This window comes from Gymnogyps californianus, chromosome 1 (assembly GCF_018139145.2).
Source record: "Gymnogyps californianus isolate 813 chromosome 1, ASM1813914v2, whole genome shotgun sequence".
Taxonomy (NCBI): domain Eukaryota; kingdom Metazoa; phylum Chordata; class Aves; order Accipitriformes; family Cathartidae; genus Gymnogyps; species Gymnogyps californianus.
In genome coordinates, this window is record NC_059471.1 from 101,666,719 (window position 1) to 101,778,310 (window position 111,592).

The following is a 111,592-nucleotide window of genomic DNA, read 5'->3' on the forward strand; positions in this document are numbered from 1 at the left end:
AAATCTCCCCCTTGAGGAAATGGGGAGGAAGGGTATCATGGAGAAATGTCTCCAGGGGTGGCGGCACTGGTGAGGTGCTGCATCGGTCACACAGCTGGACACACTGCATTGCTGGGCATTGAGATTGCATCCATGCCAGTAGGAAGAGTGAGCCGAATCGCGTTTCACCACCCATCCTTTTGGGGCTCTGCCCAGTCTGAGCTCCTCCTTTGGCTGTTGGTTTGACCCTTTCCTTCACCCAGCAAAACCCTAGGAGGACCTGCAAAGCTGGGGTTAACGCTGAATGCAAATTCACAGTTTAGCCTCTCCTGAAAATTGTCCTTCCCCGGTGTACCCCACTCCCTGCCCATTGCTGCCACCAGTTGATAGTTTGAGTCAAGAGAGATCCAGCTCTCTGGGTTGCAGTTTCTGAATGATGAGGGAGGTGAAACGGCAAAAGGTAGATCTCTTCGTATGTAGGTCCGTGTCCTTGCCGTCTATGTCTCTCATAACATGCCGACTATTCAGGGGAATCATTCCCCACATCCTCAAAACAGGAGTCATGTCTACCTTCTGAAATATTTGGAGTGGTCGGCCCTATTTGAAAAGAAAAAGGCTCTCAGCTTCTGCCCAGGAAGGATGAGACAGGCTTTTGGCCACCGTTATCATGTGGAGGTCCTAAAGAGGATGGAGAGTCCTTGCGAACTTTTTCAGTGGTAAACTCGGGTCACAAGTAATTAGATGCCCAGGTTAAAGATATTGAATGAATATGTGTTATTTCATCTTTCCTCACAACCCCTCTGCTTTGCATAAACTGAGCTGCAGCCAATTTCCCCGCTTCCAGAGTGAATTACCTTGTATCAGTTAACAGAGATCAAAGACAAGATCCCTGGAGGGGTTTAGGCACTTCCCCCTCCCTGAAACGGAGGGAAGTCAGACACCATACACCTGTGTAGTCCTGGCCACAATTCCTCTGCATCAGGCTGGTCATCTCACGTCTCGTTCTTGGTGGCATCATATTTGCACTTTACACGCCGGGATGAAATATGCATGTTTCATTGTGTGTGAGAGATCACTGCAGGAAACAAGGAGAATCTTGTCTTTTTCTCTGCTCGCTGCTGCTTTTCTGTGTGCAATGCTTCATTATTCCAGTAGCCCAAAAATAATTTAATATATCACTATAGCAATTTTTTTTCAGGTCAGTCAGTGGAATCACCCATTATGGTAACTGCTATGCAATAAATATTTGCAGGGGCAATTCAGAAGCCTGATCCTACAAGTTTCATTCACAGGCATTAACCCGTTGATTCATCCCTAGTAGAAGCAAGGCATGCTTACACCACTATAAACATCTTTAAGAGGGTCTTAATACATATATTAAAAGAATTCAGGTGCAAGAGGGAGGAGCTGACCCACTGAATAATGCCACGTTAAGCCCAGATGCTCCAAACAATTAAGTGCATGTGTAATTGCATTTCCCAAAGAGATTTCTATTGCATTCATCAGGAACGCCGCTAAGAATGAGGTTGGGCATGTTTCTAAGTGTTGGCAAGACCAGGGTCTGTAGCCAGTTCTCTCAGTTTGTGCTCGTATAATACGTATGCCAGCTCTGTTAAGGTCTGCGGTTTTTTCTCCTTTAACAAAATGTTTTGTTGCCTGCCTTGTGCAAGTTTTCTCCTGTCCCGCATAAATCCAAACCCTTGCAAACAAGTGTCCATTGCTGCCTGCTTGGCCAGGGAATATTTACCTGTGCAGTGGGAACTTGCATTGTGTTCAGGCTCTAATTCACCCTTTGTAATTTAGGCTGTTTAAAATTCATCCCTAAATTGTTGCTGCCTCTCTCCTATTTCCGAAGCTTTTGCTTAACTGTATTATGTAAAAAGCTCGGTGCTTTGTGGTCGAGAAATCCTGTACGACAGAGGCAAGGCATGGTAGATAGAGATTCTCGTGTGGTTTGTTTACGGCTGTAATAAATTGATGTCAAAATACAAATGTAAGCAGTCCTGCATATGAATTGGTAAAGTTATAACACCAGTTGCGATTCCCGCTTCAAAAGGATTCCTGCACAAAAGACTGACTGTCCGAGCGCAAGTCTTAGCATTAGGGATGCTAAAAAGTCTTACCATGTGAGAAGAAACATCAGCTTTAAATACCCTGCATCGTTTCCTTACTTTGCCTTATCACTGATACTCCCGCAAGCTGCGTAACTCATTAATTCCTATTCTTCCAGAGTATCTGCACAAGATATAGTAAGGGGACAGTAAATTCCTATGAGAGTTCCTCGCTTTGTCATGCAAAAATAAAATTATAAGGAAGATGATAAATTGAATTAGCTAAACAAACTAAAAAAAAAAAAAAAACCAAAGAAAAACAATCCACGTGCAGTTAGTGTTAATGGGCATGTAAAATATATAGCCCGATCTGTATCAAAATATCCTCACCACGGTATTTTCCCTATCTACCCTCTCTTACTTAACTCCTTAACTTCCCTTGCAAAAGCTTGGCTTCTGTGCAGTTAAAAAAGAATACTGTCACCTTTAGTCTACATGAACGTCCTTCATCTCGGCATTGATAACGCTGCTAAGTTATAGAAAACCGTAAGCATGCAGTATTTTCTGCGTCTTCTGTTAAATCGTGGCATTCTGTATCTTTCTGACTATCCACGTGTGTAATAGATCGGGTTTATTTTGTATTTACTATAAGGAGTTCAGATTAAGACGGGATGCAAAGCAGCGAGTGAAATCCAGCTGAGAACATATTCATTAATTTAAATACAAAATACTCCCTACCTCTTGGCTAAAAAAACCCTCAAACACTATATGTGTATTTTCACATTTTAGGCGATGTATGTAGATGTACGTACATCACTAAAATAACTCTTCTTATCTCTACAATGCCCGTAAAAAGTTATCAGCCACTAATATACCCCAGATGGCTTTTAAGCTGTAGTTTATAACAGCCATTTGCCTGTATATTTTTTTTTTTCCTTAAAACAGAAGGAAGCCTCTCCCTCATGATTTAAATTCGGGATAATTTCATACAAGAAAGAAGTAACCGTGTAAGAGACGGAATTAAAAAAAAAACCCAACCAAACCAAAACACACACACAAACCACAGAAACTTGGTGTGAAATAGAGAACTTTCTGCACCAAATTCGCCTGCTTAAAACAGGGACCTGTTGGAAGTGGGGCGGGAGAGCGGGCTGAGCCGCGCTCTGCCGCTGCCGCCCCCGCGGAGCCCCCCTGCCCGGTCTGCGCTCCCACCCCAGCGCTGGGGGGAGCACAGAAAACCGGCCCCGCTTCCCTCGGCAGAGGGGAAGGAGGGGAAGGAGGCAAGGGGGCAGGTCATGCGAAGATGAAGCTGCAACCCTCCGGCGCGGAGGCGCCGCGGGGCAGCCCCGGGCACGGATAGGCAGCCCCGGAATGGGCAGCCCCGGGCCCGGCGCCGCCTCACCGGTCCCCCCGCAAAGGGACGGCGGGACAAAGCGGGGCAGCCGGAGCCTTGCAAACCCCGCCGCAGAGGGGAAGGTGCTCCTGACCCGCACTGGAGGGGTGCGAGGAAACCTCCACCTGGCGCTTGTACCTGGAATTTGGTGGCAGGCGGCTGCGCCGCTTCCTGAACTCGGTTGCGCTGCGCGGGTCTCCGCGCAGGGAGCCCTGCTCCGCAGGGCACCCGGCGCATCCCTCTCCCCGGCAGCAGGCTCCGGGGACGCAAAAGCCGGTTTCTCTCACCCAGGGCACTCAGCCTGCTTTCAGTTTAATTGCGTGTAAACCAGGTAGCGTAAATGGCAGGAGCTCGTCCTGCTGCCATCCCCGCAGGTCGCGGGGTGCCAAAACGCGTACCGACAGTTATTTTCCCAACTCCGGAGCGTTTCCAAAGCGGGTGTCGGCAAAATCGAGGATCCCCTCTGTCCTGTCCTCGCTCCCCCCTGCGCGCCCCGGTGTGGGGGAAAGCCGGCGGCGGTGGGGGGTGGGTGCCGGGGGCTCCCCGTCAGCCGGCGCGCAAGGCGGCTTTCCCCCCGGAACTGCGTCCCAGGGGATGCGGCGGGCCGCGTCCCCCGCGGGACAGCAGCCCGCCGTGGGCTCTGGCGGGGACGGACTGTGTTGGCCGCAGCGGGCCGAACAGGCAGCGGCTGTCGTCCCCCGGGGTCGCGCCGCGACACCCCCCGGCTCCCCTCCGCCGGGCCGACGGCGGGCGGCGGGCCCCCTCTGCCGGCCCCGCCGCGGAGCTGCACCGAGGGCCGCCCCCGGGGCCGCCGCCGCCGCCTTGCGCAAGGCCCGGCGGCGGGCAGCAGCCCCGGCCCGGTCCCCGCGGCCCTTTCCGAGCCCGGCTCCCCGCGACGGAAGGCGGCCCCGGTGGTGTCCCCTCCACGGCCGCGCCCACCCCACGCACGCCCTCCCACCCACCCCGCCGCAGCTGCTGTCGCTCCTCTTCAAAGCCCGCCCGGCCCCGGGGGAGCGCGGCCGGCCGCCGCCGCGGCTGCTGAGCTGGCGGAGGCGGCGTCCCGGGGGCGGCCGTGCCGGCGGGGACGCGGCGGGCACATGGCGGAACCGTGGCGGGGAGAGGAGACACGGGCGAACGAGGGGTGTGAAATTTCACGGGGGGAACCCCAAGCCTGTGCCAAGAGCGCGGCGGCGACGGGCGGGGGCTCCGCCGCGACGGCGGCAGCGGGTCGGGATCCCCCCGTTCCCAGCCCGGGTCACGCCAGCGGCGAGCCCACGACATTCGCGACCAGCACCAAAAAAATAAAAGAAAAAAGAAAGAAAATCAACAAAACCAAACAAAAAAAACCCCCAACCAAAACCCCAATCCAGCCCGAAAGGACAGCCACGCCTCCACCCAGCATCCTCGTTACCGGCTCCGCGGGCCCAGGCCGGCTGGCGGGGCAGGCGCCGGCGGCCCGCTGCTGCCTGGTGCTGCCGGCAGGCCCGGCCGGTGGCTGGGCTGTGCCGGGGCGGGAATGTCGCCCGGCTGGGGGCCCGGCGGCCACCCCGACATGTCGAGCGGCGATGGGCGCCCCTCGGGGCTGCGTCCGTGTCCGCGGGGGCGGGAAGCAGCGGGGCGAGCGGGGGACGCTAGCCCGGCGGCGGTTGCCTCGGGGGGCTGCCGGTCCAGGCGGCCGCCTGTACGGCTGCGACCCCCTCTGCGGGGAGGGAACGCCCCGGAGCAAACCCCGCCGGGAGCTCGGCCGGGGGGCGAGGGCGTGTGCCGGGGCGGTGTCCGCGGCGCTGCGGGCACATTGCGGGCACCAGCCGCTCCTCGGGGGCGGGTGGTCCGTAAGGGAAAGACAAGGGGGAACCTGTGGCGGGGCCAGGCAGAGCCGGGGGTCGCGCCGCTCATAGGCTGCCGTTAACACCCCCCGGCAAACCGCAGGCGCGCAGCACCCTGCACACGGCCGCGGCGGGCCCCGCCGCCAGCGCCTTTGCGGCGGGCTCGGGGAGCGGCAGCCCGCGGTCCTCCCGTGGGTGCGCGTGTCCGCGGTTGCGGTGTCGGCGGCGTCCCGCCGACCCGGCGCTCACCCCCCGCGCCCCACGGTAGCGGCGGCGGCAGCGGCGGCAGCGGCGGCGGCGGGCGCGCCAATTCCAGGAGCCCCTGGCCCGCGGCCGCGCCCTGGCTGCTCCCGGAAAGGGCTGTGATTGGCCGGCGCCCTCCCCGTATGCAAAGCAGCCGGGGGAATGACATTCCTCCGCACTCCGCCCGCCGCAGCCAACTCGCTCCCGGCCACCTCCATTCATCCCGGCGGCGGCGGCGGCGGCGGCGGCGGGCGCGGGGCGGCGGGGCGGCGGGGCGCCGGGCGGGCGGCGCGGACCCCAGCCCAGCGCGGCGGGGCGCGGAGCGGAGCGGAGCGGAGCGGCAGGGCCCGGCCCGGCCCGACCCGACCCGACCCGGCCCGGCCCGGCGGAGCCCCGGCGCTGTGTGCGGCCGGCCGGCCGGCAGGAAGCCTGCGTTCCCCGCGGCTCACGTGAAGACCCGAGAGCTTCTCCGCTGTGGAAATGCGCTTTCTCTGAGCGGTCGTCTGGGCTGGAGGCTGTCACTTCTAACCCTGGCTGGCAACTTCGGGGGTTTGATCTTCCCCGGTTCTTTCCGTCTCTCTCCGCGGGGGTCAGCGGCTCCTCCACCCCCGCCCGCCGCCACCTCCTCTTTTGCGGAAGGAAAGCTTTCACTCGTTCAAAAGTAGTGGTTTTGGGGTGGTTTTTTTTCTTAATCTTTTTTTTTTTTTACTGTTGCTGGTTGGTTGCTTTTGGTTTTCAGTGTGTGCGTGTGCGTGGGGGCTCTCCGCGCAGGCTGGCAGTATCCATCCCGCTGGCTGGAGGCGGCCGAGAGAAAAGCCATGTTTCCGAAAGCAGGCTTCCACCTGCTGCGGTTAAACTATTGTTAAGCAGCCGGTTCCTGTGGCCGAATTAGAGGAAGACTGCCTCAGATACTGAGGGGGGGAAAAAAAAAAAAAGAGTTGGCAATGACTGCCGAAGTTCTTGCAGACTGTTGGTTTGACTGCTGAGGAGGACGTGAGAGAGAGAGAGAGAGCGCTGTTGCACACACAAAACCACAGAGAGAACCCACAATTTAACCAACATCCCCAAACCCAAGTTTTCAGCTGTGGACCTCTTAGCCTCAGAGCTTGCGATCGGCTGCGACCTTTCTTTAAATTGATGAAACACATTATACCAAAGACAAGTACAAAGATAGAGATTTAAAGCTTGAATGCCATGCACTGAGCTTTTATTTTTTCTTTTCTTTTTTCTTTTTGCGCAAGAATGATTGAAAGGTCATGACACGAGTACTCTTAGAGCAACGCGAACCAAACTACTGAAGCTGATTTTCAAGGCTGCTTAAAAAAAATCTCGCAGAGAACATTAATGGATTCCTGTTGTGTTTAAATTCTCTACAGATTATATTGTAAATATTTTATGAAGTACAGTATATGTGTGTGTGCGTGCGTGTGTGTACGTGAATATATATATACAGTTGTAGCCAGCTGACCTTTGATCAGAAAGTCTAGCTCGCGTACTGCCTTCTCTGAAGACTGACCCCGAATTTCCCTCTCTTAAAGAGCGAATTTTGCCTACGGAAGACGCTGATGTATTTTGTTTTCTCTTGGGACTGTAGCGAAATCACCTGGAAGAAACTGATAGGCAACTGACTCTCTGGGAAGCCCAGGCTTTGCATGTGTTTCTGACCGCGTCTTGTATTTGACTTGCCTAATTTTTTCCACGGTGCTTGGGAGTTTGGAAGGAGCTTTCCCCCCGATCACTTTTTGCGTCACGGCCGCAAACTAGATGCACAGGCGTCGCGGTAAAGCCCCGCACGGACGACCCTTTCGCTTATCGGATTAACGTGATCTGTTCCGCCGCGCCAGGAAGCCAAGAGTTAAGTCTCGGCGCGCTCGCTATCTCAGCCGCCTTCAGCAAAAAATTAACTTTGGGGACTGGCGTAGAAACAAGTTTCCCCCGGGTCCTCAGCCTGTATCCGTTTATGTTGGTCCCCAGAGAGCAGATCGCTGAAGAGTTACGCTCGTTTCGCTGTTTTGTAAAAACTCTGTGGAGGTCTTTCACTCAAAAGGCTTGTTGTGATGCGTATCCCCGTAGATACCAGCACCAGCCGCCGCTTCACGCCGCCCTCCACCACGCTGAGCCCGGGGAAGATGACCGAGCCGCTGCCGCTGCCCGGCGCCGAGCACAGCGGCGCCCTGCCGGGGAAGCTGCGCAGCGCCGACCGCAGCATGGTGGAGGTCCTGGCGGATCACCCCGGGGAGCTGGTGCGCACCGACAGCCCCAACTTCCTCTGCTCCGTGCTGCCCACCCACTGGCGCTGCAACAAGACGCTGCCCATCGCCTTCAAGGTACGTCTGCCGGCTCCCGAAAAGCGCGATGCTGGGGGCAGGGGCGGGGAGGAGGGGAGGGGAGGGGAGGGCAGGCTGCGCGCCCCGCCGCTGCGGGGCACGGGGCGCCGACCCCCGGCCTCCGGCCCGCAGCCGGACCGGGACTCGGCCGGCCGGCCGGCCGGGCGGGACGGCTCGCCCCGGCGGGGAGGCCACGTCGCGGCCGGCGGCGGGTCGCAGCCGACCCCGCGCCTCCTTCCATCCTTCCTTCCGCGGGCGCTGCCACTCGCGGCAGCGTGGGAAGACGCGGGGCGAGCGGGCGCGGCGCGGCTCTCGCCCGGGCTCCGGGCAGGAGCGGGCGGCGGCAGCTGGGGCATGCGATGGGCTGCGCAGGCTCCCTCCAGCCGCTGCCTCCCTCTCCGGCCCATTCATAACTCTGGTAGCGAGAGGCGGCTCTGCTCAAGGGAAAAAGGAAAAAAAAAAAAAAGAAGAAGAAAAAGGAAAAGAAAAAAAAAAAAAGGCCCGAGGAGTTTGGCTGCCCTGCGGAGCAGATGCCGGCGCAGCCCGTTGCGGACGGATGCAGGCGTCCCGGAACTGAAGGAGCCCCGGGCTCCCCCAGAAGCCGCCCACAGCGGCGGCGGGTTCCTCTGCAGGCAGCCCCCGCGGCGGAGCGCCCTGCCGGGGCTGCCACCGACGGCGGGACACCCGCCCGCCGCCGCGGACCGGCCCGCAGCGAGCGCCCGGCGGCACCGGCCGGCCCCGCTCCGGAGGTGCCGGGCTTCCCCCCGCCAGGCTGTCAGGGGCTCTTCGGAGAAAACACATCGTTCCTTTTTTTGGCTGGTTTTTTTTATAATAGTAAATGTCGGGGCCTACCCTGGGCAGACCCTGCGGCCGCTTGGACTTCTCTCCTGTTTCCAGAGCCCTGCAGAAAGCTGCGCGCTTTCCTCCCTTACCCGGCCTGCTTTCCCGTTACCCGGGGTCAAGCAAAATTCATCCCCCCCTTGGTCACGCTCTTTTTTGACTTGGGTCTGTCGCTGACTTCTCCAATGCGCTGGTTTTCTTGCTACTGATGTAGATACGCTTCCGAGCAGGGAGGGGAAAAGGTAATTATTCTCGTTGTCCTCTTCTCCGAGGTGGGAGCCGCAGAGACATGCAGCTCCCTAGGAGCCCCGGGGTTAGATTTAGGGTCGGGATTTGTAAAGTTCGTGCTTTCTTTTGCGGTCCCTGCTAGAGTCCGACCGCGTCAGCACAACTTTTTTGAAGGCGACCAGAGCCGAGTCTTTCCGATGGCTTTTTGGGGGAGGAGAAAAGAGGGAGAAGGGAATCAGTTCAGCTCCCAGAGCTTTGGGAGATCCTGCTGAGGAGGCGGCTTTAGGGAAAAGTTTTATTATGTCTGGAGAGTCTTCTTGTTTTACGCATACATGAGTCTGGGGAGAGGGAGGAACTAATCGGCAGGGTCAGTTCCTAAATTCACACATTTAGAATAATTATTATGCTGTCACCCACGCAGTAGGCAACTGCTGCTAATTACTCGGGAAGCTCTCCTCCTGGAAGGCAAAGTTACGGTGTGGAACAGGCGTGAAAACCCGCTCCCGCCCCGCCGGGAAGGGAGATAAGCGAAGTCCCCAAACGAGCCCGGTGTTTCTCCTGGGGGTCCCCTGCGGCCGGAGGCCACCGCGGCGGCTCCCCGCCGTGCCACGCGTGGCCGTGCCCCGGGGCGCCCTCCCAGCCCCGGTCATCTCCCGGCGAGGAACGGGGAGGGGGACAAGAGGCGGCTCTTCCCGCTCCTGCCCGGTCTCCCAAGCCGCCGGCGGAAAGCGGTGCCGCCGCCCGACCCCGGCTCGCCCCGGTGCCGAGATGCCGGGAGCCGCGGGGTCCGGCAGCGATCGGGGCCCCGCTCCCCCTCGCCTCCCCGGGCAGGGGGGCTTCTGGCGGCAGGCGGCTGCCCTGGTTATGTGAAAACTGCCCGCGGAAAACAAACCCCGGGGGTGGGTTTCGAGAGAGATCCAGCGCCGCTCTCATCTCTCGTTCCCCCCCGCCCGCAGCTAGCGCAGCCCTCCGCTGTAACTAGCAAGCCCGCTCCCAACTTCTGCAAACAGAGTAAAGGGTCAGGTTCTCCAAACAGACGAAAGCAAGCGTTTGTAACACTGAGATAGTTTAACCTAGAAATACGCAAGAGAAAAAAAAAAAAAAAAACCAAACCAAAAAACAACCAACCAACGCAAACCCCAACCAGGAGAAGGTTTCCTTATGAGCTCCTGAAATGTTGTGCTGGGAGGCACCTGCTTGCCGGGGCGCTCGGTGCTCCTTGTCCCCGTCCCCCCCGCCAAACGCTCCCGCTGTGGACCGCTGAGAAATGAGTCCTGAAATAGTTTGCCACATATTAAACAATCTCATTGGTTTTATACTAAATATTGAATATTCGCAAAGGCATTTTTAAAAGTCGTAATTTTTAAGATCATTTGGAACAGGAACTAGAAAATTCAGTTCAGGTCATTCCTATGCTGCCAATGTCTTATTTGCACCTGACAAAAAAGGGCTGAGTTTTATCAAGTATTTGCTAACAACCATTGCATCGATAAAAAGAGAGAGACAGAGAGGTTTTTTTCTTCGCATTTCCTTAGAAAAAAATCACTCATTATGTTTGACCTTTGGGATCAGGATATTATTTCAAACCAAAATTATCATTTCCATGCATTATTTTTTTTTCTAAAATAAAGAATGATTCTAAGAAACTTAGAAAATAATACATAATAACTCTAATCAGGTGCCATATAGATTCATTGTCCAAACGCTGTTAAGAAAGAATCTAAATCTTAATTTAAAAGGCCAATTTTGTTTGATTGATGCAGCAGAAGTAGGTAATTCAGATACCTGGCAGTGCTGCAACTCTGATACTCTTCTCGCTTCTCTGGAAATACTATTTTTAAGAGCTAAAGAGTACAACAAAGTACTAGATAACTCCAGTCAGCAAGTCCCAACTTACCTGTTTAGTGGTTTTTTCTAATGTAAATGTTTGTATTTCTGTTTCTATTGTCTGTGACTTTTAACTCTAGTTTCTTTTCTGGGCTGTGTAATTTTTATACTTGTTTCTAATACTTTCTTCATGCGTCTTATCACTGAGGTTGCCTTCAGTGTAATCTGAAAATGGTGATTTAAAATATTTGTCCTGTAAGAGACAACTGACCCTGGATTCACGAAGGTTTTTCGTCCCTTAAAATGCTAGCATATATTTCCTTAAATGAATATGCAAACATTTGCATCGCAGGGAGGTGAGGGTAATGCCCCGATTTTCCCCTTTCCCTTTCTTGTGCCTTTAATATATGTGCATCCATTAAGGTTTTACGGTAACTTTTTAAGAACTGGGCGAGTGCATTGGGTTCGCAGTTGCTGATCTTGTGAGCCAGCGTGCCTCATGACACAATGCTGTGCGAGGAGAAGACTTCCTAGCTTAAATGTTTCAAGCAGGGACTAATTTGTGCCAAGATCAGGGAAATTCGAAAAGCGCAACGCTAAGCGAAGCACAGGCCACAGAAATGCATTACGGCACACAGAGGAGAACAAAAACCTAAAAGCCTGGGCCGCAGAGGAATGGGAAAGAGGAAGTTGAAATAGATACGTAAAGAGGGAATTTTGACACAGTGATTTTAACTTTACATGTGGAAGTGAAAATGAGGGTTATCGGTGACAAATGGGAGAGCACTGAAGTGAGAAACGCAGCCTCCTATAGAAGGAAAGGCTGTGAAATACCTGAGGCTGGAGACCTCTCTCGTGTTATGGGAGGTAGCTACGGCTGGGGAATAAGCATCAGAGACAGATCAAGTAAAGGAGCTGCTGATCCTGTTTGGAAAGAACACGTGTAATTAGAAACTAATAGAAATAAGACCGGGCCGTGACAAGTTTCAGCCAATTATAACTGCATGGACATAAGCTAGAAAACGCTAAGAGGAAGGAAAAATATCGAGCTGTAACTCAGAGGACATGATGCAGGACTACTTCCTCTTAGAATGTGTAAAAGAGGAAATAAAAACTAGCTAGATTTTTTTTTCTCTTTTTTCTTTTTTTTTGGAAGTAGTCCTGAGGTCACTACCGTAGACTTAATTGGGGGAACAGCAACGGATTCTAAAAAAAGTATGATGGGAGACCTAATTCAAGCTTTTACTTTTGCCAGAGTAAATCAAGAGACACACCAGACGTCCATTCGATTGTAGCAGGGTAAAATTGTTTTGAGAATTCAGTCCCGCTCAACAAGATAAGATAAAATAAAATTTTTCATCGTTTAACCGGCGTGAACATTGTAGATACAAGTCAGAAAATTCAAGGTTCGATATCTATATATCTCTCAGCACATTGCATCAAAAATGCAGTGAATCCTGTGCTCCTAAATATTTGTTTGATAGATGCTGGCACCAAGGAGCTACAGCACAAGCATTTCGGACCAGGTGAAAGCCTTTGTCTGAGCGATTGCAGATTTCATTAGTTCAGATCACGATTTCCATCCATCAGGTTGCGGGTGAGGTCTTAAGTCAACGATTTGCTTTCATGCTTCTAAAGGAAAAAAAGAAATTGTTCAGTACATTGTGATTAAGCATTCGATTGAGGCCTGCTTTTCCATGGACTTACTCTGAATTTATGCTGGGGCAGCTCTGTTCAGAGCGGTGGGAGGAAAAGACAGGGAACTGGTGCAGCTGTGGGGACTCTGGCCCTCTGCGTCCATGAGATCATTGGCTCGGTTTTGTTTTCTCTTGAATTTTACATTTCCATCATTGTGCTGACTCTGCTGTCGCTTAAAAGTAATGCTACTGATGTAAATCTGACCAGAATCAGTTCCTGTTACTTGAATTTATTTATTGACAATTACAGAAGTATATTTTGGAAAGCTTATTTCATGTATTTTTCATGTGGGAGTACACATTATGCCGTGTATTTCAGAGGTGCGTCAATGTAAAAACTTTTCTGTAGCTCTGCAAACTAGAAATGGAAGCGATTCCTGTTTTCCCCAAACAGCTTCTTAGTCTACATAGATTTTTACTGTTGCTGCTTTCTCCTCTTTTTTCATGTTACTTGTTGATCTTCTGCACCCCAAATTAAATGTCACGTAAGGAAGCTGAGGTTTCTGCTCCTTGATTTCATAGGTGGTGGCCTTGGGAGACGTGCCCGATGGGACGCTGGTAACGGTGATGGCTGGAAACGATGAAAACTACTCTGCAGAACTCAGAAACGCCACAGCCGCCATGAAAAACCAAGTAGCAAGGTTCAACGACCTCCGATTCGTGGGTAGAAGTGGAAGAGGTATGTGTTTGTTCTCAACTACACTTCGGTCATGTTCACCAGTTATGTCAAGTTCTGGTTACGTGGCGGGAATTTGAAGACGGCATCTATCGAGTTTTCTGCAGCAGGGAATGCTGCGAGATCTGGCACAGGCTGATTCCAAAGGCACAGAATTAGCTATATGTTTGTCCTTGTTTATCCTAGCCCGTCCTCCGTCTTACTTCAGTTTTTAAACAGTAAAATCTCACGTGGGAAAAAAAATATCACATAGACAGCAAGTCACATTTTGACTCTGGAAGCTGCCCTGTCAAATTTAGAACAGCACAATATTACCCACGTTTAAGTTTAAATAGCATATTTTCAATTTAAAATAAGAATTTTCAGCTTGTGTGAAGACTCATGACCATCTCAGGGCTCCCAGGCACTCTCTGCAAAAGCTGGTCTCTGTAACAGAGTGAGTCAACCTAAAATTACAAGTAATTCCTGCATACGTCTAAAAAATTTCCAGGTTCATCATGACCTGATGAAGGCACAGGGCACTTTTTCTGATCTTTCTTTCTCTGAAATAGATGTAGAACAATATGCAGTAGTCCTGTTATTTAATGTGCTCCTGCAAAGTGAATAGGATAGACCAGAACAGAACAGATGAGCTTAATATCTGACTTGCTGTATCTCTGTGATAACCAGTAATTACTAATATGTAAATAAAAAGGCCTTATGAGCATAAACAACAAATAAGAATCGAAGTTGACTTAGACTAGAACTATATAAAAATGTTGTTAGGAAGCTGCAAATAGTACCTGACACGTGCAGCTCATGTCACATGTGAGTGGGCAGGTGTATAAACCTTGATCCAAAAGCCCGTAAAATCAACAGAAAGACCCTTCGCAACTTCACTCTTTGGCTCCGGTCCATAATCTTAAACCCCATAAATTCCAAGCAATCATATTTATCTTTCTATTACAAGACTATTTTAAGCACTCCTCTTGCATTATTGCCCTTGTTGCTTTGAGTAGAGTCCCTTTGCGTGGGTCAGGGAGGTTCAGTCAAACCCACAGAAGAGAAGCTGGCGAGCTGGCGCTCAGAAAAAGCTTGGAAAAGAGATCAGCCTCTCTTAAGGTCAAGAATGAAGAACTGTCGCATCTTCCATGTGACTTTATGTGATATTTACTTACGTATTTTTCTTCTGTTTCATTCATATCTTTAAGTAAAATCGGAACGTAACATTATGGTATTCCAAACACAGCGTTGTTTAGGGATGATTCAGTGCTGTAACACTCACAAATCAAAATGATAGTGTCTACTGCAGTTAAGTAGGTTTCTGTATACTAACTACCTTTTTGAGCAGTTTGTGCGACGGTGTCTCTCTGAACCAGATTGAGTACTCAGGGCTCGCTGACCCCTCCTCGCCATTTTCCCCTCCCTCTCTCCCCATGTGAGCATCCAAGCCATCTCCTGATGTGTGGTTGCATGCGTGGTTCTTACAAACACAAAAGGAGTTACGAGCATGCTTCAGGAGAGAGTTACAAAGGTGACCCACTTCTGCTCGCTTGCTCGCTCTCAAAACGTTTTATTCCAAATGGGAGATGGGTCAGGCTTCAGACCGAGGAAGTTATCCTGATTATACACAACAGCCTTGATTTGCCTTTGAAGAGAAATGCATCTGTAGATATTCTTCCAATATAAACACAGTCAGCAATTGTGGAAGAGCATGGCCCTGTTGAAACGTAGGTGCAAGCAGTAAATACATTTTAAGAATAAAATACCACTCCAGTCCCTCTGTATCCTGCAGCATTTTTAGCTGAGGATACAGAGGGAGATGTCTTTTAAATCGTGTTCTTTGGGCTGTCTTCAAAATGCACTTGGTGGAAAACACCCGCAGCTGAGAACGTAGCTTCGTAATGCTAGCAAAGAATAATAATAGGGTAATGCAGAGAAAATTATATCCATTTACTGAAAACATGAGAGATGCTGTAATGTCTAAAAGTATCAGTCATTAAACATGTTCATTTGTTATATTAAAGGTACCACCTTTTCAGTAAATGGAATTTGCATTATGATTCAGAGATGACTGTTTAGAAGATTCAAATGAATAGCTGGCAAAGTGGCGGAGAAGCTAATAAAAACAAACCTGTAGTTCAGTTCCTGGCCATGGTAATGAAGCTAGAAATCATAACAGTGAAGTGTGTGAGTTTCAAGGTCAAAATCCAGCAGCTGAGAGAGAACAGTCCCTATTCATACAGAAAAGCTTGGCAGGGAGCGTTGTTGAGCCCCTTACCCTGTTATAAGCAGTTGCTAGTAGCCGGTCACTCACACACAGACATAAACCTTTTCTGTCATGTGATATTCAGGTGCTCGGGATCCTTTAAGCGATGGAGTGATTTGGGAACGCTGCATGCTATTAGTCAGTCTTCGAGGTTAAATCTCATCACCTCCATTGGCCGCCCATCTTTGGAGCGAGTGACTAATGTATGCTTTTGTTTACTCCTGGAACAGGGGATTGTTTTCCAAAGGTGGGGATTGTTTGCATTTGGTACGGGATTTCTGAGGTGCTGTTCTGTTGAATTTGTATAAAGCCTAAAGCATAAGGTAGCTGCTTCAAAGGGCATTGCTTCCTTTGATACTTTGCTAGAGGAAAATTAACCGAAACTTTGTTTGCTGTGTAATATTTGAGTTTGAATAAGTTCAGTTGCCACCAGTGATAATGCGATGCCAGGAGTATTATGTGAACGGTGATTGAAAAGTTCACGTCGGTTACGGTCAGAGTGGGCGCTCTTTGTGTACCTCGGATGATTTAAAATCCCTGCTGGAGAATAAGGAACGGCTTCCACCCGTGACAGTTCCCTGTGCATCGGTTATCACCCACGTGTAACTATCCCCATTAAAAGGCTTGCCAAACCGATGGCAAGCCACTGCTCTCTGCCTTCTAAGAGAGTAGGAAATTGTCGTTCCTGACATTCTTAATAAATAGTTTAAATTTTCTTCCACGGGCTTTAAATGAAATCTAGCAAGACAGTCTGACAGCTGTTTCAAACGTAAGACTATTGCTCAGTGAATAAGCAGCTCTGCACTGACTGTGAGAGCGTTACAGCGATTCCCCCCATTCAGGGGTCCGATCCTGTCTGTCGGTCAGAGCAGACGCACCAACCAAATATTGGCCAAAGCTTAAAGAACCGAACTGCGTTTCAGCATTCGTTTCGTATCTAACAGCAAGCAGTTGTCCCGCGTTGCTCTGCCTGTCGTTCAGAATTACAAAAAAAAAAAAAAAAAAAAAAAAGCACTTGATTTTCTTGACACCCGGAATGGGAGCTGAGAATATCGCAGGTCGCCCAAAACATCGAGATGTTGTATGAAAGCAATTTGGCTCGCTTTCCCGAACAAAACAGATTTACATTGGAATTGGCTGGGCTCCAGAGTTACTATTCCTCACCCTAGTTTGAGAATGCTACTGGGAAAACCTGCCCGTCTGGCTTGTAAGCCCGAGTAAGTAATTTCTGAAAGAAAAATGTAGTTTAAAACTTCAGCTGACCTCAGCCCCCCTTGCCTGATTACCTGGTTAAAAAAAATTAATCTTTATTTTTCTCCCTCCGTTCGTAAACACTTCAAACCTCAAAATGTTACTACTGCAAAGTACCCTGTTTTCTTAATGTATAATGGACCGGTTTAGGTTACTATGATGAAATAAATCTGATGCAAAAAGCTTGACACCATAGAAGTTCATTGGATAAAATTAAAAATAAACAGTTATTTTGGAGAGGGAAAGCTTTGTGGCTCAGTAAGCATTACATACTTTCCTCATGGAATCATTAATCCCAGTAACTATCTTCTTTGTAGAACGTAACATTAAATAAACCCCAACAAATAAACATGTTTTCCAGATGAAAATAATTATTAATAGGTTATCATAGTAGCAGCTAATGGGGAAGTGTCTTGGCTCGCTGCAGAAGATCTCAATCTAGAGCTAAGAGCTGGAGCTTTGTGATAGCTTTCCAGCAAGGCCTTTTTAAAAACTGCGTCTTGGAAAGGACTGAAAATTAAGCCTACGTATATATTTCCTACTAACTATCGGGATTAGAGTCATGAATAAGTTTTGCGATAGTTTTCAATTTCCACAGAGCCAAAGAAGTACTCCTTTTTCACAGGTGTAGCTGGTAGGAGAACATGAGAGAGAGATATTACCAAGCATAATCAGAAGTTTCTGCCATCAGGACTCTTCCTTCTGGATATAATTTTGGGGAAGAAAAATCAGTTTAATCTGGAATCTCAAAAATACTTAAAACCCAGAAATTACTGGCCTGGATTCTGAGTCCGATTATTTTTATTGGTCTTCTGAAGTCAGAATTTTGCTCCTTCTGTGCAGCTTCAGCTTGCGGTTGCATTATTTGAGCACTTTGTAAAAAATTGTTTTATTTTTTACTTAAACGCATTCAAAAGTATAAAAGTATGTGCAAAACAGAGGAGGATGCTATTCAACAGGATCGTAAAATCAGTATTAAGCAGCCGGCCGGGTCCTGGTCCAAGCCATTGGAATGCTTCAGGGGATGCGGTATCAGATACTGGAGTAACAATGAGCTGCGCTTGCCAGACGGGACAAAAATAGAAGAAATCCAACAGCAATCAAAACTGAAAAAAGAGTCAATTGATAGAGTTTAAAAACAACCGCTTATTTATACTTCGGGTTGATAAGCCTGCAGCACTAGCAGGACGCTACGGCCGGCGGGAGGGCGGTCTGGCCGTAGAGAAATGGGCAGCTCCTTCGAGCCATCCTGCAGCCCTGCCATCGCGCCAGGCGTGGGCAAGGCTGGCACGGCCCTTGGGGTGGGGAAGCTGGGCTTCTGCAATGCCACTCGCCCGGGGCTGCCGCTGCCGGTCCTGCCGCCCACGGGCAGCGGCCAAAGCTGCTGGTCCTCGCCCCGGGTGTGTGTTAGAGGGTTGGTGTTTAGCACAGGACTCTTCTCCCTCCGGTCTGGTCTGAATGGTGAATTTTCCTCTAAAAGGCAGAGGCCAGAAGCGGTAATTTTATTTTTAAGTGACGTAGGGTTGCTTAGTTGCGTCATTAATTTTAATCGAGATTTCTGTGTAAACCGAGTAGCCGTGGAAGAATTCAGCGTGCAGACTCCCCGCACTGGTACAGAGGAGCCGATGCCTATTTCAAGCCAAATAGCCTGGGTCGGCGTTAGATTGGTCAGCAAACCCAGGCCTTTCAAGACGACGGCTGCCTCTGTGCTGGCCTTTGTCAGGGACGTAGTGGCAGGAGGAGGGGAGGGGAGAAGACTTTCTCATTACGCCAGTGCCGCTCGAGTCGTCTTCGGCACACACTCGCTACGTGCAGCCGGGTTTGCATGAATCGCTGATTGTGTAAGAAAGTATACATATGATGCAGCTCCGCGCGGGGGTTTGACTCGAAAAACATCATGTGGTTCGTGAGGCTGAGCATGACTGTGGCTGGTTTTGCCAGCTCCCAAACACTCTCTGCTGGGTTACTTAAAATTGCGTCTGGGTGAAAAAACTCTCGATCAGAAAGCGTCAACAGCAGAAAAATAATGGCAGAGCGATTTGGAGAACTTCCTGTCTCCGGGAGCATTACTGCTGTAAACAGTGGCCATGCCAAGTGCTGAACCACTGCCCTCAGTCCAATAACAATAAATCTATTTTTTGGTTCTGCAGAGCTGTGCTTGTACATTTTTGAAACTCAGGCTAACGATGAGGATGAGGCAGACACTATCCTCTGAGCATTTTCTTATTTTTTTTGCCATGATGAAAGGAGTTGGGCTTACCAGGATACTGCTTAGGGAAAACAAAGTACCTCTCTAGATGAAAAGGTTACATAGTTTCAAGAGATCTGTTTGCCCTTCAGCTTTTTTTTTTTCTTTGTTTTTATTTTGCTTTTTATTTAGTGTGCCCTCCTTCAGAGGCTGCTTGAGTTCTGGTAAAAAAATATTTAGTTTTGTGTGTATCTATGTACCTATATATCTATCTACCTGTATTACAACTCAAATAACAGCTGCTATTTTGTCATCAAAATAAAATCATTCTGAGAGACAAATTAGGACCCTGGCTTCCAGGCTGGCTAGTGAACTTCAGCTGACTATCCTATGGCATGCAGTTCTTGTCAGCTCACTCAGGATTAGCAGAAGTGAGGATGCTGCAAATCAGTGGTTTACAATTGCTGTCAGGAGAGTCTTTTCCAGCATAGTCATGTGCATAAACCTTCATCAGTCTGAATCAGTCTCTGTTTCCGTCTAAAAAGCCTTTAGCAGCAGTGAAAAAATAGAAATTTTTTTTTCTATTCCCTTAATGCTTTGTGACCCTCCACCTCTTTTGCTCCCATCCTACTTCTCCCCTGTTTTTCCCTTCATATTATTTCAACACAGTTTTCTCAGCCTCTCCAAATCAATCTTACTCCCTTCGTCTCTGTCCTGCATCAATCTCTGTCTCTTGTCCTCCCTTCTCTATTGATGCTCTTCCTGCCCATCCCCTTTGAGAGCTGCTGCCTCTCAGCACAGGTTGGGATTCCTGTCTGAGCCTTTATCACAGGAGCAGGTTTTGGCCCGAAAGTGTGCTGCTAGGAACGATCCTAAATTCCTTCCACCCTTTCCTACCGTTCCGTCTGAGGACAGGGAGCTACCTGCTGTGTGGTGCGGGGAGGGAGCGGGCAGTGCGTGGGGGAGAGGGAGGAGGTTCTGGAGACTGAGGCGAGGAGGAGGGAAGCAGCTGCTTTGAAGGCTTGATGCCATAAGAGCTCTTCAGTGGGGCGGTGCTTGGAGCAGTGTGTATGCACATCAGTTCCCTGAAGTTTAGGGAGGAACTGAAGGAAACGCTTTGGCAAGGCCACAAAGTTTCCACAGGCTAGACTTTATGTACCACAACTCTGACAAAGCCACGTCCATATCTGAGGCCACAGAGGTTGCTCTACATTTGAAAGTTGTCTCTGGTGGAACTTGGCAGGTTCCAAGTTCGTAATGGCAGTCTTATCTCCCCCATCACTGACTGCATGGATATCCATCGAGTGACCCCAGACCTCTTCTGAGCTCTGAAATCAATGCGCATTGCATTAGTGTAATGACAGCACAGAGGAGTCCTTCCTCTAAGAAAATGAACTCAGAGTAAACAGTCCCAGTACACACTCCCATGCTCAGCTAGCTACTGAAGAAGTGACTTGTCAGGTTGTCTTTTGGCGTTCACCTGCTTTAGGCCACTGCAGGCGGAAGTCCCTCGCTTGCTAAAATGGCCCTGATGATCATAAAAGCGCTCCTTGCCTTTCATATTCAGAGCAGCGTGTTGGTCTTCCAGTGAACCCACACCTTCCTCGTTCCTTGTACCTGATGCTTCTGCCTGCAGCCATGCCAACAGGTCATCATCTTCATCACTCCGTAGGGCAAGGAGCATGTTTATTCCCAGCTCCTGCACCATGCCAGAGCACTGAGGTATGCCAGCATCTGGCTGGACAGGTAGCCAGACTTGGGCTGGTCCCAAATGAAAGCCAGTGCTGGAAAAAGGGAGAGGACTGAGACAAAATCCAGGTCTCAGAGGGCTTTTTCTAGGTTCACAGGACAATGCACCATGAAATGAAGGTGCCTCAGAATAGGATCCGCCAAAAACCACAATACCCATTACACCAAGGTTTTCCTGGTCTGACGATTAGGCAAAGGATGAGAACAGGGCTTTGAGGGGTGAAGAAATCATGGGTTCAAACACAAAAGCAGTCCTTGGAGAAGAAAGTGGAACAAGGTGCTTCCCTCACCCCAAACGCTGCAGCCACCAGCCCCAAGAGCCGTGCATGCACCACCCCTCTGCCCGGAGGACCTCTTCTCCCAGAGGACCCGCAGGTGCTGGGGCCACCAGTGTTGAGGACTCTGCCACCCCACCACAGCCGTCTGGCCACGGTGCCCTGCGGGGAGGTGCGAAGCGTACGTCTGAGACGCACCCCCCTGAGAAGCAGGGACCGTCCCTGGGGAAATGCCCTAATGCCCTTAAAGCAGGAGCAGGGGCCACCATGAGAGGCTGTCAGTGGGTGAGCCCCATGCAGCAGCTCCCGAACCAAACCTGCCCGAGGAGAAGGGGCAGAGGAGGGCTCAGGCTGCGGGTCAGGGCCAACTGACCATGCTGAGATGCTCCTTCCTGGAGGCTGAGCTTGCGGCCTCGAGGGCATGGGGCTGTTTGGCAGGGGAAGCCCCCTCAGATATCCACCGCGGCTGCTGCTAGGCACCACCTGGATGGGGGGGTGGGAGGGGTGAGGGGTGTAATTTTGGACTTAAGCATTTAAATCAAACCTGAATCCCACTTCAGGCAGCTAAATCCTCTTGTGAATCTGGGCCTTAACCTTTTCATGTCTCTCTCATCGCCTATAAAATGAGTGTGATAATTTCTACCTCAAAAAGCCTATTAATGGCTTGAAATTATAGCTGAGTTAAGGACTATTATTAGGCTTAAGGATCCCAAGGCATTTTCTGTGAGAAGATGGTAGCTTTGCATTTAAGTAATTTCGTTTTGAACTGTCCTTTCCATCTGGTGTTCCTGTTGCTGTTTTTCCCTTTCTCTGAACCATTCAGCAGTGACACAGCAGTCTGCTGAATGATCGTTTCTTCCTTCCACCCTAGAGTTGGATGCACTTCGTGGAGGCTAAGTCATTTCTGAATGCTTATTCACAAACAGCCCAAACTCCGATATAGAGAAGCACTTTATTTAAAACTAAAATGATATTGCATTGAGAAAAAAAATCAAAATTCTCTGATACGTAGTAGGTCATAGCTTGAAAGCACAGGTTCAGGTTTTGGGGTAGCCCACTCATAGGAGCATCAGAGATTTCCATTAGAGTCATCTGTGGGGATAAAATAATTCCACCCTCTCAAAATCTGTGTTCAAACATTAGTGACATGTACATTTGTATAAATTGCTTATATACATTTCAAGTCTTAAAAATATTTTAACAATAAGCATTGCATTTTAAGACTCAAACTGTAATCTCCTTGTGCTGCCGCTCTGCTGCAGAGGCCGGGCACCCCATAGCATCTCATTCTTCCTGTGCTGTAATTATTGTCTCCACCCAAGTTCATAAGAATTTTGTAGTGGTTACTGCAGCAACTCCACTTATAGTTAGAGGCTGCTTGGCTTTTCCATTGAAAGGTCTTCCCCCCCATCCCCGTTTTTTAATGCTTTAATCCATTTTGCAAACTTGATCTGCAGGCTTTCAGTCTAAGAAGGCATCCCACCCCAAAAATTCAGTTAAAACAGGTCACTTGAGTTGTCTTTCAGAGCAGAATGGAAAAACACTTTTTTTTATATTGTCAAACATTGTTGTAACTCTGGTGCACACACTCACACACACATATACATATAACACCTCCATCACAAAGCCTAAAAGCTGGTATTTACGTAGGACTTAGACCTAAGGATGCTAAAGTACAAATAATGTTCCTGCCAGCCAAATTCCTACCACAGCTTGAAATAGTCTCTCTTCTGAAATTAGACACCACCACAATATAGGGGGATTCCTGGTGGTTTTGTGTGTTTGTGGATTGTTGATGTTGGCATACAGAAGTCACTAATGTCTACGTTAACTACTGGGTGTCACCCTAAGCTGACTATTGTAGTATACCCTGTCTTCAGAGACCTCCTTCTTGCCACCTTGGTCCCAAATCTCTTGACCCTATGCCTCTTCTCCTCAGTTAGTTTATTTATGTCCTTTCCCATAAGCTCAGAGTTATTCTCCTACCTGTCTTCTGCTGCAGCTCCCTTCCTGATAAACGGCCATGACCATTTAGTAGCCACACCTGGTATCTCCTGCTACTCAACTGCCACAGGTTTTTTTGCTCTAAACAGAATAAACTGTGCTTTTGTGGCATCTCTGCTGAAGCACATTCACAGGAAAAACAACATGAAGGTAGCAGAAGTAGCAACCTGAGGGAAGGAACCTGAAGGAATCTAATTGAGACTGATGCCTTGCGTCTAACATTTTAGACATGAACATTTCAAATGAGTGCATTTCAAATCCAAGTTTCTTGAGCAGAGGAGGGCCATCAGGTGCCTCGCAGGTGAACAGTGGAGCAGCAGCAGCGGCGGCGGCTGCACTTTTACACACATTGTCAGGCTGTCAGGGAAGGGATTAGCACAGAGGCCCCTGCAAGGCTGGAGGAGGCGGTGGACGGTATCATCATGACAGCACACGGGACTGGGAAGTGAAACCGCTCATCAGTGCAGAAGTGAAACTGGCTGCACACAAACTCTTGTCAAATTAAAATGTAAACATCGGGCCAAAAAAAGAGAGAAAAATTGTGGCTGTTTTAGTGAGCTGAGTCCCACCCTTGCAACGCTTGAGAATGTGAGTGATCCCTGTTTGTGCAAGGGAGAATCACTCTTCTGAGGGCTTCAGATCAAATACTAAAGGTGTTAGTTGCAACAGTAATGGATAAAAAGCAGCATTCAAGCAAATATGTGATTTTTTAATTGACGGTGACACATTTCTGGGATGCTGGGTGCTGGCATTTTTTGTTTATTCCAGCAGGAAGATGTTCTCCTTTTTTTCCGAGGAAGGGGATTTGAATGTTGGTACCACTGTAGCACAGCAAAGCGGGGGGGAAAGCAACTTTAGGACCTGCTACCTGCATGGGCATTCTCCAGTGCAAAGGGAAACGTGTAGTGTAGGGGACAGGTCTTGTAGCATGCCTGGTACACCTGATGACAAGGGGCATGCACAAAACATTGCTGCGCATCACCAATATGTGTCTGCTAGAATAGCTGCTGAGGGCCCGAGTCAGCTTTATTTTAACAGCTGTAAGTTACACTGAGTATAGAACCAGCTTCTGCATCTGTTTGCTTAAATATTTCATGTCCACAGCTTGCAGACTTAGGGTTATGTTTTTGACTTGTGAAATAAGAAGATTGTCAGGGACAATTTCTAGAAGAGTGTCAGAGACTATCCTTATCACCCAGATAATGGGCTTAAGGTAAGATTCAATTTTATTGCCTGCTTAGGTTGACAGCATCTCTATTAATGTTACTTGATTTCAGTTATGTAATTTTGGTTGCTTAATATAGTTCCTGTGTTGCCTTAGGTTAAATGTACATATGCTTCACCAAAATAGCACCTTGAAACAATTCCACCCCAGACACAACCTTCTTCTAGCCTTCTAGCTCCCGGAGTCCCCAGAGCTGCGGCAGGAGAGGCAGGCAGCTCTGCTGCTCTCCACCACAGCATTTGACTTGTTAGCCAGAAAAAGGCTTGGAGAATGGGCAGGGAGGAAAAAAGAGTGAAGCGCGCGTCTTGGTTAAGCACTCGGTAGTACTGCAGGGAGCTGGGAAGGAAAGGAAGGGGAGAAGCCAGCACCAGCCACGCTCCCGCAGAAGCAAGTTGCTTTTCCACAACTTATTGCAAAGCAAATTCAGGAGTTCATAGCTGGGTTCAAGTTTGTAGCAGGGCCACTTTTGGCCATTTGCATGGCAACTTGGCCCCACATAAATCCAGAACAAAACACCTATTGATTTAATGCAGTGGAGATTTCATTCTGGGTAAGTAGATGCTATGTAAACACAGATATAAGAACTTCCTGGAGTGAGACACTTGACAGAAATGTTCAAAAGTATACCTTTATGCTGACCCAGGCTGGTTTGGCAGGAGGCAAGTGGGTGTATTTCCCAAATCTCCAACTTGACACACGCTTACACCCGCAAAACATCCATATAAATACACAAACAGATCCGTTGCCCATGCAACAGATTTGCATGGGCAATTCTTGCATTTCTTTGGGCAGTCACCCTGATTTGCTGACATCTCCCCATGTTCGCATTTATCTGTTTGGACCGTTGGTCTGTGGCGGTCAGAATTTGTAAACCATTTACAGCGTGGTAGCGGATGAGGTGAACAACAGTTTTTTCTCATATTTAAATTCAGTGGTATCTGTGGTGCTGATGGTAAACAGATTATGTTATTTTTTTGATGCTGCTTACTTCAGCTGCAGCTTTTTTCTGATGAAATAGCCACTGGACCAAACATAGCAGTCAAAGTTATATTCTGACTGTGTGGAACTGTCACCGGGGGCAGGAGAAAAGAGTCACCGTCTGAGCACAGAATTTGGACTTGTGCAGGTTTTTTGCAATTGGACATGCAACTTGAACACCTACAAAAATATTTCACTCATATGATGAGCAGCAGTTAACTAATGAAGGGTCAAATTATGTTGGCCCTTCTCATCCTATTGATTACATTTGGAGTATTCAGGGGCTTAAGTGATAAGAATGGCAAAATTTGGCCCCAGTGTATAATAGTCGACATTTGAAAATGCATATGCGAGTGTGTGTGTGTATTACATCCTGCCCAGAGATACAGTCAGATATGTTATTAAAATGCAGTAGACATCTTCAATTTGGCAGATGCCCAGGAAGATGTTGTGAGAAATTGTAAAGATGTATAAAATTGATCATTTAGCATGGTTTAATAAAAGTAAGTACATAAGCACTAAAAAGTAGAAGCTGGATTTAAAAAAAAAAAAAAGTATCACAATCTTTCTTACTAGAACCTGGAAGTCTCTCACTAATATAATAGAAATATCTGTAATATAATTTGTATTGCATTTGTGCATTACATTTCATATTTTTCCATCTATACCTTTTGTCCTTGTCAGCACAAGCATTCTTGGCTCCTTTCCCTTTTTTCTTCTTCTTTTTATCTAATAATTTACTGTAACAATTTAAAAAAAAACAACTCTAATGACACATCTGTGATCATCAGAATAAATCCCAAAAGCAAAAGATAGTAATTGTAACCACATCATCTGTTGGCCTCCCTTTCCCCCCCACCCCCACCCCCCCCAGGCAAAATTCTGAAGCTTTAACTCCATTTTTTTCTGTCCTCATTTGGATGAACCTTCATCAATGGAATCAACGGCTCTTTTTGCCTGAGAAAGAAGTGGATTAAAATGAAGTGATAGGTTCAAGATGTGGCCTCTCTTCCCTAAAGCGTGTCTGTTCTCATTCCCCTTTGCATCTGCCTATGCAGCCACTTATATTTTAAGTGTGCCTTCCCACCCCCAGACCCATCTGGTCATGACACTGCTCAGGGATGACTAAAGCAGCACACAGGAGCTTCATGTGACCATGTTGTCACTTGGGATTCATTTTCCCCCTTGGTTCCTCTCAAACATTCCCAGGGGCCATAGCTTACAAGCCTATTGCTCCCTCTAGAGCCCTTCAGTGCTGTTCTGGGGGACCACTTAAATAGTCTCTCATCATGCTAGATGTGAGCTCACTGCTCGTTTTGCTTCCAGCCTCTGTCAGATGGGATGCAGACTGAATGCAGACTTCAGGTTCCTGTATTGCACTGTAGAGTACGGGCACACCACCTTCAGATGCTTGGGTCTTGGAGGCTGATCTTCACCTTTTGATGGTCCAGGAACAGTATTGCTGAGCAGGTGCTGGCGGACAATATTATGCTTTGTGCTTCCTCTTAAGTTCTTGCAGCTTTGCACAGCATCAGGGGATCTCACAAGCAATCCTGTAAAGTCATGAGCTGGGAACAACTGGTTTAATCCATCTGACTTCGGCTGTCAAATCAGCAGTGACTTTTGAGGGCACTTTTGATAGTACAGTCTCTAGCAAACCCGTCAACAGAGTCTCTAGGTATCATTTCAAAGGTCAGTATTGTATTTTGGCCAGAAAAGCTACTGTTTCCATTATTTTTTCTAGAAGGGTTCTGACCTTAAAGCTCTTGCAAAAATAAACATTACCAAGCAATTTTTCCTACCCTAGTTGTGAGGAAAGACTGGATGGAAGCAGTGAGTCTTGTGCTCTGCCCTTATGCATATGAGGGTATGCTTGATGTCTGTGGGAAGGGTTTCCAAAGGCAGAGCCCTGTCCCACATCTGGAGAATTTAATCCTTGTGCTCATCAGGTGCTCTGTGCCTGGAGGAACTGCCAGGGATAGTTACAGAGAAAGCAACAGTCTCTGAAGTGACTCTTGCACCCCAGCGAGGCACAGCTTGACATTGATGTCACCCGTCAGCCCTTCCACCATCGGCAAAGACTCCCACCGTGATGCAGTAGCAATTGTCTTCAGTACACTGAGGCATGCATCATAGACCCGAGCTAATGTATGTGTGGTTGGCTGTAGATTTATGGGACTGTTTAACCCAGAGGGTCTCCGATTTTGATGTTAGCTAATGGAGGGCTATGTGCCGGCTTGCTGTGACTGCTAGGACGTCATCAAATTGTCATCATGACTATTGGAGGCATCCAAACCAGGCCAATGTTTCAGAATGCCTTCTTGGGGTGTTTGGTCCCTCTTTACAGTCACTAGAGAGGTCAGTCCACCGCTTAGGCTGTCTGACTCAGGTGGCACCCACCCCTTTCTGAATTGAGCAGAGACACTAAGTGCTCAGTGTAGGTCTTCTACCAATAGTTAGGAGGTCCACTTACTTAGGCATCAGAAGTCATGGCATCTAATATAGGCTCCAGTTCTAGGGAGTCTGAATACAGCCTCCACTGACTAATCTGGTATTATTTCCACCAGTTTAGTCTGCTGCATGTTGCATATGTATGTGTGTATGTGCACGTGCTTGTGTGTAAGTGTATTAGGCAAGTGTATATTGAAAATAAAAATCTGTATCATGGCTGTATCATAATACATAAAAGCAAGGAGGAGACGTTTATAGTCCTGCTGTCATCCCAAAACAGGTGTATCCATAAAACACAGATTTCACTAACAATACCTCCAATCTAAATCTGCCTTTGTCAACCAGACACATAAATGATGAATAATGTAGAAGCTATGAATAAAAGTGATAAAACTACTTAATAAAGCTAAATGTAAATGAAACAGAATAACCAGAGAAAAAACACAGCCAGAATTATTGGTAAGCAGCAATGAGTGACACGCAGGTTTATGGTTATATAGTCCTGTGGTTAACCAGTATGTGGTTAATGAATAGTCTTCTGTCAACAAGAAGTAAGCTAAGTATCTTCCTGCTTTTGCCAACTTGTGTCACAACCTTATACAGGCTCTGAGATCTCGTTTGTTCTGTAGAAAATCTTGAAAGTAACTTCACCTCCCTCTTCTTTATTCTGGTCTTGTAGACTGGTAGTGTGGACACATTTTACTACATTTCACTATTGTTATAAATTTTTTCTGCGTTTCCTTTCTATCTGGAAAATCCACAAGAGCCTTCTAAAGAAAGAAATTGACTACGTATTCTAGCAGAACAGGAGGAGCACCTTACCTAATGCGTCAGCAGTTGTCAAAAAAAAGAAAAAAAACAAATGGGAAGCAAGATGGAAATACTACAGATTAGTAAAGAAAATAAAGTATATTTTCAAAGTCTCTTTCAGTCTTAGTGATCTAGGTGTTTTATATAATGATACAGGGAAACTATTTTTGGAAAGAAGGAAGACTTACAGGTGCCTCTGATATTTGTTAAGTCTAATGCTATGGGTGATAAAGTTTTTTGGAAGGAAGTTTATTGAACTTTATTACTGATGCCTCATAGAAAGATCTGTTATGCTGGCAGAGAAAGAGTAACAAAGCTGTAAAGCTTTATCATGTAATTTGGTATTTAAAGAATGTCAAGAACACAGCCATCCTTGGTCTGGGTAGATGTAGGACCCAAGACCTGAGGGCCAAAGGCCCTGAGACAGGGATCTGAAATGCCTTTTGCTTCTGTTGCAGTTCTTTCGATCTCAGGGACTGCTTTCTAGCGAGGATGTGGAGGTGGGAAGACACTGGCCTGGGATTTGTGAGGCTTGTGTTTCAGCTTCTGTTTTGTCAGGGCTGTGATTTGGGATTATAGTCGGATTTAGTTGCAGCAGCCAACGTGGTTAGCATCGCTGGCCACAGGCTTCCTGTGAGATCGTGGCGAAGACACTTTATCTCCCCACAGTTCCTCATCCGTAGAGTGGGGAGAATACCTCCCTAATTTACAGGGATGTGATGAGGACAGTTTCCAGTAACAGCTACGTGTGTGTGCTTGCCGTGATGTTGATGCAGACCATTAGCACCAAAGTAGGAACTGCATTAAGAGAAGTATTGAATTGCAAGTGAATGTGCATAGGGAGGGGGGGAATATTGCTGCTAGAGGTAGGCATTTATATTTACATTTATATTTAAATTTATATGTATTTATATAGATAAACAAAGCAAACAATAAAAATGGGAAGTCTTAGAGGGGAAGAAACTCAGCACTCAGGAGGGCTGGAGCCAAGTGGTAGAATGAAGCAGGTAGATCTGTATGGCAAACCACGACAGCCCAAAGGAGGAGAACCTCAATTTTCTTACAACAGTTCCTGATTATCTAACTTGGGGTGATGTCCCTTGATGTCTCTTACTGATAACGAAGATTCCTGTCAGTATCTGAGTCCTCCGTGATGCTGAGATAACTACACTAAACCTGCTGACAGGCAATGTTTTTATTGTTGTCCAGGCCAAAGCCATAATGAATGCATATATGAGGTCTTATCAAAGATGCAGAATGTTACTTTTGTTATTTAAAAAATGCCTGAAGTAAATGCTAGCATTGGCCAAAAGCAAATCCAGGGGTAGCAGGATTTGAAGGCATTGCAGTCACAAGGGGATACGAAACCCTCCCCAGCAGCCATCAAAACGAGTACTTTTCCCAACTTAGAGCCGTGGCATGCACATAACAATTTCGAAAAGGCCTTCACAGTTTTCTTACTGAATAATAGAGAAACTAAGCATAATGCTCCACTATGTCTTCATAAAATGTTTTAATTCTCTGTGGACAAGCTGTAGGGATTTTTTTATTTTTTCCATTCCCTTGTTTCTTGGCATTGCAGTAGCAGATTATTTTTAAAGGGTTCTGGTTCGCAATATGGAATTGATCTAATGCTAGCTTCCACCACAAAGCGTGGGATTTTACGATCTGCCTAGGGGATCTGAGCACCCAGTTCTCTTTAATTTTAACAAGCACTGTTGATCAGATTCCTGTGGCAGTTTTGGAAGAGTCAGCCACAATTTCTAAGCCTCTCTGAACTAACACCCTTTAGAAAGTACAGATAACGTACCAGCAGTCATGTAGATCAGATAAACTGTAACTGTCAGGGGTAACCTCCTTTTTTTACAAACAAAGTGTAGATCATTTAAATATAAATTAATTTTTTTTCCGAAAGCTTTGAGCAGTTGCCACAGAGGGAATGCATCCAGCACCAGGCAGTTGTGAGGTTATACATCTCGCTCTCTGGGAACATATCTATCTTCAGATATGGACAGCTAAAGTGTTTTAGTGCCATTTGGTGTGTTCGAGTGCTATCTGAAATGAGGAGTACACCTTTTCTCAACACATATGCTCAGTAACATTTTTTTCCTGTTGCAGGGAAAAGCTTCACGCTGACTATCACGGTCTTCACAAATCCTCCACAAGTAGCCACATACCACAGAGCCATAAAGATAACAGTGGACGGACCTCGTGAACCCAGAAGTAAGTGAGCTAACAACAGCATTTGCAGAAGGCCAAGTTGATGGTTTAGTATAGGGATTCATCACCAGTCTCATGAAACGCAGCAATATCCAATGCATGTGGAGTAGTGGGTATGTTTTAAGCCAAGGCTGTCCTACGAATGTTTTTAATTATGCCTTCCCAAAGCCTTATTTTTCATGGGTGTCCAGCTGATCTAGAATATGACTTGCATTGCGTTTCTAAAGTATCTACCCAGGGATGAGTTGGATCATACCCAAAAGCTGACAGCAGGGATGCTGGTAAAAGGTGGGCAGCGTATACCTTACGCATCATTTCTTGCTAGTCTTGCCTTTCAGATGTTAAGAGGATTTTAAAGCATTGGAAACCAATATGTCATTGATCTAACTTTTCAAGCTCAGCCACCCTGCAAAAACAAATAAATGTCTGAGAGAGGACACCTGGTTGCTGCCTTGTGGAGTTCACTGTACCGCATGCTGTCATATAGCTTAGGAGCACCCATTTTCACAGCCAGCCAATCTTTCCTCTTTTTTTTTCTTTCTTTTTTTAAGAGTTAAGTATAAGGAGGAGATGAATGGCTTGATACCTCCAGGGGAATACCCGCTCCTTTCACAGAGGCGGTTTTTTTGTTCGGGTGGTGAGGGCAGGCTGTTTTGTTTGCGGGGTGAAGTGAAGTGAGGGTGGAGCAGATCTGCGGTGATAGATGCTTCTGCAGCACATGGGCTGCCTGTTACGAGGCAATCGTTAACCTCAGTCACTAGCCTGAATGGGGCATTTTCATATTTTTATCAAAATGCCCTGATGTAAATTGAGGTTTGTGGTTAGTTTCTTGCACTTGTCCCGCACGCTTGGCAGAAGTTCTGGCTGTTGCTTAAGTGGAATCGTTCCGGGAGCAGAGAGCAGCAGGATTCAAACATGCACTAGAGAATAAGACTTGCAGCTCAGGTTTGCTTAACTGGGGTGGTAGGGGAAGAAAAGTTTGAAACTTCAACTAAAATAGCTTAGAAAACTCATGTCTTGCCTGTGCATTTTCTTCTGGAGCCTTCATTTGTCTGAGTTGCATCATGATGCTGCATGCATTTAGTGGAAAAATCTGACCTATATTTTTTGGATTTGAGGCCAGACTTTAAAACAAATACTGCTGTCGGGGTAAGGCTTCTTGTTTAGTTTGTATTTATTTTTTTTTAAATTGTGGTTGAATTGTCCCTGAAAAATATCCCCGGTGAACCAAGCAGCTGTGCACATAAAAAAAGATATTTGTGTATGCAAGTTCCAGATTTGCATATGCAATTACCTGGGCATGTTCATAGTTTGCAGCCAACAAATAAGCTTTAGTTTTTTGAATATGAGTCTGCTAGAATGGTAAGAAACAAAATCATCCTGCAGGCATACCTACTGTTTTAAATCAATTCTTCAGTTGGTATAATAGTTAATATTTAATAAGATTCTACATTTTAAAAAGGAAGTAGAGATATAATACATACTGAAGCAACATACGTATCTTCCCGGCTCAAGTGTATGTAAAAGCTTCCTTGTAAATAATTTCACTTTGTCGTAGGCCAATCATCAGCTGCGTAGTGGAGGAGGCTTTGTGCGTGTCAGGAGAAGAGGTCAGACTCCCCCCTCAGCAGGAATGCACAGCTCCTTTTATCGCTAAGTCATTCGTGACGCAGCGTAGAAGGGATTATGCTCCTTTCATTTTTAAGTGGGCTGCAAAGTCCTTTGGTTTGACTTCTCACCAAGAGTTTCTGAATCGCAACGGCTGTTGCAATCAGTCTGGTATCTCCTCTCCTCTTTATGCGTTTCACTGAGACACGGATTGGCCTGACGAGACACACCACAGGCTGTGAAGGAAAAAAGAAGTGCATTCTCCATTCGGAGACAGTTCTGGCGGGTTTGAGCTGTACATTTATTTTTCTATACTCTCGCTCAGTGGGTGTATCCTATTTTGCATTGATTCAATTAGATCAGTTACATGCATAGCCTGTAAAAAAAACAGATTGCAGGGCTGTTACCTGCACAAACTCACATACGAGATTTGCGGTTAGACCTATCGCAACATGCATGCTGTGTACTGAAGGGATTTAAAAAGATATCAGCCTTCTTGTATTGAGACTAGAATCAAAATAAAAACTGCTAGATTAGAGTGTTTCTAGTTTCAGTAATTGATATTTGGGAACATTCGTGCTTACTGATCCATGACTCACTCACTTGCTTGAGCTAAAGGAATTACAGAAATACTGAGATATATTTTCTAAGATGTCCCGATTCAAAAGAAACCTGTGGAAGACAGTAATGGCAACAAAATTATATACTGCTGTCTTACAAAGATCTAGAAAAAACATGCTGAAGTCCAAAACCAACTCCAGCAACAGTTTTTGATTAATTTACTTTATGTTTATAACGGTTCTCAGACAGTCAGAATTCTAGTGAGTGCCTGCATTCTCTGTGAAAAACGCTGGAAGGTAAGGGGCCAGTTCTGAGGATGGAGGCCATCTGAGACAAAAATCAGAACTTCACACCAGGACGATCTTTAGTGAACTTTACAGGACATAGAAATACCTGGTTTTTAAAACTGTTAAGATTGGTTAACTTAAGAAATAACAGAAACATTTTCTTTTGTCTTCAGAGAATGTCAGATCAAGACCAGTTTCTGAGCCAGCATTAGATGGGTTCTCAAAGTGGGTTTTTTTAATGCAAAAGGACAGCCTCTTCAACTAGGCATGCTTGGGAAAAAACTTCAAAAAGTAATACAAAGCAGGATTTGAAATCATTTTTGGAAAACAGAAAAATACTCAAACCAAAGGCTCCAAAAGCAAATATGCAAAGCACAGACTTTTTGGCTCACTGGGATGTGTGGAGATGTCATGATAGGTGACGATAGCACAGTATGTATTATCACACGTGCCACCTTCACTCTGCACAAAGACCTGGAGACTTTGGGTTCTTGCACATCCCATTTGTACATTTGGTCGCAGTTACTGTGATGGCCGGGTCTTTGCCTAGCAGCATATTTGCCTATTTAACTACCAGATTTGCATTTACAATTGTGATAATTACTCTTGTGCAGGACTTACACCATTGTCCTTTTTTTGCCGTTGAATTTCTGGCTGTGCCTATCCAGATGATACTTCTCATCAAATTGTCATGGCTTGTAGAGAGAGCCAAGGTACTTAAGAATCTGGCTGTTCCCCCATTGCTTTCATTATGTATTTCTAAAATCTCTTTTGAACTTAGCATTTTTATTCTCTAGCTCTGAATAAATGCTTATTTTCAAAATTTTTTATAAAAAGAAATAATACTGCTCCGTCAGAGAGAAGGGCAAGATGACCTAACCCATCATTTTCTTCTCCAACTTCTATGATTCTATGATTCATAAAGCAATTTATGTTTTTATGAGCTAAGTCCATGGGGAAAATCATTAGCAGTAACCAGATCAAGAGTAGTGCTCCTGATGAAAATACTTTTGGTTAGGAAACTTGGTAGAAATAGTATGACTCTTAAATTAAATATTTCCCTTAGGCCATTTGACCTACTGTGTACGTCTGCTGAAAAATTAGGTTTTTCTTCTTTTGAAAGCTTCTTTCTGTTTTTCTCATTGAATTGTTTTAACCTACATAACTCTGAAAAATTCACTAATGGACCAGGTGCCTGAAAATGGCGCAAAATGAGAAGGCTACATGGATTTAGCCCCAGTGGGCCTGAGACGTCCAAGGTTAAGCTGGGCATTAAATGTGATTATCCCGTATTGGATATGTGGTTTTCCCAAATACTTTTTTGGCATCCTTATATCAAAGGGCAGGATGCTGAGGAGTGCAGAGAGAGAGAATAATATTGCTGAGCAGGATTTCAGAAGGAGCTTAAAATCCGCTGGCCCAAGAAGCGCCTTTTTAGGAATGGAAATGTCCTTTTGCCTCCTGGCAAAGCTAGCTGGGGGGGGAGGGGGGCAGGCAGGAACACCTTTGGTCAACTGCAATTAAGGACACTCTCAGACTCTGATCTGAAGTGATCCCGTCTCACTTGTAAAGTTCACGGAAAGCCCATGGCCTGTAGCTGTTCTGAAGGAAATCTTCAAATGCCCTCTTGCCCAGCCTGAGGTCTTTTTTAGGGAATCCCCAAGGGCTGGATGTGTTAAGTGCACCTGATCTGCTTATCCTTTCCCCTGCCCTGTCCAACCTTTGCCCACAGACCTTAGACTCCCAGAGGAGCCTCTGGGAGGACAGTCGGCAGAGCCCGCGAGGGGCCAGCATCCCCTGTCCCGTGGCAGAAGCGAGGAAGACTCTGCACATGTCAGGCTGGGGAGGGATGATTCCTCTGAGGGTTTCACATCACTTCCACCTTCAGTCTTTCATGCAAGGAAAAGCCAAACCGTTCTCCAAAAAACCTTTTCATCTCAGTGAGCTGAAATAATACTAAATGCCTTCATTTCTTGCTTGCTTTCTGCTGCAAGTGCCTCCATCTGTTGGAAACTGAGACTACCATGTACCAACGAACAGTTCAGAAACCATGAAAAAATGAATCATCGTGTTATTGGAAGAGACCCACCATATAAATTTCAGTGATGGTTTAGCAAATCCTTCCATTCACCTGGAGATTTACAGTGCCTACAGGTTACTTAGCAGAAAACATGTAGAGGAAAGGATCGTGCTTGCAAGTCCATATAACAGAAATGCAGCTGGGACTCTCTTCCTTTGCTAGCAGTAGCTGTGTGCTCCGCAGCACACCACTCTCAGTATCACAACCCAACTTTGCTAATCGCTTTTTAAAAAATCTTGGCTACGGTACTTGCCTCTGAGAGCTTCCAACCTAAATAGACTGTGTACAGACAAAAGAAAGGGATGGGCCGCAAGAAAAGCCGACGGTTGCGCACTGCCAGGTCTGTGCCTGTGTGTTTGTGTCCCTGCGTCCTATTGTCTGGGTGACACTGACGTGGGCGGACTAGAGCTTAAATTATGGGTGCACTCTGGGGACATTTGTAGTTGGTTTGTGCAATGGTTATGTGCAAGTATGTGGCGGCTGGGGGAAGTTACAAAACATCGCTAGCTCAAATTCACACAATGTGACTTGGTACGTTGCTGTCTCTAAATGGGTACGGGGATGTAGGGGCTCGCTGTTGGTTTCCTTTCTCTGTGTGTGTGTGTGTGTGTCTCATCGAAGGATGGACAAAGAAGAGCAATTGAATCCCTTTAAATGAAATAAAGCGGTATAGTATTGCAAGGGCATGCTTGCAGACCGAAGGAGCTGTTTCTGAACAGGGAGGACAGTCCTAGCAGCCCCTCAGCAGCCAGGCCAGCTCTGCAGTCCCCCGGAGCGGCAAGGGAACAACAGCCTAAAATGTACATCCTGCGGTTCGGCACGTCTCCCCCCACTGTGAAAGCTGTGCATGCCACCAGCCCATTTTTCATAATGAAAGTACACAAAGAGCGAAAGAGCAGAGCGCAGTTTGTCCCTTTGTGAGTTGTGTTTTCTGAAGAAAAGTGAAGAGTGAGGGGGAAATCGGCCTGTTTCCATTATGCACGCGCTTTCACACAACCATGCTGAACTACTCCACTGATATAGCACTGGGCCTTCTGGCTTAGCACAGGACCGTATAGCACAGGACCATATAGCACAGGAACATCACATGGCACAGGACCACCTGACACTGGATGTTAAAAGTTTGGCTGCAGAACGGGACCAGAGGTTGCATGTCTGGACGCAGTCAGCTCTGCAGAGCATCCGTGGGCACCTCCACAATTCTTGGGTCCCAGAAAGACATCGCTGTGCCCCATGTCCCGGCTGCTCGGCAAGCCCCTTCTCCTCCGTGAGGGGATGGTGGAGCAGCCCCCTTGGGGCAGGGGCAGCTCTGTGCTGGGGTTGGCCCCCTTGCAGCGGCTGGCGGGGCTGGCACAGCACCAGCTTCTTGCCTGAGGTCTCAGAGTCCCCTCGCCTGACCACCCTGGGGGGCTTTCACTGGCAGCAGGAACCTGAAGCAAAGCACATGTTCTCAAGCAGTTGGTTTCAGATTGGAAATCATACCAGCAGGCATGCTGCCCAAGAGCTGAAAAGACCAGTAAAAGCAAAGACCAGTAGCTGCTGTAACTACCCCAGTGCAAAGATCCCTCAATGCAGACAAGGTCCAGGCAAGACCTGCCTCATATGGACTTTAAATGGCTAGCAGCTACCCGCAGCTCCTAAAAGCAGTGCTGGTTGTTCTCCATCAGATGTGCAAAGGATTCTGAAATTTATATGAATGCTTGGCACTCCCTGGAGTAACGGTGATGGGGGGGATCCTTTTTGTCCTACTCAATGGGTAGGACCTCAATAGGTTTTTAATACCAGCATCCTTGAGGTTTCATGGTACAGATGCTTCTTTTCCATATGGAAAAGATGCAACAGCATTATTTTCCCTGGCATTTATCAGTCTCACTGCTGAGTCAGTCAGGAGAGTTGATGTTGGGTGACAGGGGGCAGGGAATTTGTCATTTTATTTCAATAAAATTGTCAAATATGTGCAGTATGAAATCTTGTGTCAAGACTGCTTTTCTGGGAGTGTGGTAGCTTGTATATATTTGTTTGCCTAGTTATTTGGCTGTTTTTTCAAAGATATACAGAAGTGTTGACAGGACAAGCTCCTTCCTCGCATAGAACAGGTAAACAGGAAATCAGAGTTGCTGCGATGTGGGCCAGGAACGGCGGTATGACTGGCCCAGTCCTATAGAAATTATTTCAGCTCCTTTTTTAAGTCACTTACTTAATCCCACAGAGCTCTTTTTCCACCCCCCTTGAATTAGTGTGATTTTAAATTGAGAACAGGTAGGTAGTTATTTTTCATTTCTTTCACTTTTTTTGTCTTTGTCAACCTTTTTTTTTGCACTTAATAGTCATTATTTTATTGCCTAGTGGTTGAAACGCTACAAAGACTGTGGTGAATACTTTTAAGTGTTTACCTGTATTTGCATGGTGGGATTTTCAAGGGATATACAGCCTCAGTCTAGCTCTGCTGAAATCAGTGGGCGAGTACTCTGTAACTGTGACAAAAGCAGAATTAGGTGAATGTATATTACCTTTGAAAATGCTTCCTAAGCAGTCAGTAGGTCTGACTTTCTCCTGTGAACTATGCTTACTGACAAAGAATTTGTAGCTGTTAAGATCGGTGAAAAAGTCTTTTGGGGAGGAGCATTTTTCATAGAAATATGAAAAAAGACTGCATAGATGCCACTTGTATTTTGTGTGTGTGTGTGTATGTAAAGAAAAGCATTAATATCCAGCACCCTGGGAAGTAGGTTGGCCATAGGGGATGTGACTATATGCTGGTCCCCACTGAAGACCCTAGTTCACTGACACGCCAAGTCTCTTTCCAGTGAAGTCAGCTGGTGTTGCTCTGAATCAAAGCCTTCTGAATCTGGTCCTTCATCCATCATGTTTCTTCAGCAAGGAAGGACTTTTGAACGGCAGCCATTAAACGTGAGCGAACAAAAGATTTGAAGCAGCTGCTGGGGCTTTGCATGAGCTGGGGAAGGATGGACTTGTCGTTGAAACCGTGCAGTGGAGCTGCCTACTGTGGTCATACAGCCCTTACCCTTCCCAGAAGGAGGTTAGCTAGCAAAGCTGGGCTGTTGGAGCATCAGTTGGCAATCCCACTGTCCCTCCAGGGTTGGCCACCGAATGCCAACTGCACTGCTGGCAGATGGGAAAGTTTCCTTCAGGGATGCGCTGGAGGGCAGCAGGACCTACCTGCACACAACCTCTGCAACCTGCGTCCTTCACCCTGCTCTCCACAGGAGGTGGGAGAGAGGGCCTTCTCTTCCTCAGGCTCCTAAGGGAGCTGGGAGAAGGGGGAGGGAAACTTTCACCCTGCATGGAGTGGTCAGATGCTCCCGTTTGCCGAACAAGCTTTTGGCAGTGCAGGACCTTTTCTGAAGTCTCTGTTTTTGAGGAGTTGCCTTACTTACGGGTTTACCAAAACAACACATGTCTAAGAGAAAGGCTGGAGGAAGCTGTGCGGCACTTTCGGTGAACAGCCCTATTTTCTTCTTGGAATATAACTGGAAGGGGTGAAAATCCATCTGCGCTGCAGTCCCTCCCAGCTTTGCCTGCCCTGGATTATCAGAAGGTGCAGTAGTTTCCTCCTTGCAGGCCCATACAAAAACACTGCAGGCTTTTGCTTCATCCTCTGTCACTCATTGTGAAGAAGGCAAAAAGGACTTTTGCTCTGCATCTCCATTTGTGCCCTTTCGCTTTGCTCGTCCGATGCACTTGGGAATTGTAATGAGTAAATGCATTTTCTATTAGTGTTAATGATAAATCTTGGTCAGACTGTTCCTGTGTCAGCGCTGCACGGGTCTGTGCAAAACGTGAGGGAGAGCAATGCTTGGGAAAGGCCATCTTGACTCTGCTTCTGAATTGTAAGAGAAGGAGTTGTCTGTTGTATGAGGGCACAATGCACTTGTTAATAACTGAAACACATCCTAAAGAGAGGGAAAGATGGAAACTTCTCTCTTGCCTTCTTTAATCATGGAACAGATAAGGAACAGCCTGTAAAAATGGGAGGAGACACGAGAAAGAATTTAACCAGCCATAAATGAAAAGCTGATTTTTTTTTTTTTAATAGTGCCTGACCTTTATTCTTCCTTTGCAGAGTGTTGTAGTTTGAGTCCATTAAGCGCGACATGCATCAGGCCATCTTCTCAAGGCTGACCAGTCCAGAAAAGCCAGGCTGTGTCATAACCTTAGCACATAAAGCTGCAGAAAAATTTAGGTGACAGTGTTGATTTAATTATTAAGGATTCTGTTTGTCTGAGTCTGTCTGCCTCTCCTACCTACACCCTGCATTATGGGCTGTTCTTCATTACCTGCTCTACCTATCTTCGCAATCTAGCCGCAAACAGTTTTGGTTGACCACACCACTTCCCTCTTGAAAGTTAATACTGTTTGACTCATTCTGTACTGCTAACACCAAGCCAAAGAAAACAAGCCAAAGAATAACCTGCTTGTATGCAGTTTGGAAACTTCTCAGAGGCCCTGCTTTCAAAATGCTATACAGTAGCTTACTATATCTCTCTGCAGCTGCAAAGAAAATGAGGAAAGCAAAAAATGGTTCAAGAACCTAAAATAAAGACTAGGCAGAACCACACGAAATTTATGAGCTTTCAGTGAACTGCAGTCCTGTGTAGGCACAATGGAGCATTAGTACAGAGGAGGGACTGCTTAGTAACCTACAGATTAAAATATCCAAACTCATTTCTTTGGAAAAACAGGTATTTTCAACTATTGTGTGGAAACACCAGTCACCAGACTTGGTAAAAGCAAAGGTCTTTAGTTCAAGGGAAGCTCGTAGCCTGGCTATATACTTTTTTTGGACAGGAGCAAAGTTTTTTACAAGTTGTCAAAGTCTGAATGGTCAGCATCCATGGGGAGTAAATTTACTTTTGTGTTGCCAAATTCCCCTGGTTTACCTAAACAGTGGGCCACAGGACTTGACCTTTAAGTTGCAGGTCCCTTGTTCAACTCTGTCTTGAGGCTGAATGATGGAGACCTTTTACTGTCTAGAGATATTTCGGGGGACTGATGAAATGGGTTTCTGTCTAAGCTATTTCTCTGATCTCCAATACTGTGACGTTTGTGCAACTTACTTTCCTGTTTGTTTGTCCTCTCAGAGGCACTGCAAAGGTGGCAAATGCTTTCATCCCTCGCTTTTCCCATTCAGGCTGAGGGAGGGGGTCCAGATTCATCTCACCTAAGCTTACACATTTGATTAAGGTGCCTGAATTAGGAGCCTGGTCCCCTGTATTCAGCAGAGAGACAACCTTCTCCCAAGGACCACTCAAATGGTGGCTCAGTCCTTGCTGGCTGAGCCTTGTGTTTCTGCAGTTTTTCTTTGGACAGAGGTGTCTTTTTGTGCCTGTATTTTTCTTGGTTGCTTGCTGAGCTGTTGGTTGGCTGGTTACGTCTCATTCTGCACCTACTCTTTCATACATATCTTCAACTATGATGTCTCAGCCCATGGCTGGAGGGTATTCTTATGGCGGTTTGTATGTGTGGGAAGATGCAAACTATAAAGAAACAAAAGAGGCTTTTGGCAATGAGATGCTTAAGTTGGGAGTCATTCAAACTTTGTCAAGGAGTCGGGATTTTTAAAGTATATACATTGACATGGGGGGAAGGGAAAAGAAAGCGAAGGGTATAATTTTGCAGACTAATTTAACTTTCATTAACAACTTCTCTCCAAACTCCTAACGCTCGGTTCCCTTACTTTTACTTCACTGCGATGACCTAATTCCTGGGGTGAACCCACAAAATAATTGCACTTCCACGACAGAAATAGAGGACACACGTATGTCAGATTCATCACAAGTCTTGATGTATCCATGGCAAGCAAAAATAATTGTGTTTTAAGTGGAAATACGTTTGTGCATTGCTATTTGTTAGTACAGCACAGGCCTCACCAGCAGAGCTGGAGGGAGAGGAAGCATATTTCCTGCCTTGCAAAAATTGTCAAGATTGCTTTTTCTGGCTGTGGTACCTCAGGGTAGACGTGAGGCTTTTCATATGTTTGTCAGGAGGCAGGGAGAGAGCTGGAGGGACCCAGCCCGGAGGAGCCCACGGTCTCACAGTCAGTGTGCCGGCTGGAGCGAGGGAGACCAGCAGCCTCTGCTTGTCCCTTTTCCTGGGGACAATCCCTGCTGGAGCTCTCCTGATGCAGCTGGATAGTGAAACTGTGATGAAAAGGGCTCTCAGCCTGCAATTAGGGTACTCATCTGGAAAATAGGAAACTGAAGTTTGTTTTCTAGTACAGACCAGGCAAGAGGGGCTTGATCCGGACTCTCCCACCTGCTCTCGTTTGTCTGGGGCAGGATTCCCTCTCATCACAAATTTTGCTCTACCTATAGCGTCTGTTTGTGTGGGTTTTTAAAAAGCACTGATTTAAAAAAGAAGAGGTAAGAAAAAAAATATTGCCGAAGCATTGTTTAACTACTGTTAAAACACATAGGAAAAAAAATGCACCAGCTGCTTAGGGTGCGTGTCATTACAGTAGGGCAACTAACCCCCCAACAGAGGTGCAAGAAGCTACCTGGGGTTTCCCCCAGGCAAAGTGGGGAGTTACCGGAGAGCAGGGAACCTGCCGTGTAAATCTGTGTTCACCTTGTTGGTATCACTGGACACTTGTTCAACACACAGCCAAATTGGATCACCTGGTGGAAAAATTAAATGCTCAGCAAAGGATCGTACCTGAAACGTCTAGTCTGTCTGCAGTTACTTGGAGTAACAGGCAGATTTTTCCATAGAGACACAGAAAGGGTGAGGTTTGCCAGGGAGCTGATAGGAGAAGCGCATCTGGAAGGGCTTCCCAGTGTCAGTCTGTCTGCGCTTGGCATTGCTTGGCATTCTGCTTCTGAAGGGCAGCTGGATGTCAGCCTGGTCATCGAGTCGCATAATATCCAGCCTCATTCACATGTTTCCCAGCACCTCATGCCTACGGTCAGGTCGGGTCTGATGACCAACACTTATTCTGCTGGTAATTACAGACACAGCATGAAAACATTGAGCATAATATCCTGTCTACCACGATGTTCCTTCTGTCTGGAAAGAAGGCTTGCATTGTACAGTGCTTAAGAAAAACAGCAAAAAAATATAATTGCTGGTGAGTCTACTCGAAGCTCTGACTACCATCACCATTATTTTTCCTCACCACAGCAGTAATATTTTTAACTGAGGAAAGAGAAAATATCCTACAGTGTGTCTAATTCCTTTTTTAGGAACTTTTTACATTATATTTTTTACACTCTACAAGAGGTTGGTGAGCTCTGATGCTGTCCCATACTGATCCTTCTAATGCCTGAGTGCAGTATAAGTCTTTTCCAAGTGGTGGAGGCTAGAGAGGAAACCACTCTACAGATTGGTTTTATTTTCAAGCGTGATTTCCTAGAGCCCCGTGGGCTGCCATGTAACAATGGTTAGTGTCTTATGCTAAGCATGTGCATGCATCTCTGCAGGATCTGGTCAGGTCTGTTTGAAAACACAGCAAACAATGTCCTAGAAAAGTTATACTACTTGCTCTTTCTGTGCAGATAGGAAATCAGGGGAAAAGAGTGTGCAAAGTATTTTATATCTGGGATATCTGGCACAGAAAATTATTACTGGTTTATGCACTTAAGGCACTATTTCTACTGTTAGCAAAAAAATGCTTTTTTGCAAGCAGGATAGCTGATTTTCAAGCATTTGCATTTCCCAGCTTGGTAGTAATATAGAAGCACTATACTTTAATTCACTTTTGTTTACAAGAATATATAATTTTATGCACTAAAGATAGTGTGCTTACTTCCTAGAATAATGTGAAAGAGTATATTTTCTTCTCATCCTTCACTATGTACAAAATAATTGGATTTATTTTAGCTCCATGGCACAAAACAATGTTTACCACTTTATTAACCGGACACAATGAAACATGGCTTATTTTCTACCCCACTAGAGCTGGAGCCAAACCAAAGCCCTGAACACAAACAGCCCTGAAAAAAGGAGATGCTTGGATCAAGGTCCAACGCAGTTCCAAAGCAGCCAGCTTTCATTAAACCAAAGCGTCGGGTCTCATCAGTCACTCCCTACTTCGGCAACGTCTGGCCAGATGATGTATTTTTTCTGTGTATAATCTACTTTTTGGGTGTGAAAAGTTTCCATTTCCACCTAGGAAAAGGGGGGGCAGAGGACAGAGGGGGAGATATTCTGCTCCCCTTGGGGAGAAAGGGCTCTGCTTAATTAAACTCCCCTTATACTGTTTCCACACAAGTACAATCTGTGTTTTGGGCAGCAAACTTGCGGATAATACACACAAAAACCTGTGGCATTTCTGCTCAGGTCTGCCTCTGGCCGGGATGCTCAGCAGCCGTGAGCCTGTGAGTCTCCATCAGATACCTGGTCCCCCAAGCCCAAACCTTTTGCAGGCGTTAGTACCTCCCCGATGCACCAGCTCCAAATAGTCAGATTTGTGAGTGAATGAGAGCAAGCGACAGAAGAGCGTACTCATCCTGTGACTTGATTAAAAGAAAAAAAAAAATGTTCATTAATCCATTCCAGCAGTGTTGACTTGTAAAACGGTCCTGGGTACCCACAGGAATTTTGGTAGCTTCAGCTGGCAGAATGAGAGTAGCGATGCCTTTCCTTAGCCTCTGTTTTGTCTGCTTCTCTCCCTCTGAACCTGAAGGGCATCTAGTGACACTGTTAAAAACTAGGTTAAAAGGAAGGTAATGGGAGACCCGTTTCTTTTCCTGCACCTGGAGGCAGCCCAGAGCACTGCTGTCGTCTCCATGGGGCCGGTCGTGGTATGAAACCCAGGCCGAACAACCATTCCCAATGAGTGGCCAACATGCACAAAAACGGGGGCTGCCAAGGCACTTTGCTCTTGTCGTTTCCACATCCAGAGCCCCAACCAGATGGCTGAGGGCCAAGCTGAGCGCTCCATAGTCTCTTAAAGTCTATAAAACCACATTTCCCTCCCATTAAGAGGGAAAGCACTTTCATGTTGTGTTGCTGTGAAAATATCAGAAAAGCTAATGTTTTCTCTGCCCTCCTTGTTTAATATTCTGCGTAAAAAAATCTGCCTGACCTCACTGAGACAGTATTTGAAAGGGATAAGGAAAAAAAAGTCCAAAAGCCCCCAAACCCTGTGGTTTAGCCAAGCAGGCTATTTACTCCAGTGTCTCAAATGCTGACCCTGCAACCAAGGGAAAAAAATGCTGCCCTTTTCTTTCCTCTGCTAGCACCTGCAAATTGACGCTTGCCAAAAACTATGGGGACATGGGGAGGGAAAGAGGACAGCGGTGCCGTCTCGCGGCAAGCTGGCTGTCTCCGTGAGTTCTGGGCCAAGGTCTTCTTCATTCAACATCTGGATGTTTGATTGACTTCCATAAAGTCCCGTCTGATTTGCAAAAGTGGCAGATCCTCGTGGCCAAACTGCCGGCTCAGCAGAGCCGCACCAGTTTCCAAGCACCTTCCTGCCGCTCTTTTTCATCCAGCATCACGCTGCTGTCCTGCAAAGGGGAAGCCTGGGTTTGTGGTCACCACGCTGAGCTGGGAGGCAAGCGTCTGCCACAGGGTCACTGCCTGACCACGGGCAAGTCACCTCATTTCTCTGTCATTCAGTTTTCCACCTATAAAAGGGGGATAATAATAGTCCTGGGCTTTACAGGGGTGAACTGAGGATAACTTGCCTGCTCTTTAAGCAAGGTGTTCAGAGGGTAACTTCAAAGTAAAGCTAATAAACAAGAAAATACAAGTCACCCTAGCAAAGCTCTGCCTGTGCATTTATAGTGGCTTGGGAAAAGTATTTATATTTGTTACATTTTTCTGACACGGTTCTCCACTTTCCTACTGCAGACCTTTGTGCAAAACAGGTTCTGTGTTGCTACCTGCAGCAGTCAGCAAGGGAGAAAAGGTTAAATAGCTCTTCTGATTGGGGGGAAAAAAACCAAAGAGCCACTTTTGGAGCTACATCTTGAGGTGACAATTGCCTGGCGTTTATTCTAGGTAGTTCCCACTAGAAATCACGATGTATGGACAAAAACAGCAGCAGAGTTCCCCTGAGAAGGAACCTGTTGGCGCTGGTCTTTCTTCCCCGAACGCATTGACACGAGTGGAATTTCCACAAGCCCAAGGGATGAGACAGATCTTGGGTGTGCCGATGCACCACTGGTACCCTCAGGCTATGGAGGAGGCCCCGTGCAGGAGGCTGCTAGCTGAGACATCCCCCTTTTAATGCCCAAAATTCAGCAGGATGATCTGGGGCAGCGCAGGCCTGGGTGGCGGGGTCCAGGAGTTTCACTTGGTGGATGCGCGGTGCAGAGACAGGCGGAGATATTCCCATCAGCTTGGAGGGAGCTGGCCTGGGAACGGGGTGCCCTGCAGTGACCTCGGGAGGATGCTGTGCCTGAGTTAATGTGCCCTGCTTGCCGCCTGCTCGCTGGTTTGTTCAGAGCGAGCTCGGGTCTGTCTGCCCTGCCCGGCGTCATGTGCCAGCTCGACACAAATTTAGTGCCTCGGCTAGATTCAAAGCAGGAAAGTTAATTCCTGCCTCAGCGGCCTTAATGCAGCCCTTGTCCTGCCTTGGCTTCAGAGGAACTGCTCACCTCCATGCGAGGCTGCTAGCACATGGGCTTGCGCTGCCAGGACGCTTGGTTTCGTGCCAGGCAGCCAAAACTCCGGATGCTGGGAGGGCAGCACCAGGGAGGTAGGAGGAGAAGGTAGGGTAGCAGGGGGTCAAACTTGGCGTTGGTGCACTCACTTAAAAGCAGATGTCTGAGCGGAATTTGAAATTAGGAATAAATTACATCGGGGGTTGGATTTGGAAGGATCTGGCTCTTGGCTCTGCAAGCCCTGGGTTCAGCCTGCTGAAGCTTAAAATAATCCAAATGTATGAGGTATTTTACACATCTTGTATGACTCCGCGTGTTTGCGTTCAAGTCCAGGGTCAGGAGCCCAAGGCTTGAGGCAGCATCCAGCTTTGCACTGCTGACAAATGAAGCATTTGCTCTTGACCAACCAGAATGTCAGATAAAAGTCTTTTTCATCTTTCCTTGCTTCTCCCCTCCCTTTTTTTTTTTTTTTTTTTTTGGAAGCCCTAATGGGTCTCTTTAATGATGAAACCGCTACTATATAATATGTCTTTTTATATTTTAATTTCCCCCCCACACCCCTTGGGATAATTTACAGCACAGTGTGGAATCTGAGACAGTTCAAGCTGTGCCAAAGGGCCTGGCAACAGGAAGAAATGCCGAGCCACTGCGATTTGGAACCATAATACAAGTTATAAAATTTAATTTTAGAAATGCAGCTACTGGGAACTGCTTTTAAGTGCACATTTTCCTTTTAGTGCATAAAACGGTCCTGTGTCTTGATTGAGCTGTTAGGGTGGCTTGAAAGAGTGCTCTGTAGAGTAAGGGGCATACAGAGCTCTTCAGAGATCTTTTGCTGCTTATTCGCTGATACTCAAAATTGGAAGCTGGATGTTTATGAATGTTTATGTATTAAATACTACAGGGATGTGTGGAATAGGGCACGGTGGATTATTTTCAGGAGTTTTGTGCCAGTCTGTTTCACTGCTGTAGCCGTGAGTTGAGAGAGGACTCACCATAGGAACAGCCCTGGCCACCTCGTTGCGGGGAGGATGGAGTTGCAAAGAAAGTTGCAGAAGGCAACACTTCACAACAAGAAAATGAAAATTGGGAACAGACAGACAGTAAAATATGGTGTTCAGCAGAAACCAAGGATAATGCCACCTTCTTCAAGGGAACAAGTAGAAAAAAAGATGTTTGACCTCTGCACTAGAGATTGGACATGCATTCCCATCAGGGTAACAGTGTCCTATGGAAAGAAGGGGAAGGGATAAGCCACAAAGATTCATGAGGCAGCTGATTTCCTGAGACAAATGCAACGTGCAGAAATGGGATTGGGTTTGGGGGAAAGGAGGGACGATGACATCCACTGCTCCACAAGAAGGTCCCCAAGCAGAAGGTATGAAAATGACATTTTCGGAGCTGGGGATCTTACTCCATTGACTAAATACAGGTGGGGTTAGGGTATGTCCTCATAGACTTATTGCAGTCAGTATCTTGCCCTCCATTTGGAGAGAGCATCTTTGAAAGGACAACTTGTATGCCAGAGACAGTCTGCTTTTGGGCTTTCTGCTGAAGGGCTGTTTTCTGTGATCTTTAAGAAGAAAAAGCCCTATTGGGGGATGGAGGAAAATTACAAAGGGAAGTTTTGATTGCACTTGATAGGGAACACGGCTGAACCATCCCACTTCCGACATTTCACCAAACACAAGTCTGCTAGGGAGGTTTCTATATCAGGCCCAAAGCGTGGTGTCAGCAGATTTCCAGGATAAGATACCCCACTTTTGAAGGATATCTCATAAGACTGGAAACCAATGGGCACAAAAGTGGTTTGCAAAGTTGTGACAATAGATTAGCTATTAAGAGGGTGGAAAAAAGGATTTAAAATTTGTGCTTTCACCGTGCCTACCAGAGAGCAAGTGCTCCAGCAGATGAGACATCCCTCTTGTATGCTTTGTGTGCTGTCTTTGTGGTTATAGGTTGACACACAAAGGATCCCAGCGCAGAGAGCAGCCACGGGCAACAGCTGGAAATGCATTGCCTTAGTCCTTGCTTACCGCTCGCTGCTGCTAGCTAAGGCTTATCTTGAAACCAGTCCTGCCCGTGATGAGATACGTCTCTGCCCTTCCAGCTGAATCTGGATGTGTCCCAATGCTGCGCTGGACCTGGGCCTCTCCAGTGCCTTACTTGTCCCCTCCCAGCCCTGCAGGGCCGCAGCACCGGAGCTTCACGGGGATCGTGCTCCAAGGGCTGCCCTGGGGAGGGCTGGACCCTCTAACTCCCACGTGGCCATGACCAAGTCCGCTGTGCGTTGGTCGATGCTGTAATGTCAGCATCTACTCTCTTATAGTCGGATGTCTGGTGGGACCTCATGTTTCTGAAGCTCCCGATGCCACTAAGAGAGACTTCATTACTCCAGTTTCAATTCTGCCAGGTTCTGGTGTTTCTTTCCTATTTCTGTCTGTAAATCCATTGCAAAAGGATCCAAAAATGGAATTTGTTTGGGTTTGTTATTTTGTAGCCCCATAGTACTTGTCTCATTATGGTACCTTATGACAATCTGGAACTGAATTTTTGAGGAGTTATTCCAGTGCAGGTTTAGCACAGGGGCCACTCGATGTTTCCTCCTTTTATGCATCCCTGCAGACAGTCCTCCTTCCAGAAATGCCTTCTCTCCCAGTGCGAGGTGTAAGAAGGCACTGCAATTTTCAGTGGATCTGGTTCTTCAGACTAGGTCATGTCTCGGGCTGCCCCACGATACAGTTACAATGCATGACTTGCTTGTGTCTCCTGTTCTTCCAGAGAGGTGCTTTCAATTTAATTTCAGATGGCCGCTAGCTGGTTAGGTACTTTGCCAGTGGATGAGGGGTTAAAAAAAAAGAAAAAAAAATTAAAAAAAGAAAATAAGTCAAGAGACCTCATGTATCAGTGAGATTTTCTGATCTTTTTCCCCCCCCTCCCACAATAGGACATCGTCAGAAAATAGATGAGCAGACAAAGCCCGGGAGCTTGTCCTTTTCAGAGCGCCTGAGTGAACTGGAGCAGTTGCGTCGTACAGCCATGAGGGTCAGCCCACACCACCCAGCCCCCACACCCAACCCACGAGCCTCCTTGAACCACACCACTGCTTTTAACCCTCAGCCTCAGAGTCAGATTCAGGGTAAGTACCTGAAATCCTCCCCCCGCTCGCCCACCTCCACCCCGCCAGCCTGCAGAGCATGGGGGCTCACAGGCACTGACCCCCTGTCCCTCCATCTCTTCTGGACTCTCCTTGGCCACCTTTAACGAGTGAGAGCCTTTAACGAGTGAAAGGAGGGGCTTCCCAACACATGTCTGTATTTCTAAAGACCTGACAGATTTTAAGGGGTCCATACTGTCTCGTCTTCCCGGTGTCAGTACAGCTCATGGTGTTTGTTAACCTCACCTATGCTAGAACCGTAACATCTTGAAAGCCGTTGTTTTCTTGCAAAGATGCATTATGCCAGGCCTTTTTTTATGTGTAGGTGTATTTCCCGATGGATATTTATCAATTACATTGTGTGCTTGAATGAGAGAGAAATACCGTCAATGCCTTGCTTTGACCTTTCCCAGGAAGGCAGCAGCAAAGAAAGCTTTGCAAAGGGCTTTGTTCCCTTAAGACGACCTCTTAGCGCGAAGACATTAATATGGGCAGGCTGGTTTGAGCATATTTCTGTGGCTGGTGGTTATCTAGTGGGTTTTATTTGAATGAAAACCTGCAAAACAGTGACTCAGGAGTCTGATTTCCTCTGAGGCTCAGGCTCAGATGATGCCAGTGAAACCAAGTCATCTAGTTCGAAATCTTATCTGCCACCGCTAGAGCTGAGTCTGTCCTGCTAAAACCAGCTCTGTCCCTATGATCAGCTGGAACTCGGTGAGCAACGAATTAGGTCACTAAACCATCAGCTGATACGTGTTCTGCAAAACACATATCAAAATGCAGATTCATAGTGAGATGCACCAAAAGGGAGGATGTGGGACAGTATTAGTTTTAGCGGGCGCTGTTTCTAATGGAGTTTTCCTCTATTCTTCCAGCCAGGATGAAATGGCCTTAGTCGAGGTTCTCTGCTGGGATTTTAGGGAGAAATAGTTACCGTGAATCGGAATATGTTCTTTTTTTGGCATTTATTTTTAAAACCAGGCTACTCTTTGTTGCATGCAGAAAAGGTTATCGCTTACCTAAGGCAAACACTTGTTATGTCCTTTTATTCCGAGGGCTAGGAACGTCTTTGGCTTAGTGAAATCTACTGCAAATCTGCCATTGACTTTGCTGTGAGCAGAAGCAGGCATTTTTGAGAAGCATGGGAAACAAATCAACACATTGTCCTGTGCCGTGCTGTAGAAAGAGGCAGGCAAAAAGACAGTTGGAAGGACCACCCAGGTCCTTCCCTCCCTGGAGCCATGCCAGGTCAGCTCAGGTGAAGGATCCAATCCTGCACCTCTCCCAGCCCCTGGCAGTCCCCTCACTTAGTTTTCTGATTTGCAGAGCAAACCACGTTGGGTTTCTCCTGCACACAGCTCCGTTCCTATAAAAGAAAAAGCACATATTATTATGGCTACTCAGCAGCCAGCGGCTACGTGGGTGGAGGTATCGGTCGCAGACTTGCATTTTTCAGCTTCTTGGGAACACTATATGCTTAGCAGAGTATCGGGTTTAACGTCGAGTATCCCTCTTCCCTGGTTCCCTGTGGAAGTCCCTCGCTTGTACGACTTCAGAGCGATAGGCTTTTCACGCTCGGCTGGGGATTCAGCTGCTCTCTCCAGAAACAGTTTTAGTACGTTGCTCTGCTTTGCTCTTTGCAAACAAGACTTTAATGTGTTTCACCTGCGGACATAGCTCAGAAAATGATAGCAATCGAACTGCTAACGTTTCCTCATTGATACCCTCTTCTTCACCTATTGGGCTGCTTTCTCCTGCTTCCCCTTTCCCTTTGCCTCCGAAATGTCCGCATTATCCGTTGAGCAACTTGTTGAGGCTTGCAGTCGCTATCAGTAAAATAAGCCCCAAACTGAAGCCTCCCTCATTTGGGACTGTCTCTGCTGCAGACGCCTTTTAATTTCTAGGGCTCGTCTTTTCAGGGTCATGCTATCACAGCAGGGGAAAAGGGCTAGGGTGGGAAGGACCTCCAGCACCATCATTTTTTCCTCGGTGTTCAAAGTATGATTGGTTTTTGGGCTGATCTCCTGTGTGACCTCTAGGGAGTTGGGATATTTAAATTTTTTTCTATTTTTAATAAACAGCGCTACATTTCAGAACACAGGCCTCCAGAAACAAAACACTTCTGACCTGCTCCATAGTATTGCTATACCTATCTGCACATCTTTGCATCCTGAAACACTTCTGTTGAAACTCTCTCACTGAAGAGAGCACGGAGTGCTTTTTATATAGGCATAAAATAAGGCATAAAACCCCATACATTGCTAACTTCCAAGTAGTAGCATTAAACTTTGCTTTAACTCACACTAGTATGAATCACAGGCTACTCCTCTATTCATCCAAGTCCAATTATCTTTTTTTAAAAAACAAAACTAACTCAAAATAGACATCTTAGACTAGTTCTTGGATTTAAAGGGGCAGGTTGCCATGCCACTAAACCACTGTTTATTTGTTGAGGTTTTCATCTATAAAAGGATTGAGGTTAATTTTAACTTCCTATTTTACCAAGTCTCGAATTTGACCATAAAGCTGCTTCTGTCATGGATACAAGTCCAAGCAAGTTAAGAGACCATAAATTGCTATAATCGAGTTTTATGCTTCTTTCATATCACAAGGAGGGAGAAAGTACACCTGTTCATTTAAAAGATCTAACCATAGCCAATTCACAGACCAAAGGGGAACAGAAGGGGAGAAAAAGCTTCCACCACATCACACATGGTTTAAGATGAAAGATTGCTTTGTGCCAGTACCAAGCGTATAATGTCAAAAGATTTGACCTACACGCACAGCGTAAGGATATTCAGTTAAAGTTCCAAACCCAGCTAACACTTCAACCTTAACTCACCCCTTCCTGTGTACAGAGGAGAAAAGAAAATAGAGCCATGTGAGCTGTGCTGGGGTGTTGTTTAGGAAAGTTTAGGTAAGACCCTTGATGAGCATTTAGGTTTATATATATAATAACTATAAATATATCTATCTATATATTATGGTTGAGTTTCTTCTAACAGCAGCCTGAACCAGATACTAAATACATAATTACTAATTTTACAGTGGTTAATATTAACCAGAGTAGGTAGATCTGTAATTCAAGAGTTTTACATAAATACGAATTTATATGGTTCCTCTACAGTATAATTTTTTTCAGGGCCAATAGAAATATTTTAAATGCGTAAGTCATCAGGCCAAGAAGGTATTCTTTGGGAGGCATTAATGTTGAGTTAATAAATTGCGTAAATATGTTTCTAACTACTGGGGTTAGGAATATCATCCAAAAACATGTGCAATTAAGTAACTTCAATTTTTTTTTTGCAAATTAGCCCAAACAATGTATCCAACTGGTGATTTATTAATTACCCATAGGTTAAAAAAATAAATAAAGCTATTTCACCTGTCTAGGGAAAACAAATAATCATTATAATCACTTTAAGCTACATGCTTCTGGTTCTTTTTACGCTTTTATAGCCTTAAAAATATCTGACTTTGCTCGCTCGCTTTTTTTTTTTTGCCTTTTTTTTAGTTTTGTAACCTTATATGTTAAGTTTCAGCTGGGACCACGCTTTTATGACCAAGTCTAAAATCCCTGGAAACAGGAGGCTGTAATAAAATTGCTGACAGATCTTTAAGCGAAGCAGCAGAATTAGCACTGATAGCAAAGCAAGAGAGATCATTTAAAGATCAGGTCTTTGAATTAGCACGAAACATAACGACTGAGAGATTATTTTGTTACAAGCCAGCCTTTTGTCTTCCTCCAGGTGCAATACGCTTTGTTTAAGAGACATTTCAAGGTCCTTGCTATCGTAATCTCATTCCACCAAAACCAGCCCAAGTTTATCAGGGTTCCCATGAATCGGTGAAACACAGGAGTGGAGTCAAGGGCGGCATTTAAGCCCAGGGAATTAAAATGGCTTTGTTCCTGCTACGGCTGTATCCTGCCCCAATTTTTAATATTTCTACTTTTAAATCAGCTTAATAGGCTGTAGGTTAATAGAGTTAGAAGCATTCACAGAGCAGTGCTTCAGAGCAGACTTCGACAGGGCTGTCATTCTGCCTCCACGTTTTGCTGCTGCAAAATGCAGTTTTCAGGTGCTTTTGAGAATCCGGATTGATGTGCTTGTAGCTCCCTGCCAAAACAGATAAACAGGCTCTCAAGATTAGGGACTCGCCAACTCTTTCCATTGTGCAATACGCTAAATGCTGATATTTTTATATTCTCTTTGGACACGTCTGCGTCTCCTCGTCTTTCCTTAACCCGGCGCGCTTGCCGAGGGAGTACATGGCGCTTTAACAGCGTATCGTCCCATTTCCACTTGATTAACCACCTGACCTCTCCATCCCAAAATACACTCCCTGGCATGTTGAGCGAGTGCCGCCTAAGCTTGGCACCCTTCCTATCGGCACCGCTCCTGCCTCCCCCCGGCCGGTGGAGTAGCGGGGGGTGAGTCACGCCAGCGCACCAGCGGGCAGCGCGGGCAGCGCGGGAGCTGGCAGCGGGTACGTCATTTCCAATCAGCGTGGCCGGGGCTGCCAAGCTCCCCGGCTCCGGCGCTTCTCCTGGATGTGCGGGATCCCTCCTCCCCAGTCCTGGAGTACAGTTTCCCCACCACGAGCCAGGTCGTGAACGTTTTGCTAGCGGCCAAGGGAGATCCCCTTTGATGGAGCTCCCCTCCATTGCCCATCTCCCGGGGCGGGCAGCCAACGTGGCAAGTGCGTGCCGGGAGCCCGCTCCAGGCGAGGGGGAGAGATGCTCTTTCTCCTTTCCCCTCCTTTCCATGCCAGTAGCCACCAAATAGCTCCTGCGTGGGGAAAAGGAAGGAGGTGAAGCCACCCCGGTGGCGTGGACCCAGAGCTCGAGTGCCACAGCCACCAGGAGGTGGCAGGAAGTTTGTTGAAATAGCGATGTTTTCCCAAAATATTTTGCAAACCAAATCTGTTTAGCTGGAAGAGTTCCACCTGGCTCTATCAAAACGGAAATTTTATAGAGAGAAATATCTTTTTACTGAAAGTACAATATGTTTCTTTGGTTCGCAGTTATTGCTCAGCAGATAATACTTTTATATAATGCCATGTGTAACCTCCGCAGTTTTTCTTTTTAATAGCAGCAGACTCACCCTGCTGTCTATTTATCGTGTCATAAACCAGCTTGCATCCGAAGAGATGAGCACATGAGCATGTGAACCGGATTAGCATACACAAAGCAATTCTTCTTTCATTCAGTCTAATAGAAGTCCACTCTGGGGAAAAATCCCTCCTTTTTCATGCCTCCTACTAACAAATATATATAAACCTCCTATTTAAGGCTGTCTGAATCCATCCTGTAGCTCTGCAGGCACAGGTGTTCCCGTTTTTGTCCAGAGTTACTTGCGTCGACCAAACTGGAGCATGTCTTAGGAAGTTTGCTCTAAAGCATAAACTAAAAGGGAGCAGCAGAAATGTGACTCTTGCCATCTGCAGGAGCACAAAAGTAAGCTGTGTAGCATTTCTGGCCAAGTGAGACTTCTCATTTTGCTGTGAAACTAACACCCTCCATATTTGTATCTTGGAGAATGTTTGTGAAGTTATAGTATATACAGAATGTATTGTATAGACTAGAAAATATCAGTCTGGTAAAGATATACACAAGAAGTGCATAATATAACTAAATAACCCACAGCTTCATAGCGCCCATTTTTTCTTGGCTCCAGCTCTCAACATTGTTTTTTACTCAGTCATTTCATCCCATGTGGAAATAGGCTTCTTACAGCAAGAGGCATGTCTTCCATTTGATTTGTAAAGTTCGTAATGCCATTTGGGTCCTCTCCAAGTACTAATTTTGACAGGGATAAAATTTTGTTACCGTGACACGTTATCTCTGCCAAGACTTTGCTTATCTGCAGGGCTGGTTGTGCTGTGACACACGAGAGGGGTGGTGATACCCAGCAGCAGCCCAGGAACGAGAGCGGTCCCGAGGAATTCCCTCCATCCAGTGTTAGAAATCTCCTCTCTTCCCTCCTCCCCTGCCAGAAGCAGGCCACCAGTTTTGCCATTTTGAGATACCATAGGTGGGATACTGTATTAATAGCAGTATAGAAAGTTTTAGAAAAATCTCATCTGAGGGCAGATGAAGTAACGATTGTCCAGTGTTCAAGAAAAATTTAATTCAAGTGGCAGCGGGTGCAAAGCAGGGCTGTTAGTATGACAAGAGGAATAAAGACCTTACTTTAAAGAAGAGGTTAGCAGGGCCGGGTTTATTCAGCGTGCCAAAACAGAGGCTGAGAGGGACGATAATTGCAGTCAATAAACACAGCAGAAAGGTTCAGCATCGGGGAGGGAGGAGAACCATTTGCGCCGAAGGACAGTGTTGGCTCAAGAACAAGTGGTTAATCTGTAAACTGACTGTCAATGAATTTAGGCTGGAAATTAGAAGATGGTTCCTGGGTATCAGAGCAGCCCTGGCAGCCTTCCAGGGGTTTATCAGAGACAGAAAGACGTAATTTAAGACGGATCTTGCTATGTTATGTAAGTGCAGAACACAAGATGTGACTGGGCTGCAGGGCCCAGGAGATGCTCTCCGGGCCCATATTTTCTTCCATTCGATCAATTTTCTGCATCTGTGGCTTCAGCGAGGCAAAACAAGGGACATTTCATTCTCCGGGACAGGGAGGAGGATGCTCAGGGATCTTCTCCACTCTTTGCTCCATCGGATCTCAGTGACAAGATAAAACCTCTGCCTGCAAACTCCTAGTGCACTCCTTACTCCCACATGGACCACCAGGTCTTCAGCAGTTCTCTGTATAAATCCCACCTCGGATGCGGGCTCAGCCATCTCTCCGGCACCCGTGCTGGAGACCTCATGCTTTGCCTGTTAAGGGGAAGACTTTTCCCATTTGAGGGTGGCAGGAATCCGTCCTGCTGCCCCCTCAATGCACCTCGAGGATTCATCCCCTTCAGCCACAGATTTGTGCCTCCTCCATCTGTTCCCACTCAGGGCAGAGCGAGGTGAGGAAGCCAGTTCCTCAACACCTGCCCGCGTTGCAGGCAGCACGCCCAGCTCCGGGGCATAAGCCTTGCTCAAGAGCCTCCCCTGCCTCCTCACATTCAGCTTTAGAAAAAAAAAAGGGCTTGAAATTGTTTAGCTTTTTCATCAACTTAAGGCACTAATGGAAAGAGTTATGTAATGGTGTTTAATCCAGAAGATTTCCAAGTGTCGATATATTTAAAAGATACCAATCTTCATATTCCAGTTGCCTGGCACTTCCTGAGATTAAAAAAGCAGTAGATAAGGCAACAAATATGTTCTCAGTCCCCAAGCAACATCTCCACTTACACAAACTTCTCGTCTTTTTTTTTCCTTTTTGTCCTCCACATAGAGCGTCCTAAAGGATGACTTTAACTAAAGAAAAGGAAATCTTGGTTTTAAAGCAGAAGTCGAGAAGTTGAGAGATCTGTATTTTGTTCTAAGTTTTGTCAAAGTCATTCTGCGTATCTTTTGGCAAGCTATTCACAGCTTGATTTTTTACAGAGTATTTAGGAAAACCTAACACACCGGAAAGGTGTCTTAGCAAGATTTTTGATAGTGCCCAAGCACCTAAGCCACAGAGAAATCAGTGACAGCTATGGAGATACCTTTGGAAATCCCTCTAGCTGTCTAGCTGAATCTTTAGGCAGCTATGAAATTTGGCAGCTCGTGCCCAGACACAGTTTTATTTTTCATTAATCAGTCCATGTCTTTTACCACATGAACAACGCTGAGCTGATGGATACTGCTAAGAGAAACAGAGCTTGCAGGTAGGGACAAGTATCCCCGGTTCAGTTTTTAACTTGCACAGCGATCCTCTCTGGTTTGTTTTGTTTTGTCATCTTCCACTCAGTATGCCAAAGTCCCTTCTCCGTTATGTCATTGCAAAAGTGGAGCTGCTCTCTGACCCAATGCAGGAATCTCGTGCCTGCATTGATGCTACCAGTGCTCTCAGCGGTCACTGTGATCGCCAATGAGTGAATTACTTGGGCTCACTTCTTGCTCCTTTAGCTCTCTTGTGGTACAGCAGTGCTGGAGTTACCCCTCCGAGGTGGAGCCTCTGCCTGCTCTTCTCTCCCCTTCATTTCTGGCACAACTGAGAAGGCTCAGCATCTTTCAGGATGGCGGCTTAAATGCACTGTGTATCTCAGGGGACATTTCTGTCTGCTGTTGAGATTAGCTTGTCACTAGGCTCTCTTACTTTTCCATGGAAACACCTTATTCTGGTTTACCGCTTCTCTTGCCCGGCACTAAATCTCACCTATGGCATCGGCATGCTAGAGGTGTCTAAAGCAAATAGCCCTGCCTGCCCCAGAGGCAGGTGCTTCCACTGTCCTGAACTTTGGATGGCAACGTGTGGCCATGTGTTTGATAGCATTTCAGCATTTGAGGCAGCTACTCCCTGGTTTTTGGGTTATTCCTCACTGGCCCTTGAAGCATATTCTTGGCCTTTGAATGGCCCAATTGTGAGGAAGATTAAAAGCACTGATTGCAAAACTCCGGTAAATAAAATCCCTCTCAGTTCTTTACTGACAAACCCAGTTTCTTTCCATAGCATTCTCCTCTTTAATCCCCTCTTGGCAGAACATGACATGTTTTGATACCAGAGCTCAAATTACCTTCCATGGTAAATAAAACAAACAAAAAATAAATAAGAGCTCCTTACCCTAAAAACAAACACCCACTGAAACCAGATATTATTCAGCTGATGCTGCCCATGTGCCAGAAGATACCACTTTGATTTTGTAATTGAATGTATTCTTTTCCCTCAAATACTGAATTGAGCCTCTCCAAACTTGAAATGCTGAGAGGTTAGAGCAGAGTGACCAGAGACACCTGTACTATTTGCCATGTAGAAAACAAAGAAGGAGGAAACGAGGAGACTAGCACACGAGTTAGTATTCAAATGTTTGTTTCTGAGGTGAAAACCCCACCTCAGTATACAGAGCCCGCATGGTCTGGGTTGGTGCAGACAGCTAGATTTGGATGGAGCTCCGCAGGAGGCTGCAGCAGCTACCTGTGCTCATAGCAGCCAAGGGGCTTTGCATTCAGGAGGACGGGCACAGTCCCTGCTTTCTTCACCAGTGGGCTTTATCCACGAGGCAGGGGGCTCCTTTCAAAGCATCAAGTGCAGACATGCCCTCGTCGCTTCCGCTGCCATGCCTTTAACAAGATGTTGCGTCAAGCAGATCTTCTCTAATGATCCCACACGGTTAGAGGGTTCACACGGCTCCTTTTACATGACTGAGTACACAGTACACCCTTAGCAAACTTATTTATAAGTTTTCCCTGTGTATTCAGTATATTATGACCCCTATAAATGGAGATTGTTCACATGCAAAGAACAATGGGCTTGGATGTGCTCGGTAAAACAATCAATTATGTGGGGAAGTGCACATTACATAGTCAAATAGACGATCGTCTCCGTCTGACCATTTTCATTCTATTTATACAACTCTTCTCTTAAAAGCATTGAAAAACAAAAGCATATGAAATAGATCCATTAAAAAATTGTGGTTTTGCTGTCAGGGTCGGCTTGATTTCTAACAATAAATGCCCAGATCTCTTTCAGAGATTTACTTGGTTTATCTGTGTTGGGCAAGATACTCAGTTCAAGATCAGCGACTCTGAGAGCTTCCAGGATTTGGTGCTCAATTCCAGACACTTTGAGGAAGCCTGGATATCTGCAAAAAGAGATGTTTTGAATGTCTTTGATTAGGTACCCAAAAATGGAACTGGATCACTGGGCACGCTTTAGAATATAAACCATTGTAGTCTGCATCCTCTGCATTTTTAAATAATTACAATTATCAGAGCTTTTAGATATGACTTGGCCAGTTTAGGTTCCCTTAGCTTCTGGCAGATCAAATTCAGGTCATCACTACCAACAAAAAACAATGAAACCAAAAATCCTTTGCATAGCAAAAAGTTATATGTTCCTGCTTTATTCATTGATAAGTTTCCAGTATCCAGAGAAGTTGCTGTAAACTGCTACGTCCTTTGGTCTGTAGGAAAGACAACGTTTTGTCAGAAGCAATTCTTCATTTTATTAGTGTAGTGGTGATTTACAGCTAGCTGAGCAAGTGTAGCGTTTATGATTATTTCAGTTCTCATTGCATAAGGTTACTGAAGTATAATTAATTTTAAAAATCCCAAGTCCAAATGATGATCCTCATTCTGCAGTAGAGCATGTGAATAACTGCTCAAAAGAATAGTCTGTTTGATATCCTTGAGACCTATATATACATGAGCAATTTTGCATGCAAAACCATTTGCAAATTAGAACTCAGTATTAATTAGTTCATGGGGGAAGGTACCCACCAGAAAACAGTGCTGCTTTGCCATAAATTATAAAAGTGAACACTTGTGTTAACTTGAAAAGGAACCACACAAAAGGGAAGGAGACATTTCAAGTGAGTGTAAACCAAGATTTGCCAATGGATCGCTAGTGTATTGTCATTTTTACCCCTCCTCTGCAAATACTTTTTTGAAAAGTTCTCTTTCAGCTTCCTTCAGCTTTTAAGCACATACCTGGGTGTTTGTGCCAGGCTCTTGTGGTGATGGCCTCCACCCTTGCAAGACCTCTCCCATTGCCCAGCCAGCAGATAAGCCCCACAGGTGGATGCGGCAAGGGACCAGCCTGCGACCTGCAGGAGCCAGCCCTGGCCCAGGAAAGCCTTCTGCTGGTCCCCCTTTGGCTTGGCATGGGACTACGAGTGCTGCCCATCTGTGTTATGGAATGCAAGAGCCCCGTGTGCTCCCTGAGGATGGAGGAGCTGGAGAAGGGCGAAGGGCTTGCAGCTGGGATCAAGGGCAGCTAAAACTGAGCTCCAGGACATAGGGAGAAACCAGGCAGAGCAGGGTTCGCCAGATGCCTCAGGCACGGCGGAGGGCCTGGCCATCACCAGCGCATCTGTGGGTCACCCACGGGTGACCGAGCCTGAGGTGGTGGGGTGCCACATGGGATGTCTCCATGCACATGCCGGAGCCTCGGGGAGGAGCGGGAGGCCACCAGCACTGCCCTCTCTTGCCCTCACTGGGGTGACTAAGGCGGCCAGACATAGAGCAGGGACTAGGTTGAAGCAGGTGAGAGAAGTAAAGGCAGAGAGGAGAGAGTGTGAAAACAGGTTTTCCTGGAAAAGCGAAGGAAATGTATCCATGGAAAAAAAAGAAAGAAAGAAAGAAAGAAAAACAGCTGTGCTAATTCTTATGCTTGTTTGATCATGTTCAGAGCCTCCTAAACTCCCATGGAAGGGAACGGTTTTGTTTCATGAGGGTGGTGCATACTGAGTGCGTGTCCATGTGATTTTTGTATTTGTACATTAAACATTTCCCCAAGATGTAATTCCTTCCCTCCTGCACTTGGAATAAAGTGACTTTACAAGAAGGACTGCCTCCAAACAGCAAGCAAAGGAGGGCTGTTGGGGCAAGATAGGGCAAATGTAAATGTGTCTGAGCTAGCTGCTCCACCCAGCCTCTCATCTTTATACGAAAAAAAAAAAGTTTCCAATAACTGAAACAGGCAAGGTCTGATCTGCACAGACCGTCTGCAGGCATCTGCCCAAGAAGCTGACGGTTGGCTGGTACATCCTCATCTGATTTATGTTGTGTGTGTGTTAAGCCTTAAATTGTTGAGTCTCTGGCTGGCTGCAGTGGTATTACTGGATGGTTGGTGTATGTTTTCAGCTCACAGAGCTGGCTCTGATACTGGGGTTGTTGGCGCTGAATCAATTCCAATCTCACACCTGTCTGAGACAATGAAGGCCTTGTTGCACACATCTCCACCAAAGGCTGTCATGCAACTTATTTTTCACATTTGAAGAAGAAGGAAAAAAAAATAAAGGGAGGACTGAGGAAATGCTGTCTCCTCACAAGACACGTTCCCCATGCTTGGATGCAGCATGCCCCTCTTTTCTTTATGGGAAAATATTATTTACCAAACAAAGCCAGTGGAGTGCTTGTGGAAAGTATAGCTTAATCCTGGCAGTTAAATGTGACTAAGGCTTGGTCTCCAGGGACTTATTCTGTAGGACCATGCCTGTGGATTAAGCAAGGGAGATAGGCACCTAGGTTGTCGCACTCTTACTGGAAACTTTACCTCCAGCTGTGTTAGCACTATTAATACCTTCTTATCAGTGTGCCTAGCACCTGTGCCATTTACCTAGCATTTTGGGGCTATTTCTTGAGATCTCAGAGGTTGTGAAAGGTGCTGGGCTCAGATGCCAGTGTGGCTGAGATCCTTTACTTCCTGGCACTGAAGCAGCTCAGCCTGGGTGGAGGACCAACCCGGCTCCAAACACCATTCAATCCCAAGTTGAAGGCAGGAGTCTGATCTTTGTCTTGGTCATCCATCTTCGCCCTTGTGGTCTCCCTTCATCCACTCTTCCTCCTCCAGTTCTGTTGCACATATGTCTTAGATGTGCATCCTCTGGAAACTGTAGTGTTTCAGAGCTTTTTCCTGCCCTTTCTGTTGCACCCTTCTTCCCACTGAGAGTGGGTGGCAGAGGGAGCCAGGGGCTGCAGACATGTCCCATGCAGGTTTTTTTCCATTTACGATGTTAATGGCAATTTTTCACCAACTCAGACAGGAGGCATGTGGCTGATCATTTCCTTGGAGCGGGAGTTTGCTCCCTACTGCTGAAACAGCCTGAAAATGCAGAGTGGCTGCTCCAGACCCTCCCCACATACCTGTTTGCCATGTATCAGCAAAGGCTAACTGAGCCTCCTGAGTCGGCAGAACTACTGCGGTGCTGTTAGTGACCAGGTCCACCTGTCCAGGTGAAAGATTGGTTGTGCAGTTCAGCGGCTTTCCCATGTCCTTTTTCTACGCTTTCTAGCCCAATCTCCTCCATTTTTGTCAGCACCATCACTGGTTGCATCGCCGGGGCTGTGCAGATGGGAGTGGGTAGATGGAGGGCTGGGTGGGAAGAGCGGCGTGAAATGCAACACAGCGTTGTGTTCTCGTTCCTCCTCATCTTGACTCTTACTGCAGTCTCCGTTCTTTGCCCCAAAACATCTTTCGAGGAGGAAAGTAGGAAGGAAGAAAGGAGACCGTGAGGCTCTGCAACCCTGCTTGTACCCAGTGAGTTTTGAAAGGTGCAGAATTAGACCAAAAGACAGCTCTGCAGCCAATGTAAGTTGGCCTTGCTCTACTAAGTAGGCCAGCTGACAATCTGCCCTTGTGCCTTGTCGGGGTGGTCTTCAGCATAAAAATAAATGATTAACTATGTAATGAGTGAATATAAAGGCAGATGGTAAAGTATACTTCTGTTGGTACTTGCATGCCTTTGTTTAAGAATACAGAGAAAGGCCCTGCGGTGATGAAATGCAGACGGGAGTATGATGTTATCTTGCACCTATAAACCTTGCTCTGAGTCCACTGGTGGCCACTATCCAGAACTGCTGAGTTCAGACACACTGGCTTGTACTAAGTAGAAATGGTGCTTTCAGTCGTCAGTAAACAGCATTTTTGCCGCAGGGTCCAAATCCTTCAAACATTTGCCTAGGTAATTGTCTGTTTTTACCTTCTAGTGTCTCATCATCAGCTTATCTGTAAGTTCAGACTGGCTAAGTGAGCATGTGAGTATGGGGGAAGAGCTGCTGGAGGACGGGGGAATAAACCATTTCATATTTAATTCACTGGCAGGAGAGACTAATGTGAGTGCAGCTAAGCAATCATTTTAGGATCACGTTGGGGAAAAAATGAGTAATACAGCATATTAATTTAAACAGATTAAAGAGCTGCACAAATAAATGAAGGGGTTTTTTGTTTGTTTCTCTGGCAGTCCCAAAATATCAACAACTGCAAAACAACAGCAAATATATAATTTCTGGTTGAATTTAAATGAATTGTTTCAAAATGTTGCCGATTTTTAAAATTGTGAAAATGTAGACATAAAAAAATATTTCAATTAGGGCAATTTCTGAAGTTCTTTTTTCCCCCGACCAAGCCAACAATCTATAACCTACAATAACCTTGTTTCTTGCCATCGCATTGGGTTTTTACATTAAATGTAAATGCCTTGTTTGGTCTTACTCTTATTCTTACTCAAATAATTATTTAATATTTGCTTACATATCATGATTATGTTTAGCTTTGAGATAGTTTCTTAAATGGGAAAAAGTTCCTCTTGCTTATAATGATAACTTGTGATCTTACTCTCCATGCCACAGTTGTCTAAAACTGCTCAGTTCAGCACATTCAGTGGAGTTTATCTGTGTTTAGCTAAGCTTCTAAAAAGGTTTTGATGTGTCAGTGTTTCATAGGTTCATAACTGCTAACAGAAAACAATAATTTTACATGATATTTCTGAGGAGACAGGCCAGTCACAGGGTGTAATTTGAAAAGAGATTATAGCAAGCTAGACTTTTCAAGCCATTCAGAAGTGTTTAGTATATTAATTTTTAATATGTTTAATACAGAAAGTGAAACAAAACTGCTATTTGTATAAAACATCACACATTTCCTATTCCAAAAAGAAATCTTCCTCAGTCTGGCAACACAACAGCTGTTTGTTGGTTAATACTGGGAATTACCTTATTTCTTCCACACTGGCACATTTTGCAACATTTGACATGTGTTGACACTTCTTTTCTATACTGGATTACAATTTTCCTTCAACGCTGTTATTCCTTACTCCACCCATTCTGGTAGCACCTACCTGCACACAAACCAGAAATTATGATTGGGACGTAGGTACACAAAATCTGGGGCCGCAGCGCACGTTTCCGAGCAGCCTGGTTGTCCTGGGTCCCCTGCAGGAAGAGCTCCGGGAGAAGGGGCAGGGAGGTGTACAGGAGCTGGGGCATCAGCAGGCTCCCCCCGGGTTTCCTCCGGGCACCGCTGCCCTGATGGGTGCCACAGGCATATCCTCCCTGTTCGGGGCAGACCTGTCCCCGACCGCCCTGATGGAGAGTGTGTGCCCAGGGCGTTGCTGGCTGAGCCCTGCATGTTCAAAGCCCTGCGCTTGCTTATTCAGGGGTCTCATTTTTAGCACCTTGCTTTGGAAGGACTACCGAGGGGCTTCAGCCCTGCAACAGCTTCTGTGTGTGTTGATTGGCTGAGCCTCTGCTTGGCATCTTCAGTAGCACTAAAGAGAGAAGCACTTTTAACTTCAAAGCTCATGCTACATGTATCTTTTGCCCTTCAGATTTAGATCTAGCTTGCCCTGAAATCAATCAGTATAACATTTAAATATGGCCAGCAGAGCGAACACGCAAGCGGAGCTGGACCTAGTGCATGTCTTGAGCACTCCTGCTCCCACAGCTGTGGCAAAGGGTTGAACAAGGAGATGAGTCTTTACCTTCCTTTTAATCCTTCTTCCTCTGGCTGTACTCCTCCAGCCTCTCTGATTCAGGGGGGAGTCAGGGGAGATGTCCTGCTGCCACCCGCCGGGGCCATAGGTGGGGTGGAATCGGTGATGGCCGCAGCGCAGCAGGATGCTGCATTCCTCGGCTACACAGCAAGTGCCAAGGGATTTCGTAAAGGAAGCAAAGCGTTTCTTAAACGGTATTTTAAATGTATTTCTGGACTGAATGCCCCTGACAACCCAGTGAGTTGGGGCTTTCAGCACATACTTCTGGGCTTGACTCATTTTCCATTTCGGTTTTGCAGATCTCCTCAAAACCAGCTTGACAGTTTAGAGGAGCAGATCATTTAAGAGAGTTTTCAACAAGTCTGTTTTAGTTTAGTACTCTAATGAGCAACAGTTTCTCAGTTACCTCCTTTTCAAAAAAATCCATGCATCGTTCTAAGTCAAACTGACTTTACAAATACATGTTCACGTGAAGAAGACCTTACTTCACCTTGTAAATCAAAGCTGCACTCTGGAGAGAGGTTTCATACCACTGGGCTCAGTATCATTTTTCTCAAGGTCACCTCAGTTGTTAAAGTATGAAGGTTGCATTTGATATGTCACTTACTTTCTCTAAGTCAATAAAATGAACCAGTGTGTCTTTAGATCATCAGAGATCTGCTTATTACCAAAAGTTGTTTTAATCCTGATTTGTGTTGGAATTTAAAAGAATCCAAGCAGATTTCATTTGCCATCCTGAATAGGGGTTTGGAGGGTGATAATCCGCTGTGTGTGCAGAGTGCCCCTGGATGAATTCTACTTTATTAGTTTATAGGCTTTCTTCTGAGCACTTGGGATGAGATCATGAAAGTGTAAATGGCTGTTATCTTCAAAGGCCTCTTTTATACTGACAAAACTCCACCTTACCGACTCATATTAATAATCTATTGCAATCCTAATTAGTTCACATCAAGGTCAGTGTTTCGTGGTGGATAAAATGAATGTAAGCTCCAGAGAGCGAGTTTTTTCTTCCACTACTTTCATGTTGAAAAAGAGGAGGGAGCACTGAAAGTGTAAAAGAAGAGATTGATGAGGACTTTTTGTTTATCTGTAGGCTAAAGACCTTTAATATGGAGTAATTAGTTCACATCATCAGGAGCAACCTGTAACATACCTGAGGCCACGGTGTAGTCATCCCTTTATCACCGTGTCTCCCAGTGGACTGCAGAGACTTCCTCATTCAACTCTGCTCTTTTTTTTATGGTGTTGGTTTTCCAGTGGGAATCATCCATCCAAGGAACTTTCAGCCTCATATTTAATTGTCTTGAAATGTAGACACAAAGCTAGGAAATGCTTCACTGTGACATGAACTCATGACTGCCTTCTTGAACATTCTAAGGCAGAGTCCCACTCAGGCAATGGCTCTGGGGCTGGGCACCAGGGTGTCTGCAATCCCCTCCCAGGACCAGCAGGGTCAGGTCCAGCCCCCAGGCATGGAGGGTATTGCCCTAGAGAGGAAGATGCAGGTAATCCTATGTCTGCAAACAGTGACTCAGTGTGACTTCCAGGTCCTGGCCCAGGAGGTATCTCTCCACTTCCTTTGGTCTTGCTCCACCCCATGAAAGAGAAACTTTGGAGGTGTAACCAGGCTGGGATTCATTTCACCTAACTTTAGACATCCATGTTTTGTGTGTCTGACACAGCCATCTGGTATCTTTGCGATCAGGGAGAGAAACAGCTGTTCATTGGGTGTGATTCACCTGCCTGGCTTGGCCTAGATGTCTGCCTTAGGATGAAATGACTTGCACCCCACAAGGGTCTGTTTTACCCTGTTGGCAATAAAGTCTAGAGTCTAGACAAGTAGCTCAGAGGTAGACACCTGCATTGTAGATCTCTCAGGTGGGTTGAATCCTCCCCCAAGAGCCAGGACACCAGGAGACAGCATTACACTTGGTACACAATTAGCACCCTAGTTCTTCGTCTGTGTTTCCAGGGCATGATGTATCTGCCCAAGGCAGGCTGAAAGCAGCTGCTCTCACCAGCAGCAAGATACTGAGATGGGCTAATTGACCTGCTTCTCAGTGAGCATTGTACCCCACCTGAGCCCTACACTTCAGGTAGACTGCTTTCAAGATGTGAGCTAACTAGGACAAAGCGGATACATCTCCCCCAAGCTGTTTTTACAGGTGAACTTTCCCTGCCGGGGTGACATCAGGTAATTCGCTTGTGCTCTGACTCAGCCAAGCACTGAGCTCTGTGCCCTGAGTGCTCTGCTGAACTAGAGCCTTGCTTTCTGCATGCATCAGTTCTCCGTCTGCTAAAATGAGGATTGCAATAATACCCTTCCTCAGGGGGCAGTGTGAGGATCAAGGAATTAATTATCTGGGAGGCAATCACATGCTAGTGTGGTTCAGGGAAAGGCGAAGAGCAGAGCAGTAGCTGGGACCTAGAGCAGCAGAAGTGAGAAGCTGGGGAGGAGACAAGTGGGACAGGAACAGAGGTGCTCTGTTATCTGGCAGAGTTTGTCATATGGAGTGTGGCAGCAGGTCAGGGGAAGCTGCCACAGTCCCCATGCAATGCCCCTCCAGACTTGGAGAGATGTGATTTCTAGGTGTGGACTTACCGAGATGGACAAGGGAGCGGTAACAGCCCCAATAGATCCCACCCGTAGTCCCTGTGCAGGTCACCATAGATCATACGCCCTCCCAGCAGCAGCACACAACCTGCTCTCTCCCTCGCGCCTCTGAAGCTAGAGGAAACCGCAGTGCCATGCAGCAAGTAGACAAGTGTATGTGCGTGTACACGTGTGTATGCGCATGTACACACGTGTACGTGCTTGTACTGGCATCCTTCTGCCCGAGCCACGGGGCTCTTCGCATCGCACCACCTCCCATGCTGGGCACAATGGGACGCAGGGTGAAGTCTGCTCACCGCCGACATCCGCGTGGTATCTGTGCCTGATTTCCTCACTGTTTCAGTTTGTGCTTTAGCAGCACGCTTAGAGATAGGGGAGAACACTGCAGCGGCATTGAGTCTGGCGGCATGTCTCCTCCAGGGGAGCCAAAAGAGTGGAAGGTCAAGGTTGAATTCTTTTACTTCATTCCTCGTTGATGCGGAGAGGGAGGGAAGAGGAGGACGGGTGGTGGAATGGAGTCTCCCTCTTGAACAAATAACTGCAGCTCTCCAGGGTGACTCATACCTCCAAAGACAAAGAACAATGCATCCTTAATTTGCAAAACTCAGCTTTCCAACTTCTGCGTGTCACTGGCACCCAGAGACTTTGCAGTTTGCCCGTAATGCCATCATGTTCTTCAAAGCAGCAGTGACGCCAGCCCAGAAGGAGTGTGCTTACTCAGGAGGAGAGATGGTTTATACTTCATTTGAGCAGCTTATGTACTAACCTGCTAGGGCAGCACATAACGTTGATTGTGAAATCAGAGTTTTCACAGTTCGGTATTTGGAGTTGTCTGCACTTCCTGATTCTGGCACCAAGTTAGCATTGAGACCTGAGAGGTTTTTTAGGGGACCCCCACCCCATAGCGAGTTGCATTACTAAAATTGTTTCTTCATGGCGCAGTGTGCATATATGGTTCTGCTAGTCTAGGCAGCTCATTCAGGCAGCTTTAAACTTGAAGGAATACATACTTCTGCTCCTTCTATCCCCAAAATATACACAACTAGAACAGGTGCTTTCTCCTGCTGCCTTTGATATCATCTCCAGGTATCTTACTATCATTGGAGCACTGACTTTCTTGACATGGACATGAAGAGAGTGAAGGAAATTCAGACAAACCGTTAGGATGCACTCATTTGGTTTTCTCCCTTGCCTGCCATCTATTTCTAAAGAAAAGCTAGCAAAAAATCTTCATATAAGACTTCCAGTCTTTCACTACATTCAGCACTGGAGGACTGATATCCTCAAAGGCACTGGCAGATTTGCATCACTGTCGTCCTCAAGACCCTTTCTAGTGCAGCGCTGAAAAGAAACGAGCTAACACAGAAGATGAGTCGGGGGTAGATGATGCACAGAAACTGAATGCAAAGTACTGAATGAACAGTAGAAATGGTGCTCTGCACCCCAGCACCTAATCACACCACTCTGTGGTTTTCCATGGTCTTCTTTACTATACACTCAATCCTTCTCAGGGCCTGGGTGCCCTCCTGTATGTCCATGCAGCACCTAGCATGCTTTGGGAAGTTCTGCATCAACTCTAAGCACTGCAGCTAGAACAAACACCCTCAGCAACTGTTTTTTGAAAGGTTTCTGCTTGAGGCTGATATTCTTCTTCTTTATTCTCAAGAGTGTGATGCCTCAGTGTGGAGAAACTCCCTCATTCTCCTATCCCACAGGAGGTTTTTTAGAGGCTCAAATGCCTCTAGAACTTCTCCAGCCTTTGCAATACTCCACAAAACCACAGTAATATTGAAATAAAATGAAAGCAAACATTGAGGCAGGAGGTCGCTGCCAAAGATCTCTCTTCCAGAAAATAGCTGGGGATTTGGGTGGCTCTTCCACCCCACCCACCCCCCCACCTTAAAAATTTCCAGACACGCGACATATCTGTCACTGTCGTTCTCAACCAGAATAAGTCCTGTCACCTGTTAGCAATCTAAAAGGGGGTTTTCAGGGCCATGGAGAGGAGTGAATGCTCATCTCCTATAAATTTCCAGTGGAAATTAGAAGGCTTGGAAAAACTTTCCCTGGGGGCAAATCAGAGCTCGCACCCACCTCTGTGAAACCTGCAAGTCTCCCAGCTGTTGCGCTGGGAGGTGGCTCTGTGGTGTGACAGTGGTTTCCACAGCCTGGCACACGGAGGGAAACCACCCTGCAGGGTGAAGTAGCTGCTGGTGGAATTTTACAGTTTGCTCTGTAATTTTCCAGCTCCTCATGTTCCAGCACTGAGAGGTACGAGAATACCAGCCTTGTGCGGCTGCTGCCACTGCCAGTGATGAACTTGTCCTTTGGAAAGTCCCCCTTATTTAAGCTACTGACTAATTCTTTCAGCTGCCGGGAGATGACACACCTTTTCACGGTGCTGCATTAGGCTGAGGATTTGCTGGGTCCCGAGTGAGGGAGGGAGATTGAGTCATGTCAGATGCCTTGCTTCAGAGAGAGACTAGGTCAGACTCATGCAGGACCTTATCATGGTCCCTTGTGCTTCTCACACCTTCACCTGAAGCTCCTGGGGCTAGACGGTAATGCGAGAAAGCAAGCGGGAAGAAGAGGCAGAGACAGGCACATAAGAGATTTTGGCAAAGGGGGGAAGGAGGAAAGACTAAATTGAAGTTTTCAGGCAGGCGGCATCTTTCTCCTGAGCACAAAACTACACAGAGTATTTCTGCGCTCATAGTCCGTTTCCTCTATTAAGCAAGACACCTCTCTGAATGAACAAGTCTAATCAAGACCATTCCTGCCTTACACTCCAAGGAAGGGAAAGTCACACTATAAAAACCGTTTCCCTTTGGAAAGATTAGCAAATCAGACTGGGAGGGCGGGGGGGACACGGACAAATCCCAGACTCAGAAAAGCCTTTCAAAGCAGTTAAGGATCCGACTCTCTCCTTCTCTGCCTCTGAGTCTGACACCAGTAAACTAATCCCAGCTTTCATTCACCCCATGTCTTCTGCCAGTTGCTGCCTTTCAAGTGCTTGCCAGGATGGTGGAGGAATTGCAAACCTCGGTGCTATGCGACTTTCGGGGTTTGTTGCGTATGACTGACAGAAATTTTTGCAACTTGAGAAAAAAAGTCTGGCAACAGCAGCGGCTATTTCGCAATTCATCTTCATCTCGCTATGCCGAGGATGGGGGATCGCTATGACATAGATAGTGGCTAATTAGCTGCTCAGTACTTGGGGCTGACTCCTTTGTCTCCCCTGACCCTGGCTTGGGAAAAATCACTTCTAGAAGGCAGTTTGTTCAGGTAATTATAGTTTGAAGCAGGCAGGTGTCATTTCTGAGGCGGAGGGGCGAGGGAGGAGAGAGGACGCGCAGGCAGTCCATGTGCAAGTGCAGCCCGGCAGAAAGGGGAAGGTGGAAAGGCGGGCAGCCTGGCTGAGTCAAAGGCATACCTGCTCCCTCCCGGGCCGCTGCCGGCTCCGCCGCCATCCCGCCTCGCGCCACGGCGTACTGACTCACATCCTGCTGCTCCTTTCTGAAGCTTCCAGGAACATGCTGTATCATACTGAGATTTGGCCACGCAGCGCCTCTTGGCTGGGAGCAGGCAGCAATGTCTGACCTGCAGTGACACACGGAGAGCCGTCTCCCTCTGCGCTCCAAGGGCGTAAAACAGATTCAGAGGTGCGCGGGATCCAGCCCAGCGCAAGCCAGGCACATCCACATAAGCATTTTTCCTTTCGGCTCATAGGTGCAGTGGGACCTGTTATCTGATTTGAATTCGAAGCTTAAAGCTTTTAATATGGCTAAAAAGAATTATTTTCTGATCAGAATATAAAATCTTGCGGGGGCTTTTTTTTAGGCAGCCTGGTATGGATTGTTATATTTGTTATATAGAAATGATGAGCTGATAGACATTTTTGCTGTCATCTCAAGCAACATCCTGACCTGGTACTATGAATCACCGCGGTCCCACTGAAACTTGCTGATTTATACCTTCCGAGTGCCGGAGAGCATCACAGCATTTTCTTCTGGAGGGAGAGGGAGGTGTTGTTTTACATTTTAAAGCATGTGCCCCCTCTGAAAAAGAATCACATAGAAATAGCATCCCAGGACTTCATGTTTATTATGTCCCAGTGATTTCTATGTCCTGTATGCTCAGGATCAGTTTTACAGACAAAAGGATGTTCTGTGCGAGCTCAGGAGGTATGCTGTGGTTTTGACTGAGGTCTTGACCAATCACCTTGTGCTCTGAGCCCGAAGGGAGTTCTTCTCTTTTTGTACTTGACTATCCGTAACAACTTTGGAAGCCAAAATATGCCCTGTGTCACACTAGGACAACTCCATTGCCTGGCAGGTGTTTGTTTGCCCTGCTTAACCGTGCCGGTTCTGCTGAGCAAGGGTATCATCTCCGGGTCTGGGCGTATACATCTCTCCCGTGCATCCGTGCTCTTGGATAACCACGGAGGCCAGAGCTGCTCCTAAGAGCAGCGATGCTACTTCTGCGTGGTGACTGCGCGGAGCAGCGCTGCAGTCAGGCAGCACTGGCGGCGTCCCGGGCGGGAATGACGAACAGGCGTTCACAAAGGTCGTCTGAAGGGCTGTGACAGCTCCGGGAACATTCATGCTCGGGCTGGTTATTTTACAGCGGGTCTCGAAGGCAGCCGGGCCGCCGCGCTCTCCGCCCGGCGCTGGGAGCCCGGCAGCCGCCGGCCGGCCCCGGGGCGCTCCGGGACGCGGAGCCGGCCGCCGCCTTCTGCAAGGTCTCCACTGCCACCTACTGATAAGGCTGCTGCCCCCGGCATCGCTCGGCGAAAGGAGCGACCGACCGCCCTCCGCCTCCTTCGGGGTAGGCTTTTCGTTTTCCACGGCGAAAACGGCTGGAAAAATGCGAAATACAGGGACCGGGGGGAGCGTCACGAAAAGGGGAGACCGGCTTTTTTTTTTTTTTTTTTTCTTTTTCGCCGAGTCTCTAACCAAAGCTTGTTTCATGAAGCTATTAAACATTATGCAACGTTTGTACGGCTTAATTACAACTTTTTAAAACAAGCCGAACGCAACCTTTTCGTGGCAATAAAACATGACGAGGCATGAAAGATGGTTCAATACTTTCGGCTTAATGGCTTGTTAGGCATGAGGCTAGAGGCCGAGAGCTCGTGACTATGCAGCAAGGTGTGAATTATTGCACCATAATTCTCGCCCTGGAGTGTTTTATTGCAATTAATAACTGTTTTCATGTTTTAAATACATTTTCTCACACCATAAAAAGCAGAAATGGAAAGTACTTGCTAATGGGAGAAATACTGGGAGGACTGGGCACAGATCACCGACTGGAGCAACTTCCTTGGTTTTGTGCTATTTTGATCTGCTTTTAAATGATTTTGGAATCCTCTTTGGCTTTAGAACTGTGTGGACCCAAAGCCCTGTTACTTCCCTTTGTTGAAGTCGCTATCCCTGCAAATCTCTTCACAGATAGTCTGAGTTGGCAAGCAACTCCCCTTTATTTGCAGCATATTTTCACTAAATTAACTTCAGCCACACAAAGCCACACATTCAGTTCTCTACGCCAAGCTACTAACTTCTGAGATGTGCACCTCTGTATTTTGAAAGCAGAAAAGAGATGGATTCGGAAAGAGTTTGTTGCCTTTTTGTGTAGCCTAGTCCTGTGGCAAATTTGAACCCATTCCAGTTTAATTTCAGGTAACCTGAAAGCTGAAGAAAAGCAGATATCACAAAAATAAAATGCTGTTTGAGGCCCCTGATCCAGATCCTACTGAAGCTGCTGGAAATGCAAACCTTGCCTTTACTGGGAGCTGAATCTGCCTCTTGATACTGAAATGGTGCCATAAAAATGCTATTACAGTGATACTTTTCTCCACTTGTTATTAAAAAACTGTGAAGGTGATGCCTGCGGTTAGTCAGCACAAGCTGCTTTAATATATGTATATAATATAATATAATGCACTATATTAACATCACTGAATAGATTGCAACTTGTTAACCAGTCTGATGTCAAAAAGCCAATCTTTAAGAGCAAATACAGGGATTGGGAATACAGGTACCAAGATGGAAAATTGATTGGTAGTTTGAACTTTCACTTAAGAAAGACTTAATGGGATGAGGAGATTAATAATGGGGGTCTCTTGGGCTGTCTGTCACTGTTTCAAGTACCCCAGAGGTCAGTAATAACAGCAAATGGATGAGGCAGGTCAGATATACCTTGGTAGTCTCTTTCTGGATGTTACTAGACACGTACTTGGTCCATTATCTGATTTCTAGTCAGGACACAGCACAAAGCTAATTCTAGTAGCACTAAAAGAAAGAAACTATATTTCAATTTAGTCTTGTCAGTGTTTAGTAAATCTGTGACAAGGTCTTGCTTCCTCTTCTGCCACTGTGGTGGCTGCTGCGGCTTTTTCTGCATCTTCTTACTGTTGTTCATGTGTTTATTGCACTTGGGGCTGTTTTATGGACCAGGATCCCATGCGTGCTGGGCAAGGTACAGGGCAAAACGACGTCTCTTGTCCTGAAGAGCCAGCAATGTAAGAAACAGGAGAAAAGTGGCAGACAGAGCTGCCCCACCACACAATGACAGTTTGTAGCAGGAGAAAACAGGCAGTACATTCTCTCCTTTCAGCCTGAAAAACAAGGATGGGTGGCAGCACCCCCTTCACACATACCCAGATCACTCTGAAGACAGACTTTTCCCCTCTTCTCTGCAGTGCTAAGACCTAAGGACAGAGCACCTGGAAGCAGGTGATAAGACATTTCCAGCCAAAGGGGTTCAGTGGCTTCTGCAGCGACAGTGTTGATCAGAGCCCTTGAGAGAGAGGTGACAGAGGGCAGGCTCTGTCACCTCTGGCGTCAGCCTTGGCAGAGCACATGGAGGGCTCCCCGGGCAGGAGGACTAGCCGAGGGAGTTTCCATCCCTGGGCTGGGAGCCCTCCAGCGCACATATCATGATTCTAGTACTCGGCCGCATTGCTGAACTGAAATCAATGGGATTGCATGCTGAAATAAGGGAGTAATGATTTAATTAACCCCATTTTAGAACTGAAACGCACAGTGTCGTACCATTACAAGACTTGCTCTGCCGATGCTTTGTGGTATTTATCCTAACGTTACCCCTGGAGACTGAATTCCCTCATCTGTCTCCCTGTCATCTTTAATAAACACTGACCATACATTAACAATGAGATGATGTTGTAATTCAGAATAAGACAGGCTTTGTGCCTTTGTGTCTTTTTGTTTGCTTCTACTGAAGTCCATTTAATCCAATTGGATGTTGATTTTAAAACAACATGAGTCAACTGAATTTATTTTTAAGGTAGTCTGCCTGAAAAAGAATTAAATATTAATAATATCTGAATTTGAGTATGTTACTCAGCAGAAAAATCTTTACAAGACTTTAGTTTATTCTGCAAGTGACTTCACTAGTTATTTTTTAAAAGCTTGGAGTTTTGTATAAATATTCCCTTCTAAACAGATGAAACAAACAAAATGTAAAACTCATCTCCATAAAGCACAACAAAATAATAATTTCCAGATGGGTTTTCTGATGGAAGATCAAAGTCCTTCATCTCAGACTTGGGAAATTTCCCTTCCATGCTGATATCAGTTTTATCTGAATGCAGTTCATCCAACATTTGCTTTTTTCAAAAAGGCCATTAGCTAGACGAAGCTGCAGGACAATGCTCTTAGAGCTGAAGAAAATAAAAAAGATTTTACTAAAAACAGTAAAAAAATTTCTGGGTAGGTAAGGGGGGGAGGAATCTTTCTCACTTTGATTTATACAAAAATTAGACATTTCTATACACTGAAAAATGCCAGCTTCCTATGCAATGATGAAATAAGCAGAAAGGAGTTGTTTCTGCATTGGTGCAGCTGGTTTGGACAAACTCCCTGCTGTGCATCTCTGATTTCAAACGTCAGCCAAACTAGTCGTGTGGCTAGAAAATAATAGGTTAATGTTTTTCCGTAAATGTTTTACGCATCTGTGCATTTTGAGATTTTGCTTCCAAGAAGCAGCGGTTTCTACAGAAAGCCTGTACTCACAGGGTGTCTGCATCTTCAGCTTAGCTGTGCCATAGAGTTTGTGTAAGGCTTTCTGTTTCTGAAGTTCAGCCACTGCTAGCAGATGTACCCATCACTCTGAATTGTACTTCTGTATTTTAGCGTATACAAAATAGATGTACAAAATGCCCGTTCATTTCATTAAGCCTAGGATTTTCAAAAGATTGAGGAAGTCAAATTCCCCAGTCCTATTCATCCACTTAGGAGTCTGCCTTCTGGTGGACACTAGTTTCACTCTCCATCTGTCTCTCTCACACACACACGCATATTTTCATCTTGTTTTTCTCTCTCTACTTACATGCTTGCACAGAAACACTCGCAGTTCACTACTTTTGTCTCCTTGGTGCCCTGCAAGACATGCCTTTTTGGCTAAAAGGGCTGCGAACGCACAGCCCGAAATAGTAATGCATCTCAGCAATGAATAGTCTTTCACCTTGGAAAGCTTAATCTGCTTTTCCCTGGCTGCTTTTCCCTGCCCACCATCAATGTGAAATATCAAAAAGCTTCACAAGAAAAAATCAACCGATCAAAACTCACAGATGCAGAAATAATATTTTAGAAAGCAATTCATCTGAAGGTCTCTTGACAAAGGGGATTATGGAACTGAAATGTAATTATCTTGGCATTTAAGTTTCTATTTCCACCATGTGGTTTGGTTCACGTATTTGATTCCAAAGTTTTATCATTCAAAACAGCCTATAGGTCTCTTTTTCATTGCAGACACAAGGCAAGTACAGCCGTCTCCGCCATGGTCCTACGACCAGTCCTACCAGTACCTGGGCTCCATTGCCACCCCCTCCGTGCACCCCGCCACGCCAATATCACCCGGCAGGGCTAGCGGCATGACATCCCTCACTGCAGAGCTTTCAAGCCGGCTGTCAAGTAAGTACCTAAAAGTTAGTCGCCCCGCACCGGGCCTCACCAAAGCCTCGAGGTTGACTCCGATGCAAACCGGTTGCAATGTCCTAGGGTGCTGCCACAGCTTTTCTCCCGTTGCGGTGAAGCCTCTTGCGGGCCCTCTGCAGTGAGCCTTCTCCAATGCTTTGCTGGGATTTGTGCAAAGAGCAAAGAAATATAGTTTGGGGCCCAACATATCATTGTCAAAAAAGAAAAAAAAGAGGAGAAACCAGCACTTTGAAGATGTATGGAACTATAAAAATAGTTTGGAGTGCTGGAGAGCTATCGTATCTGCCAAGAAATGAATGCCACAGATATTTCAGTTCTGTTTCCTTCCCTCATTCTAAATTCAGACCAGAGCACAGCAGGTTATGGGTGGACACACTGACTGCAGGATGGTGGGGTTTGACATTTTAAGTGTTGCACTGGATTGTCTCGTTACATCTTCGTCAAATTGTACTGCAGAGCTTTACAAGCCAACATAAAAATATAGCATGGAAGTGAAAGCTACCCCCCTGGTTTCCACCATACTCAACTGACCATCTGCTGACTCTAACCCACACATATTGAACCAATATGTGTGTGTTCAATAGCAGGAATTTTCTTAACATGAATGAGAGCCATATAATTCAAATTTGCACATGTCTTTTTCAAAAATATCTTCTTTGGCCGCACATATTGCTCTCATTTGAATACTCAGGGCTTCTTCTAAGATCAGAGAGAATCACTTGAACATGCTCCAGCCTGTCCTATTGTTGTCATATAAAGCTTGCTTTGAAAGAGTCACAGGGACGATGCCCACCAAAAGTAAATTATTTGTTAGGTCTGAGTGCTAATTACATCTTTGAGATGATAGCTGAAAATACAGGAAACCTTTCTGTTTCCTGTAGAAGAAAAAAAAAGGAAATTTCTTGTTTTTAAAAAAATCTATAATAATTCTCATTCTTCATTGACACATTCTTCTTTTAAAATGAAAAGACTCCTTTTTACTTTCTCCCCTGTTTCCCTCCCTTTGCACTCCTTTCTACTGGCAAAATGCAGAAACAGAGAAAATGGAGAAGGATGAAAAAAGATCTTCTTCATAGCAACCAGAAAATTTCAAGTAAAACAAATTATTTCATCACATTTTTTACTTAGAAAAGTAATTTTTCTTGACAGAATTGTTTGAAATCAATATTTACCAGCTATTTTGATTTTCAAACCCTATACAGGGGTGCCTGATGCATGTGTACTTGTAGGTGTGGATACGTGAATCAGACTGAATGGAGATGTTAATCACATTTTACCTTTACCAGTGTGGCGACTGAGGTTGCATTCAAATGAGTGAATGCACTCAGTATTGAAATGCGGTATTTTTTGCATTGCCGTAGTGCCCAAACGCCATCACTGTGTACCAGGGCCCTTATTGTGCTGTGCGCGGTATGAGCACCAAAGGCTTCCACGGTGGCTGCCCCCAGGAGTGCACGGTCTAACAGAAGATAGCTGCGTATGTGTGGAGTAACTGCACGCTGTGTTTCTTCTGTGGCACGTGGTGAGCACGGAGGTAGAGCACCAGCACTAGGGCTTGTCGGTGCTTTTTGTGCCCATGGTCAAAGTGATTTTCCCTGGGGCAGGCATAGTTTCTCCATGACTTGTGAAGGAACCTAGAAGAGCTTCGTTCACATGTCAGCAGTCTTTCTTTCCTGTCTTAATTCTGTACATGGGGACTCATCTCTACACATCTTAAGTGTTTTTTATAATGCTTCCGAAATGTTTCCTCTATATTAAATGTCATTCAGTATGCCCAGAAAAATCTTTCACGTTATTTTCTCCCCAGTCCCATTACTGTCACACACACTCGCTGTCTATCTAAGAAATTTTTCCTTGTCAGAACAAAGAGCAAATTTGAGGAATTTCTCAGGAATTTCTCAGGAATGAGGTGTGGAAGTACCATTTAAAATCTGGCAGGTTTTCAGATGCCACCTTCAACCTTAGCTACTCTGAAGCTCCTGCCATTCCGTTCCGTAGCGTCTCTTGCCATGTTAAATCTAAAGGTGCTGAGGTCTAGGGGAAGGAAATGTGTTCAGGGGTCTCATTAATCTTCCAGAAAAAAATGGAAGGCAAATTCAAAAAGGAAGCATACAGCATGCGTCAGAGCTTTTCTAAGAAATTTATAGAAATTCATCAAAGTGTGCTGGCTGTGTCGTTGACGAGCTTTCAGAACTTGGCACTGGAGTGTGTCTGCTCTAGCTTTAAATCCAGTCAGAGCCAAGAGCTTTGTTTTCTCTCTGCTTCTTCTCATGAGTATTTCCTTCAGCGCATGGCTCCTCTTCTGCAGACTCCACGCCTTGTCTGACAGAAGAAGTTGTCTTCTGGAAAGATTTTTTCTTAATTATTATTTTTGTTATTTTAATCATGCATAGCTGCCAACTCTAGGGACTGACACCTTCCATTAATCTGAGTCATGATGAAGATCCTTCCTAAAGAGGCCATTATCTGCTCCGCTTGTTTAATCCTTGCACACCAGGGATGGAGACGATGGGACTGGGCATACTTCCACTGATGTCAGACAAAGCAGAGCAGAATTTGACTGTCCTATAAAACATTTCGCTTAGCAGGATGAGAAAGGCTTCTAGCACACATGAAAGGAAGAAAAAAGGCCAACCCCCAAATATATCATTCTGCTTTAAAAAGGCAGTACTATTGTTGTCCCTTTTTACTCACTCATTAGAGCCAAGATTTTCAGAAGTTAGTAACAATAATGTAGACATTATATGAGGACCCAGATACGAAGACCTTAAGTGAACCTGATTTATCTTGACTTTGGTAGTGTTGAAGTCAATGGGGAACTGTGCTTCTAAGTGCTGAGAGCTGGGCTGAGCCTGTGTGTGTAAACCCCGCCTGTGCACGTTCATGTACCCGAAGGACAATCTCTGCTCCACAGAGCTTCCCATTTGAGTTGGCAAATAAAACTGGGTGCAAGGAGAGACTATGCAGAAGCTGGATAATTTATATTTAGGTCCCATCAGTGTCCCTGGTGAGTCAAGTGATGCTGGGCAAGGAGCTTGAGATCTGTGTCCATCTTCCCCATCCACCCGTTGAGGACGAGGACACTCTGGAAGTGTAAATAATTGCATGTGCTGTAAGGTCTCTAAGAGCGAACACATACACATACAAAATAAGGTGAGATCTTGGCACTCCTCTTTAATTGCTGCTTTACTGAAATTAATCCAAAACATCCAGACCTACGAGCATTACAATGACTGCATTAGAGAGCAGGTGAGGAGTAGCTCTGTTCTGGCCGCTTCGGTTAACCATAGACCAGAGTTTGGATGGTGGTTATCGCCTCGAACAGGTGAACCTCCGTTCTGCCAGCTCAACAGTTCTCTGTCTCCCTTCCCCAACACCCAGGTGCTTCTGACTTGACTGCATTCAGTGACCCCCGGGTGGGAATCGACCGCTCCTTCTCTGCGCTCCCCTCCATCTCCGACCCTCGGATGCACTACCCGGGAGCGTTCACCTACACGCCGACGCCCGTCAGTTCAGGGATAGGAATCGGTATGTCTGCCATGTCCACGGCCACGAGATACCACACTTACCTCCCACCTCCCTACCCCGGCTCATCGCAGGCCCAGGGCAGCCCGTTCCAGACCACCTCGCCCTCCTACCACCTCTACTACGGAACCTCCGCCGGCTCCTATCAGTTCTCCATGATCTCGGGGGGAGACCGGTCCCCCCCGCGCATCCACCCCCCCTGCACCAACGCCTCCACGGGATCAACGCTCCTCAACCCCAACCTCCCCAACCAAAGCGATGTGGTCGAGGCAGAAGGGAGCCACAGCAACTCCCCCACTAACATGGCGACCACAGCGAGGCTAGAGGAAGCGGTGTGGCGACCATACTGAATGAATTTTAAGTAGTTATGGGTCAGGACTAACATGCTTTCCATTTCCCGATGCCCGTAGGTATCCCATAAACACCCGTCTTGCTTATGGGCCCTGCCATGTTCATACATCACTTTCAGAAGCAAACCCTCCAGAAGTCAGCGCTCCCAGGAGTGGTGGCATGTATTAGCCAGCCCCTGGTGAAGCGACGTCGCTCCAGCAAAGCATCCCTCGCGGGGGACTGAGCTTCTGGAAAGGAGGACACCCGAGTTGGTGGTCCGGAGGTAGCGAGGGTGGGTAGAAAGGTACCCAGTCTGTTTCCAGGCCTGTGGCTTTCTAACGTGCCTGGGCTTGAAGGTCTCCACAGTCCTAAAGAGAGTTTCGGTTCACTTCTATTTTTAAGACTTAAAACCTAAAAAAATCTTAGTGAGTTTACTGCATCTTATGGACATATTAACTGTAAGGAAGTATAGGAAGATTCCCAGAGGGAAACTGTGAACGCTTCTGTTTTAGCAATGCTGTGAATGAGAGGTTTTATATGTTGGACTTCATTCTTTCTTTTTTTTTTTTTTTTAACCATGTTGTATATTCCAAAGAATATGGAATTTTTTATTGCTGGGGTTTTTTTGTTTTGTTTTGGGTTTGTTTTTTTGTTTTTAGGATGCAGCTCATCCTGCTTTGCATCTAATTTGTTTTATTTCTCTTGGCACCTTATAAATTGCAAAAAAAAAGATTTTGCTCTTTTTTTTGTTTTAATCATGCTTGCTTCTTTCTTGCTTTGTCAACTGAAAGAATCAGCCCCTTTTTCAATGAGTTAATTTAACTTTTTTCTCTTGGACTTTTTTTTTAATACAACGGCTACAGCCTTGGGTCATTTTCAACTACTGTACTACTTTGATGAGTTCATTGATATTTATGCTTGATATTTAGACTTTTCTTATTTGTTGATACTATTATTATTTAAATATGCCTATATTAAAAAAGATCAGCAATTGCCTTTTTTGGTAGCAGCCAAAGTCAAATTTATCACATTGAAAAAGGCTGGAATAACGATGGGTAAAGTGACCTCCTAATTACCTAGAAATATTGTTTACAATTATCTCACTCTCATTTTACTCAGCTAACTGGGCTCAGATCCTCAAAGGCATTTAGGTGCCCAAATCCCACTGAAATGATTTAGGCACCAAAATCCCTGTGAATTTCTGTGCCTTCCCACCCAGTGGAGTCATCTCTCCCTACTCCTTCCTCGCTTTTCCTTCGTCACCAGTGGTGACCCTCAGGATCAGTAATCAGGATGTACATATTTCATAAGGCAGACTCAATATTCCCTAACTAAATACATCCCCATACGGCCCCATTCTGCTCCCGAGCTTGCCTGGGCTTCCTAACAGCGTCAGTGGAGGCCTCCCAGTCTTTCAAAAGTGAAAGCCAACACACAGTTAGCATGGCAAGGGTGAAGTCCTGGCTCCGATGGAATCGGTGTGAGATTTGCTTCCAGCTCAGCAGAGCCAAGATTTCTGTGCAGTACAAAAGCCACGTTCCAGTGAGCTGGAAAATAGATCAGTTCATGCATCACAAAATAACTTGAACTGAACAGGGTTGTCAAGCTCATCTGGAAAGCAGGCTAGCAAAGAAGGGGCCTTAACGGTTCTTCCGTCACCATCTTCTGAGGGAAGAGGAAGGGTATTTAAAACTGGTGCATACAATATTCTGTCCTGTAGCAAATATGCAAGGCTTGTACTAACAGCATGTTTAATACAGAGCCGTCATCGTTGCCCATCGTTACAGCACAAACATATCAGATGTCACTGTAAAGTTTATGGCACTATTTTATTTGAGGGTTTGGTCTGAATGCAGTTGTTGTACTACTCATTAATTACAAACTGCTGATGTTGACACGTGTGCGTTCCAAATTAGCTGATTATTATTTAATGTACCTCTTAAATGAGCAAAACAATTGCAGGTCAACTCAGAGAGTATTTGAAAGCAGGACTTCAGATCAGTGTTTGATGTTTAAAAAAAATTAAAAGGATTCAAATTAAAAAGATCCTTGGCTGCAGGCAGCAAAACGGCTGGACTTATTTAAAACCATTTGTTTTTCAAGTTTTCTTTTTTTTTATATGATTTTGCTTCTTTGTTTAAGTAAGTCAGATGCAGTAGCACTTTGGTATTGAAAAGTTACAAATTGAAGAATTTACATTGTCAATAAGGTCATTTTTGTGCAGAAAATAGGGAGTGTTTCAAGAGATCTCAGCAAAAGTTCAAAATGTTTCTGTTAAAATACATGCATGGCCTTGTGCTTTTCATTTAGTATAATATTCTTTATAATTTTCTAGAGTTTGCTCTGAACAAAAAAGGCAGAAAACATCAAAATTATATCAGAAAAGTTAAAAATATATTTTGGAAGTATGGAGACCTTGCTGAATATGGAAATACAGAGACCCTACCTGTTGTGACACTTACATAGTTGGAATCTCACCTCTTCAGTAGCCTAAAAAAAAGTCCTTCGTCACTAAACAGTAGCTCTGTTGCAGAATCCATCTTACACATTCTCTGTCACTGCGCAATTAAAATCATCATTTACTACAGCTCTCACATCTGCCTTGTGACTGGACCACCCAAGTGCATAGTACCATGAGCGTGAACCCAGAAGTGAGGGAGAGGAAAGGACCTCAGAGGAGCCAGACGCCTCGCCGCAGAGGGCAGGGCTGCCGTGGCCGGGTGACTTCAGCCCAGTGGCAGAAGTGAGGTGGATGTGGTTAGTACGCTCCCAGGCCTGTCTGTCGCCACAGCCTGCTTTCTGCTAAAGCCCCTTGCCCCTTTTAGCCCGTGGCATTGTACTACCCACTTTTGAAACTACAAGATCGGGATTCACAGGAACGGGGAGTTGGCATCTCTTAGCCTGGAGATTAGACCCTGCACTGAACATTTCTTATGTCTGCACACCTACTTTCTTTACACTTGTCCTAAAGGTGAAGTTTAATTTTACTCTCCCTGGTGTGAACAGGATGAGAAACCGGTCACCACACTTACCCTGTGTCTTTACTGACGTGTAACAAAACCCTGGGGTTTCCCAGTGTCTCACTTGTGGTAATTGCCAGCAACAAAACTTTTGAGTCTAACCTCTCTGTGTATGTCAAGCACAGCACAAAGCAGCACCCTCTTTACAGAGGAAAAGCTAAGTTCATTATCCCTCGCAATTAGTCTGTTTAATCACTGTGGGTTTCAGTGTATTCACACAAGTGCTTATGAGAAACCACCGTTTACTCAAACCCATATTTTTGTAGCCATCCTCTGTCCCACTAAGGACAGCAAAGATCTTCAAGGCTGTGAAAATGCTCTCATGTTGTTCCTCTTGTATCTTAAGAGCACTTAGCAGGCAGAAAGAGGACATTTGGATAAAACACGTCCCCCATTCACATGTCTCCAAATTATAGTATATAAGTATATATTTTTATATATATATAATATATACATGTATTTATATAGTTTTATCATCCACGGTAGCTGAATGGAATCAAAAAAGAACTATTATGCTTCTGTTCGCAAGTTGCAGTCAGCAGAGTGCCTTAGATACCGTCCCCTACCAAAATACAGTTAATGGCAGTCCTTACTATCAGCTTGTGTGTTCCTTTCACAAGACACAACTCGTTGTCCAGAGGCAGCCGTATCAAACAACTGCAAAGTAAATATAGGGCCCGGCTCTCATTTGCTCTAAGGCCCATTACTTTGCTCTCAAACAACATTTATGCTCACTTCAAGAGTTCCTGCTACACTTCCAGGGCGATGTACAGGAGCTTTAGTGCAAGGGGGAGGCGGATGCAGAGTGCATCCCTGCTACGAAGGATTTGATTTGTAGAATTATGCCAAATTATCTGCTGGAAAGGAGAAAAACCCTTTCCTCCAAATGGCCCACAGTCTTTGTCAGAGTGTTCCGAATTGCCTGCACTCTTGAAACATTCATCACTGCTTTCTGGGTGACCTTTTCTATTGGTGTATTGAAGATTCAGGAGAAGTGGATCATTTTTCTATTTGAGCAAAACACTTGCTTGTTTTCCTGCATCATAACATTTTTGTATTTTATTTTTGTTAACCTTGCTTGGTCAGTACCGATCACTTGGCATTTTTCTTCTTGTCCTAAAAGGGTTGCATCAACAGAGTTACTTGTATTTATGTATGTAAATAGATTTCAAAAGCTTCATAGCAAAATATTTAGTGCTTGTAATTACTCTGCATTTTTTTCATTTTTCTGTGTTTTTAATGAACTTACCTTTGTGTTTGCTTAAATACTGTAGTGAGACTTATTTCTTTCCGAATTAGTTATTTTAGGCTTCAAGATTAACTACATTTTATTCACTTTTGTAAACAGTTATAGCATGGTCTCTATTCAACATTCTTCACTTTTTTGTGGTAGGGGAGAAATGAATGTGCAAAAATCGGTGGGTTATTTGTGGTATTCTGGGTTTGACAGTTACATCTTTCTTTAAAACAAAACCTAAACTTTCAGTCTGAGGTGGCTGTATGGTAAGCCTGAGGGGAGGACACAGTGGGAGATGCACTCCTATCAGAATGGCATCAAAGCGTATTTGTTCAGCATTTACTGGCTATGTTTACAAAACAGATGCTGCAGCATCCTGCAACAGTCACATTTTCCCTTGACACTGTCATGCTGAACATTTCCAGAAGGGGAAACTACCAGGTTCTGGAAGTTTGCTTTTCTGTTTTTGATTGCAGGGGATTTTTCTTTTGGGGAGGGTGGGGGGTGGGAGGGGAGAGGGGGCTGCTGTTTTTTGGAACCAGATAGGAAAAGAGAATAGAGTAGATTTTTCCCCCACTACAGGAAGTCTCTAAATACCACGTCAGAGTAGACTCTTGCTGTACATAGGGATGGCTGTGTCCAGCGCCACGGCAGAATTCATTACAACTAGCACACAGAGCAGCTGGACTGCTGCGTTAGTTCTAATGAAGACTTTCTTTCCTTTCGTTCTTTCTTTCTTTCTTTGTACCACAGTTTCCTCTGTAAATTCAATATCATAATTAGTGTGAATGACAAATAAAATGTTTGACAAGTATGCACATTGGCCTGGTGCGTTCTTTGATCAGGGAGAAAACAACTCTCAGAGAACAAGTAACTGTCAGAAAAAGGGTATTGACCGTGTATCACTCACAACATCAAAAATATGTTTCCATATTTTTTTTTTTTACTGATTTCTTTCTTTTTTAACAAAGAAGGCATTTTCCTGCTGTGGAGTAACCTGGCAAAAGGCCTGCAATCTAATAGGACCATCAAAATAGGACTGAAATGAGACTTTGCAGACACAGAAGCCTAGCAATTGCATTATATCTCTGGCTTCTTGATTAAATTTCAATATTTCAAGGTCATCTACAGCTTTTATTTTTCTCCCGTAATATTTTGTTTCTTGGATTGGATCCTTTTTGATATTGATGAGTTGAACCTTACTTCAGGAGCACCAAAACAGATAGTTTGAGGTCATATTACTTATGAGATACGTTGGTTGTTTTTCTCTTTAAATAAATAATGAAACAGTAGTGTTAATGAAACATTAATATAGGGGAACCAAGCTTTCAAAATGAGAAAAAAACCCAGAGTCAATATTGAAAGTTCAATCTGAAAGACTCTGTATCTATGCATATGTAGATATATATATATAATCTTCTAATATTAGCCCTACACAACATACTGCGTTATATTAAAGACGCTTTCAGTAGTATCCTTCCATACGATAATGTATCTATACAAAGATTGACTTTCGTCTACTACTCCCAGTGAAGTGAAAAACAAGCTACAAAGCAAACTATTAACGGTGTATTTTTTTTCTGACAGCTTGTCAGGTAGCACTCCATCTCTCAAATGATAATTCATATTATCTTTTTAAAATTAGGGCCAAGACACTAAAAGAAAACAGTTACTGAATTCCAGGTACCTCTTTAGAGGTTAGAAACGCTAACACACACCTCTGACGTGGTTACTGGTTACCCTGCTCAGTATGCCCATTTCTTTCTAGCACAATCCCATGTTATCCTAACAATATTGCACTTATATTTTTGCAAGGGTCTACGCTACAGATTCTTCTCCTTACCCTGTGAAACCCCAGAGCACTTCTTTAGAGGTGGATGATGAAGTAGAGCACATATTTATTTTGTTTCTTACTTTAACACAACAGGAAAAGAAGCTACAAGTAGCGACAGTCAAAACAAAAACAAAAATATTACACCCAAGGGCATCTCAAAAGAAATATTTGTTGCTAGATTTTGAAGACTATGTAGAGGACACACCAGCAGAGTTCTCGTTTTGTATAGGAGGGTAAGGCATCAGTCTGCCATGGCCATTTTAACCGGATGCACATATCCGACTGCCACTGAGGCCGCCAGTTCTTGTGAGAAAGGTCGTGTCTGTCTTACTTGACAGCAGCAGCTCAGGCATTTGTGCAGGCCAGCCGGACTGAGGCAGTCCCTCCTAGCCCCAAGCCCGCCAGCTTTCACAGTGGTTGTGTCATTCCAGATCGGTGGCACCTGCTCTCTGCAGGGTGAAAGGAGGAAGCATGGGCAGCTGCCCTCTCCTGCCCCTCTGCCTTCCTCCCTGCCCAGGGGAGCTGGCAAAGGGGGGAGCCTAGAGCTGAGGAGCAGGCGGTGCGCAGTCAAGGCAGCGCTCTGGGATCCCTGGGCACTCGAGGTGGCCCCACCATGCCTGTTTTGGCAGCTGAGAAAGGCCAGCTCAATCCCCCTCTCTGGCTGCTTGAGGGGGAGGAAGAGAAAAGGACAAAGAAGGCGATGAAGACTAAGGCTGGAGGCTGCTGTTTGTGAGAGGAGGGGCTGGCAAGGGTGAACGCAAAAGCTTGTTGACTTCTTGTTGCACCTCACACCCTGACTGACAGCTTTTAATGACCTTTAATTATAAAGGCCATTGTCATGGGTGTTCTCCCACACTGCTTTGTTTGACTTGCGCAATGAGGAAACAGCCGCCAGGCTCCAGAGCAAAAGCAGCTTATTAAATACTATCAGCCCGCAAGGCACTGTACAACTCAACACAGATGTCCTGGAAAGACAACACAGGTGTGTTACCTTCGGTGTACATGGCTTTTTCCCTCTTTTCAGTGGCTTGTCTCACAAGACAACAGGCTTGGATTAGTGGTGCAGTGTACTGTGCCCAGAAGTGATACCCCTTTTTCAGTCCCAGCCAAAACCAGGACAATACTGGCACAGCATGTGTGGTCACAGAACGGAAAATAAACTCTGTATTATCTGCTCTGAGACAGACCTTGTTCACAGCGTTCATAGCTTAGAAGCCTATCACCACTGCAACTGCTACGATACTGGAAGACCTTGTAATGGCACTGTGGTTTCCAGACATGACTAAAATATGACTCAGTCCAGCACTGTAAATGGGCCAAAAATACAATTTATCTGTGGCCCCATATCTTTTTACAACACTGGGCTTCTTACAGGTCTGTAAGAAGATTTGGGAACATGTCTCAACTATTACTTCAGGCACCCCCTTCTTCTTCCTGGAAGACAGCACCTTTTTTCACTCTTTACCTTCGTTGAGGGCTCACAATAACTTTGCCGCTGGGATGCCCCGTGGAGCAGAACTTCTAATGTAGGCAGGATCTCAGGGAAGGAATGTCCGAATTACAGCTCATCTCAACTCTTGCCTGCTGGGGGAGGGAGGCACAGTGCAGATAAAAGCATGTTTAACCCTGAGGAGAAGGAAAATAAAAGCTCAGAACCTACAGGTCTTCATTGGAATGTCTAGCTACTGAATTAGGAAGCTTGTTTTCTGGTTTTAAGTTACAGGGACACCTAGAAGTCTCCCAGACTGGATTAGTCAGCACGAGTCACTGTCTGGGAATTGTTTGGGTTTGTGAGAGGAGGATAAAACAATTTAGAAAGAAAATCTAATACACAGATTTAAAACATAGCCTGCTTTCAGAGCAGGGAGGGGGTTAGGTCTGATTTGTGGGCTTATAAAACGCTGGTTCCTAAGGGTAGGAAGGCTGTCAAAAGAGAGAGAACCTGTTCCCTGCTGATGCAGAATTGTTTCCTGTGGCACGTAAAAAGTGCCTCTGGCTGTTTTACTTTCAAATGCCCCAAACACAGGAACATCTGTAGCTTTTCTGGGGAAGCTTAGACACCAATCTTACTATTATCTGCTGCTACACTTGACACGTCCTGTAAGCAGAGAAGAGAGCCTGTATTCAGGGCAGCCTGCAGTTACAGTTCCTCAGGAGGTCTCTGGCATCTGAGTGTGCTGCACGCGGCCACCAGGTTTATGCCTGCTGGCTGCTTAGTCCCGTTTCCCCTGTTTTCTCACACCAGAATCCCTCAGGACCAAGATCTCCCAGTTCGAAGGCAGCTCTGTTGCTGTCTGCAGGGATACCACAGGTACAAGGGTGCAGGTTTCCTGGCCCTAGCAGCTCAGCAGGTAAATGCCAGAGGGACACTGAACCCCATGCCACAGAGCCCAGCCTGGGTATTCCAGTGTCCTCTAATACCAACAACTGCTCAATTTTTTTATATGGCCTTCTTCAAAGGAGCCCAGTGGTCAAACTGCACTATGTCTTTACATCAGGTGAGCATCATAGGCATGGAAGCCCTTCTAAATTGGCTGAAAATCAGCTAATTTTCATTGAAACAGTAAAATCCCTGCGTGAAGCCCCTGTGGCAAACTTCACCCTTCCTCTCTTAAATGTCTGTGATAAAGAGTTGCTCTGAAACAAGGCAATATGGGTTATTTTACATGGGGAATGTTTCCTGTTTCACTTTCATTGTGTAAAACAGTAGCTAAATTTGTGGAGGGGGAAAGCAACTGTCCTCCTCCCTTTCTTTTTCTATTCTGCTCCCTCCTCTAACACATGGATCTCTGAGATTTCTCCAGCCTCCTGCAGAACTGGGAGCCCGGTGATGTCAGTCCAACACATACAACTTTGGGGGATGTATGATCACAGCCAGTCAAATGCCAGCATGTCCATCCCATGGGCATTATGATTTTGGGGCTGGATGAGAGGAAGAACAGTTGTTCTATTTTGGAACAGAAAGTCACATTTCTAAAACTTTCTGCACAGGGCAAACATCTGTCCATGTGGTCCTGAAATAATGTTCAGTAGTATCCTTTTGAAAATGCTGAAACCAAAATGATCTTGGTTGCCAAAGGTTGGAGCCTGCCAGCTTAGCTGGGAATCCTGGGCCTTCCAGGATCCTCACTCTGTGGAAAGCAGGCAACGCTGCTGATCGGCAGCAACGGTGACATGGTTGGGGTGAGTCAGCATGTTGCACCACAGTTTATCAGACATATTTCCAACAAGCCCCAGGTATGAGTGGTCAAAAGCAAGCTGTCCTACACAGGCATTTTGGCTACTTTTCAGTGCTGTCAGGACTGTGACTGTGATCCCATGGGCTCACTTGGGTGACCTTGCAGATCTAAGGTGTTAAAGGGGCAGATGTTTTGACTTGTAGTTCTCCCTTTCCAAATGCCCTTTAGTTTGACTTGATTAGTAAGATCACTTTGTAATGCCCTGTATACTTCCTAACCTCCCTGGGTCTTTAAGCATATCACCTGTTGGAAAATATTTGTGTCCTTTCTCAGTGTCCTGTAGCCAAGCTTGACATTTTCTGCTTTCTAAAGTCTTACATGCACCTTAATTCTGCTTAAGACACAAAATCTTTGGGTTGCACTTCTCTCAGTTTTCCCGAGGGTAAAGTGAATAAGTGAGGAGTGAATCCAGCAAAGCAGAGGTGCCTTTTACCCACAAACAGAAAATAAGAGACTTCAAAGGCTGGCAGGCTACTCTGTTTCAATAAGTAGCCTATAGCTGAATTGGTGTTTGGCTTCAGCTGCTGTCGCCAGAATGAATACCTGCCAGTGTTCTTCCCCACCCTTAAAGAGGTGGCTTCTTCTCACTTACATTTGCTTGCACTCTTTCCTCAAAGAAGGTTATGTCAGTCCACAGCCAGCAACCAGAGAGGACAGGAGATGGGGAAGGAATGAAAGGAAGAAAAATTATGAAAATCATGAAGCATGGTTTGGAAGATAAAACTACAAGTATGTAGTCACTTTGCAAAGCATGTTTGTTCTCCATGTATCTCAAGCAATGGTCTTTGGGGCAATCTTTGTTGCCATGTCTCCATTGCTGCCTGTCTCACAGGAGGTGACTATTCTTTGTCTCTCCAATGTCTGCTTATCAGATTTTAAAGTCTTAAGACGCATCATTCATCCACACCTTGCCGTAGCATGTATACAATTACGTGGTATGGTCAAGAAGTTTCCAAGTGTCCATTCAGTCAGCGTGTTTCCATTAAAGATGAAAAAGGAGCCACTCATTGCTGAGTCCCCTCCTTGGGGGTGGTGAATTTTGCCACTTCTCAAGGCTGTGTACTGAGACAAGAGTGGGTGGAAGAGACCGAGCCCTTCAGTCACTTCTGTGAGGGATATTTTTGTGTCCTGTTTGCAACAATATCTACAGGCATATTGAGATTTGCTTCCCACAAGAAGCTTGGTGGTTTCAGTAACACAGCTACACATAAGGGAAGAGTGAGTTGTGTTTGGTCTGTCTTGGGGGGAAGAAGAGGAGCGAGTGGGAGGTCAAATTTATTCCAAGTCTTTAAATAAGCAAAATTATGTTTCCTGTCTGTTATCCCTCCCACCTGGATTTTGCAACTAGGAAAGAGAAAAAAGTTCTAGCAGAAAAAACAAGTTCTGTTGAAGAGAATGAGGTTTTTCATTGTCTGTTAAAGAGGTGCAAGAACAGTTCCCAAAGAGTGGTTTCTCCTTCCAGTGCAGGAAGCTGTAAATAGCTGAAAAAAAGGAAAACTTTGGAAGGTTTTTTTCTGTCCTTGATAAAACAAACATACGTTAGAGCTAAACCATCCTAGGAAATAGGTTCTCCTCTGTGATGCTAACGGAGACAGATGCTGCAAGGAGGAGAATAACCTCATCTTCTCACGGTGATTGCTCAGCATCTCTCAGAATTAAATTCCTCAAGTGTCTCTTTTCTCGTTTGTACCACCGCTCACACACACTGTGGAGCTTTATGATCCAGTAGTCTCAGCTGCTGGTAATAACCCACCATTAAAAACTAGCATGGCTCCCACAAGGTGCTTATCTCCTTGCCAGTTGTTATGATGCTATATTAAAGGCAGCTATTCCTGTACTTTTCCCCCTTTTCTGACCATGGGAACAGCTCTCCATTTGTCCAGCTCAACTGTACTCTTCCATCACCTCTGGTTCGTATCCACCCCTGTGCGGTCTCATCAGATGTGTCTCTCTTTCGGATGAGTCCATGGGCCGTACAGACACCTGAGAGCATGATGGGGGGCTAAGCCCCTGCTGCTGTGGTAAGATGTGCCTCGTCTCGGGTGCCATTTGTAAATTTAGACTTACGTTTGCTGAGTGACATATCTTAGCATAGAATGTACTTGACTGAGGATCTGTCCCTGGGTTCTTCACTTGCTGATGGCTGTAGCAAAATCCCTTCCTTCCTATGCCTCAGTTTCCTCATCTGCAAACGGTTAGTGACACTGACCTTCTTTGAGAAGCATTTTGAGCTCCATTGATGAAAAGGTCCACAGAGAGGAGGTTGTTGTTATTGTTGTCTGCAGTTTAAAAACATGCTCATAAATCGTCTTTCAGGGATGGTGAAGCAGGTTTCATTGGCTCTGGAGCTGGGTGACTGAACAGAGAAGAATTTCCTTCTTTGGCATTTTCCCCTAGTTTTAATAACTTTGAACTCTTGCTTTAGATCTTGTTTACATTAGGCTGGTTTAGTAACTGTGTGTCTCCCTCCAGCAATTGTCTCCTTCCCCACCTTCCTCAGGTATTTGGTTTAGGTACCAAACATCTGACTCAGGTCTTCCTGGAGAATGGCTGAGCCGGGGTGGATGGAAGAAGGAATTATTTTTCCCTGTTGGTGAGTAGAGGGACTTAACGGGGGAAGAAGGCGGAGGCCGTGACTGTCATGGACACGGGCCCTGGGAACATAAAAATCTAGGCTGTTACCACACCCATGTGGCCTCTTGATGAAACGTTAAACACAAACTGTACGGATGGCCTGTGCTGAAAACGTTCGGGTCAGAGAATTGTAATGGGTCCTTCTAAGCTTTACAAGCTACGAGGCTGCGATGCCTGCCTTTCAGGGCAGGGAGGGGAAGGGAAGCTTCTTTGAAAGCAGCAGGTCACTCACAGCTAACACTGCCTCCGGTTAGTGACACACGTGCATTTATCATGGTGCGGCCCACAGAACTTGATCCCCACCAGGAACAGCACAGCCACTTCTTGGTTGGTCAGAGCCTGGCCTGAGTTGTCCTGCCAGAGCAAAGGCCTCTGTTCCCGAGAGGCTCATCGAAGGCGCAGGCCTGAGCTGGGACCCCGGGATTTTGGGGCAGGCAGAGCCCTTGCTGCGAGGGGGAAGCCTTCCCCCCACCCCGAGCTACGCTGTGCACCCGTGTGGGCAGGCCGCCCGGCAGGCGCTGCAAGGCCGGGCCCGGCCCCGCTGCAGGCGCCGAGGTGGCTCTCCCGCCGCCCTCACGGTCCCCAACGGCCCCCGGCCGCCCCCGCCCGGCCGGGGCCCCGGGCTGAGGGAGCCCTCCCCTCACAGCCGCGGCAGAGGCCGCTAGAGGGCCACCGCGGCTAACTGCGGGCCGCCCCCGCCGGCAGCCGAGGCCGCGGTGGAGCCGTCGGGAGCGCGGCCGGCGGAGCTGCTGGCGACGGGCCGCCCCGGGGAGCTCGGGGCGGGAGGGTCCCATAGCGCTGCTGAGGGGCCGGGGGCCGGAGGAGCCCCGGTGCGCGGCGGGCGAGCCGGGGCGGGCCAGCGCTGCGGCTGAGCGAGCAGAGGGCAGGCCCAGGGAGGCACCGAACCGCGGGGCGCCGGCGGCTGCCAGTAGTGCCTCCCAGCCTGGCAGGAGCGGGGCGTGCTCCGGGGACGAACAAGTGCTGCGGTGCCCGGACGAGGAGGGTGAGATAAGGATAGGGTGGTAGATAACGAGTGCCTCAGGGGCCACCCGTGTCTGCTGTGGCCGGGTGAGGTACCTGGCAAGGGGGACTCGGCTCCAAGCGCCGCTGCCTCAGCCCTTCCTCACCGAGCCTGGCATTTTGCGTGTCTAGTAATGCGCTGCGTGAGGAAACAAAGCTTTATAAAACCGGGGTCTTGTCTGGCCTGGGTGTTAGCAGAGCCCCGCACCCATAGATTTTCCCCAAACCCAGCAGCCGCTGACCTCCCCGACGTGTCACTCCCTCTCTGCACAGCCGCGCAGCGCTGTGTGATCCGCGGGGCTGGCAGGCGCCGGGGGTCGGGGTTTACGATTTATTCTTGGGCTGCCCTTTCGAAGGGTTATCACCCTTCACGGGGAGCTGCAGCGTGACGGCCCCTCAGAGCAACAAGAAACTGCAATTAAACAAATACAAGTAATTGTCAGGCATTAAATCTAACAGTACCTGAAAGCTGAGCCCCCCACAACAGGGCTCTGCTATTTGCCGGGAATCTGAAAGCTGTTTGATAGGCTGTTAAATCAATAAAGGGAGAGAGGAGTGTTTGCAAAATTTGTTTGGCGTCTGTGAGCTTAGCAGATAGTTTCTCGGTTCACATGGTGCTGGCTTGCTGGGTTTCCCCCTTAATGGGAAAGGTCATTATATCAAGTAGTAACTAGGTGCCGGGCTTGAGGGGAACACCGTAGGTGGGAAGGCGAAAGGCCTCAGCCATTCACTGGGTCTCACAGTAGAGCCTGCATAGCCCTTCAGCTCAACAAGGTTGCAACCAGGCACTACCAGGAGGAATGGATATACATATGTTAGCGGTAGCTGTAGGAAGGATAACAACATGCTTTTCCTCCTGACAGAAGGGAAATTTCAAAAAGCCATTGACCTTGTCTGCAAGACATTTTCACCTACTGTGTTCATTGCTGCTGGATGAGATTTTCAAAGCCATGCCAAGGGTGTATGTAGCCATATATCTCCTGTGAAAATTAATGGAATACATCCATCTGGCGTTTCTTTTCAAGTTTCAGCCACGGATCCTTTCCTCGCTTCTTCGTCGGGAAAAAGTCTTGTCGCCCACTCTGCCACCGCGTGGGGGACTTGAGCAGTACGACTCAAGGGAAGGATGGCGTGGAGCAGCCCGAAACGCGGCATTGTAAGGAGTAGGGGCAGTGAAATCCGAGGAAGAAAAGGCTCAGGCATACAGCTGAGATGAGATGGATTATTTTAAAGCTTCTGACAATTGCAGATCTCTAAATCTGAAGGGAAAAAAAAAATTCTTAACTTAGTTTTCCTATAAGAGGCTTTTCTAATTAACTGAATCCAAACCTGGCAGGAAGGTAAACAGTATTGTGTCACTGGGCTTGGGCCTTGTAATTACGGCCCATTCAGAGAGAAATCCTGACCTTTCCAGACAGATGGGCTAGCTCCGAATGCGCCGATCAGACAGCCAGACAGATCCATAAATGCTTATGGGGAATAAATTTCAAGAAGTCTTGATCAAAACTGTCAGGAGCCATAAATGCATCCAGATGGGAAACAGCTCAGAAGAACTTCCCATTGCCACATCAGAGACCTGGAAGCTTGGAAAATGTTGAAAGTTGACTGTAATATGAGGTTCAAAGCTAATAGGCTGGGTTGTCTGCAGTATTGTGTTATGGCTGTAATCTCAGCAATGCATCAGGCGCCCTGGCTGGCTGATAGGAAGACTTCAACTCCCAAGGCAGGCCGATTCCTACTCCTTCAACAATATGCAGAATATTAGTACTCATTGCTTGCATTCCATTCTTTCACATCCAAACTTTTGGAGTGCCAAATACTTTGTCATCCTGGATCTGCGAGACAGCTTGAGCCCTGTGACAGCATGTTTCCAGATACATCTGATGAGCTGTCCCTGAGATTTATGGCTTTTTTCAGTAGAATCCAAACTGATCAAAAAATCATAAGAAGGTACCAGATAACAAACCAGATTGTTCAGACGTGGTTCTCTGCTTTCTTGATCTTGTATCATCCACATGTTTGATTTCACTTCAAGAGTACATGAGTTACCACTTCACTGTAACTATAGCAGGTATCAAAGAGGTTCACTGGCGTATTCTTTTTGGCAAAACCAGGACCTGTAAATGTCAGGTGGCTTTTACAAACACTCTGGCAAGCAGTCGTCTTGATAAAACTTTGACCTAGATCTGAACATATGCCATATCCCATTCTACAAGTTCAGACACAGAGGCTGGGTTGTATCTCTAAGAAAGAGGCTAATCAAAGGGAGAGACTCAGTGACAATATTTATTTCTGATGAGCATTCCCAAAAGAAGAGCAGACTATTTTGTTGATCCAAATCAGAAATTATGTCAGGCACTAACAGGCTTGAGTGTCCCTGCCCAGCCTCCCCTGGGCCTGCCCCCACCCTTGCCCATGGGCCAGGAGCCCCATTTCAGTACCGGTCTGGGCTCCCAGTCCTCCCTCAGCTGTGCTTGTAGGTGTGCTCATCTCTAGCCCTGCTGCTGGCCCTGCATTCATCCTGGCCCTGGCTCACTGCCTTGCTGTGTCGGAGGCTGTTGATGGACCTTGATACCAGCCCCTGGCTCTGCCTGCTGCCTTCGGACCCTGCAGGATGGTGCCTGTCAGTGAGGGCACTGCCTGCAGTGGAGCAACCCTTTTCTCCTGGCTCCCCATTCCTTGGGAATCATCTGGCCCTTGCTGCTCCCTGACAGATACCCTGAATAACAAAAAACACAACTAATAATTTAAAAAGTCCAGCAAACAACATCTTATGTCAACAAGAGGCGTTTGTGTCCAAGACCAGTTATCTTTCGGTATGGATATGTGGGTTTTTTCACTGAAAATGCACCACAATTAGCACTAATGGGCTCTGCTGTTGATTGCTTCTGCAGAGAGGTCAACGGCTCACCAGATGTAGAAGTTAAACTGCTCATAACTTGGGCCAGCGCTTCTGAGGCAGAGCAGCAGTACTGAGTGAGGGAAGCTGCTACTGCTGTTGACCAGATTCTTCTCAGGAGGTTGCTTGTCTGCAGAGTCATCAAGCGTTTGCTCTCCCAAGGGTTAAAATTCAATTTAAAATAAGATTTATGAAATCCTGAAGAAGTTAATAGAACTACACAGTGAGAATCATAACGTTGTAATGAAACAAAGTTGTGATCTTAATACAACATGGTTTGGCAGGTAGGAGTGGGAAATGGAGGTAATACCCACATATCCCAAATTACATGTTAATGTTTATGTAATGCAGTGGAAAGACCCAGAAGGTTAGTCTGTAGTACTCAGAGCAACCTAAGTAAAACAAGCACTCTGAGATCTTTCCACCCAATTTCCCAAGAGCCTTGCTTTGCCATTTGTTTTGAAGGAGTATGCCCAGAGCTAGCCATCAGTGTTGTTTCTGATAAACACTGCACTAAAGAAAGGCAGGACCTACTACTTCCATTCCTGGGTGACCTGGCAGGGTGTCTACAGATAAAATTAAAAAAACCTGTGGGGCTTCTTACTGAAGCCCTTATGCTCCTTGTCTGAGACCCTGGTACAGACCTAATCCTCCAAAGCAGCATGCTGGTACCCTGCCAGCCAGTACTATAAGGTAGACTGCATTTCTTTTGGTAGCATTAAGCTGGGATGCTGTGTTTCATTGCCATGCTTAACTTTTAACACTAACCAGTTCCAAACATAGGCATAGTCTGACTAATTGTGGGTGCATGAAAGTAGGTGTGTGTTCTTTGGGTTGGTCCAGGCCATGAAAAAGAAGCTGTACAGTAAAGTATAAAACAAGTGCATTTTCTCAAGTACACATGTTTTCACAGGAGAATGTATTTTTTTTATGGTAGAAAAAAAAAATAACAGGCAAAGATTTACATACCTACTGCATACTGAAATTCCTTCTCTCTTTCACTTAGATATGCCTGTCTTTTTAACATATAGTAAACTAGGTATCTCAGAATCATTAATGCAGTTGTTTTCATTGCTGTCCTGGGAGTCAGATATGCATGAACCATAATTTTAAGTGCTGTGAGTTCAGACAGCTGCATAATAACTAGGAGCAACTCTTACTACTGGCCAGAGCCATACAAGATGCAGGCCTGGGCAGCTTCTTCTTCAGGAGGTTCCAGAAGTGCTGAGGTTTCTACATGGAAATGCTGCTGACCTGAGCTATCTGCCCAGCAGTGAAAATGGGCCCTTGCTGTGCAGTCCTGTTTGCAAATGTGTTGTCAGGAGATTTTTTTGTTTCTTTTTGACAATTGTCAGCTTTGCTTTAACAAGTGGCCTAAAAGAGAGAGCAGTGGTCTCACCACCCCAAGGAAGTGCAAAAAAATTAGAGAGAGTACTCCATTGACTTCTGGTAGAGAAGAGGGGAGATAAACGAAAGGAACTGATGGGCAGGTCTGAGACATGTTTACTTTGCACATATTATTTTATTATGTTTGGGAGGCATTTCTGGTAAAAAGAGGAGCATAATTAAGCAGAGGAATGTTTGTAATTGTAACTAGGGATAGAAGTCTGGGCCAAGGAGCAAGACTTCAGTGTCCCTGGGGTGAGTTGGTCACCTTCACCAGGGCAATAGCTTCCAGAACTGGAATGCAAAAGTTATAGCCTCAAAAAAATAAAACAACAAACCAAAACCAAAATCGCAGGGAGGCAAAAGAAAAAGGTTTTGATTAAAAGTTTTCTTTTAAGAGTAAACCAGGGTGGAATCCATTCAGAAATCTTCTCCAAAGCGAGAGACAAGAATGGGGTGAAGGGTCTCCTGAATGCACAGGGATGGGAGTAATCTGAGATGTTGCATGCAGTCTTGCTGAAGAGCTGGAAAAACAGAAATTGTCTCCAACACTAGCTTGGAAAGTGAGGACTGGCGAGAAGGAATGGTAAGGGAGCCCACAGCCTGAATCAGACCTTGCTGCTCAGCAACATTTGACCAACCCAAGCTGGAAGTGGGCTGTTACAGCAGGAGGTAGGGAAGCAACTGAGAGCTGAGCTAACCAGCTTCCCCAGAAAAGACGACTGTCAAATAGTAATACACCAGGAGTTAAATATTGTCTGCTATGCTGTTTATCTACCTTTCTTTTTCTTCCATTAATAAAACATTGTTTATTAAGTCAACTGAGTCATGTTTGCAAATGAAGAAAATTAGCTTGCTGAGCACCAGAAAGTTTAGTTTTAATTTTCCCAAGCTTCTGGATGGGCATCTGGATTTAGAAGTGACCCCTAGGATTTGAATTCAGCCCTTGTTGCCAGTCAAGTCCCAAAAGAAGGGTTATACAAGTAAATGAAGTTTATCCATCCTTTCCCTCCCCAAGGCCTCAAACAGCAGCTTCAACTTCTTTTTTACATCCGGGCTACATGGGATCCTGTCAAAACAATTCACTAGTCTCTTTCTTGTGGTTTCCTTAGCCAAAAGCACAGCAAAAATCTGTCTATACTCAGCTCTGACCACTCACCCAAGCTTTGGTTTCAAGAAATTGCCAACACACAGGAGGCAGTGTCACACTGAAATGTCAGCTCACCTGAGACCAGCCACGAGTGACCGACAAAAGGCTGACAAAATGACCACAGGAACCATTTGGAACAGGGCCAGATAGGGTACTATTTACTCAGTATGAATGAATTTTGGGTGAGGAGGTGTTGGGCTGGGGGAATTCTTCAGAATGAAGCTACCAGGTGTCCTCCTCAGGGAGGATTGGTCAAGTACATCCTTTCAGGATGGCTTAGTATTTTCTCTTTCAGTAAGAAGACCAATCCCCTCCCCCAGCAGTGCACTTGCAACACATTGTACGTGTGCTGGGAAAAAAAGAACAATTTTGTAGTGAAGGTACGGGAGAAGAGAGCTGCTCTTTGTTCCCAGCAGTGCTCTCAGCCCTCTCGCTGTGCTTGGGGAACCTCGCTAGGATTCCAGGTTTCATTCCCTGAGCCTCAGCAATGCTTTCCCTGCAGGAAAGCTGTGGTTTGTGAAGCAGAGAAGCCCCGTTAGTCAGTGGGGGAACCCAATAAGTGGGCATATGGAGTTAGCTACATAAACCACATTGCTTTGGGCGGTGCGGCCCTGTGCCAGGACCAAAAGGCAGCCTTTTGCCTAGTCAAACGGCAGTGCTCACTCCAAACTGCTTCTCTCTCCCCAGTGTGGTTCTGGGACTCCTTTTCCCTGTGTTACACTGCCTGGATGTTGGGGAAGTACAGCCCAGGGTGTACTGTGAAATTCAGCCACCGTTCTGCTACTGAGAATGCCCCTTGTAGCCTTTCCTCCGGCACCAAATGCCTCTCACACGCAGGAGGAAAGCTCTTGGATATCACTCCCTGCAAGCTGAAGCAAGCTCTTGAACCAGTGGTATATCACTCCCGCTCCACCTTTGGCTGCCAGCAGTCGAGTGATTTAGCCCTGCATTTGGCAGATTCATCCAGGCTGGTTTCACCCCTATCTCACATTTTGATTTAGTCCCCAGGAGCACATGACGGCATTCGGAGGCTTTGCTATTTATTCAGTTCCTCACTGTTTGCTGTGCTGACAGCTGGCGTCACTGCCATGTTTGAAATCCTGGCTCCTGAAGTAGTAGCCCGGTTTCTTTTCTGCACCTTGACGATTTGAATCCAGATCGCCCCTGTGCTGCTGTTAGCAGTGACTGCGCTCAATCCCAAAGTTTGCATACATGTTTGAGATTCTCTTGTTCAAGCAGTGATAGCACTCAGTTGATGTGTTTGCTCGGGCAGAGAAAAGGCTTCTGACGTTGGTGACTCTTATTATTAGAGTGGCACAAAGCAAACCACAGAAAACAGAAAAAGACGCGTAGCCAAATGTCAAAATGCAGATCGCTAAAGTGAAATTGGATGTGGAATTTATTCTCCAGCTAATGAAGAAAGGCCAAGGATTTATAAGGCAAGGGATGGGATGGTTCGTTCAACCAGAGAGAAATTGCGCACGAAGGAGTTTTGACAAGCTTTGTAGATAGAGGCTTCGGCACCCAGAAGATCCTGTTTGACCACAATGGCAACCAACGTGTTGGCTAATATTCTTATCACTGCAGTTATTTCAAATGGCTTTCTAGCAGCTGCTTCTCCAGTCATGCCTGCAAAACCACAGCATCCAACAGGTAAGGTCTGCTTTAGTGCAGGATCCCAGTGCTGTCCTGTGGTATGTCTCAGTAGGATACCAGTCTCCTATCATGGGTGTAATTGTTAAGTGTGCTGGTTGGAAGGATGAGTTGACAGATGTAAGTAAAAGGAATGAAGAGAAGATTTTTGTATTGTGGTAGGGATTACTAAAATACAAAGCAAGATATTTGCAGGTGGAGTAACTCTCATAGCCCCACTGAAGAAACTGGCTTGCCGAAGATGTTGCATTCCTTTTAATAAATCCTTTTTATTATTTTAGTTTTTTCTTTTAAATTAAATAATGTAATTATTTGTTATATTTTAATAATATAATTATCTAATTATATTTTTTTATTATTTAATAATTCATTTTTATTTTGTGTATTAAAGCTGTGCGCTTTACAGCAAACTCTACCATTGAGCCGAACTGTACTAGAGATCTGCATTTTTAGTAAGTAAGTGCAAGGCTACCTTCTTGAGGTAAACAGATCTAAGAAGAAAAATTAGATGTAAATCCAGCCAAACTGTAGATACAGTTTTACATGTGACATTGAAGAAGATTGTAACACTTTTTTTTTTTCCCCCAACGAAGATCAGAGTCAGATGTCATTGGAGATCCCTGTAGCAGATCAAGAAAAGATCCTGAAATTTTTGTCATTGTTTGATGAAGCACAAAAAAGTGCCATTCCCGTAGCAGAGCCCAAAATCAGTGGAATCAAAGGTAACTACCAAAAAATAATTGTTCTGGAAATTTGTACATCCGCTACTGATTTTGCAGAGACAAGGTGTTGCATGTAGCTGATTCTGTGTATGCCTTTTTCTATAATGCGTGTAAAAGCCGGGTAACAAAAAGTGCCAGGTACGTTTTTGAATGGGGTAAGATTCTTCCTTATTTCCTTGACTGTTGTTTTTAAATGTGTTTTTCTAAGGAAGGGGTACCTGTATGTTTGTCTATGTGTTACGGGAAGATTTTTTGGGAAGGAGAGGTAAAACAAGAAAATTGTCTCCACTAGAAGGTCTTATAGGCCTGCAGGTTTTCAGAGTGTTGGAGATATTTCTCTATGACGAAATTCAAAAATGGAGAGGAGAGCAAGCTGTGAAAAACGTTGCTGCAAGCAATAAGTCATTGCAGATGTTTTCTGAGTATTTTAAGGGCACCTCATTTATTAATGTTGGTTCTGTATGTTTTACTTGTAGTACAACTTGCTATGTCATTCAGCACTAGTGACACAGCATGAGTCAAATATTGAAGAGATAATGATCGTATCTGCAGGGCAGAGGTCATGTTTCAGTATAACTGGAAGGAAAAACACACTCAGGGAGGTGGAGGGATTTAAACAAGAAACGAACCCACAAGCCACAAAATTTCCATTGACTTCTATTTGTACCAGTGACCTTTTGCTTTTAAATCTTAGAAGAGGCTAAATAATTTCTTTTACTAACACTTGTAGTTCATGTTCCAGCTTCAGAAGGTGAATGCGATATAACCTGATTCACGTATACCACAGTATTGTGCTATAAACGAGAGTTTCCTCACTATATTCTACTGTGTCAGATCTACCATCTGCCTGGTTAAACCAGGATCTCACTTCAATCATAAACTTAGTGTAGGTTCAATATTTGTCCATAGTCCTCTCGTAAAACTTTTCCACAAAGTAACAGGGAATTCATTTTAACTTCATGAGAGCTGAAAGTGTGCAAATGGAAACAACAGGATTTATGTGCGCAGTTGACGTTAAACTTATTATCAACTGGACATGTTTAAATGAAGAACGTAAACCTGTGAGCACTGAACGCTGCTCCAAATCATGGCATGAACATCCTGCCATGAGAACTAGCATCAAATTTTAGTATTCCATAAACAACACAAATTCTGTGCAACAAAACCACCCAGCTAAACCCAAACCAAAAAGAGAGAGATTTGCAGCTTTCTCAGGTCAAATTTGGTAGATGTCTCAGCACAAGAGAATTTTGTCTGAGTTTTATGCCTTGTCTGTAGGCATCTAAAAAGCCTGTCCACTCTGCAGTCAGCCGAATTAGACCGTGGTGATACTTGTCACTGCCAGAGCAGCCACAGTGCCCAGCAGGGTTTTCCAACAGAGGTATTTATCGTGAGTGGGCAGCTCTGTCTGAATCAATCTGTGTTTATGCTTGTGTGACCCAGGTCGTCTGACCTAGGTATTTCTGTACCAGGACAATTTCAAAGATCCCATCAGAGCATAGAACTGCTTTCCTGGAGACTCAGGACAGCCATGCGTATCTCGAAAGGCAGCTTTTGCATAAGTGGAAAAAATCGGTGAGGTTTTACAGTAGCAAAGCAACTGATCCAGCACAGAATAATACAGTTAACCCCCCACCAGGCTCTGCTTTCAGTTAATTGCCCTCCAATTTAGCATTTGCTGTGGGCAGTTTTCTGTCAGGTGCATCTATGTTGTTTCAGAAGCTGCATTTTAAGTAATATTGTTTGTGAAATTGGACCATTGTGTACTCACTGTGCAGACTGTTTACACTCACATGATGTACTGATAAGTAAATAGTGAGTACACTCCACTGCCGAGTGAATTTGAAAAGCTGGTTATATACTATGATATTACTGTCTTCCTGTTCCCAGCCTTGGTCCCCTTTGAGTTATCTTCAGGGAAAGGGAAAGTTGTAACTGTCTTCTAAACTGGAATTTTCATCTCCTCAAGGATTCCTTGAGGATTCAGCTAAAATGTTCTCACTAAACTAACTTTGGGGTAGAAACCAGGCATCTTGTTTGAAATTGTGCAGTTTCTGTAAAGCCTGAAGCATGCCAAAACAGGGAGAACCACCTGAAACCGTTGTGTGGGAGTAACTCAGCAGGTGCAGCGGGGCACTGAGACTGAATATTCTTCTCTCTCAGTATCTTTGGAATTTGAAATCTCAAACATATTAAGCATGTGTAAGAGCTGGAAATCTCCTCATCACTCTGCTAGGCACACGTGTATATAACATAGACCACTGAGGTTTCCCAGTCTGAGCTCTCTCCACCCAGCCAGCAACAAGTAGGTATGTTCTGGGACTGCTTACGCTGGCTTTGCTAGACATTTATTCTAGCAGACATTGTTTTTACCCTCCGTCTTTCATTCAAAGGCATTGTCTTTTCTGCCTTTGTGCATAACATTGTGTCTAGATGATGGTGACATCTCTTAAGAAGGGGTTTAAGGCTCTAAACATAAATTTGCCTCTGTATGTCTGATTTGGTTTTCTTCAATCTTTTGTTGTCTGCTGCTTGTCTTGCTGGTTCTGGCTGAAAGTGGCAAAGCAGTGTTCATCCGCTACACTGGCTAACCCACATTTGAGTGGCCATGATTCTCTAGGCAGAGCAGGAGTAGGGATGCATTCACCCAGTGCACACCTGATATTGCTCTTCTCAGGTCCGCTGTCCACAAGCAGAGGCGTTGACCAAGAGCCTCAAATATATGTATGCACTTTGGTGCCTTTCTCCTGGCTACCCTGTTGCCTACTGCTCCTGAGTTAGGGCTCAGACTCTTTGTAATGCCTGCAAAAAGTTACGTGCTTGGAAACTTATCTGGGCAGGGAGCTACCTACATAAGCAATAAGCAAAATATAGAGCAAGCGCCTCAGACTGAAAGTAAGCCTTCTGTGCTGGTGTCTCAGGCAAATGAGAGCCTCAGTCTCAAGCTGTAACACCTTATCTGTAGTTAGGCACTTACGGACCTGGTGTTCCTGTTGGTTAAAAAACACAGGGACTCTTACTGCTTGTGTGTAGCAGTAGCTAGTGGTTTGAGCACTTGTTCAAGAAGAGAGTTTTCAGGGTCAAATCTGTCTCTTATGTGAGCCACAATGGTGTTGTGAATCTCCAAAAAGCATCCAATTACCAAGATCTCTGTCAGTCTTAACTGTCATACCAGTAGTAAAATGTTCATTGTACTGTCAAGAAGTCAAAGCAGCTTCCTATTCACTTTAGAAAGTCTCAACAACTCAGTTGTTCATACCCTAATCAGGGATAGAAGTGATGCTGGAGGTGAAGCTGACCTTTGAGGGACACATGACAATGCTACATTTAGAATCATAGAATGTTCACACATATCATCACATTTACGGAAAGCTGAGCTGTGGTAAGAGCCAGCTCTGCTGATTTTCCTCATGGATGCATCTTGTTAAATGGCAGATCATGCTGAAGTGAGCAGGAAGCAGAATCATCGTCTTCCAGAACAGCTTCTAACTGTGTTCCCTTTTCGCATTTCAGCTGATGCCAGGACGTATGGAAAGAAAGTCAAAATGGTGAGAACAGGCAGCTCTGTGTTTTCTCTTATTTGTTACTCTAGTTGTTGTCTAAAACTCATATAACTCTCATCATTATTCCGTAAAGCAATGCTGTGTTTTGTGTTTCCTGGATTGCCGATGTTCTCAGTTTCTAGAGGCTGCTTCACTGACATTGTCCTACATTTGTACTGTTTTGGACAGGAAGATGTAAATGAGAGTCCATCTGATTCTCCATCTGAACTGAGCAAGGACCTCCTGGAAATAAATCCTTTACATGGGAAGAACTTCTGGAAGCCTTCACTGCCAACCTCCTGGAAAATTAAGAAAGGTGGGACTTAAAAAGTGATGCTGTACCTTGTCTAGCTAGTTACTGGGTCACTTTGGTACCATAGCTAGTGTTGTAGAAGGTGCTAGAAGTGCCTGACTAAAAAAATGTCTAGTGTCAACCATAGCTTTCTCACTGAAACACTTTCCCCTAACATATATCCCCAGATGAGACATCAGTTCATTCTCTAGGACCATCCAGACTCTGGATTCATGCTACTCATGCCAAGTGTTGATAAGGCCCACAACAAAGAGGAATCTATCATCTCGGCCGTGAAAACCATTGAACAGTAACCAGAGAGTAGACATTTTAGCCATTATCAAGGTGAATCAGATCTGACCTTATATTTCCAAATAGAAAAGATGCACAGCTCCCCATGTACTTATAACAAAGTCTCTCTCAGGAAAGCTCTCCGGTGGTTGGAGTTGGAGTGTGAGAGACCTCACTTCACCACAGTTTGCCTCATGTCTCTGGACTAAAAGCATTTTCTTTGTGCCTCCTTCAGTTCTGTGGTTATGAAATGAGAATAACAGCTTTCCTTTTGTGACAAGAGTATTCTGGATGTGAGTATCCTTCTGAGGCATTCAAACACTACAGCAATAGGGGTGAGCTAGGAAGCTGGCTAGAAATTAAGTGTTTCAACATTTTTTGGCATGAAATCTTTTGGGATTATTTTTTAAAGGACATTTCATTTTTAACTGGCTTTCAAACCTTTTAGAGTGTCAACTTTTTAATCCAGATGAATGATTTGACATTAGATTTTATAATGTAATTTCATGGCAAGTTCTTAAATTCAGGGGAGAAGAAGGGTGTTCCATTTACCACTTCTCCCACTCCTATTTTGGTCATGTAATTTCTTGCAAAGTAAAGTATTGTTCCTGAACACTTATAGGCATATTCTTCAGAGAGGCAGATGGATAGATGGAGTTTGCATTCTGACTGAGAGGAGCACAAAACCTTAAAGGCACCGTGTGTGTGTGCATGTGTGTATAAAACATTGTTTATGCCAGATACATGCAGTACAAACACTGCCTATATTATTCAGAAAGAATGTCTCCCTTCACTTGTTTCAGTTTACCTCTTCTTTAATTTTTTGTTCTTTCATCTTCTCCTTTTCTACTTCTCTCTTTTCTTTCTGTCCCTTCTAGTTCCTGCACTTTGGATTTATATTCCCAGTAGATATATAAATCGGTAATTTAGGACCTAACTAGCAGTTCATAACACTGAGTGGGAGTGAGAATCCCAAGTCACATTTTTCTTTTTTATGATTTGTAACTAATTACTAGCCTTCTGCTAGTACAGAAAAGCAGGCAAAACAGAAGAAGGAACATTTACCTCTTTGGTCTGTCACACTTTTTAAGTCAGTTCATTCTTCCAGAGGTCTAATTCATGATTTTTGCAGCTGAGAAGATTGACAGTGGTAGATGTACATCACTTCAACAGCACTTCAACATTGTATAACACACATTTGATGTACTGGAAGATTTAAAAAGCCAAGCAACAAGCAAAAAACAATTGTATAAGTTAAAATGGGCAAAGTAATGTTTTGGAGCTTGTTGCATCTTGGTCCCTCTTTTTGCACACTGAGTATCCCTCAGTCCTGCCTGAAGCTGCCCTTGGGTGGGATCTCCTGATTCTGCCCCTGCTACAGTGGGGTTCAAGCACAACATGAGCCATTCACCTCACTCGCTTATCCCACTGTAGGGCCAACTGAATTTGTGTCCCCTCTGGTCTATATTTCTGTGGGCCCTGGTAGAGCTTCTAGCTCAAGGTGTGCACTCACCCCCAGCCAGCACGAGACCTGAGCAAGCAGCTGCTCTGCACGCCCTAGGTAGACACTCTATGCTGCTTATGCCAGGGGCAAGAAACCTACTCTTTGAATAAGGAAAATGAGGATGGAGACTAAAGCATTCCAGTGCCTTCCCACATTTATCTAGAAAGAAGTCGGTGAGAACCACCTTGCTGTGGTATTAGGGGTGTGTCTACATGATACAAGCAGGCTATTGTAGATACCGTCGCTCCACTGTGAAGCAGACTACTCTCACCTGGACACAGTGTCAGCTTGGTGAAGAAAATCAGGGTAACTTAGGCACTTTGGACAGCTGAACCAGGTTAGAGTGCTGTCCCACAAGCCTGCAGAGCCAAGGTGACTAATTGTCTTCATGAGGATGCAGGAACATGGTTTGCTGCTACCGCTGCTCTCACCTCTGCAGCAGCTGTGGTTCAGCAGGCGGCCTGTTTTATCAGTTCATTGATGCGGTTGTCTGGGTGTGCCTTTGCTACCACATTTCCCAAGGCACAAGGTTTATCTAGAATGAGATCGGAGAGGGAGGGAGGAGGTGGGGAGAGGCCTTCAGTTTAGCTCAAATTACATCCACAGTGATGTGAGCTCTATCAGAGGAGATTTTGCTGATACCAGCAGAGGAGCAACCTTCAGGAGGACTCATACTGATGCAATGGTAGGAATTCCCATCCACATCACAAGGTATTATAATGAATACCCTTACTGTATGGACACATCGCCTTGCAGCCTGTTAGCTCAGGCATCCTTAGGCACAGAGAGACTTATAACACTCTGCCTGCTACAGTACAGTCACCTGCGAGGCACACGGAGCCTGTATGTTGTGTCAGGGGGTTTTGATATGCAGCATTCTCCTTGCAACCTGTGTAAGGTCCGACTCCTTGTAGCCTCTCACATGAGTATGGCTTCATTGCCTGGAGCAATTTACAACTATTTCAGTGTCCTACAATGGAGTGAGCTGGAAGATCTGTTCTGTGATTATTCCTATAGGCAAAGAAGCAGCAGAGTTTTCACCTCTAGAGACCCCTTGTCTTCACTGCATATCACTTAAGAGGAGTGAAACTTTTAGTAGCTTGGTGCTGATCCTAATGTTTTCAAAATGAAGAACAAGAAGTTGGATGAAAGCAACTTTTCAAATATTTTTCAACAAAAGAAGATACAGGTTTAGTTTAGGTCTTGTTTTACTTTTTAATCTTGAGTTGAAAACCAAGGTTTGGTATTCTGTGGTCTTTTTTCTTTTCTTCTCCGGCACTTCTACCTCTCATTTTTCCCCTTTCATCACTGAAAAAAATAAAATAAAAGGGAAGGGAATGACGAAAAAAAGAAAACCAAGAAAAACAAATGCCCTCAGTTTTTGAAAAGGAACGTTTATTTTGATTTCTGTTCATTGTTTTGATTTAATCAAAGAGTTGAACAATTTTCAAATTTTGAAATAAGACTCTTGTTTCCCTTAGTTCATTTCCAGAAGTTTCCATTCATTTCTGTTTGCATTCTGCTCGTCAATAAAAACATCTTAATCAGCAGGAGTCCAATTTAGACCAGGACCTGGAACAACCTTGCTCCTTCACTTCTTTGCAGTTTGTTAGTGAAGGAAAACTGAATGCTGGTCTGAGCCACGCATTAGCAACCAGCTTGCTTTACCCCATCACTCATGGGCAGGGCCTGCATTTGGGTCTTTTTCACATGAGCCAACTAAGAGTAGTTCAGGGATACGATGCCAGTTAAGGCTGCTGACGGGAGAACGTAGCAGTGAGCCGTGTGGCCAAGCTCTGCTCTCCCAGGTCTGTCAGGTGTTCAGGATCTCTCACCAGGAAACTCAGTTTGTAGGGCAGCAGCTCCCATGTGTGGTCAGTAAAGCCACGGTGAGTGTCCACAGAACCACTGTGAACCTTTAAATAGCTTTTAAGGGTCTGTGGGGGGCATCTGGGTGGCTGGCAGCGGTTGGGTGGTGTCAGCACTTGGAGTGGCTGGTTGAGAGGGATGTTTGCTAACCTAGTCAAGGCTCTACCATGCTGCGGATAGTTTCTGTTGACTTGAACTTTCAGGGTCATGCCTCACCTTAGCAGTTGATTACCGGTTCTTGACAGCGTAGAAATAACCTTCTTAATAAGCTAGGAAAAAAATGGCTTTTAAACTAAACTTCAACCAGTTTTAAGGGGCTTGTGAAATTTAGATATTTGCTTATACTCAAACAAATAGCATGTTGATACAGATGGGGAATACTAACTTGCTTTCATGAGGTTTATTTTTTCATTGCTTTGAAGCTATTTAAAAAAAAAAATGATGCGTTGGGGGAAATACGTTACAGTTAGTTACCCTGCATTTGATTTTATTTCAGCTTGCTTTTGGAAATACTGCGTTGAGCGCAAATAGTGTTTAACCTTCAAGTTGATGGGTCATGCTGAAGACTAAGATACTGAAGCTGAGAAAGAAACCTTCAAACATTGAAGAGTTTTCTATACAAGTGTTTGAAAAGCAATTAATAAAGTAACTCTCTGACCATATTTGCCTTGCATATAATAGGTGTTTAAAAGGGACATACAAAAAATTGTATTTAAAATGATAATAAAAACATTTTTTGTACAAGTAACACCACACAGAAGACTACTTGTGCTAATAAGCATTTAGAAATCAGTAGCTCTGTCTCCACAAACATGCTTTTAAATAATGGAAGATGATCTCTGCCCTGGCATGGGATCAAGCACTACAAATCTGTATCTAGATATTACATTTTACTGCATGTCAAGGCCACTCAGACAGCTGGTGATACTGTTAACACCACAACTTGCTTTCTCTCTCCCTTTATCTCATCTAATTTGTTCTCCAGTAAAATGTCTTAAAAAAATCTTTCAATGGTCTTTTAAAAATAGAATAACTCAAATGTGGACAAAGGTATTTTCTTGAAGTAATGTGTTTTAAGAAGGGCCAGACTCAGACACTCAAAATGTGTAGAAGATACAGATTCATTTACTGTGGGATTGTGCGGACACTTTAGCTCACCCCATCCAAGGACAAATGAAATGACTGCAGTTTTCTGATACTCTGGGTCATTTCTATGACTTCTCTACCCACATCTCCTCCCTGTGTTGCCAGAAATATGCAACACTAAGTATAATGTGCTGGTTTAGGTAGCATCACGTGCACCCAACAATCCATTGTGGAGGGCTGGAGCCATGAACTTCTTTTGCATGAGTAAGAGGAGTAAGGAAACCACAAAACATTAGGTTTCAAAACTATCAGTGGCCACAGGTATTTAACCAAATATCCTTCCAAGCAATGTGAGATTTTAAGGAAAAAAAAACACCTCTGTGTGCTGAGTGTCTGAGGCTTTTTTTCCCTTCACCTGACAGTACTGGAAATGCAGGCATGTGATTCTGATGAAGCCTTACAAAAAGAGGACAGGGCGAGGGAGGTTAAATGAATGATCTGGAGGCAAAAAGAAGTTTCATGGTGTCTATAAACCATAAACATGGGCATAACACAAAGCAGCATGGTGTTTCAGGCAGATACGGCTCTTGCCCTTTTCAGTCACTAAGGATGAACGGTGATGGGCTGCCGCTGAGCCCTGGCACACCAGCTCCTGAGCTGCAGCCAGCCCCGGACACAGACACGGGTGCTGTGTTTGGGTGTGGAAAGCAGGCAGGGCCAGGCCACGGGATGGTTGTTACCGTGGGTCCAGGGAAAGGAAGGCAGTGTGGAACCTCATGGAATAAAAGGGTGGGTTTTTTTTCTAAATGGCATGGATTTTACTCACTTTCAGTGTCCCGTGGGTCATCTGCACACAGACACCCACCCAGACAGTCTGTGTGTGAGGTGGCAGGCCAGTGCCACCGGCTGTCGGGTCCTGGCACAGCTCTTGGGTTCTTCGCTGGTGACAACAGACTGTTTTCTGGATGTGCCTTTTATACCCCCTAGGGATCTGTCAGGATCTGTAAGTCAAAGGCAAAATTCCTGCTTCCCATTGTTCTGTTGTTTTCTTTATCAGGATGTTTTATGGCACCCCTCCTGTTCCTCCTCATCTCTTTACCTTAGCTTGAGGCTTCAGTTTGCTCTTTGCCTTCTTGCTATCAGGTCCTTTGAATGAATTTACTTCTACCATGCCCTGTAGCGATTAACCTATTCATTTTTTAACCCTTGTTTTTCTGTTTCTTCTAGTGCTTTCACATACACATTTTCATTCATCTTCACCAACCTCAAAACTTCTGTTATAAATACTCTGACCTGTGCCAAAGAGCATTGCTCTCACCAACGTCCAGGCATGATTTGGAGATAGGTACTGTTCCCCACAACCAGCGTGGCCACCTTGTTTCCAGGAGGTAGAAAAGAGCCATACGGATGTGAACCACACATTGCTACGTGCTCTCAGGGCCGGGGAATAGCCCAGGCTCTCTGTTATTTATTGATGATAAACAGCCATAACTGTATTTACGGTAAGAAGTAAGAGAGGGCCAGGACCCATCTCATACATTTGGATTGCTGCAAGAGCTGCCAAGCAATGTGGACAGTCCCTGGCTGTTTTGGATCATCCCAAGTGGATCTCCCCAAGACCAAACAGTTACAAATGTGGCCAGCCCCAAACCAGCATGGATGTGGGACAGTTTTTGCTAGGTGGCTCGGCAGTCAAGGATTACACGCTAGCCCTTTGGTTTTTTATTCATCAGTAATGGGCACAGCCAGCATGTATTGCTCCCAAGATCTCACTGCAGGTCTGCAACATACATGATTCCTCCAAAACAAATGAAAGTTAGGTTAAATTTTGCCTTGTATTCCTTAAAATCTAGGCCACTGTTGCAATGCAGCTAACCAGGAAATTACCAAGGAAATAAAGACAGAACACTGTTCAAATTACTTATGAATTTGTATATTTTCTATTTAAATTTGTAAGGCATATGAAAAGAGTATACAGATTTCATTTTTTATATAATATATATATATGTATGTATTTGAAAACACAAAGTAACAGTTAGTAATATGTGATGAGTGACTGCTCAGCTATCAACCCCAATATGAGAGTTCACAGTTGAGGGTGGGAGGGGAAAGGTATTGTGTCTGTTTTCTCTAAAGGCAAACTAAAACTGCACATTTAACACTGCTTACAAATAATTGTGATGATAGCACATTTGCATCAGAACTGTGTAGTGTGTAAGACGAAGACACCACAGACACAATGTATCTGACACTGACTATTACCGTTAAGTAATGCTTTGTTAGAAAGCAAGCGTATGTTTAACATGGGCAAGGAAGAATGACTAGTCTGTAAGAGTCTTTTTGTGGATATAGGTGCTGTAAAGGCTATTTTTAGCCATTTTCACATCTATTTTGTACACACAGGCAAAATCCATCAGAAGGAAACTTCCAGGTGACCCTATGCTTGCACCCTCTTCTCCTATGTGCTTGCTGAGGGCCTGCTCAGCAGAAAGCAGCTGTGGACGTCACTTTTCATAGTCCATACATCCCTAATAGTGCGCTCCCTGATGCCAGGCTAGAGGGTGTTTCTCACCAGTACTGACTGCCTTGAACACAGACTCACGCAAGGCTGGAGGGGTTCATCTAATCCATCCCCGCCTAAGGCAGGAGGTAGGTCTACGTTGTTCCTGATAGATACCTGTCTGATCAGCTGTAAAGCTCTCAGCAATGAAGTCCTAACAGCTGCCCTGGGA

General features: G+C 45.7%; 1 protein-coding gene across 3 annotated transcripts; it reads left to right on the plus strand.

Annotated features, from left to right (window-relative positions):
• The first annotated feature begins 7,142 nt into the window (after positions 1–7,142).
• Positions 7,143–80,022, plus strand: RUNX1 (RUNX family transcription factor 1). 3 transcript variants are annotated; one of them, XM_050915315.1, is made up of 6 exons: positions 7,143–7,819; positions 12,934–13,090; positions 30,385–30,489; positions 48,541–48,732; positions 75,424–75,603; positions 79,009–80,022. In XM_050915315.1, the coding sequence occupies exons 1-6, from the start codon at positions 7,550–7,552 to the stop codon at positions 79,500–79,502; spliced, it is 1,398 nt and encodes a 465-aa protein (XP_050771272.1). In that variant the 5' UTR covers positions 7,143–7,549; the 3' UTR covers positions 79,503–80,022. The 3 variants fall into 3 exon arrangements, with proteins under 3 accessions (XP_050771272.1, XP_050771271.1, XP_050771273.1); XM_050915314.1 differs by having other exon boundaries at positions 75,442–75,603; XM_050915316.1 differs by lacking the exon at positions 75,424–75,603.
• The last annotated feature ends 31,570 nt before the right edge of the window (positions 80,023–111,592 follow it).

Excerpts from the sequence above, each read along its gene's own strand:
- RUNX1 (XM_050915315.1), top strand. The coding sequence starts at position 7,550 with ATGCGTATCCCCGTAGATACCAGCACCAGCCGCCGCTTCACGCCGCCC. Across the intron at positions 13,091-30,384 it reads CGTGGGTAGAAGTGGAAGAG|GGAAAAGCTTCACGCTGACT; the intron begins GTATGTGTTTGT and ends TTCCTGTTGCAG. Across the intron at positions 30,490-48,540 it reads CGGACCTCGTGAACCCAGAA|GACATCGTCAGAAAATAGAT; the intron begins GTAAGTGAGCTA and ends CTCCCACAATAG.